Genomic DNA, 143,499 nt, shown 5'->3' with positions numbered 1-143,499 from the left:
CACAGCATCTCGTGGACAGAATGCCGGGGAATGGTTTCGCACAGAACCGCGCATGTGGTGGTGATAACAGCCATCACTTTCTAGGTCTGATCGAGCACCAGATGCTTCTCTAAGGACTGTCCATCCTTCTCTTGCATGGTCCTTGCCATCAGCTCTAATGCCACCATCCCTACCTTTCAGAGGAGGAAGCTGTGATGCCCGGTAACTTGCCCAGGATTTTGCAGCTCGCGAGTGAAGGATCAGGGCTGGTACTGAGGTCCAGGTTCACAGCCACTGCGCTGCAGGCCCAGAAGAGAGAGACCCTGTGTCCAGCCACTGTCGTTACCCCTAAGCGTGGTCCAGTGCAGACGCGGTAGCTGCCGCTATCACTCTGACATCCTGAGCGGGATTCGTTGATGGTGTTCGGCTCTCTCCCCGTGAGTCTTTCCCTGGCACGCTGCCTGGTAAGCTGAGCTTACAAAATCAACCTTAAGAACACTGTTTCCCAAAGTGGAAATGATCAACAAAGACCTCCAGTGATGCGCTGCCTCGGCCCGGTCCCTGCCAAGCGCAGCCACCCAGCTTGCGAGCACACATGCTCACTGTTGCAACTTGCCCTCCAGTTTCCCTCCCGTCTACCCCATTAGAGGATCGGAGACTAATCCTGTGCTCTTTCTTCTAGCACGCGGGTTCCCAGTGCCAGGGCCGCTCAAGGAGGGGAGAATTCGCTAATGTGAGCTGCTTCCAGGACAAACAGAAAGCTCCCGCCTGTCCATCTCCCACGACCTGTGAGAACGAGACACGCTTTCTCCTTTGCATCGTGTGTGTGTAAGTGTGTGCGTGTGGGTGTGTGTGCGAATGCAAGTGTGTCTGTGTATGTTGGTATAGGTACATTTGTGAGAGTGGGAGTGTGGCTCAGTGTGCATTATTGTGTGTGTGTGTGTGTGTGTGCGTGAGAGTGTATGCGTGAGAACGTGAGTGGCAGGGCGGGGTGTGGTGAAAGATCAGGAAACCAGGTGTGAACTCGGACACCCTGAAGAAATGCTTGTCTGAGACATTCCCTGGGAAATTCCCTCTCCTCTCTCGCTTCTTTCCATCCATTCCCAAACCCCTTGGTGCCAAAAATCCTGAGTCCCTCCCAGCTTATTTGTGCTAAAGTAGAATTTTTATTTTTTTTGCAGTATGTGGGTCTCTCACTGCTGCGGCCTCTCCCGTTGCGGAGCACAGGCTCCGGATGCGCAGGCTCAGCGGCCATGGCTCACGGGCCCAGCCGCTCCGCGGCACATGGGATCTTCCCAGACCAGGGCATGAACCCGTGTCCCCTGCATCGGCAGGCGGACTCTCAGCCACTGCGCCACCAGGGAAGCCCGTAAAGTAGAATTTTGAAGGGCAGAGACACAGGAGAATAAATCTCTGCCTGAGGTTGAAGACAATGCCCTGGGCCCACCAGCTGAATTGGCCCAGCAAACCCTTTGGGGTCAATCACATCACTCAGAGCCAGAAGGAGCCCATGCAGTCAAGCTGCCCCATGTTACAGACGAGGACACTGAGGGGGAAGGAAAAGGAAAGCCCGGCCAGACTGGGGACCCGCCAAGTGCCTTGGCACCTTGCTGTCTTCCTGAATCCTGTGACAGTCCTTTAAGACAAAAGTCTACTGTGCAAAGGAGGAAACCTAGGCTGCAGGAGCGACTTTACTTGCCTTTAAGGTCACAGAGCCGAGAAGTGGCAGATGCGAAGCCTGGTCCTCTGAATGCAGGCCTGTCTGTCCACTGTTCCTCATGGCCGGGGGAAGGAGAGCCTGCTGACACCCAGGCCACTGCTGTTCTCACTCAGCTTCTAGCAGCTCAAGACTTGGCTTCTCCTTCCATTGGTGGCACAGTGGGGTGTTTTGACTGGGGCTGGGTGTGGTGGGGAGAGGGAATGTCTTTGGTTTGGAGGTTTTTACTGCTGGCTAGCTGTCTGTTCAGATTCACCCTGGGCACTGAAGACCGCCCAAAAGTCTGTCGTCGTCCCGTCTCCCTCCGAAGGGCCCTTTGGCTGGACGTCCTGGCCAGTGGAAGCCGGTGGCTATAGCATGTGGGGAGGCATGTTCCCATGTGCAGCCCCAGGCCCGGCTTCCCGGGACCCAGCCTCCCTGGCTGCCCCTCCAGCTCCCATTCCTGGAAAAATCCCCTCCAGGAGGTCCCTGTGCATGGAGCTTGGGGTCCTTGGAAGGGCCAGGGACCACTGCAGAGGAGTGGGCCAGGGCTGACCAAAGGGTGCAGGCCCTTCTCTGGGATGGTCCCTGGTTTGCATTCTCCCTTCTCAGGCCCTGCGCTGCTCAGGCCTCCCCGCCTCTCTCTCTCCTAACTTATCCCTTTTCCTCTATCTTAGCATCTCTCTCTCTCTCTCTCTCTCTCTCTCTCTCTCTCTCTCTGTGTGTGTGTGTGTGTGTGTGTGTGTGTGTGTGTGTGTGTGTGTGTCTCCATTCTCGCTGTCTGCCTTCTCTCTTCCCTCAGTTTCTCTCTGCCTCAGTCTCTGGCTTCATCTCCATCTGACTCCATCTTTACCTCTCTAGGCTTCTCTTTCCCGTGGTAATCTCTCATTCGCTCCTTTCAGCGTTTCTACCACCACGGGACAGGCTTGAGTTCAAATCCAGGCTCCACCCCTTCTTAGCTATTTGACTGAAGGTGAATCATTTTACCCCTGAGGCCCTCAGTGTCCTAATCTGTAAGATGGAGATAGTAACATCAGTCTCCCTGGATTCTTTTTTTTTTTTTTACATCTTTATTGGAGTATACTTGCTTTACAATGGTGTGTTAGTTTCTGCTTTATAACAAAGTGAATCAGTTATATATATACATATGTTCCCATATCTCTTCCCGCTTGCGTCTCCCTCCCTCCCACCCTCCCTATCCCACCCCTCCAGGCGGTCACAAAGCACCGAGCTGATCTCCCTGTGCTATGCGGCTGCTTCCCACTAGCTATCTACCTTACGTTTGTTAGTGTATATATGTCCATGCCTCTCTCTCGCTTTGTCACAGTTTACCCTTCCCCATCCCCATATCCTCAAGTCCATTCTCTAGTAAGTCTGTGTCTTTATTCCTGTTTCACCCCTAGGTTCTTCATGACCTTTTTTTTTCTTAAATTCCATATATATGTGTTAGCATACGGTATTTGTCTCTCTCTTTCTGACTTACTTCACTCTGTATGACAGACTCTAGGTTCATCCACGTTACTACAAATGACCCAATTTCGTTCCTTTTTATGGCTGAGTAATATTCCATTGTATATATGTGCCACATCTTCTTTATCCATTCATCCAATGATGGACACTTAGGTTGCTTCCATGTCCTGGCTATTGTAAACAGAGCTGCAATGAACATCTTGGTACATGACTCTTTTTGAATTATGGCTTTCTCAGGGTATATGCCCAGTAGTGGGATTGCTGGGTCATATGGTAGTTCTATTTGTAGTTTTTTAAGGAACCTCCATAATGTTTTCCACAGTGGCTGTACCAATTCACATTCCCACCAGCAGTGCAAGAGGGTTCCCTTTTCTCCACACCATCTCCAGCATTTATTGTTTCTAGATTTTTTGATGATGGCCATTCTGACCGGTGTGAGATGATATCTCATTGTAGTTTTGATTTGCATTTCTCTAATGATTCGTGATGTTGAGCATCCTTTCATGTGTTTGAGGAGGGCTTGAGAGGCAACAGAGGTAAAATACCAAGGAAACAGGCTGCAGTTATGCCAGGGTGAGGGGAGGACAACTGCTGAGGGAGGCCCGGAGCTGAAATGAGACAGGTCCTTCCCTTGGCTTGGAGCCCCACACGCTGCCCTCTCGTCGCTGGCTCTGCCTCTGGTCTCCTCTGGCTCCTCTCTCACCGTCTGTGTCTTCACTCCAGGAGGAGCTCCGTAAATGCCAGGCTGTCGTCCCTTTGCTCATCGCCCTCGTCCCCAAAGTACAGCCATGCCTGGAGCCCATTCAGCATAAAGCTAAGCCAGTGGGGATTTCTAGAAATAACTCCTTTGCCCCGTGGAAGGAGATGGTCCTTTATACCTATAAAGTTGGCAAAATTAAAGAAGACATTGTTAGCGCCCAGCCTAAGGAAGGGAGCAGGGAGCGTGCAGGCTCCCGTGCTGCTGGCGGGACAAAAGGGCACACAGGATGTTTCATATCCTACTGTATGCTTTCTGCTGCACTTGTTAGTAAGTGAATGGGATAATAGCAGCGAATGAATATCACAATAATATTTTGATAAGGGCGTATCAAAACAAGACTTTTTCCAATTCTTATCAAAATAAATATTATAAAAAGATTTTTTCAATTTTATTAAAAATCTTGTGTTATACTTACTGTGTCAGTAACTGCCCTAAGCACAGAAAGGTTAAGTAATTCTCCCAGACACACACAGCTCGTAAGGAGCAGAGCTGGGATTCAAGTATATAAAACTATAATAGTACCGTATATAAAATATATAAAGCATATACCTAATTTTACATATTAACATACCGAATAAACATACATAAAAACACTTAGAGCATATATCTAATAATTGATATTTTATATACAATATATAATTTGCGTATAATTTATAAACATATATACATTTTTATATGAACATATATAGTTTTATATGTATAATTTATAGCTATTTATGTATAAGATATATAAAACATACAAAAATTTGCAAGTGAGAACATTATAACAGTATAAACTGGCTGGAAATACCACCTTGGAAAGTAGTGAGTTCCCCATCATGGGAAGTGTGCAGGCAGAGGCTAAAGTGCTGCCCACGGGAGCTGCTTGAAACGGAAGTCTTGTGTGGGGAGGGAGGCGCAGAGACTGTGTGCTCAGTGACCCTTGATCCTCAGTCTTGGCAGTTAGCCTGCTGGGGTGGGCTGGGGAGGTGCCTGTCTCCAGCGTCCCCTTGAACGATGGGCGGGCCTGAGCCCAGGGCAGACAGAAGAGCATCAAGAGCTGCCAGCCTGGACTTCTACGTCGGGGGTTTCAGGCTACCTGGGAACCCGGACAGTGTGGGGATGGTCAGCCTTGCTGCAGCATCCTCCCTGCAGGGGAGGAAACCGCTGACCATGACACCAGACAGGAACCCTCTGCCTCAAGGGCAACCCCACGCCAAGCTCCCTGCTCAACACACCAGCACCAAGGAACGAGTTCATCCCCACCGGATCTGCTTCTGCACAGATCCTGTGGGGATGAACACACAGTGGGGGAACTGGAGTTACGGAAATGAAACTGACACCAGCGTAGGGCAGGCTCTGCTCGGTACCAGGGCTTGTGGGAAAAGATGCTGGGAACCGCTGCTTCCTGGTTCTCTATGCCGCCCAGGGAGTCAGAGTCAGAAAGACCTGGTTCTAAATCCCAGCCCTGCACTCGTTGGTCTACATAAGCCACTTGCTCTATCTGAGCCTTACTTTTCTCCTTTATAAAATGGGATGACACTAAGCCCTACCTCGCAGGGTCGTTGAGAATGTTCAAGGAAACGTCGATTAGAAAATGGCCCCCTCAGAGCCCGACACTGCGGGTGCCCAGCAGATGTGAGCTTCCTTCCCCAGCTCCTGTGCGAAGAGGTATGAGATGTCTGAATAGGGTGGTCCCCGTACGGACTGGAATCAGTTGTGTTTCTGATCCTAGGCCCGCCTCTGTCTGCCTCGTGGAGTCGAGTCACTTCTATCGAGGCCCTTCACCTCTCTGGGCTTCGCTTCCCCTCTGAGACTTAGACCTCAGAGCTTTCCACGGACCGCCCCGTCAGAAGGAGCCTACGGTGAAAGAAGAAATCTTTGGAATCAGTGCTTAAAAAGCAGTGCAGGGGAGCTGACTCCCAGCGATAGCTGAGACCCACTGCATGAGATGACACCCTGCGTAATGATCTTTTTCTTTTATCCTGACCTGATAGCAATTCTGAGCGGCAAGGGGGCATGGGTCCTATCCCATTAAAGATGGGGAAGCAGAGGCCCAGCGAGGCTGCATCACTCCAGGTGGTTGGGAACTCCCTTCTCTTGGCCCCCAGCTCAGTGCATTCCCCAACCCCCTTCTTCTTTTCCCCAGAGAGATAAAATAAAATCATCATCGTAAAGCCGTGATTCAGACACCTCTCTCGTCCCCAGCCACAGGTCCCACCGCCTCTCGAATCTGTCAGCCCAGCTCTGTAGCCTCATCCCAGCAGTCCTATGGCCACAGCCCTCACTCCACTCTGGGTGTTTCTGAGAGTGACAGAGGAAGACAGAGCTCCTGTAACACTGGAGTCCTCCCTCCCTTGCCCGCAGTCAGAAATAAAAGTCCTTACTCATTTTTGTAAGACAAGCCAAGGCCGGGAGTCACAGCTGGATGGGGGTTGGGGAGCAGCCTGTTTTTTCGGGTGGGGGAGGGCGTCAAAGATGTGAGCGCTGTGAAACCACCTTCTGTCTCCTCCCAAAGCAGTTCCTTATTTGGGAAGCTTTTGACTATGATCATGGCTCCATTTGCATAAGTTCTTGGGAGAGAGAAAGGACTCATCGTGGTTCTCCCACAAGAGTGTGTTCACACCAAGAACAAGGGAGATGCCAACAGTGGCCTTCGCCGTCACCAGAAGTGGCAGCTGAGTTGAAGAATTTCTTCCTCTGGGCATGTTTTCCCCTGTCTCCCTGTGAACTGACTTCTCTCTAGGGAAAGTGGATCTCACTGTCACCAGCGCAGCCTCCCTGCCCACCCTCCATGCTCAGCACTCCAGTTAAAATCATGTCCTGTCTCTGCTACAGGTTTATGAGGCCCTGTTTCAAGGATGACAGTCTCCTCTCCGGGTGAGAACAGGAGAGCCGGGGCCAACTGTTACAAAACAGGCTTCTTGGAAGGAAGCCGGCGGGGGTGGGGAGGGAGACCCACAGTCAAACTAGGACAGCGTTTCCCAAGAGGAGCCCAGCAAGACTCCACATGATTTCAATCAGGGAAGGATACCCGGCTGTTAGCCACTCCACCTCCCAACCAGAGCCAGACACATCCAGATGTCTGCATTACATCCTGTCTCCCCCAGGTGTCTGCCTCTTTCCACTGCTGGCCTTGCCTTGCCCCTGCGGGGCACACCTGAAATGCACTCCAGCCCTCGCGGCTCTCCAAGGCCGGTCGTAATTGCTCAAAGCACTCACACAGGGTCGTAGTTTGCGGGGTATCTTATAGCTTTCACAGCATTGCCCATGAAGTGATGAAACAGCATCAGCCCTGAGCTGCTCCTGGGCTGCCGCTCCTGGGGGGACATTTCAGGGTGTTACACAGGAAGTGGCATGGTGGCCCTGTTTGTACTCAGTGGGGGATGTGTTTCCAGATGGAACTCCCGGCAGGAAATGAAATAAATGCCCCTCCCAGTCAAAGGAAGGGTTTAGAAGCCACAGCCACCAGCACAGCGGGAGGCAAGCCCAATGGTTTAGGGGCCAGGGCCCTCAGCTCTGAGAGCTAGGGAGCTACAGCAGCACCCAGCCCCTCCAGACTCCGTGCTGAGATACTGCTGTGTGCAAGGGGGCAGGTGATGCAAAGCTGAGGTCCAAGGGCAGACCCAGGCCACTGGCTCAAGGCCAGAGCCACAGAGCTGATCCTGATGGGCCCAGAGCCGTCTCCCCAGCCGCAGGTTAGCAGGTCTCAGTGAGGACAGACAGGAGCCCCCAGTGGAGTGCCCTCAACCCCTTTAGAGCCTGTCAGAACTGCAGGAAGTTCTCATTCTGGACTATGGGTTTGGTCATGGTCCACCCACCCTTGAGACATTCTTGCTAAACCCCCAGATTGAGAGCCCACCCAATATTATTGTCCAGATGGGCAGGCCCCTCAGAGAATTCCAGCCCAATGGCCTCCATGATACACCTTGGCATCCACCATTCTATTAGACCACTCAGACACTGCTGCTAAGAGAATGTTCTCCTGCTGCAGGGAGCACGGGCTGTGTTCTCTCTCTGCCTCACTGTCTGTCCTTGGTGGGCCCCATCCCATCCACAGACCACACCGTCTATGCCTGGTCCAGAGCACCTGGGCCAAATGATATCTGAGGCTCCTTTCTAATGGAATACCTCCAGGACTCTGCCCTCTGAATTCAGCTTCAAGAGGAGATGGTTTTAAACCTCAGGCTCAGAGTGAAACCCGGGGACAAGGCAAGTTCAGGGAAAGATGGATTCAGTCCTTTATCTCCAAGCAAAGGCACAGCCCAAATCTCCCAGGAAGCCTCCCTTATTTTCCACCTCAAGTCTTACACGCTCGAAGGAGCATCCGTCTTCTGCTTTCTCATGATCTCCTGTCCCCTCCCCTGTCTCCTCCTCCCTCTGCCTGCCCCTCCTCCATTACAGCAACCTCCTGCATGGCTCTGATAGTGTTCCCTCCCCTCCAAAATGAGCAGGAACTCAAAGGTTGTAGGAGGATGTCAACAGGGGTCAGATGGAGCCTGGATCTTTTAGACCAGAGCCCTTGACCTGGGGATTGTGGATGGCTTCGGGAGGGACAACAGTCCCTGTGTGTGATTGCGCCCGCATGCATCTTCCTGGAGGGCTTGAGTCAAGTTCTGAAAGTGTTCTGTGACCCAGAAAACCTCAAAATCAAAGCAGAAAAAAGGAGATGGAGAAAGTTGAGAGTGTTTGTTCATCCATTAGTTGGCCAATCATTCAGTACTACCTCTGGAGGGCCTGCTGAGTGCCAGGCTCTGTGCTGGGCACTGGACATACCCACTTTAACACCAGTGGAGATTAAAAACCGTCCTTGTGGTGCTTACAGTCTCCTATGGGTACAAGTGTTCATCAAAAGTACACAAATAAATGTAAAATGGCAACTCTGCCAAGAAGAGGTCCACGGAGGAGCCCAGGAAGTAGAGAGCAGCCTGCTACGATGGAGGTACAGATTCAGGGACTTGAAGACAGAGAACTGATAGGCTGATGCCAAATCTGAAAGGACCGAGAGTAGCCAGCTCAGAGCCTGGCCTTCAGATGGCTTGGTATAAGGAGAGCACTGGCAGAGAACCAGCTGGAAGGCCATGGCAAGTTACCCTATGGGGGTAGGGATGAGTGGCTCATTTGACAGATGAGAACACTGAGGCGTGGAGAGTTTAGGCAACTGGAAAAGGTCACATGGGGTCCTGTTGCCACCTCACAGGGGCCTCCAACTTCCAGACACCTCATAGCAGGGCCCGGGGGAAACCCCAGCCATCTAAGAAACTCATCACCCACCCTCAAAACCTGCTCCTCCAGCCAAATGTTGGGTCTGTAAGCTCCTTGGAGACGGGGCTTGCAGAGCAGAGTGTTAGGCACGTGGTAGGTCATGGAGAGTTGCCTGGATGGTGAAATTAATCATTAGAAAGAGGGTGGATGTGGTCCCATCAATGACACCCAAGGCCCCCTTCCTCACTTGAGGTCTGGAGGTGACACAAGAGACAAGGGAGCAGCTTCTGTATCTCAAACCAAACCCAGCCCCAAAACCACAGGCTGGAAAATCAATGTGGAGCCAAACAAATGAATAGTCAAGAGGTGGAGGTTAAAACGCATAGCCAAGTTCACGTAGCTGTTTTCAACGAACAGAGCCTGGAAGCACTGCTTTTTTCGTTCAGGAAATATGGCCCCCATCGGTCGCTGGAGAGAAATTACCCATTAGAGCCACAAAATGCCAATGCTCTGCTCTCTCCACTTGAAATGAGCAAACTTTCATGATTTGGAGGGAGGAATAAATTGCTCTAAGTATGACATGTACAAACAGCTGGGCTCTGCCAGGATGCCTGAGGAACCCATAGTCAATAAACACCTAGAGGGCGTTAGGATGGGCTCTGAGACAAGGCCTCCTCCAAGGAATTAAAGCCCAGAGGAGAGCTGGAAATCTTCCTCTCCATCCTGGCCCCTTCCTTGCCCATCCCCCAGCCAGCAAAGCCAGGTATTCAGGGTGGATTTTCCCTCCATCTCTCCCACCTCCACCCCCTTCCACATCACCATCTCTCTCCTGGTTCGCATTAGCATCCTTCCAGGCCTCCCTGGCCCTAGGCTCATCTCTCCACTCCAATCTCCCCGCAGGCTACTACACATGCAAATCCAACGGCAGCACTCCCAGCTCAAAGCCCACCAACGCCTCCTCAATGCCTCCAAATCAAGGCCGCAGCATTTCACCCAAGACTGGACTTATTGCAGCAACCTCCCACCTGCTTTCAGCTCACCAGCCTCTCATCTAAACCTCAGATAATTTACTGCTTCTAGGGCAGCTCCACTGGACAGTCCACAAGTGCCTCGAACTCAGTATGGCAGGACCAAACTCGTCACCTCAGCCCCACCCAGCCCTAATTGCCCTTTTCCCCTGCTTCAGTAAATGGTCCCACCTTCCAGCCAGCCAGGACCACCTCCAAGTGGGCAGTCAGGACCTGCGGTCTTACCATCCTGATCTCCTGCCCCACACTCACCCTCTCTCCATCAGCCTGCAGCCCAGCTTCTGTCACTTTCCCCATCCCCATAAGTTCTCACATGACCTTCCTGCCCCCAACTGACCCACTTCTTCCTCAAGGCAATGCCAGCTGCTGTTAGAAATAAAAACCACAACTTCAGAGGTCTAGCATGATAGATCTTTATTTCTCATGTAGCTAAGGGGCCAGGGCCAGTGCTCCTGGTTACAGCAGGTGTTTTTTCTGCAGGTGGTGACTCAGGGACCCACGTTCCTTCCATTCTGTGTCTCTGCCAGCCCGCAGGACTCAGAGCTCTCTGCTTGGAGATTGTGGAAGAGCTCTCTATGGAAGAGCTTAGAGACCCAGCTTTATCTCCAGCATCCCAGCCCCTGACTGATTGAGAGCCAGTCACCTGGCTACACCTGGACGCAGGGGCTTCTGGGAAATGTAGTTCTTCCATGAACAGCCTCACCTGAGTCCTAATACCATATGGTGGGAGAGGAAGGGTGAGTTTCTTGGTGGTCCTCAGCCACCTCGCCACACCATCCCCCTCTCCACCCCCATACAGAGTGAGGCCAGTCCAGCGTCCTTGGGGGGCATAAGGGGTTCCCTGGACAGTGTGGCTCACCTCCTCAGCCTCAGCCCTGCCCACACGTGTACCCTGTGCCCCCAGGAGGCTGAAAGCCTTGAAGGTCTCCGAATGCACTGGCCTCCTCCTCTCCACACCTTGGCACAGGGTGATCCCTCTGTGGATGCCAGGATAAAAACACCAGTTGACTGTGGAGAGCAACGATGAACCTTCAGACAGTAGGCATGGCCCCTCCGAGCAGATCTTAGACCGGGAGGGAGCTGGCTTCCGGGACATGGCCCATGATGCTTTCTTGCACTCCTGGCAGGGCCAGGCTGTGGACAGGACATTAAGACACTTCACTTCGCTGGGACCTCCCAGCGAGCCTGGAGGAGGGTCCAGTCACCGCCTTCCCTTTGCTGATTGGGAATTTGGAGCTCTGGAGGGCAAGGGGCTCCTTCAGCGTCACACACATTTGCTGAGTGGCTCCAGTGTGCTAGGCAGTGAGAACACAGGACTCGGGCAGGGCACCCTCACGCAGCACCACCACCTTGGGGCTCGGCACAGAGCCTGGATCCCAGGCCCTCTCATCCAAGGCGGCCCTCTGGCCTCTGTCTCAGGGCCTCTGGGTGGGTGAAGGTCCATCCTCCCTAACTAATGGCCACCGGTTCCAGAAGGGCAGGCTGGAGCTGTATCTCCTCCCTGCTCCCTGAACCACAGACGAGCAGCGTCCTGGGACCAGAGGGCGGAGAGATCACATGCGAGGGGTGTGGCCTTGCGGTGGAGTGGGAGTTACACTCCACCAGAAAGCTTTTAACCTGAGGAGAGAGAGAGACAGGAAGGAGTCCTAGATGGAAGAATCGGGATGACAGGATGAAGAGATCTCAGAGAAGAGGCAGGGTGCAGGAGTCCAAGTGTCGGAGCAAAGAAGCCCTGGGGCCTGGTGAGGCTGTAGCCCAGGAGGCCGGGCCTAGAGGCGTCAGCAACCCCAGATCAGGAGGGGACTCTGGCCAGTGTCCCCGCCCCAGACCCACAGCATGGCTTTATCCAGAGCAGCAAGTCGGTCACCACCGACTTTGTGGAGAACAGGCCAGGGAGCAGCTGTCCCCAGAGCTCCTAACCCTCCTGGCACCGATCAAACCCCTCCCCCTCAGGAAGTGAGCCTGGGCTGCTTGGAACGATCCCAAATCAATAATACATCTTAATCAAATAGTAGCAAATCTTTAATTGAAACCAATCATGGAATTGCATTCTTCTCCCTTCCAAAGAGCTGTGCTTTTGATTAGGCAGACAGAAGACAGCATAATTTCCCACCCAGGGACTCAGGGTCCTGCCCAGGGCCCCCCTTTTCTCTGCTCAATGGCTGAGGAAGATAAGACCAGTTGTGGGGACTGTGAGCTCCCAGGCAGGCCGCGGTCTGGGGCTGGCTGCGCTGTGGGGTTCCTTGTGTGGTCCCACAGAGGCTCCCTGATGAGGCCTGGCTGGAGTGACCCCCAGGAGGTGAGAGCTGTCCCCACCTGGGCTCCATAAGAGCCCGGGGTTGGGTGCTGCTGTCTCTGTAGCCCCAGGGTGAAGGATGGATGAATGAGTGTCCCAGGGCCTGGAGGTGCCAGGAGGGCCTCCCTGGGGGAGTCTGCAAGCAACTGGGAGGTGGAGAGCTGGGGATCTGGTGACTGCCAGTAACTGGACCCGGCCTCTGTATCTCAAAGCCAATGTCCAATCAAAGTGCTGTCATCTCTCCCTTCTACTCCAGCCTAGAGCATCCCGTACACAGGATGCAGCTCAGCATCTTTCCATGAGATGTGAGTGGGCTGGACTGAAGTCATCTACTCATTTACCAGAGACCTTTTTGACCAAGCATGCCCTTGGCTCTGGCTCTAGCAGGGCGACCCATCCTCTAGAGGCCTGAGTCCCTGCCCGGCCGCAGTCCTGGGCTCACTGTCTTCACCTCCATGGGGAACCTCCTGGGGCCGGACTTTGCGTATATAAGCACTTTGGGTCTCCCGAGCCAGGATTCTGCTAGTTATCCAGCTCACCTAGCCCCCCTCAGGACCTCTGACTCTTGCCTCTGACAGTCAGGGGGCCCACCTGACCCTGTGGAGTGAAGAGTTAGTTAGCTCTGTGTCTACATGACCCATCCCCTCCTTGGCATTCCTTGGGAAGCCTCCCCAACTCCACACAGTACTGTAGGACAACTAATCATAGGTCCTGTCCCCCATCTATCAAAGGAGCCAGGCTGCCAGCGTACCTCACCCCTGGCCACAGCAGTTTGTTCTGGGACAGATATATGAGCCAGGCCAGTCACAGGCTTCTGCCAAGATTGCTAAGCTTGGAGGATGTTGCCCAGGCGAGCACCATCTTACCTGCCAGACGAAGTCAAGAAGTAGCCAGCAGAGCCGTGAGATGCATGAGGGAGGGGGGGACTTGGCAGTGTTGCTGGAGGTCCTGGATCCAGCTGACCTGAAGGTCCAAATGGGATATCTCAGTTACCGGGACAATAAATTCCCCTTTTGTTCAAACCCCTTTGAGTTGGGTTTTGTCACTATCAAAGGACTTCTAACCTGATCCTGATGAAAATGTCATGAAATGTCACAAAATGTGTGAGCAAATGCTGGACTTAAAACCACCCAACATCACGACCCTCACAGTGAACTCCAGGGTCACTGGTTCCCAGCCTTGCTAAGGACGAGGACTCCTTTACAATGTCCAAAAACACCTCACAAAGCCTCACAAAATAATATCTGCACATTTACTATCCCTGGGATGGTTGCAAAAACACACAAAGAAATCGGTAAACTCTCTAAATGAATGTGTGTTTTTTTCTATATCAAGTATCTGCATACATCAGAGAAAAGCACACACACGCATGGTAGAATAGTCATTATTATCAGTCCTGAGAGATGCTTGCTGGCATGTCGTGTGGACTTAGGCGGGAAGTCTCAGCGTCTCCTGGCCATCTCCCAACCAGCCAGAACCCGAGTCTCCCAAGTCCTCCAGGGAGAGGTTGCCCATCTCAGGCTCCAGGTCCCTGCACTGGGAAACCAGGGGATCACGCCTCTCTTAGCCTTCTTCCAAGAGGCCCAGGCTTCCCGCAGCCCCAGGTCTGAGTGGCCCAGCCACCAGCAGTGTCAGGACCCTTTTTCTCATGCTTGTTTAAGGTACGTCTTCAGGATTCCCGCCTTCAGTTGGTTTCTGCAGGAGTTTCATTCCCTCCTGATACGCTCTACACCTGTGCTTCTCAGTTGCAGCAACAGATCACCTGGGACATCACTGGAAGTCCCAGACCCAGATTCTGTAGGTCCAGCTGCAGCCCAAGAATTTTTATTTCTAACAAGCATCTGGCTGTGTCCTTGGCCACGTGATCTTGCAGTTCAGCCCCACAAACTTGAATGTTCCTAACATCCCACGTGCCGGCTTTATCTGTGCCCCTGGTGCCCCACCCACTGTGGTGATAGGAGGGACATACTTGGGCACTTGAGGTAGGGAAAATCACTTCCTTGTTGGAGTCCAAACAGGACACGGCACAGCAGCTTCCTGGGACACTTCCTGTGTAACATCATGAACCTTCCCCTGGAAACAGCTTGACCATTTCCTATGCAATACTCTGAGCAAGGGCTGACAAGCTCTCCAGGTCTCCCCACCCGCCCCCAGACCTCATCTCTACTCCTCCACTCCTACCAACTTCTTTAGCCAGAACAAAACACTTTTTCAATTCCTCTGCAATGCCAGGCTACCAGCCTCTCTCTCTCTCTCTTTCTCCCTTCCCCTCTCTCTCTCCTTCACCCCCTTCTCTCTTCACTTTTACTGTCAGATTTCACCTCCTTGAGAAGCTTCTTGCTCCACACACCATCAGAGTTAACCATGCTGTCCCCCATGCTTCCTGACCCTTGTGCTACTGAGAACTTGCACAGAAGGGTGAGGAGCTGGAAGGCAAGGATGGCTCTTATCCACCTCTACTGCCTAACGCACTGCCTGACCTGTGGTGGGGACCCAGTGTCTGTTGATCTGGAGAGAACAGAGTGTCCCAGGTTGTAAGATAGGGAGTTTTAGCTTTTAGAGCAAGAAAAGAGCAAAATCTAACACCCTCATCATAGAGATGAGGCCACAGAAGCTCAGACAAGTGAGGGGACTTGTCTAAGGCCACCCAGCAAGAAAGTATCACAGCAGGGAACCAAACTCAGACCTGAGTCCGGAGAGCTCAGGCTTTCCTGGCTTTCCCAGGCTGTCCCTATGGAGCGGTATTTGCTGAAATGGCGTTTTAGTGTTGGGTCTCTGAGCAACTCTTCTTTCTTTTGATTTTAACTTGGAGGACACTGTAAACTAAGGATGGCTTGCTTGTTTTACCCTCTTTGCATTAGCAGCTAGCAAGCTCAGAGCCAAATTTCTAACAACATAATGGATACAGGCTGGCATCTCATGGACTGGCATTTCTCTTTTTTCTTATCCTCCTGCCCTGGTTTCCTCCCTTACTAATTCTTTCCTCTTGTACTGTTTGTTGCACACCTCTAGGTACAAGATATAAATACTTGAATAGTGACGTAGCACCCATGGCAAGACTGGAATCAGAGCCACCCCTCTGGACCCCCACCCTGGCACTCCTCAGCATCTCTGAACATCCCTTGCCCTCAAGGAGCTTACAGTTGTAGAGATATTCTGACCAAACCCAGGAGAACTTTCAAAGATCTCACTATCCTCATTTTATTTATCCCAAACTTTGGAAATTTCTCTGAAAACCCGATTAAACATTTTCGCAGCACACAGCACACAAAAATCAAAACCTCCCCAGCCATTCCTTTTGCCAGTTATTCTGGGAGAACAAGAAGAGTTCAAGGGAAAGAACAGAAGTGAATTTCATTACCATAAGAAGACACCAAGAACAGAATATGATTCACAGAGGTCACTGAGCTCTGACAGGCACATTTTGCTAAACAATTACCTGTTTTGTGCATTGTCATAAACTACGGCATCTTCCGTAAAACGTCCAAATGTTACCGAGGGTGGAATTGGACCTCAGGGCCCTATTTCCCACCACATTACAAGTCAGTAATTAACTCAGCTCAGAGGTCCCGGTCCTCCCTCGGCACCTCCAGGTTCTGCCTCTCCTCGCGTCTTTCAAGACAGCTCAGTAGCTCACAGACTCAGAGCCTCAGGACCGTGTCTGTAAAATGCTCCCCATATTTCCAGACATCACACCACCAGGCAGCCTGATGCAGTTTAATTCACCTCCACCTGGGGTCACCCACATGGCAAAGAGGTTCTCAGGGGTACCATCAAAGGAGCACACACTGAGATTCCCGAGGAAATCCTGTTCTCATGGCAATACAGGGATACCAGACCCTAGTTCCTTGTGCCTCCAAGAGCCTGTCAATGGCTCCCTAACCAGAGCTTGAACCCCGTCTCCCAGGAGAAGCACTCAGGGTCTTCCATGACCCGAGGGCTCCCTCATCAGCCACCTTGTTCCACATACACCTACACTCCAGCCCCACACAAGCACCGGGCCGTGCTCCAAAGGTACCACGTCCTTGACGTCTCTGTGCCTTTATCCATGCTGCCCATCCCCCACCTTCTCTTGACAAACTCCCACTCATCCTGCCAGAATCATTAACTCCTCCAACAGCCTCACTCCAATCACCAATCATTAGCCAGGTCCTCCTCCTGCATCTATCAAGCTGAAAGCAAGAAAAGCCAATTCCAACCTCAAGCCTTAGAAGGAGGCCATGTGGCATGGTGTCCAGAGCCCTCTCATTCCCACTCACACCACAGTTATGGCTGGTAAATACCTTATGGCTGGTAAATACCAGAGGTACAGTCATGTACAGCAAGCAACTACTACTAAGTCACACTTTTTATCTGTCTGAGCTGTTTGGGTTCCATATCCGATTTCTTTAAAAAAATAATAATAAACTTGTTTTGTGCTTTAAAAAGAATTGTGCTATGAATTTGACACTGGCTCCTGGGAACGGGTGGAGAATGGCTGTGAACCAAGCTGTCGGAGACGACAGAGCAGGACGGGATGGCGTTAAGTAGGGCTAGCCTGGGGGAAACCGGGAAGGGCATTTCGAGCAGGGGGTACAGTGTGTACAAAGGCCCTGACTTTGACACATTCATCTGCCAAAGGCCACAGCCTCTGTCTATCTGCCCCTCTCTCTGGGTCCATGCCCCTTTGCCCTCTCAGGCCTGGCAGGGGCAGCTCACCACTGGTGCCAAGCCAGGAGGCACTCACCAGCCCTTGTTGGTTTCGTTTAGTTCTGCCCACAACTTTGTAAATGTCCTCTCAAACTCTCCAGTCACCCCTTCTGAGCATGTCAACTGCTCCCAACCAGGACCCAGACCTACATAGCCCACAGTCTCGATTCATCTACTCAACCATGGAGAAGAAAACGATGCAAGTCTGGAATTTGTAGAGTGCCCACATCAGGCCAGGCACTTTGGCTGTGTCATCTCATTGGATCCTCATAAACAATCCTGTGATACAAGTGTCATCAGTCCCTTTTAGAGAGGAGGAGACAGAGGCGTACAAAGGTGAAGTGACTGGTCTAAAATAACAAGCATTTTTCTTTTAATCCTAGAAACATCTTTTCTAAACATCTCTCTCTCGCTGTGAAGTGACATGACTAAGGACCACTCTTGCTTCTCCCGGATTTATGTATACGGAGGATCTTGAATGATGGCCACTTAAGGTTAGTGATGCTTATTGGGGGGTGGGGCGAGTGACAAGATTTGTGGTGTATGAGATTGTTTTCCTTTTACCTTTGTACTTTTATATATTGCTTAAATCTTCAAAATAATGAACATCCATCATTTTATAAAAAAAACAATGATAATTATTCTAAAAAATAGAAACTGGGGCATAAGAAAGAGTCAGTGGTGGGGGACACTTTGTGCATTCCTCTGTCATGACTGCAGGGCCGGAAAGGAGGGTGTAATCCCAACATCACTCTGATATCAGACACTGGCTCAGCTCACTCAGGACACCCCTCACATTAAAATGGGGACCTGGGCTGAAAGTGTGTATTTTCATCCTACTCCAAAGTAATTTCACAAAAATATTTATGAATTAGTAATTCTGTGACATAGGCATTTGCTTATATCACATGCCAGGGTCATATATCTTGTTAGTGAAAGTGTTTCTGGTTCACATTTCAGGAATTAGGAGAATCTATAGTTCCTAGTGTATCACAAAGAGCCCCGTGACATCCAGATGTGGGTGCTCCCTCCAGAATATATTTGTGACCTACTGGAGAAGGTGATGTCCAAGGTCCCATCTACCCCAAGTGTCAGGATTCTGTGTATTAGCTGATGTAGATGTCACCTAGAGATGATCCCATCTCCCAGGCTAAACCCAATAAAAAGTTGGTGAGTGCCAGGAGTAAACTGAGAAGGATTTGATGTTACAACTGGGTTCATGGGGAAAAGAGCAATGATAGATTAGTCAGGTCTGCATGGTCGTGAGAGGAGGTGTTGGAGCAATAAAATCTCTCACTTGATTCCCAGTCCTCAGATTCAATCAACTTGATCAAAACTTTTGTTACATTAACTCCTCAAGATATTTAAAATTGTCTGAAATATTGCGAGGTGGCATGCTGCTCACCAGTTCTCCACATTTCCTGCTCTCCTGGGCACATCGGAAGTTTAAGCATTATTTTTTTCTTTTAAATTAGCTTTAGTGAAGGATAATTTACATACAATAGAATTCACCAATCATAAGTGTACAATTTGGAAATGTACACAGTTATGTAACCACCACTACATTCATGATATAGGACATTTCCATCACCCTGAAAGTTCCCTTGTGCCCTTTGGAAGTCAATCCCCTCCTCCCACCCAGTGGCCCCCTCCTACTCACTAGTCTGCTGTCTATCACTGAAGCTTTGCCTTTTCTAGAATTTTACATAAATGAAAAGCATTCATATAGAATCTTTGGCTTCTTTCACTTGGTTTCTCTCATTTAACATAATGCATTTGAGATTCATCCATGTTCTTGCACATATGAATAATTCAATACATTTTATTGCTGACTACCATTCCACTGTTTATCCATTCAAACACTGATGAACATCAAAGTTTACCCAGGGTTTTTGGCTATTATAAATAAAGTTAGGCAAAGCCTTCACGTGAACCCATGTTTTTATTTCCCTTAGGTAAATATCTAGAAATGCAATTGTGGGTCATACAGCAAGGGTGTACCTGACTTGTAAGAAACTGTCAAGCTCTTTTCCAAAGCTGTGTATTATTTCGCATCCCCATTAGCAATATATGAGCGTTCCAGTTGCTCTTCATTCTTGATGGCTTTTGTCAGTCTCTGTCTCTGTCTTTTTTAATTTTAGCCATTGACGGATGATGTTGTGCACGTTTTCATGTGCTTGTTTGACATTCATGTATCTTCTTTGGAATAGTGTCTGTTCAAAACTTTGCCTGTTGTTTTATCTTATTGTCTTTTTATTATTGAATTGTGAAAGTTCTTTTTATATTCTGGATACTAGTTCTTTATTAGATAGCTGTTTTGCAACTATTATTTCCCAATTTGTGTCTTGCCTTTTCATTTCCTTAATGGGGTCTTTTGAAGAGCAAATGTTTTAAATTTGAAATCCACTGATTTGTTTGTTTGTTTTTTAGTTCACCTGCTTTGTGTTTTATTTTTTAAATCTTTACCTAATTAATACAAGGTCATGGAGATTTTCTCTTGTTTTTTGTTTTTTGAAGTACGCGGGCCTCTCACTGTTGTGGCCTCTCCCGTTGCGGAGCACAGGCTCCAGACGCGCAGGCTCAGCAGCCATGGCTCACGGGCCTAGCTGCTCTGCGGCTGGGATCTTCCCGGACCGGGACACGAACCCGTGTCCCCTGCATCAGCAGGTGGACTCTCAATCACTGCGCCACCAGGGAAGCCCTCTTGTTTGTTTGTTTTTTAAGTTTTATAATTTTAGCTCTTACATTTAAGCCTGTGATACATTTTATGTTAATTTTAAGGTGGGAAGTAAGGGTTGAGGTTCATTTTTTAGTATATGGATACTACCTTGGGACAATAGTCAAAAACCAGTATGTATGTATGTTTCTATTTCTGGACTCTATATTCTATCCCATTGATCTATAAATCCACCTTTATGGTAATACCAACAGTCTTGATTATTATAACTTTACAGTAAGTTTTGAAATCAAGTAATGTGGGTGCTCCAATTTTTAAAATTATTTAGGTTATTCTGAATCCTTAATATTTCTACATAAATTTTAGAATCAGTTTGTCAATTTCTACTTTAGAAATCCTGATGGAATTTCAATTAGTATTGTTTTGAATACATAGATAAATATAGGGAGAATTAATATTGAGTCTTGCCATCTATGAACATAGTATATCTCTTCATTTCTTTAATTTCTCTAAGCAGGGCTTTGTAGTGTTCAGTGCACACACATGCATTTTTTGTTAAATTTATTCCTTGAAATATCTTTTTTTATATGATTGTAAATTGTACAGGCATACCTCAGAGATATTGCAGGTTTGGCCTCAGATTGCCACAATAAAGCAAACATTGCAATAAGGTGAGTCACGTGAATTTTTTGGTTTCCCAATGTATATAAAAGTTGTGTTTACGCTATACTGTAGTAAGTGTGTAATAGCATTATCTCTAAAAAAAAGTACATACTTTAAAAAATAGTTTATTGCTAAAAAAATGCTAACCCTCATCTGAACCATCAATAAGTCTTAGTAGTAAGATTAAAGATCACTGATCACAAATTACCATAACAAATTTAATAATAATGAAAAAGTTTGAAATATTGTGAGAAGTACCAGTATGTGACACAGAGACTGGAAGTGAGAAAATGCCATTGGAAAAATGGTGTCTATTGACTTGCTCAGTACAGGATTGCCACAAACCTTCAATTTGTGAAAAATGCAATATCTGTGAAGTGCAATAAAATGAAGCACAATAAAACAAGTTATGGTCGTATTGCTTTTTAAAATTTATATGACACTTATTCATTGGTATTTATAGAAATACCATTGACTTTTGCATATTGACCTTGTATTCTGCAACCTTATCAAATTCACTTATCTGTTCTAGTAGCTTTTTTGTAGATTCTTTGGGATTTTCTATGTGGAAGATAATGTCATCTGGGAAGAAACAGCTTTACTCCTTCCTTTCTAGTTCATAAGGCTTTTATTTCTTTTTCTTACCTTATGGCATTGTCTAGAATCTCACATATAATGATGAACAGAAGTGGTAAATGCAGACATCATTGCCTTGTTCATGATCTTAGGGAAAAGCATTCAGTTTTTCACCATTAAATAGGATGTTAGCTATAAATTAACTTAGAAAGTTTCTTTCTGTAACTACTTTGCTAAGAGTTTTTAATCATTACTAGGTACTGAATTTTGTCAAATACATTTTCTGCGTACATTGAGATGATCATTATGATTTACTTTCTAGTCTGCTAACGTGGTGAATTACATTAATTTATATTTTAATTCCTGGCATAAAACCCACTTGGTCATGATGTATTGCCATTTTATATATTACTGGATTCAATTGGCTAAAATTTTAAATATTTATATCCAAGAAGGATGTTAGTCTGTAGTCTTCTTTCTTGTAATATCTTTATATTGTTTGGGTATCAGGGTAATGCTAGCCTCATAAAATAAGTTGTATTATCCCCTCTTCTTCTATTTACAGCAAGAATTGGTATGCAATTAACATTATTTCCTTCTTAAATGGTAGATAGAGTTCACCAGTGAAGCCAGCTGAGCCTGGAGGGATTTTTGTTGGCTTATTTTCGTGGGAAAGATTTAAACTACAAATTCAATTTATTTGCTAGATATAGAGCTATTCAGGTTGTCTATTTATTCTTGACTGAGCTTTTGTAGCTAGTGTAGTTTAGAGAACTTGTCCATTTCATATAAGTTGTGGAATATATTGGCATTAAGGTGTTCATAGTATTCTCTTATTATTATTTTAATATCTGTAGGACATGTAGTGATGCCTACTCTCTCGTTCTTGATATGGATAATTTGTGTTGTCTCTCTTTTTCCTGATCAGTCTAGCTAGAGACTTACCCATTTTATTGATCTCACAAAGAACTAGATTTTGTTTTTATTGATTTTCTCTATTGTTTTTCTTTTTTCTATTTCAGTGCTTTCTGCTCTTATCTTTATTCCTTTTTTCTGATTACTTGAGGTTCCGTTTGCTCTATTTTTTCTAGTTTCTTAAAGTGGAAGATTGTCACTGATTTGATAACTTATTTTCTTATATAAATATTTAGCGCTGTAAATTTCTCTTTAAGCACTACTTTAGCTGTGCCTCACAAATTTTTATGTTTTGTTTACATTTTTATTCAGTTCAAAATATTTTTTAAATTTTCTTGTGATTTCTTCTTTGATGCATGAATCATTAAGCGTGATATTTACTTTCCAAATATTTTGGGAATTTTCCAGATCTCTTTTTGTTATTGACTTCCAGTTGAATCCTACTGTGATCAGAGAACATTAGTATGATTTCTTACCACTAAAATTTATTAAGACTTGTTTTTATAACCCAGGATATTATCTCTCTTAGTGAATGTTCCTTACGTTCTTTAAAAAAATGTGTACTTTGCTTTTGTTGTTGAAGTGTTCTATAAATGTCAATCAGGTTGAGGTGATAGTGTTGGTTGGTAGTAATGTCTTCTACAACCTTTTTCATTTTCTATCTATTTGTTCTATCAAGTATCAAGAAAGGAGTATGAAATCTCCAATTGTAATTGTAGATTTGTCTATTTCTCTTTTTAATTTTTTCAGGTTTTCTGAACATAAATTTCTATTATTATATACATATGCATTTAGGATTATTATACCCTCTTGAGGGTTATCATGGTCCCTTTTATAAGTGATGCTCAACTTTTTTGTCTGAGGCCCACTTAGTTGGAGCAAATGATCCTGAAGTTCATTACCCTGCCCATTCCCATTTTCCAAAGTAATTACCAAGAAAAAAAAAGACTAACAAAATGAAAACCTAGAAGCTATTCCACCAGTATATTTACCAATGTGAGACTAGAAACCATTGAAAACCACTTGAATTCAAGACCACACTGATAATTCACTAATAACAAAGTGTCCCTACCCAAAACTAGGGAAATTTCAACTCTTTACCTATGTATTTGATCTACTGTAATTTTGCATCAGTGTCAGGAAGTCAGGTTCCTTGATGGAATGCTAAAATAAAGTTCTTGGTAAACTCCGGTAATGCACTAAATTTAATTTATGAGAACTATATTTGTTAACTTTGAATAACTCAATGAGTTATTGCTAAGTAAACATCAGCCATGCATAACAACAAAAATAAATGGGCTTGTGCATCATTCACAACTATGAACTGGACTCAGAATGTACATTTCTAATTAGTTTGTGACTTTCCAGGAGTCCCTTGCTTCCCACCAGTGTGCGGTGGACCACACACTTAGAACCACAACTCCATGCAAGGATTCATTAGAGAAACTGCTTTCAGACTAAAGTACCAGGAAACACTCTGCTTCCCCTGAAGCAGTACAATGGGTTCACACTGATGACTATACTCATTGTATCCCTTTTCTCTTTGACAGCCAGGAAGCTCGGAGCCAAACTTTCAAATTGTCTTGCGTGTTTTCATTCTCACTTCTTTTATTTAAAGCAGAATTTACCCTAATCGTATTATTCATACTGTTCTGATTATTAAACATTGCTCTTATCAGCCATCTCTTTATCTTTTTTCTTATTTGTGTGTGTGTTGAACAAAGCACTGACATGAATAAATAAATGCATGACTCTCTGTGGGTCGCTTCAGATATTCCCACCATCCTTGAATGCAAAACTCCGACCCCAGCTTTGCATTCTGCTAGTCCCCTCCGGCCCCTTCCAAGCTGCTAAAAATACCCTTGCGTACTTAACTCTTTTAAGAGAGAGGAGAAACAAAGTCAGCTCCCTGCCAGCCATCCCAGCATAAGAACATCCCAGAATTGCAGACACGGCCAGGGCCTGGTGGGCATGAGATGACTGAGAAATGAAAAGCAATCCTGGTCACATGGCATCACAGTGGAAGCCGGGGGATGCCTTGTGCATTCTGCTAGAGCAGTTACCGGGGTCTGGAGTCCCGGCGAACATGACATTGTAATCTCAGTTATGTTTTATTTATGGGGAGTGGTGGCACATCGAGGGTGTGTTAACAAACAAAGATGATTGCTTCTGAGCCACTCTCGTCCTGAGGTAATTAACACAAAGTAATGCACCAGTTGGGGGATTCAAAGAGCCAACAACATTTTCCATAGGAAAATGATCGGCAACACCCAGGCCAAAAGGGTGGAATCTGGAGAAGTGAGGAAGTGTTTTATCTCTGCTTAAAGGTGCCTCATTAAAAGGCACTGGCATAAATTATCCTTCCTTTTTTAAAAAAAATCCATATAACGTTAAGAAAACTACAGAGTATAAAATGTCAGGGACAGAGATGTGTGGATTTGCAGCTGTTGGTGAAGTGGGCCAGGGGCTCCTGGTGTATCTTGCATGGCATAAATTAAAAATATTGACTGCAATCCAAATAGCATTTGCAATCAGCGCAATGTGGCAATGTGTTATGCAGACCATTTGCTTTTAAAAAAATTAAAATATGAATCAAACTTGGATGACAAAGAAGTTCAACTCGGGAAAAATCAAATACATCATCAAAAGGTCACAATTCGTAGACAAATTGCTGTTAAAATTTATGACTTGTTTGCAAAATGTACTGTTGATCATTGGTAACTGCTAAATGCTTGGGCGCCTTCTGACAAAATAAATAAATAAATAAAGCACTCTGCATTCATTAGGGGGAAAAATATGAAAAACTACCTGGGATGCTAATACCTAGCTGAGGGAAGGTAGAGGGTGAGGCTGCTAGTCTGGGCGAGGCAGAGGAGGAAGGACTCAGAGACCTCAGAACCCAAAAGCAAAGAGGAATGAGCGTCAGCCAGGCTGACGCACGATCACTCCTTGGGAGGATCTGAGATGGCCAATTGTCTAAAAATCACAAAAATCAGAGCATCTAAACATTAACCAGCAAGGTTCCCGAGGCCCCAGAAGACGTGCTTAGAGATTCTGTGCAATTCTAAGCTTCCCGAGGGCCCCAGCTCTGACCCTCATCTGTGCCGGGTTCTCCAACCTCATTACCTACACATCTCTGAACTCCCTGGTGGCAGAGGCCACGCCCAAGTCAGATGGGCCCCTCCAGTGCCCAGCAGAGCACCCAGCACTGAGCAGGGCAAACTGGAGGGCTTTATGGTCTCTCCCCAGCATCCCTTCCACCTTTCTTGCACTGGGCAGCAGCTACAGATCTAGGGTAGGGTAGAAATGCGCCCCCAGCATCCCAGTCCTACGCCCCTGGCCACCCTGATTGGTTTAGAAAACCAGGATTAAGCCAGTTGGCACATGGCTTTCTTCTGGCCAAGGAATTGGTTTAGAAATAGCCGTGCAGTCCATTTCAGGCCAACGAGAAGTGAGGCAGAGTTGGCTGGGGAATTCTAGGAAAGGGGGTTCCTCCCTCTTCTGAGAGAGCCCCTAGAAACCTGTACCCTCACTCCTCGGGACCATGTGAGGTGGGGATAGGAAATGGAATAGAAGGAGATGAAACGGGGAAGCTACGCTGAACCCAGCTATGAAGGATTAGAACGCCATGCTGAAGCCTCCGCAGCCCCCCGTAAAGTTAGGTTGGGGCCATGTCATTGCTTTCTGGCCAAGGGGATGGGGACAGAAGTGATACTCACCACTCCCTGCCCTGATCCAGTAGGACACCTGCGTGTGACTCTCCATATTTCCCAGTACTGATGGCTCAGCACAGAGGATCCAGCAGAGACCCCCGAGGAGACTCTGCTCAGCTCCATCCAACAGAACTTTCTGTGACGGTGGAAATGTCCTATGTCTGTACTGCCCAATATGATGACCACTAGCCACATGTGGCTACTGAGCCCTTGAAAGGTGGCCAGTGCAACTGAGGACCTGAATTTTTAATTTTATTGATTGTTAAAATTCACTTGAATTTAAATAGTTTCTGGTAGCTACCATATTGGACAGCACAGTTCTAGAAGATGGCAGCAAAACAAGACAGAAGGGGCTGGAATCCCTGACTCTCTCCATAGGAAGCTGCCCATCTTTCACTTTATGGGACTGTGACATTAACAAGAAATCAACCTTCATTACATTGAGTCATTGGGATTTTGAGGTTGTGCCAGCAGAAGTGTGAATGATCCTGGCTGACTCACTGGTGCCTATTGGGTGTTGACTCAGTGCACCGTGCTGAGCACTTTGCATGCCGTACCGCATTCAATCATCCCAACAACTGAAGGAGGCGTGTAGCATTATTACCCACATGTTACAGATGAGGAAACTGAGGTGTCGGGTGGTCACACATATGGAAAGAGGCTGAATGGGATTACAACCCAAGACATCCGGCTTCAGAGCCCCTCCAAGGTTAAAACCAAGGGATCCATGAGGGATGTTCTTGTCGGGACCCAGACGGAAGGCAGTGGCTACATTGGAGATGAACCCCAAAGAGTTCTATAATCCAAGGGAGCTCAGACAAGAAGGCCCCTTGGCAAAAGAGGCACCAGGTACCTGGTGGTCCTGTTCCTAGCTCTGAAATCCTCCTTGCCATGCTGCTTTGACAGTGCCTCTGAGGGGAGGGTAGCTGATTCCCCAGGGTTCTGTACCCCCACACACACAGATGGGTGTTCCCCCCACTGAGCACAATGGGACACCTCCTTCCTCAACTCATAGCCCTCCAGGACCCAGGATGCTAAAAGCTACAGGGGACCATGCCAGGGCCTATGTGCCCATAGGTGAGAAAGCAGCACATGGTCTGGGGTGCAGGAGGTCCAGGAGACGGGGCAGGAGAGGATCTCGAATCATACATCCCATAGGACATGGATGGGAGGGGACACGTATTCCTGAAGGCGGGGACAGCGTGGAGAAAGGCCAGATGTCTGGGAAGAGCTTGCAGTGTTCACAGGGGCAGGAGGCTTCCTCTGAGGGATGTGCTGTGGCAGGTGAGGTGGACTTGGGGTTGCCATCGTTCATTTGGTTGTTTATTTAATACATCCATCATTTTCTGATATATGTCTAGGAACATAAGTCCTTCAGAGCCTTCCTCATGCATCACCTCATCAATCTTCCAACCATGCTGTGAGGACCGTACATCCACCCGTTTGCACAGAAGGAAGCAGGCTGAGAAGTGACGGGACCCGTCCAGGGTGAGGCCTCAGGAAAAAACGTGGAACCAGGAGGCGCCAGCTGACGGGGGCAAGGCCGACTCTCCCTCGCTTCTCATCGGCCTGAAATGGACCGAACCAGCTCCGGAGACTAGCACTCATTTAACCCACACGGGGCTTCTCGCATGTGAACCTCCCCAAAAACCCAGCATCAGAATCTCTCAGGAGTTATGTTTAAAATGCATACTCCATATTACTCAGCCACAAAAAAAGAATGAAATAACACCATTTGCAGCAACATGGATGGACCTAGAGATGATCATACTAAGTGAAGGAAGTCAGACAGAGAAAGACAAATATCATATGATATCACTTATATGTGGAATCTAATTTTTAAAATATGATACAAATGAACCTATTTACAAAACAGAAACAGACTTACAGACTTAGAAAAGAAACTTATGGTTACCAAAGGGGAAACGTGGTGGGAAGAGATAAAACACGAGCTTGGAATTAACATACACGCACTACTCTATAAGATAGATAACCAAAAAGGACCTACTGTATACAGGGAACTCTACTCAATATTCTATAATAACCTATATGGGAAAAGAATCTGAAAAAGAATGAATATATGTATATGTATAACTGAATCACTTTGCTGTACACCTGAAACTAACACAACATTGTAAATCAACTCTACTCCAATTAAAAAATGCATATTCCAGGACCCAGACCTGCAGGCTCAGAGTCTCCAAGCAGCATGAGCTGGAAATCTGTATTTTAAATACAACCTCCATGGATGAGGCTTCTACTAGTTAAAGTGTGAGAACCAGCAGACTAATCAGGTTTTGGGGGCTCCACATCTGCAGGGAGCCTGTGGGACTTTCTCCAAGAGGCAGCAGCCTCTGGACAGGGTCACTGGTCCCTAGAGCCCTCAGGATGACCTGGGTGGGTGCCACACAGCATCTTTGCCCAGAAGATGCTCGCCAGGGTGGGTGCACTGGGTGTGCAGCGCAGGGGAGGGAGGAAAGGATCGGAGATGAAAGAACAGAAGGAGAGACGGAGGCGAGTGAGACTCAGTGATGACAGACAGACAGACAGAACGAGAAAGTGGAGGGAGAGGGAGGGGAGGGAGCATAAGAAAGACTAGAAGACAGAGGAGATGGTGCAATGTGACGGCTCCCATCTGCCAGATCTCTGGCCCCTCCTGCGAGCGCGGGCCGGCCAGGCCGGATCAGCGCCCCACCTCCGGAGAAGCGCCCACCCCACATGCCAGCCACCCCCTGCCCAGCTGCCTGGCACTCAGGGCTGGGGCAAGTGGGTGTTTCCATGACTGTGCCCAGCAAGGCTCCCCCAGACACACACATGGTGGGGGGTGCAGTGATGGAGCCAGCCTTCCCGAGTCCAATCCCAATGGCGATCCGGAGGCTGCAGGTCATCTGCAGACTGCAGGGCATCACGGGTGGGAGGCAGGGGGCAAGGAGGCTGGAGTGGTGAGGGGTGAGGTCCAGGGCTTGCTGGGAACATGGGACCACAACCAGAAAAGGTAAGGGAAAGCAATGGAATTTTGCTGGGCACCTTGCTTGTACCAGGGGCCTTGGCTACCTTTTGCTATTTGAGCCTCACAACTCTGCAGTGAAGAGATCTTGTCCCCATATTACAGATAAGGAAACTGAGGCTAAGAGACTACAGACCCCAGGTATTTAGCTGGTAAGAAGCAGAGCCGAGATTCCTGATCAGTCTCAAGTGCATCCAATTCTAAATTCCATATTCTTTCCACTGCACAAAAGTTTCTAAGTTCATAAGAAGACAAAGAACAGTACAGGAGATTTTGAAAACAGTGCAAGTTGGCAATACCAGAGCCATCACAAGGCAATCATGACCAGTCATAGACAGGCATGTTTGGGAGTCTGGGGGAAAGACGAGTAGCTTCAGCATAATGTCTTGGGAAGGCTCCATGGGGTGAAGGGAGTTATCTACTTATTTATAATTCTCTATCTCACCATCTTCTAAAAAGTATTGAAGAGGTTACAATAAGATCACATATACAATAAAGCTGTCAAAATAGAAACTCAAAAATAATATAGAAGAAGGAATATTTTTTTCGACATCACTACAGCAATCGAAGGAGGAATATTTTTTTTTAAATCTCAAACTATGTGGATGCTGTGGTTGAACACTAAATTTACACGGAGCTTCCTGGCAGTTGTGGCAAAAAGGGAAATGCAACAAGTTACATGATTCAAATACAAGATGAGTTATATGGACTTATCAAAAGAGATGTTTATTTCTCAATGCTAAGTCCTAGAAATCAGGAATAAGAGTTCCAGATGGATAAGATATCACAAATACTTGTTATACACTCAGACACACACACATATATAACTACATATATAAAACATGTGTGTATATAACAATATAGTTGTGTAATTACACAGTTATACAACCATATAACTATACAAGTATAGTTGTATATAAAACTTGTATATGTAACTCTATATACTCTTATAGTTATATATATATGATTGTAAATACAGTATATAACTATATAGTTATATATACAACTGTAGCAATAGAGCTAAATAGTATATCGCTATATGGTACATAGTTATATATAGCATGTGCCTGTGTGTGTGTGTGTGTGTGTGTGTGTGTGTGTGTGTGTGTCTAAACCCAAAAGAAAGGGAATCCTTCCTGTAATGAACCATAATGGAAAAGAATATGAGAAAGAATATATATATATATATATATATATATATATATATGTATAACTGAATCACTATGCTGTACACCAGAAACTAGCACAACATTGGAAGTCAATTATAAGTTTTAAAAAAAATTAAGCTGCATGTACCTAATAAAAAAAAAAAAAGGGAATCCTGGAAAGAAAAAGGAATCAAAGCCAGAGTGGTGAGAACTGACTCCACAGCTCATGGGTTGCAGACCCACAAACAGAACCTGGAACTAGGGACTGGAGTTCTGGCATCAGTCCCTGTGATGCTGGGCACATAGACTGGATCCTTCTATATAAAGCCTGGATTCTGAAGAGCTGCTCTATTGGCAAAAACAGGATAAGAAACACTATATCCACTGGAATGTAGTAAAGAAGTGTGTGGCCTCCCTGGGCCTTAGGTGGAAAAAAGTGCTGGGGCCAAGCATGTGTGGGATCCAGGTTTACACTCCCTTTCTAGACCAGCTGAAGTTGCTGGGGTCCCACAGAAGCAGCCAGTAATGTGTTCTGAAAGACGTTTTTATAGCAGAAGTCATCAGACTCACCCAGAGGGGGAACCCACAAAGATGAATTCACAATCCGAAATCACAAACCATCATGGCATCAGATCCATGAGAGTCCTTGGAGGAAACAAACCAGAGAGAACTCAGAATGATGCAAAGAGCTGAGCAAGAGATCAAACTACTGTGTTCGAAGGATGTCAAACAACATAACAGAACGTGTCTTTAACAAACTTTTTGTTTGTTTTCATTGGCCATGGTTGAGAGAATTGTTGAGTGACAATACTTGTTTTTGTAGCCAGCCCTAGAAATGGCCATCCATGGCAGATGAAAGTATCACATTATAATGAACCCCATTTTAGGTGTAGCCATAGAGAAAAGTTAATTGCTCGTGCAGTTTTGTGATGTTGTACCTGGAAATGAGGTAGATCGTGAAATTCAGAGAGAACTGGACATCTTGAAGGATACAAGTGGTCAGACTCTGGTGAGAGTCTAAGTTCTGGTCCTCTTTAAGAAAGGGGACAGTCATAAGCCCAGTTACAGGTGCTCAGAGGTTTCCAAGTGGTTGGCTCACTGGATATGGAGGCACGTTTACAAGAGTTATTAATTGCAGCCTCATCATAACTCTATGACATAGTGTCTCGATCAGCTCACGCTGCCATAACAAAATACTACTATCTTCTGTCCTCCATCACCTGCTTTACCTCCTGTCCATGACAGTCCGCCCTCCACATGCAGCCGGAAGGGTCCCACTAAAATGTAATCCAGAACCAGCCACCAGTATCCTTCCCACGCATTTCCTCCTGGCACTTGTTTTGACTCATATGTGTCTTCATAAAATCACAAGTATATAACAGATCCTGTAATGTGTTTATTTTAAAACCTAACATTCCACCACGAACACCTTTGCAGTGCCATTGAGGTCGATCCAATAGCATTATTTTTGATGCCTGAAAAAATATTCCATTGCATGGATGTTCCGTCACTTACTTATCTCATCCCGTGTTTGGGGCATTTTCTAGATTTCCAGCACAGTGAACGTCTTTTTAGTTAAATCTGTGACAGAATTATAGTTTCTTGAGGATGATTTTCTAGAAGAGACATTATGTCAGAGATTAATAAAAAAAAAAAAAGGCAAGTTTGCTTGTGTTGTGATCCACGCTAGGTTTAGGGATGTATAGGCATTTCCAAATTGCCCAATGGTAATTCTGTATGGAGCCTTTATATGTCTTAGAAAATCATTTGCTAGAGCAAAGGGCTCCAAGAGAGAGCAAATACTGGAGAGACATTTATTAGAGCCTCTCTGACACACATTATTCACTTGAATATTTTCAGTTGCAAAGGCAATAGCACTAACCTCCTGAAACTCTGGAAAAGGTAGGAGAAATGAGGCTCTCCCTGAAGCAGCCACATCTGACATACTTCCATAGCCACACACACGTTTAGCTAGATAATTTGGAATCATAGCATATGAACATTTTCTATTCTTTTAAGAGTTAACATTAGGTAGGGCAGAAGATCTGAACAGACATTTCTCCAAAGAAGACGTACAGATGGCCAAAAACACATGAAAAGGTGCTCATCATCACTAATTATTAGAGAAATGCAAATCAAAACTACAGTGAGATATCACCTCACACTGGTCAGAATGGCCATTATCAAAAAAATCTATGAACAGTAAATGCTGGAGAGAGTGTGGAGAAAAGGGAACCCTCCTACACTGTTGGTGGGAACGTAAATTGGTACAGCCACTATGGAAAACAGTATGGACGCTCATTAAAAAACTAAACATAGAACTACCATATGATCCAGCAATCCCACTCCTGGGCATATATCCAGAGAAAACCATAATCCGAAAAGATACATGCACCCCAATGTTCATTGCAGCATTATTTACAATAGCCAGGACATGAAAGCAACCTAAGTGTCCATCGACAGAGGAATGGATAAAGAAGATGTGGTACATATATATAATGGAATATTACTCAGCCATAAAAAAGAATGAAATAATGTCATTTGCAGCAACATGGATGGACCTAGAGATTGTCATACTGAGTGAAGTAAGTCAGACAGAGAAAGACAAATATCTTATGATATTGCTTATATGTGGAATCTTAAAAAAAGGGTACAAATGAACTTATACAAAACAGAAATAGAGTTACAGATGTAGAAAACAAACTTATGGTTACTGGGGGGGAAGGGAAGGGATAAATTGGGAGATTGGGATTGACATATGCAAACTACTATATATAAAATAGATAACTAACAAGAACCTACCGTATAGCACAGGGAACTCTACTCAATACTCTGTAATGGCCTATATGGGAAAAGAATCTTAACAAAGGGTAGATATATGTATATGTATAACTGATTCAGTTTGCTGTACCCCTGACACTAACACAACATTGTAAATCAACTATATTCCAATCGAAATTTTTTTTAAGTTAGCATTATCTCACATACAGTTTTTCTACTATTACCAAAGTCAACCCCCTCATTTTAAATGGATATAAACATTCCATTTGAACAAAGTCTTTTTCAATCATTCACTTCTTTTTTATTGAACACAGAGGCTGCTTCCAACGTTTGGCCGTCATGCATGTCATTGGCTGGAAGTTCTCTTCATGAATAATAAGCAGCGTGTCTATGCTTCTTCTTTCCCTTTGGCTAGTGAGAAGCTTAGACTCACACTTATGATTTCAGTGCGGCACCGTATAGCCTGCGTCTCTATGATATACTTGTACACAGGTGCGGACGCCTTGCTCTATCTTTTCTTCTCTCTGGTCTTGACGTTTTGCCGCTTACTTATATTTTATTATGTTTCCTATTGGCCTCCTCAGAGCTTTGTGGAATCATTGCAAAAGAATTTAATGACATGTCAGAGTGACCATCTGTAAGCATATAACTCTTCCTCTCTCTAGGAATCGCTGACGAGTATACTTAGTACAGTTGCTGAGAATAACATGACCAAACCAAATAATCACAATACCATTAAGCCCTTGATATGTACTACCCCAGAGCTTTCAGAAGGAAAAAGGGGAACGTGGTTGAAACACGATAGAGGTAACAAAACTGAATCCTCAATTACACCACCAAACACAGGCCAAAAGGCTGAGTGCCAAAAGTGGTTGAACGGCTGGGAGTGTCACCTGCAGTCTACCACTTAATTTCTTCCTTTCACTTACCAGTTCCTAGGATCTGTTTCCACACTGTACCGTGGGCCATGGAGTAGATGCTTTGTACAATCTTGTCAATGGAAGGAGGAAGAAGGGCTATGAAGAAAGAAGGAGGAAGGAGACACCATCCCCGATCCTCAGTAGTTCCTGGCTTTGCTGGAAGACCTGCCTACCCTTTGGAAACTTCAGCCTGCAATGCATTTTGTGCCAAAAAAGTTCCATATGGCCTGTCCCATGAGCGACATGCCAGCATTGTTATCACATCATGGGATTTAGACTGGAAGGGAGACCACCCACTTCCTCTAGACAGGACCCCTGCGTTCACATCCTGGATGTGTCCCAAACTAGACATTTCTTATTTTTTACATCTTCGGTTATAAAAGGCCACAGAAACACAAGTATATTTTCATCGTGGCCTGTGAGAAAGAGATCACAGTAAAGGGAGACAGTTTGGACTGCAGCAGGACACAATGGGGCAAGGACTGTGTTTCTAATCTGTAGTGAAGACATGAATGTCTCCCCCAGCCTCATGTTGGACCCTGAGTTCCCATCCAAAAGACAGAACCCTGCTTGTCTGTTCACTCACTGCCTCCCCAGCTAACTGGAAGTCATCCATGCTGTGGACTACATCTCCAGGGTCTAGGAGCATGGGGCACTCAGCAGGAACTCCAGGGTCATTAAGGAAATAAATAACTGAATAGATGGATGGATGTCCCATCCTGGCAACTGAAAGGTAAACCCCTGGAAGGCAGGGGTGAGTCTTACTGATCTGTAACTTCCCAGCAGAGTATGTGACACAGCATATGTCTTTGATAAATGTTTATTAAGTGAATAACTTGTGGGTGGTTGGCTGGATGGATAAATGGAAGGACGGATGGATGGATGGATGGAATGGAATGGAAGGATGAATGGATAAATGGGTAGGTGGATGGATGAATGGTTGATGGGTGGAATGGATGAATGGATGGATAAATAAATGGATATATAGATAGAAGGATGGAAGGGTGGATGGATGGATGGACGGACAGATGGATGGATGGATGGATGGATGTGCTATAATTTAGGGTTTGGGAGAGGATTCCTATATTAGATGGGCTTGTAATAGATGACTTCTAAGGGTCCCAGCCAACGATAAGATTTTGCTTCTCCATGGGCTTCACTGTGCTTTCCCAACATCCGTGCATTCTCCTGTTCCCTACCCTCTGCAAGACATGCCATTTCTCCCTCACCTCTCCTCAACTTCCCAGTGAATCCTTACTCATCTTTCAAGGAGCAGCACAATTTCCCTAGTCTGCCCTCCCCCCAGCGGATGAGTTGCTCCCTCTTCTGGGCTGCTCTCACTGCCCACATTGCCCCATCCTGCAGCCTTGTTTCATAATGCATTTCTTTCATTAAACAAGGAGTCCCTCGAGAGCAAAGACCAGGCCCTAGACCTCCCTGTGTGCTCAGGTCTGACCTCCAGCTCAGTCTTTGCTTTGGGAATTAAATAGACTTTTGAGCTCAACCTGCTTTGACTTCTTCAGTGCATCCTAGATGATCTTTAACCAGAATGCTATAAAATTGTTTTGAAGGCTAGACAGAGCAGACAATTAGTGACTAAGATTTCACCTGCACACAAGAGAGTCAGAATTTGATCCTCCCTGGCTTGAAAGTTACATGCGTTTCATTATATATTTCATCACATTAACATTTTTTTAAAAGTTCTATTCATCTAGTTTTAACTCCAAAGCAGAAGAAGATGTTTTCTAGCTTTAATTGCTGAACTTACAGTTGAAGAGTGAGCTGTTTTGCAGCCTGCTCTGAGGTCCCCAACGTCCTCGGGACCGCTTAGAAAATGGGGAGACCCTGTGACTTGCAAGGTGGCGGAAGACCCCGAGGTAAAACCAGCAAAAACATGGGATTTTCTGTTCTTGAGAACCCATTCTCACCCTGTGTTTTGTCATCTGAATAGGGCACATTTCTGACCTTAACTTGCCCATCAAATTTTGTTACTCTGTGCGCACACGGCAACTGAAGGCAGAATGGTTCCTTCCAGATCACCTTAACTCTCCATTTTACAGGTGGGAAAACTGAGGCCCAGAAAAGGGAAAGGACTGGCCTGAGGTCACAGAGCTACGGATGGGACAATGAGAATTGAATGGAGCTTTTCCTTTGCCCTGCTGGTGATCTCCAAAGTGGGCTGAGGGAAGGGACAGGCCATGAGTGTGAATATCAGGCATTCACACATCATCCCAAGCGTATTTTTTTTTTACTCAGTTTAGATGTCTGTTCCTCAACCCTAAGATGGAGGTTCTTCCCCAAATGACCACATCTCCGTGTATCCCTATCAGAAAGCAACTGACCACTTCAGTTCTGCTATTTACACCGTTTTCTGGGCGGGAAAAATCACAAGTCAGTGGGGGATAGGCAGGACCTACGGAAAAGAAGAGAATTCTTATCGGGGCATTCTTATTCTCTACACCCCTAGAAAGCAGGGCAGGCCACCTGCCCTGAATGGCTACCCACTCCGTTTTTAGTGCTGGACTTTAAATCCTACCTCTATTCATCCGCTGGTTAGATATGGCCTTGGGAGCATGGTGACTTTTTGAAGACAGCACACAGAGGAACACATCTCCCTCATTCTTCCTATCATCTGGCCAGAACCCACACAGCATCTTTGCAAGCATGGCTCAGTGTTTTCACTTTTTGCAGTCTCCTTGCGAAGATTCCCAGGTTGCCTACCTTGGTACCTGGTTTGTGGATGGTGCCCAGTGAGTTTGCAGAAAAGTGACTTGACTGGAATGTTCTTTGTGTCTTGAAGAACAGGAAACATAAGAAGAGTGGTCGAGGGGGACGTCCCTGGTAGGTGGTTAAGACTCTGCATTTCGGCTGCAGGGGGCGTGGGTTCGAGCCCTCATTGCGGAACTAGGATCCCACATGCCGCAGAGTGCGGCAGAGAAAAGGAAGAGTGGTCGAGAACCCAGTGGATCTTTGATCCCGTTTCACGCAGGGGTGGGCTCTGACCCTCACTCATTGGAGGAAAGCAACAGTTTCCTAAGTGGGTGAAACCCAAAGGAAAGCTGCCGTCTTCCTCTTCCATCTTGTCAGTTGCTCTGGGCCCAGCAGGGGGAAAAGCCAAGCTAAAGGCTACTTCCTTCTGAAAGACATTGCCTCCTCCTCCGGATCTGAGATTATCCCTAAAGAAGGCATCCTCAACTCTATCAACCTCTCGCACAGGGGGAGGGAGGGTGGTCCTCCTGTGTGATTCTATTAAAACCCATGGATGGGTGGAGATGCTCTCTAGTCCAACAGCCTCCCTTCATGATGGGAACCCCAGGGGACCAGACCAGACCAAGGACCCAGAGCAGCAGGGTCTCTGTCCCACTCATTTCTGACCCCTCGGTGCCTCACCCAGTGGCTCTCCCTGGGAATTCAGGAAACGTTAGCTGAATTATACTAGACCTGAGCCTTGTCATTCCCAGACAAGGGCTTTTAGTTCTAAACGACTTGTTCTCAAACTTGCCTGTGTAAGAGTCACCTGGGTCACTTTCAAAAATACTGATGCCTGGATCTCACCTCCAGATTCTGATAGAAATTGGTCTGGGGTGAGGCCTTGGCAGTGGAATTTTGAAAAATTCCCATGTGATTCCAATGTGCAGGTAGGATGGAGAACCACTATTCCACATCACAGTGCTTCACAGGGGTAAACGAGGAGCACTGTTGGTCTCTCATGGCATTATTTCCTGTCCGCCCAAATACAGCAGGGAGGGGTTGAGTCAGGAGAAAAATGGAGAAAGACCTTTAAGTCACTCTTGGAAATAAGCTGTCCATTCCCTACCCTTGAATGACACAGAAAAGGACAAGGTTTGGAGATCAAGTTAAATGTCCGATTTATTTTTATAACTTGAAACCAGAACAAACTTGGTTTTGAACAAGCGTACAAATGAAATGGCAGACACATGCTGAACTGAACATTGTGACATTAAGGGAAAAAAGAGGCCCAAAATCTTGTACAGAGAATAAAAGGAACAATAAATATTTTACTAAGCCATATTGAAATGACCTCCTGTCATCTCAACATTTTATCCATAATAAAAAAAAAAGTGCCTGTTTCTTAAACAGAGCACAAATACCAAGCAATAATAAATAGTTCCAAACTTGTAGTAAAAGACAGAACCTCCAAGTAAACAACAAAATCTCATACAATAAGTAATAGAAAAGGTAATAAAAATATTTCGCCTTGCCAGTACAAATGCAAACAACTTAACTCAATGTAACTTTGCTTCACAGAGCTGATACAAAGAGCACCAAAATCATGGGTTTGCCTGTGTTCCACAAAATCTTTGACTGTCACTTAGGACAGGGACGAAAGGCTGATTTCCCTACTTTTCACATTTTTGCTTAGAGGAATTCAGCTTCCTCCTCCCCCCGTGAAAGACCCTCAAATGGCAAGTGGCAGGTTCCAATTTGGGGCAACTTTGAACCAAGTTGTGGCAACTTTGAACCAAGTTGTGGCAGTGTGGAAACCGGCAGGGTCAGCTGGGTCCCCCAGGCTCGGGGCCTCTCTCACTGGGTCATCTGCTTCAGTGTTGGCTTTTTAAACATGAAAGAGAAGCAAAATGCTCATTTCTCTGCAGTCGACAGAGACAAAATCTTTGTGCTTTAGGATGGCTTAGTCCTGGAATCGTGGTGACTTTGCGGAAGCTGGTGAGAGCTGGCTAGCTTTTGTTAACTACAGGAGGATCGCCTTGGAGGCTCTAAAGGACCTTCCCAGGGCATCCGGAGGAAAGGACGGGCCCCTGGGTCTTCGGATCAAGCAGGTAGGAAATGGACATCTCAGCTTTATCTTCCACTTCCTCTCCCTTTCTTTCTACTTTGCAAAGGTAAATGGCAAGGAGCAAAGGGCATACTAAACAGAAAAGCGCCCAGAAGAAAGATTTCTGCATTTGGTAAAGAATTGCCCGACAGGATGCTTGGTTATACTTTCGTAACCTGAAATGGTTTCTTAGAGTTCCTGAAATAAAAAATGGCTTCCTGATATAGGTATTTTTTAAAAAACGTATTATTCCCTCATCCAAAAAAACACCATTTTATTATCTTAAAGCTACTTGGCTTTACAAAAAAAAAAAAGGAGTGGGGGGGACAGAGAGGGAGAAATAAATCGAATAAAAACAAAAAGAACAAATAAAGGACTGACAGAGGCGTAAGGATGGAGAGGAAACACAGAGGAAGGAAAGAGAAAGCTATGGAAAGGCACCGAATTCGTCCCAGGCCCTAGGCATTCGGAAACTTGACGGAATGTAGGTTTCAGAGAGAAAAGCAGCAACGCAGGTAAGAAAGACAACAGGCCAACACTCTCCAAGGGATAAAAGGTCCTGGTTGTGATGGGGACTCCTTCCTGAAATCCGATTTGCGCTGGCCCCAGCCACAGATCACGTCACCCGCGCCTAGCTGATACACTAGCTCCCTTTATTACAATTTTTGTTTGCTTGTTTGTTTAATGCTTTCTCAAGGACTAAAGAAAGCTCAGCTTGCGTTTCTCTCTGCTCTGAAGGGCAGGGTGACGGCAGAGGAGGAAGATGCTCTGGGCTCTCCTCTACATCTGACATCTTTTACAGATGCCTCTTAAAGAAAGGGAGGGCTCTGTGAAATGGTACCTATACCTTGACAAACACTGATTTTTCCACTCAATACAAATAAAGAATTTCCCATCTGGTTTGCTGTGGCCACACCAGGGAGCCTTGATGCAAGGTTCAGGGCATTCAGAGTGAAGCCCTATTCGAACAGTCCTTTGTAGAGGCCAATTCCGACAAAAATATATACAACTAAAACGATTTGTGAACCAAAGCATTTAGCTACTTCCTTTTGTTTCTTTTCCTCAAAGGTTGTCAAACAACCCTTTTTTCTCCTGTACAATAGGACTTAACATACAAATTTTTTTTTGCAATATTTTATCCTGCCAAATTAAAAAAATATATTATGGCAGCCTGCTTGTTTTTGTTTTTTTTTTCTTTTTATTTCCAAATTCACTAACAAAAAGGTACATTAAATCCTTTTAAAAGGACAAGCTTACAGTTAAAAAATTACAAGCTCCAGTAAAAATACAGCAAGTGCTTACATCATATGAACCAACCAATATCCATTCCAGAGAGAGGCGGGAGGAGGAAAATAAGTACAGATCAGAAATGTGGATTTTTTTTTCTGCAAAGCAATAACAATATTAAGCACTTTTTTTTCTACATACTTTTTCTACATGGTGTAGCAATCCCCTTTTAATCCCCAAATACAAGTTTCTATACATTTTTTTTTGAAATAAAAATTCAACACCCAAGGCAGAAAAAAATTTACTAAAACTCCGACTTTACAGTTACTGTGACAAGAACAAATTATTATAGACCCCACCATTTAAATTTTACTGCAACATTTTCAAGGAAAAAAAAAGGGTTTTTTTTTTTTTTTCTTGTTTTGTCAAATGCCCAGGCATTCTCGATTATTACAAATACTGGTCCACTTTTACAGTAATCAAGAAATTTTCATATATATAATATATACTAAAACCCCGTCACCAAAAGAAAACAATATACACGCAGCCACTGTGGCATCTTTTTATAACCTATTAAGCAAACTCTGAAAAAAACGATCGCTCCAACACACATACACACAATTTTTTTTTACCCTTGTATGTATCCAATACTGTAAACGTATTTTTAAGACAGAGTGCACTAAATTTAACGTCAGAAAAAAATTAGCCGTTGTTCCTGAATTGTTTTTGTTCTGTTTTTCATTCAACGATATCAACTTGTACCTTGTGTCACTTGAGTTTTAATTCAGCAGTAAATCACCTCCACTCCACATCTAAGCAGCGTTGTCCCACAGACAAAAGGGGCTGAGGATAATTCAGCTAATGGATATCCAAGGTTGTGCTGGGTTTATTTCTTCATTTGATTGGGTCTTATGGCATTTTCATGTCTTCAACCAGGATTTTTGAAAATTTATTTAAAGTAAATGTGGCTTTGTTTGTTTCTAAAGAAATGTACTTTTCTCGTTTTACTTTTTTTTTAAAAAAAGTCTTTTCATTTCAAAAAAAAAAAAAAGTTTTGCATTTGTCTCAAGAGACTCAAATAGGAAGATCAGTTTTCAAGGCACTCACATCAAATTGAATGGCAGTAGAAAAACTGTCCAATAAATTATTTTATTTTGTTCTTTATAGTGCCAGTATTGTGAATGCCACGCTTAGCAATACTGACACTCCATCTCAGCCATCCCTTACAGTTTAACCCACCTCTGGGCCAAAACGAAGAAGATGCTGCAATTTCTTGTTTAGAAGCCATTTAATTTAAATGCAAACAAAAGCTTTAAAGTGCGGGTCAACAGAATTCAAATGTCTAATCTTAACAGTCCAATGTTTAGTACTTTCCAACCTAATGGGATAGAAAAAAAAAAAACCAAAAAAACCTGGGAAGTAGCGCTGGGCATCTTCGGATGGAACTCTTCCCATTCTCCAGTAAAAGGGAACTGAAATTGGCAAGATCCTCCCCCCACTCCCCCCCCTCCCGCCCCCCCGTCCGTACAATGTCATCAGTGTGCATTACGTGAGAGAATAGTAACTTCCCTCAATTCACCATCAGTACACTTGTCTGCTTGGGAAACGATCAGTTGTCACTGGCAGCAATGTATGACTTAGGATTTCTGTGGTGGGGGTGATAGAGAGAGAGAAGCTGTCAAGCCAGAAGAAGCCTGAAAGAACACCACTGGTTTCTCTCCTTTCTGTGTCACTGCAGGCCACCACCATCTACCCCCAAAAGTACCCTCAGCCCATTTTATTTAGTCTAATCTACGGCAAATAGCAGAGATGGCATCCCAGGGCCCACCGACATTCCAAGAAAAGTACGGGATCTGATGGGAATGCACTATTTTAGAATGCTCTTGGGCCATTTCCCGGGGGCAGCCCTCAAAAACTCCTGTTTCTCTGGCAGTGCTGAGTTTTCTGAGGGCCTCTCCCCACCACCACCACGCAAAGGTTTCCTTATGTATTGCAAAGTTGAAATCAACACAGAAAAGGCCTCTGTTACTCGGGACATCATCAGTGCTACATCTCCTTTCCGATTCTGAAACAAAGTGCTACAACTTTAAAGATTGTTATCCGCTGTTCATCCACCCCCTCCCCCAAAACAAAAACAAAAACGCATGCCACTTTTTATTTCAGGACAAAAAAAAAAAAAGGAATAAAAAAGTAAACAACTTTAAAAGTCATTTAAGTGTTGGCTTCTTCACAAGAAATTACACATGCTTAGCTTAGATTTCAAAAAAGCAGCGCCCTCCCCCCCCCCAAATTATAATTTAAAATATATGCTTCCCCTCTACATAGCTCGGGAGTCATTGCTCAGGCTACTACTGAGTTTTTAAAAAACAAACAAAAAAAAGAAACAAAAAAAAGAAACAAAAAACTGAAGAAGGGATGGATACCCAACAAAATCTCTTAAAGGAATTTCAACAGAAAGAATAATAATAAAAAGTACCTGCACATGCCAAAAAAATTACAAAACCCAATAAATACAGAAATTATTGCACAGTTAAAAGGCTCCACAATTTTTACTGCCTTAATCAACCCTCGGGTTTCCATAGGACTTCGCAGACACAGGTTAGGTTGGAGGGCCGCCTCCCCTGGGGCCCCGGGGGCTCGCAGAGGGTGCCGAGCGGCGGCGGCGACACGGAGGCAAGTGTCAGGTCAGCATTCTCTCGCTTGGCGACGGGGCTACTGTACAGGTGCGCGGGGGCCGCGCGCGCTTAGCTCCTCTCGGCCTGCTCGATTTTGACGTCGTTAGTCAGCAAGTGCTCGCCGTGCCACTTTTTCATGTGTTTCTCCAGGGTGCTGTAGACGCTGAAGGGCATCTGGCAGATGTCGCAGCGGTACACCTCCTTGCCGATCTGCCCGTGCGTCTTCATGTGGCGCGTGAGCTTGCTGCTCTGCGCGCACGCGTAGTTGCACAGCTCGCACTTGTAAGGCCGCTCGCCGGTGTGGCTCCGCCGGTGCACCGTCAGGTTGCTGCAGTTCTTGAACACCTTGCCGCAGTACTCGCACGTGTCGCTGCGCCGGCCCTCCTTGGAGCTCGGCCTCCCGGGGCCCGGGCCGCCCAGGTGCGGCGTGCTGCCCCCGCTGGCCGTGCCGCTGCGGCCCGACAGCCCGCCGTCCAGCAGGTCCCCGGGCGGCGTGGAGAAGCGCAGGCTGCCGTTCTCGGACGAGTGCTCAGACGACGTGGCGAAGGGCGACTGGCGCGCGTCCGTGAAGCCCAGGAAGGGGTCCTTCATGAAGTGCCGCGACGCCGCGTAGCCCACGAGCCACTGCGAGTACACGTTCTCGGACGGGATGAGCGCGGCGGGCGGCAGCTCCAGGTCCTTCTCCACCTTGATGCGCTTGGCCGCGCTGTTGAGCCCGGGGCTGGGCAGAGGCGCCGGCTTGCGCGGGAAGAGGCCCGGGAAGGGCTCGGCGCCCGGCGCAAAGCCGCCGCCGCGCCCGTTGACCGCGCCGCCCGGGCCCGCGTCGCCGCAGCCGCCCGCGTCGTCGTCGTCGCCCGGGTCCCCGCCGCCCGCCGAGCGCTTCAGGAAGGCGCCGCGCTTCTGCTTGTCGGCCAGCAGCTCGCCATAGGGCGGCAGCGCGCCCAGGCCCACGTTCTCCATGACCTTGCCCAGCACCAGCGCCTTCTCGTCGGCCAGCGCCTTGGCCGCGCCACCCACGCCGCCGCCCGCGCCCGGCACCCCGGCCACGCCGCCGCCGCCGCCGCCACCGCCGCCGCCGTTCTCCCGGTTGCGGCTCAGCTCCGAGTCCATGCTGAAGCTCGACTCGGGCCGGCTCTCGTTCTCCAGCAGCAGCTCCTCCTCCTCGTCCTCCTCCTCCTCGTCTTCCTCCTCAGGCTCGTGGCCCAGCGACGGGTCGCTCTCGTGGTGGCGGAAGTCGCCGTCGGCCGCCTTGAGGCCCTCGCCGGCCAGCTCGCTGGTGCCGGGCTCCGGGGAGCTGGCGGCCGAGAGCCCGTCGTCGGAGCGGCCGGCCAGGGAGCCGGCCTTGTGCATGTGCGTCTTCATGTGGCGCTTGAGCTTGCTCGCCTGCGAGCACGCGTGGTCGCACAGCTGGCACTTGTAGGGCTTCTCGCCCGTGTGGCTGCGCCGGTGCACGATGAGATTGCTCTGGAACTTGAAGGTCTTGCCGCAGAACTCGCACGACTTGCTCTTGGCCGGCGGCTGGGGCGGCGGCGTGCCGCCGGGGGGCATGGGCGGCAGCGGCGGAGTGCTCAGGAACGGGGACTTGGGGCTGGGCTGGAAGGGGTTCAGGAGCCGGTGCATAGGGTTGCCGCGGCCCGGGGACACGGGCGGCGGCGTGGAGCTGTTGCCCGCCAGCTCGCGGAGCCGCCGCGAGAAGTCCATGGCGGGCGAGTCGATGGCCATGGGGTTCAGGCGCATGACTCGGTCGAAGGCACTGGGGTGCTGGGCGACGAGCCCCATCTCCTCGGCGCTGAGGCGGTGCGGGTCCAGGTGGTGGCGCGGCGGCGGGCTGAAGAGCGGCGGCGTGCCGGGCAGGCGGCCCTCGCCGAAGCCCGGGTGGTCCCGCAGGATGGGGCCCGTCATGCGCAGCAGGTTGAAGGGGTTGCTGTCGCCCAGGAAATTCATGAGCGGGGACTGGGCCACGGCCTCGGGCCCGAGCGGCGGCGGGATGGTGAGCCGCGGCGTGAGCGAGCTGCTGGCCGGCCCGGGCTCCAGGTAGATGCGGAAGCCGTGCGTGTTCTGCGCGTGCTGCAGCAGGAACCACGCGCTGTTGAAGGGCTGCTTGCATGTTGTGCAAATGTAGCTGGAAGGCTCATCTTTACCTGGGGAGACACACGGACGGAAAGGCAGAGAGAGCGTGAGAAGCGGAGGACGGGGGCTCGCGCACCACGGGGCCACTGACCTGGAGGCGAGCCGGAGCCGAGTGTGTCCGGGGACCCGCGGCCCTTGAGGGCGGCAGCAGCGGGACGGCTTCTGAGCAGGCCCAGGCCTGCGACCCCCTGGCAGGTCCCCGGCAGAGGGGCTGAAGAAGCCTGCTCTGTGGGCTGGCGGCCCTGGCAAAGCCCGGACCAGGCATGCGTCCTCAGCAAGTTACCGCAATTCGGTAGACATCCCTCTGTGCCCCTAAAATACGGTGTCCTTAAGCCCATCACCTCAGAAGCCAAAGGAGATGTGTTTGTGAGAATGCCTGATTCCAGTAATAGGAAGTATGGGAAGGCTGGACTGCATAAAAGATAGCAGGGCAGATTTCAGCCGTTCAGGGCTACCTTCACACTGGCCACGGTCTAGACCAGGGATTGGCAAGCAAGGCACTACTGACATGTAGACCCTGATGATTCTCCGCCTGGGGGCCGGGGGCCGCCCTGTGCTTTGCAGGGTGTTCAGCAGCATCCCTGGCCTCTACCCACTAGAAGCCAGTAGCACTCCCTCCCCTCCCAATCATGAGGATCCAAAATCTCTCCAGGCATTGCCAAACCTCCCTGGGGGGCAAAACTGTCCCCTCCCCCCCCCCCAGTCACTGACTAGGCAATCTTTGATCCAATAAAGTTCTAAGAAGCACAAATCAAACCAAATCGCCTTGCAAACTTTTTTTTTTTTTTTTTTTTTTTTTTGCGGTACGCGGGCCTCTCACTGTTGTGGCCTCTCCCGTTGCGGAGCACAGGCTCCGGACGCACAGGCTCAGCGGCCATGGCTCACGGGCCCAGCCGCTCCGCGGCCTGTGGGATCCTCCTGGACCGGGGCACGAACCCGCGTCCCCTGCATCGGCAGGCGGACTCTCAACCACTGCGCCACCAGGGAAACCCGCCCGAACATTTTACGAGAAACGGCTGATACCTCTGCATCACTCGGGATTTTAACTACAGGAAATCCCAGGGTTTCACACACCAGGGGCCATGCAGAAAGCGCTGTCAGATTTAAACACGGATGCGTAGGAACAGAAGGATTCAGCATGTCATGAACATCACTACTGGGTGACAGCTGTCCCCCACCATTGCTCTCCTGGCCTCACACACACACACACACACACACACCCCTAACCACAGTGTGGAATCTGGCCTCCAGAGACCCCTGGGGAGGGGGAGGGGTGAGGTCCTTTGCCAGAAACACTGAGTGAAAGAATGTCACATCTGACAGGATGGTCAGGATTAATGGTGGCAAGTGTGGAATTGTTACAAACTGGCTCTGCTGACATCGGGAGCCAGTCTTAGTGGACGCTGGTGGCACAGAGCCAAAACGTCCCTGTCTTTGTCCATCATTAGGGTCATCACAAAATGGAGCCTAGACCTTCCAACCAGAACCTCTTTTGCGGCCAACGTCCTGAACCTGCGGGTGAAACTGGCTGCTTCTCCAGCCTGAACCTCTTCTCCTCATGCTTCACGTGAACAGGACAGGTGTGGGCAGGTCCTGCTTTCCAACATCAGGTTTGCTCACTGGCCGGGAAAGGAAAAGGGAACACGACATCACAGCTGAGATCTTGAAATACCCTTTTGTTTTTTCAAACGTTCTTGTACCTGGAAGATTTGAACGCTGATAAAGCACGGTAGCCGCAAGCTCCCTGGTGGAGCCAAACGTGCATGTTAATTTCCATACCCCCGTATCAGGAAGGGGAGGGGGGAGTACACGGGGCGGGCTGGAGCAGACAAGCCCCATCTCAGCCACTCCCTGGAAGATTAAGGACTTCTGAAATCCCGTATAGAGATGTATTTTTTTGGTTTTCCAGCCACAAATTATGTTTCTTGGGGGCTTCACCCTTAGCAGTGAAATCCAAGTGGCTCTGGGACCAAACGTCCCGAGTTCCATACAGGTTAAACTTGACCTCTCCCAAGGTCCAAGGTCCAAGGGGCCTGGACCTCCCTGAGCCATGCAGTGTGTGCGGGCTGTCCAGGGGGCAGGGGGGCAGGTTGGAGATTCTCCCAGACACAGAAGCAACTGGGCCAGATCACCCACCACTGGAAACCAAGACCTGCCTTCCAGGTCTGGTGGTCTATGGGCATCACTGCACGCTCACGTGCAACAGGACATGTGTCTGTGTGTTTGGTAGTGAGGAGACCAAGAGGGGTGCGGGGGGCAGGGAGGACAAAAAGGAAAAAAGAATTCCGAAGGTCAGCTTCACCTCACTTTTAAACACAGCTCCAGGAGAACTTCTGAGGCAATTTTCTTTCTCCAGGGTGTCTGGGCAACTTCCTCCTCCCAGTATGTCTGTGTAATTCAGTTCCCCATGCTGGAGCCCCTGGGGAGAATTTCCCCACCTGGAAACAGGGCCTTTCCTTCCCAAGGCCCTGGGCGGCCGTGGTCCTTACTGCGGGAGCGGTAAGGCCACACGGACACCCCAGCCTTCCCGTCCTGCGTGCCACCCTGCTACGGCAGAGAGCACCAGCTTCCTGGAGGCAGCATCTCCTGTCCTGGCTTATTAGTTAACGCGTGTGGGGAGCAGAACTCTTCACCTCAGACAGCCTCACGGGAAAGCGGGCCAGAAGCCATGCTATTTAGAGCCCTCCGCAAATCCTTTTCTGGAGCTAGGCAGAATAAACGAGTAATAAATAAGAAGATAAAGGAAAAGTCCCTTTCTGGTACAGGAGCTCATAACACAAGTGAAGCCCCACCTCCCGCAAGGTCACAGATCTTCCAATTAAAGCGCAGTCTGTACCCTTCACCTCCGCTCCAGCCACTCTCATTAACCAGGCTACTGCGCACAGCTGCTCTGGTTCCTCATGTTTTTAAGATGACGGGCCGCCTCCCTTCCCCCAATCTCCTTTTTCATCATCTTCATTTCCTTGGGTCTCTCCAGAGCACTTCCTGTTTCTTCTTCTGATGGCTACACATTTTCTAGAAAGTTCTGCCCGTGAGGAATGTTGGGTATCAGAAGACGATGCAAAACTCTTAGGCAGGCCAGGAATGAAATGGCCAATTAAAATATATATATTTTTTAACTCAAACGGCAGCTGCTGAGAAGCATGTAGCTGCGTGTTCTAAAGAGTTCAGATGTTTCCACTTTTTGTATTAAAAAAAAAAAGAGCAAAAGACACTGCTAAAACTCTAACTTGGAGCAACCGGGAGGAAGTTAACTGTCCGGAATTCACCATCACGGGGAGAAAAGCTCTGTGCGTATCCCTTGAATAGGATTCCAGGGTCCCTCGTCAAGCCAGGGTAAGCTCTTTTCCCGCACCCCTGAACCCATCTGGCGCCCACACTTCTCTCCACGCCATGGCAAGATTCACTGCAGGTGCCGGTCTTCCCAGGATCTGACAGCTTCCGATGTTTTTAAAATCTCCCAGCCCTCAAAGGCCCTCCCTAGACAATGCACTTTCCACTCTCCTCCGTAACTTTCTCTTTTAAATAAAATGTTCATTTCCATATTACCACTTCATGGTTATCTCTTACCTAGAAGCAGCCTTGAGCACTGGGGCTGCTCACTTTTGAGAACTGAACAATGTCAGGAAGCCTTTGAAGAGCCGCTCGGACCATTTTTCTGTTCAAAAACTCACTAAATATTTTAAAGCCCCAACACACACAGTCACCAATGGCTCATTTTTAAATGCAGCGGAAGACCCTCGGTGAGAGGGCTGCTTCGGACTCAGGGCTGTCCCCGCTCCTGGAGCTCAGGGCCACCTGCCCAGAGGTGAGCTGGAAGCTCTACCACGTGCCGACTTCGCTGGTGGCCCAGACAGGGTCCATGTCCCGACACGCTGCCACTGTGGCTGCCGACGTTCCAACTGAGAGGTCGACGCCTAGGTTATTTTTATTTTTATTTTATTTTATTTTTTTGCGGTACGCGGGCCTCTCACTGCTGTGGCCTCTCCCGTTGCGGAGCACAGGCTCCTGACGCGCAGGCCCAGCGGCCATGGCCCACAGGCCCAGCCACTCCGCAGCACGTGGGATCTTCCCGGACCGGGGCACAAACCCGCACCCCCTGCATCGGCAGGCGGACTCCCAACCACTGCGCCACCAGGGAAGCCCGACGCCTAGGTTATTTTGAAGCGACTTACCCAGCGACGCCAAACCTGGCCTACAGGCCTAGAAACGTCAGCTGCGTTTGGATCACTGCATCAGGCTTGGCGACTCAGAACCCAGGGCCCGTGTCTTGTTTGCTTGCTTCCTTCCTTCTTTCTTCCTCAGACATTTTTGGTATCCATTGGCAGAAACCCACACTGGGTCTTCTTTTGCTCTCCTGGCTTTCAAGGGAGGCCCTGTGTTTTTCTCAAATTCAAAACCCTCCCAGTGATCTCTGCTGAAGAGAACCCTGGACAGCAGCGTGAGTTCATACCTCCGCCTTGACATTCCCAGCAGAGTGATGTTGATCAAGTCGCTTAACCTCTCTGAGCCCCTGTTTCCTCATCAGTAGAGCGGGAATAACATATCTGCTTTCAAAGAGGGCCGGGGGAGCAAATGAGATCGCGCATGTGGACACACCCTACAAAATCCACACATCACTGCGCACATGTTGCGGTTGGGCTTTGCGTGTTTTGTTTATTATCCATCTCGTACCTGGCAGTGGGCGCTTCGGGGATGCCTTTCAGTCTAACTCTGGCAGTAATAACACCCTGGGGGAATTTTCTTTTCTTTTTTATTTTTTAACATCTTCATTGCAGTATAATTGCTTTACAATGGTGTGTTAGTTTCTGCTGTATAACAAAGTGAATCAGCTATACATATACATATATCCCCACATCTCCTCCCTCTTGCGTCTCCCTCCCACCCTTCCTACCCCACCCCTCTAGGTGGACACAAAGCACTGAGCTGATCTCCCTGTGCTATGCGGCTGCTTCCCACTAGCTATCTATTTTACGTTTGGTAGTGTATATATGTCCATACCACTCTCTCACTTCGTCCCAGCTTACCCTTCCCCCTCCCTGTGTCCTCAAGTCCATTCTCTACATCTGCATCTTTATTCCTCTCCTGCCCCTAGGTTCTTCAGAAACTTTTTTTTTTTTTTTAGATTCCATATATATGTGTTAGCATACAGTATTGGTTTTTCTCTTTCTGACTTACTTCACTCTGTGTGACAGTCTCTAGGTCCATCCACCTCACTACAAATAACTCAATTTCGTTTCTTTTTATGGCTGAGGAATATTCCATTGTATATATGTGCCACATCTTCTTTATCCATTCATCTGTCGAGGGATGCTTAGGTTGCTTCCATGTCCTGGCTATTGTAAATAGAGCTGCAATGAACATTGTGGTACATGACTCTTTTTGAATTATGGTTTTCTCAGGGTATGCGTCCAGGAGTGGGATTGCTGGGTCATATGGTAGTTCTGTTTTTAGTTTTTTAAGGAACCTCCATACTGTTCTCCATAGTGGCTGTATCAATTTACATTCCCACCAGCAGTGCAAGAGGGTTCCCTTTCTCCACACCCTCTCCCCTGGAGGAATTTTAATGCAGCCTGCCTAATGCATTAGAGGTTCCAGGGAAGTAGAAACTTGCAAACGTTGAGGAAAAGGCATTTTTTATTGTGACTCTTGGGAACCAACACGCAACTGGGCTCCTGCAATGAAGTGCTACCGCCTCCCCACCTCTGCTAGTAGGAGTTGTTTTTTTATTTTTTTAATGAGCATTTAAATAATTGTTCTTCCTTATTATGCTGGTTACTCTAATAATACCAATAAAGGTATCAGGGATGTTCAATAAAAAGCACACCTTTAACTGAGTTATTATTCAATAAAAAGGCCATAACCGAGAGCAATAATTTAAGAGGGCTCTCCTAAAGCCAAGTGATACCCAGTGGAAGGGTATTCCTGCCTGCAGGGGATTTAGTGGTTCACGGCTGCTCAAAAGCCGCCTCCCAGCTCAAGCAGGGCCTGGGGCGATCACCGGCCAGGGCCTTTCTCCTCCCAAAGCTGGAGGCAAAAATGAGAGCCCTGACACTTGGACACTGAAGAAAGAACTGGGTCTTGGCTTCACGTGGCCCTCTACAGTTTGCAAAGCACTTGACAGTTGGTTTGGCATTTTCACAGCCATTAGCGCATTTCATCGTCACTCACACGACCGCTGAGGGAGGCCAGGCAAGGACCACCTCCCTGCTGGCACGTGATGATGCGACAGCTCAGAGAGGCAGAGTCCCCCAGCCAGCAAGGGGAGGGCCATGTCCCTGCTCGGGCTTCCAGAGACCTGGCTCCATCCCAGCTGCACCCCCTGAGATCGTTCTCTTTACACTCGTCAGGGCCTGTTTCACAATGAAAAGGTCCTCCCATCACACTGTGTGTGTCCTCCCAGGGAAGGGCATCGATGACCCTTTGATGGAGCCCAGTCGGGTCCACCACGGGCCTTGTCCCTGGAGTGGAGATGCTTAAGAGAGCAGGTGAGCCTACGGGGCAACGTGCCACTCGGGACCTGGTGAAGGGGTCATGAGACACTGGCAGCCAGGGTCTGGGGCAGGCTGTTAGATCCAGGGTCTCCCTGGGGCAGGCCCCTTCCCTCTCTGGATTTTAGGGTACCCGGTGCCCAAGGAGAGGGCTGGATTCATTGGCCGACCACCCAATCCTCCTCCAGAATCTATGCCCACTAGCAATGCCACCTCCTCAGCGCCAAAATGTTAATAATGATTGTCACTATTATCTCTAGATGTGTAGACCCCTTATTAGTTTAAAGACTGTCTTCCCTTTAATGATCCCCCAGAAAGAAAATGTCAGTTGGTTTCCTTGGGGAACTCTGTAAGTTTCATGTTCATATCATTTCTGAGCACAGTCACCTATGAAATCTATAAGCACCCCTGCTTGTTCTGAAAGCATCCTATCAAACAAAAGCTCAGCCTCTCCAAGAGAGAAGGTGGAGCTAAGGGAAAAATAACAGCAGTAACAAGAAACCGTTATTAAACCCTTACATGAGCTGCCTGCAGCTAAGGAGAACTGTCCTCACAACTCCCAAGGTCAAGAACTGTCAGCAGCACCATCTCACAGATGAGGAAACTGAAGACTGGAAGAGATGAGGTCATCAGCCCAGAGCCACACAGACAGCCGTGCTCTAGATAAAAGCTTAGTCAGAAGAGGAAAGGGTGCGGACCTGGGCCCCTCCCAAGACAAGGGACCCCAGGGTAGGAGACGGGGCAGTTGTGTGTGCCTCGGGATCTCACCTTTGGTTCCAGCCACGTGCTAGTGAAACGTGGAGACGTGTTGTTCTCGGCTAGAATTCAACAACTTGGTGAACTCAGGCCAATCATCTCGTGGAAAAGTAATAGATGCCCTTGGTTGGGCGTTGGTTCTGGTGGTGACAGTAGTAGCACTACTACTGCTACTAAATGGTCTCCCTGGTGATGAAGTGCTGAGCCAGCCCCAGTCTAGCACAGCCAATGCCCGTGGCGGACATTGCAAATCCATCCCCACACTCCCCCACCAGGCCTCAGAATCCTCCTTAACCCAGAGCTCCAGACAGCCATTACCACCACACAGGGCGTGTGTCTGCCTCTTTGCCATCCCTGGATCCCAGCTCACATAAGCCCACTAAGTGGGGGGACCAAGATAGGTAGAGCTGAGTGGACTAGGTAGCAGGGCGTGTCCTGCGAGAGCAATGCCTACGCCTGCCTTTCGTTCATTCATTGAAACACGTAGGAGCTGGGCACCCTTTATCCACTAGGTATTCTGCTGGTATCGAGGGATGCAGCTCTCGAATTCCAGGGGGAGACGAGAGCACCTAATAACCCTCTCAGTTATTTCATGAAAAGTGAGAGTGCTGCTAGGACCAAGCTCAAGGTGCAGGGAGAGAAAAGCACGCAGGGCTTGGCTGCCTTTGGGGGTTAGAACCTGCGTCACCCCATGTAGTCTCATGATAGCTCTCTGCCCGTGACCACACAAGAGCAATAAAGGAGGCTCAGAGACCGCAAGTAAGTTACCGGAGGCCACATGACTGGCCTTGGGTCATTTATTTAAAATGCATCATCTGGTCTGGATTCCAAGCTCCCTGAGGACCGGGGCTGAGGTGATCGTGCTACTGCCCCAACCCCGGCCACCAGCAGGGTGACGAACGCACACGTGCTTCAGAATTGCCGGCACCTGTGTTAGCTGTGTTCTGTCTGTTTGCTCCCGCCGTGGTCAGCGTGGCTAAAGTCATCACAGGCAGCACAAGGGCGTCTGCCCAGGTCTGGGTGAACCTTCCCAGGCTGCACAGTCTGCCCTCCAGGCAAGGCCGCCTCTGGAGCAGGGCCCAGCTCGGCACTCACCAGGACCCCGCTTCCCGGGCTCGCTGGGCAGGACCCCACCTAGCATGCCCATGCCTCCCCGCTGGCTGTGTTCCAACCACCAGAGGATGCTGGGATCCAGGTGACTCCAAAGAAGCCAGACGCTCCGCCACCGCCCCCATCCACCTCTAAGCCGCCCTGGCGGAGGGGGCAAGCGGGCCAGCGATCCTCCCACATCACAGCCCTGACAGCCGCTGCTGCCCGGAGGAAGCACCGGGCTCTCAGCCTTCAGGATCCGGCCGGACTCACTGCCCACTCACGCGCTGGACCCCCACCCTCCTGGTCCTCTCCCTGCCCGTGCATCTCACACCTCCTTGCACCTGCCGTTTCAGCTGCCTGGAATACCTGCCTTTCCTCCTCTCCCTGCAAAACATCTTCTTAGACACAGCCCAAGCGTAGCCCCCTCTGAATCCCCATAGCCTTGGGGGAATGCTGCTCGACACTGATCACCACACTGGTATCACCTGCCCTTGACTCTGGTGGGCTTGACTCACGTACCACTGCACGTGCCAGAGGTGGACTTGTGGGCGCTCACAGCCACTCTGGAAAGTGGGCTCTAATCCAGATCTTATATAAAAGAGAAACTCAGTCTCATCACAGCTAAGTGAGGGGCCCTGGGTCAGACAGCCTGTGGGTCACAGAGCCCAGATTCACAGCTGGGTCTGAGCCCAGGGCCTGGGTCGTGTCTGATGCACACCTGGCTGCCCCTCCACCGGGCTTGCAAACTCCGCCGTAACCGGCCCTGGACCAGACACAGCACACCACTCCCCCTGCCCCCGCGCACACCAGCGAGCTGGCCGGTGCCCCGAGCTGGAGGCTCTGTGCAGGAAATGCCACGTGGAGCTTGGCTGAGAATCAAGAGGCCCCACAAGTAAGAAACCTCACCCGGCTGCGGTCCACTCACCCTGAGAGCACCCATGCGGCAGAGGTCGGCTTTGTGCTTCCGATGCCCAAGTTACCTTGGGCTGGAGGACTGGGCCTTCAGGCTTCACCACAGCCTCAAACTGAGGCCCCAGCATCCCCCTAGACAGCCAGGGGCACAAGAACCCCAGCAGAGCAAAAGCAGCGTCCTGGGAAGTTACTAAGGCCAAGGAAACCTAATCCTGTCCAAAATGTTCTAGGGACATCCCTTTCCCATTCATTCATTCACTCGTCCATCTGGTCACCATGTGCCAGGCGCTAGGACCCACAACAGGACCTACTTACTTGGAGGGATCAGCCACAGGTGGGGGTCGGGGGGAGCAGGGGTGGGTTAAGCTGTGGACACAAAGGATCCTGAGGCAGAGCAGGATCTGCCGAGTGACCTCAGAGCATCCAGGGAAGAGGCAGGCAGGAAACACCGCGTGGAGGTGAGTTCAAGCCAGACACAGGGAAAGTGGCACCGGCCCAGATCCAGCAGGGAAGGCACTCGGGGTGGAGAGCCCTGTGTGAGCACCCTCGGGGTGCACCAAAGAGAAAGCAGGTCTGTTGGCTGCAGAAGCAGGCAGGGGCGGGGAGATGGGAGAGGCGATGAGAAAGGCAAGGACCTGCGGAGAACTGTGCAAGTGTTTCCATCCGATGCGTCCCCTGCTCGTTCTGCAGGGTTTCCCGTGCAGGGCTGTCCTCACTCACCCACACTCACCCTCCAAACCCAGGGCTGAATCGTAAACGTGAAAAAGATGCCCCACTCTCGGTGTTCGCATTCTCCTCCTAAAAAGCCAGGAAGTCCCTCAGGACAACACCCAACGTCTGCACAACACTACGTCTGCACCCGGAAACCGAACCACTGGAGCAAAAGCTGAGAGGCTCTTGTCCACACGTCTGTTCGTTTGCTCCTTCCTCCCTTCCTCCCTTTACTCTACACGTGCAGGCAGCGTGTGTCGTCTGCCAGGCCCGCACTGAGCTCAGGAGGGATGCCCACGCAGAGCCTGCGGTCCAGGACAAGAGGCTCTTGACTCCACAAACATGCAGTAAGGGCTCAGGCCACTAGTTCACTAAGAAAGGGTGTGCCACACGGTGCAGGGCCCAGAGGAGGAGAGACTGATGGCCTGGGAGGATCGGGGGAGACTTCTCGCAGGAGGAGACCCTGGAGCTCAATGAGTCCATTGTGCAGAGAAAGGGCAGAAAGTGTGTGCCCAGCGGAGGAAACTGCAGGAACAAAAACATGGAGGTGGGATCTTAAGATTCGTGGAGGCGAGGACCTGGATGTGGAACTGAAGAGGCGATGGGGGATCCACCTGAGGAGGCTCTGAAAACACACAAAGAAACTGAGCTGGAGAGAGACCAAAGTCCATTGCTGCACATTCCATCGCAATGAAAACTTTGATTTTGTTTTTTAAATGAAGATTTTCAAGCCCACGCTCAAGGTCTATTTGAATCACGAACTGTTCAGTACAACAAAATCTCAGCACAACGAAAGGATGGAGGTAAACCCCTCGGAGAGTTTGGTTGCAGGCCAGACCTGCCCTTCCCAAACTAAGAAACCGTAATGTATAAAGAAATGACACTGGGGGGTGGAAAACACAAAGAGGGAACTTCAGGTCCAATCTACGAGGACCACGAGCCCAGGAAGCGAGGCGGCTTCTACGTCACCGTCTCCAGCAGAAGTTCTATTATTCCAGCAGAAGCCTCTTATCTGAACACCCACGGCTGAGAAGCCCGCCTTCAGGAATGGGGTGGTCCAGACGCTTGGGGAAACAGGGAAGTAGGAAAACTGCACTACGGCTGCCGGCCCCATACACCCAAGATTTCCCCCAAACAGTCTTGACTTCAACTGCTCGATTCTGTGGTCACACCAGGCGTGCAGTTCAGGCTCAGGAAACAGCCACCCAGCCCTGAAACAAAGCAATACCTCTAACAGTGGAGGGGGCATCTCGGGGCAGGGTGAGAGCCGTGGTGTTTGCTAGTCAGATGCAAGAGCCGGAGGCAAGACACACAGAGTGATTTTATACGTGGCAACTCACAGCATTCTTGAGAAACTACAGCGCACTCCTCAAGATCATCTCTATACAGTCCCCCCCGCTCTACACCAGGCTCTCACACGCGTTGGAGATAATGTCTTCCCCGAGATAGACGAATGCATCGTCAGACTCCCTTGAAATCTGCTTTCTGTAGACTTCTCTGAAAAGGACCTACACTTTTCCAGTGGGTGTTGGTGGACTGAGAGATGAATGTACTTCCCCAACCCTCTCCCCCCCAATATAGGGTTTGCTGAAAGGATTCTAGAATTCTGGGGACGGGAATTTAGCAGAGAACGTGAAGAGGAGGCATAGAGCAAACCATCCTTATCACTTAATAAAATAAAGAGTGAATTAAGAAATACACAGGCAAAACCCATCACGCAGCGAGCTGCTTGGGTGCTTGAGCGCCGGTGTGTACACCGTTGTGCACACACGTACACACGCCAAGCACATCTCACACACACATTCTGGCTGACACAGGAAGTCTCCCTTCTCTGTAATTCATGACTTCCTTCACGAGGCGGGCCTCCATCCTTCCTTCCCTTAAATCCACAGAACTCTCCACGTTCCACCCCGAGAAGTATTGCAGGGGCAGTAAACCTCGTTTTAACGGAGTGTACGTTTAGCCCGGAGGAGGTAACTGACGTTACGGAGAGCCTCGATGCCGGTGATATGGGTTAGCTAACGCGGAGCGGACCCACAGCCACACACCACAGACAAGCAGTAATATGTTACATAGATTGTTCTGAGCGGCGTGCGTTAGAGCAAAAGTGTGCGGGTCCGCTGGGATTGATAAAACACAAGGAAACAGCAGATGCGCACCTGTAAATGTGTCTCATTTGTCTCTGAAGTGAAAGGTTATTCCCTTGTTCGGAATTAGTGATAAAAACATGCTAGCCCAAGGTTTGTGGAGAATATCTGAATATTTAAGTTGTGTATAATGATAGGCGATCATAGGATAAAAACTGGACCTTATGAACGGGGCAGGGGGCACTGTCTGGATCACCAAGTGCTTCCCACCGCTGAGTCATTTATCTTTAACGCACGAGCACTTCCACGCCACATGCTCCCCCCACCCCCACAAAAGGGCTGCAGGGACTGTTACCAGACCCCACCGCCACGAACCGGTAACCACCCAAGCTTGACTCTGCCTGGGCGGGTGGATTCTTTTCTTTTTTTAGTTTTGTTTTCTTAAATATGTCTAGTACCTCCCTGCAACCAAGAGCTGAGACTGAAGTCATGCCCCTCCAGGACAGCCTCCTCCAGTGGGCCACCTTTCCCGACCCTGAGAGCCGAGGCCAGGCGTAGGGAGGGGCCTCGGCCCCCGTGTGGGCGCCCTGCTCCCCAGCACCCTCCCTGGAGGCGAGCAGGGGGGCTGGCAGGAAGCACCAGCTGTGCCGCGCGCCCGGGCTGGCACCTTGGCATCCCGGCTGGAGCCGAGGTGCCCGCCTGGCCCCATCCAGGTTAACCAACTGCAATGTTACAGTAACTCCAGACAGCCTGTCACCGAGCACAAAAGTCACCAGCGAGTGAATGTTCTTTTCTGCACCACAATTAAGACGAATCAATACGACGGGCCACAAATGGTATTTTACTCTCAATAAGAACTCGAGCTGAGTTTATTCAGAATATTTTAGCGCTTCCCCGGGGGATTTTGGGCCGACGCAGATGGCAAATAAAGTACTCAGCCTAAGGCTACAGCACATTATGGTAATTCTAATGTCAGATGTACTTTAATATACAGCTCTATTTAATCACCCCATTATTTCACATTTCCATATGAAAAACCTGCAGCACTTCTGCGGTGCTTTGCCTCTGCCACGGTGCCAGCTTCCTGCAGCCCGCGGGCGGTGGGGAGATGGTCATCCTCGCCAGCCTCGGCTCACAGTGTCGAAGTTCCCAGATGCCCCTCTGCACAGCGGAGCTGCCCGGCATGATCAGAGAATCAGGGCGTTCGGAGACGCACCAAATGCCACGGGAGGTTATGGGAGAGAAACCTAGCAGCCCCCACACCTCTGCACACAGGTTCACATGCAGGGGTGTGCGCGCGTACACACACACACACACACACACACACACACACACACACACACACACACACACACACACACACACACGGGTGAGGGCTCACCACTCAGCCTCTCTCCAAACACACACACACACACACACACACACACACGGGTGAGGGCTCACCACTCAGCCTCTCTCCAAACACCACTAACCCCAGCAATGTGGCTGGGTGGCCCAATCGTTAGACCCAACCAAGGCACTGGGTTGGACCAGACGCGCCTCCTGCACGCGGTTGTCACAGCACCGCCCCACGCCCCCACCCCACAAGGGCAGAGGAAGGCGGCAGCAACGCCAAGGGCGGGGAGGAAATGTGCAGGGGCAAGCGGAGGCTGGCTGGCGACAGAGGAGGCGGGGTGGGAGGGGCAGAGGAGCTGCAGCCCAAACCGACTGTACATCTGGAGCCAGGAGGCCCCCAGGATGTCCTGTCGGGTTCGCACTGGAGAATGTGAAGCTGCGGAGCTCAGGCCCCAGGGGAGGTGGAGTCCCGCGAATTCCAAATGGCCGGAGCACCTCAAGGCTGGCTCGGGCGGCCAGCTGGCGGGAAGAAGCCGGCGGAAGCCCGGGTTTTGGCTGAGCCCAGGAAATCACGCTGACGCTGTCACGTGCGCACTTGGCCACATGGCGTTCCAGAGAAGCCCAGCGCGAAACCCGCGGACCACCCAGTTCTAGATTTCTCACAGATAGGCTGCCGATGGGCGAAATGAAACCTGGCGCCTGGCGCCTGACCCTATTGGATGCCCCACTAACCAGTCAACATTTAAGGCCACAGAACAGGATTGCTGTACATGGGTACAGCACATGCCATCCAAATGAGGCCGCTGCTGCCCGTGAGCGGGCCCGGTCCCACTCCTAACATGGGGGAAACAACCTCTAAGGGAAGCAAGGAGGCAGGCGGGGAGAGAGGAAGGAAAGAGAGGCAACAACACTGAGAAAGTCCTAGCGTACGTTGCCAGAAACACTACCAATTCCTCAGAATCGTCCACTTACCAATAAGACTATCAGTTACCTAATTCTAGCAGATTTGTCTCATAAGCTCAGTCTGGGAGATTTTTTTTAGAGGAAAACTGCTTGATTATTTGAAGGTACAGACTCTGGCGGTTCCAAATCCTGCAGGTATCACCGCGACAAACGGCTCACCGCCCAGCATCCACCACCCACCGACGTTGCCCCTCAAACCAGGATCAGGACTTCTTAAAATACACTTTGTGGGGGGGGAAATTCAACAGCGGGAATTCTTTCTCCATTTCCAAGGCCTTTGATTCCACCCTATTATTTTTGGTGATCCGTGAACCTAAAAATAGATACTAATATTCCCCAGTCCTTTTCCTGGCTGTAGCGAGTGCCAGTTTGGAAAAAAGAGCTAGAACAGTGGTTCTCAACTGAGGACTATTTCGCCCCCCTCGGGGATTTTGGCAATGTCTGGAGATATTTTTGACGGCCACGATTAGGAGGGTGGCGGTGTTACTGGCATCTGGTGGGTAGAGGCAGGGATGCTGTCGAACATCCTGCAAAGGTCAGCAGCTCTGGGGCTGCCAATCCGAAGCTAGACGTGCCCCGGCTTCCCCAGCAGCACGGAAGCTGCACCTGGCAAAGCTGACTGCAAGGGGAAAGTGGGGATCGCGGGTAAGGCAGAGAGTGGGAAGGGGAGGAGAAAGAGGGGAGAAAGAGGGTGGAGAGAAACTCTGAGACCAGAGAAGAGAAGGAGGGGCCCACATCACTGACTTTTGGCAGTAAGCAGACTTGTGGAATCCCAGTCAATTTCGTCATTATAGAAATCATATGAATTCCAGAACGGCCTGGAGCTGCAAATATCCGGGGCTCCTAGGGAGCTCTGTGCCTGGTAAAGGGGAATGCCAGCCTCAACAGGCAGAGGGAGCAGCACCCCCTCCCCCGAGCCTGCCACCAAAAACCGTCCACCTGACGGACGCCTCCCTCCAGAACTGGGCTCGGCCACCAACGCCAGGACGTCAGGGGCTGCCCTACATTCGGCTGCTCAGACGTGAGCCTTGCAACAGCGGCTGCAGGAGATGAAAACCCAAATACACTTCCTGAAGTCAAAGAGATAAAAATACAGTTTCTGCTGCGTACACCACGCTTTAACAAGGCAGCAATCCTGCCGCGTTGGGGGAGGGGGAGGAGGGAGCAGAGAGGATGACCACGCAAGCTTGAGTCCATTAAAAAAAAAAAAAAAAAAAAACGCGATCCGGAGAGATTACATAAAAAGTACAATTAAGGACCGCTCAGAATCCCGAGGCCTTGGAGAACGTGCTGCCTCCGGAATATTTTTAGAACAATCACTGGAGTGATTCTTCTGAGTTGTAGAAACACTCCCAATCAGAAAGTCAATTTTTCCTCTATTTGCAGAAGTGAGCTGGCTCCACGGGACGGAATGCGTGTGTTTTGCTTGGCGCCCGTTCACAACGCTGTCTTGGCAGGCTTTCCTTGGATCGCGCGCGGTGAACCTGGCGCTCGCACAGTAGCACTTTCATCTGAAGCGCCCGGGCCACGCTTCCCTAATAACAGCCTGGGAACTGCAAAGCCCCTGCAAGCCCAGCCCTTTACACGGGGAACAGAGACGGGCTTTCGGGGGGCCCCTCTCGCCACAAGAGGGATTGTAAACCGGGGCTGGTGCTTTCAATAAAGCTGTTAAAAGGCGGAAAAGAAAACAATGCCAGCGAGTTCTGGCGACCTTTCACCTCACCCCCACCCCCCCCCCACACACGCATACACACACATACACACACGCACACGCACACACACCCAGCCCTGATGGCTCCTCCTTCCCTCCCACTGCCCACACAGGTACCAGATTATCTCTGGACCATCTGAAGTCTGGATGGGAAGGGACACGGCCACTTCAGAACCTCACCGAGGCTGAGTCCCTTGGGCCTGACAGATCTGAATCTCCTGCTTGGGAGCTTCGGCTGAACGTGAATGTGTGAACTCAACTCTGAGCTACAGTTTCCTTCTGCACGAATGAGGTTAATACCTGTCTTGAGGATCTCGGGCACGCATGTAAAGAATCTTACATCTGGCCGGCACCCAACAGAGGAAGCTATTCATGGGTAAGAATGTGAATGAGTGAATGAATGAGTGAGTCAGTGAATGAATGAGTGAATGATTAAATGAGGGAATGAATGAATGAGTGAGTGAACGAATGAGTGGGTGAATGAATGAGGAGGTGGCGCCCATAAGCCCGCCCTTCACCATCACTGATCAGCAGCCGCGGTCCCGCCCTCCCCATCAGGGGAGCTGTCACTCAGAAAAAGGACTTCCAGGTACCACTTCCTCCCCTCCCTGGCGTCAAGAAGTGTAGTTATTTCGGCCTCTTGGAACTGGCGCATCACCACTGTCTTGCTTCACACATTCCCTTTTCTTTCTCTCTGTGTTGTTTACAAAGGTTTCACTCTGTTTTCAACTCATCAGAAAGGCCCCGCTAATACACAATTAACATGTGATTATAAAAAAAAATTAAAATAGCTTCCAGAAGAAGGAAATGTAATTAAGTAGAGAATGCTTTTCAGTAAGTGCTTGCTTTAACCCATTGTCAGAACACAGTCTACGTTCATCCACAATGCCTGGAACAGATGCCAAGGGCAGAATGTTAAAAACAAGTAAAAAAGGACATTATTTTCGGGGGGAATAATAACCATCGACTTGGTATAACATGCTGGAGAACTCAGATTCCGGCTGCAGAGGGCTGACCTCCCCCCAGTCCTCTCACCACCCTTTTCTGTAAAAACGCTTCTCTTCTAAAAAATAAAATAAATGACTAAACCCAACTCTGACATAATAAGTGAAACAGAGTGAAAAAGCAAAGCCAAACACACATATTTACAAACTCCACCATTAACAGAAGCTCTAGTCCAGACCATGAAAAGAGTCTGACGTCACCACTTTTTAACCAAGTCCGGGATCATTTAGTTTCAGATCATTCTGGACAAATTTCACAAGGGATCTCTCTTAAAAACCCCCAAATCGAAAATGGACTTTTAACCTCATGTTCAAGAAGCAATCTGAGAAATCGAAGGAATTTTTCTCCCAGCTTTTCCTGCAGCCGCCCCGACGAAATCCAGTCACTCTATGGGCCCGACGTTGATGGTTTCTGCCCACCAATATGGTGCCACAGCAAAGTCGAAATTCAAGGAGTTCCCATTTCCTTGGGAACCCTGTGAGAAACGTGTGTGTCCCCGCACACGAACCATCTCCCAAAATGATGGAGAAGAAGCAACGTCGGAAAGCTCAGGGCTGGTGCCAGGGCCACCACGCCAGCCACCTGTCTTCCATCCTTTGAACCCGAGCACAGAGCAAACGCTCCCAGCCCCAGACTGTTCCCAGCCGCTGAGGGAGCAGTCAGTGAACGGCCCACGCTTCCACCTGGCCGGCCAAGAAGCTGGGGCTTCTGGACAAACAGCCCACCGTGGAGGCATCCCTCTGGGCCACTCAGGACTCCATCCAGCGCCGCCCCTGCGCCTTGAACCACGCATGAGGCACGGCTCTATTCCTGACTCGGTGGGTGTTAGCTGGGTGACCCTGGGCAAGCTTCTCCTCTCCTCTGGATCCGCCTCCAGTGTGACATTCCTCATCTGTGAAATGGCCCCAAGAGGAAGCAAATGTCTGTGTCTTACAGGAAGAAAAGTGAGATTCAAAGGGTTTAGGTGTCTGGCCCGAGCTCCTGTAGGAAGTGAGGGAGCAGAGACCACGGGCCAGTCTTCTCAACCAGGGGGCCGACTGCCCTCGGGGACAGCAGCCCCCGGGAGCCGACAGACCCTGAGGGGCACTGGGCACCCACGGGCACCAGGTCAGCAAGACCTCGTTTCATCCCACAAGTTACGTGCTGTCACTGCAGTCCATGGACGAGAAGCCTGTGGCTGAGAATTTACTCATGTCTGTCTAAGGCCACCCAAAGTGTAAAGTTAAGGCAGGCAACAGCAAGGTCATCCAGCCCTCCCCACGCACCGGATGGGGAAACCGAGGCTGCCCAGTGGAAAAAAGACTTCCCAAGTCACACGTGTGTTCGGTGAGCCAAGCTCTGGCTCCTAACCTGTGCTTCTGAGTCCCCTCGACAAACCCACCCCAGGCACCAACAGGCTGGTCCGCCCTGACCCAGGGCTTCTTCTGAAGAAAAGAAAGAGAAGCCACCAATGGCTCCCCCGATATTCCCCACGCCTCCTTCGTGGGGTCTCCCCCAGCACCCCCATTTCACAGATGAGACCAGAATGCAGAAGGCGGACAGCAGGCCCACGGCCTACACTTCGCCACCCAGCACCCTGTCATCAGCCCACCCCACAACCCCTGAGACCCAGGACCCTTCTCTGGGACCCCAAATACAACAGCCTGCATATCTCAGCATTCGTTTGATAACTCCTACTAGGGTCATTGCCTCGGGTTCAGATGGAAAATCCAAGGCTCAGAGGCATAAAGCAATCTGCCTGAGGTCACACAGCTCAAACCCATCCAGCGGCCAGCAGCCACAGCGGCGCTCAAACTAAATGTAAATACATTTCCCAGTAAAGCGCCCCGACTCCGGTCCCAAGGGACAGCAGATCCCTCCAGAGTGGGAGCCTCTCTCCATCCATCCCGGAATCCCTTCATCACTTGGCACCGTCTTGACACATAGTAGGTGCTCTACCAACACCTGCTGAACTGAATCCTGCCTGCATCCAGAAAAGCCATTAAAATTCTGCAGCCGGCGCCTGCCCCGCGCATCTGCACGGCGCAGCAAGAACTGACAATTCTTCCTAGATAAATATCTGGAAAGAAGTCGGGAAACAATTAAAACTAGAAGCTAATAAATGATGGAGAAGCCCATGAGCCAAGTCCTGGCCCACTTCCCAGTCTTCATTCATGCATCAAAAAACCCCAGCGGTCCGAGGCTTCAAGAGGGCAGCTGGGCAGTGGGGCTGTCCGGCGTAATATAAATGGGAATTAGATATGATCGAGTGTACTCATTGCACTCCCAACAGCAGACACTATCTCCCAACTCCCCCTCTCGTGTCTCCCCAGCCAAGCCCCCTCCTCAGGGAACTGGTGACAGATGATCTTGTAACCAGGCAACCAGGCGGAGGAAAGGTTCCAGAGTTCCTCCACTGGAGCGCGGACGGCTGCGTTCTGCTGAGCGTGGCTCCCGGGATGCAGCGCCGTGACACCCTCTTCCGGACCTTAAAAAAATTGGGGGAGGGGGCAGGTGCACGAGCTATCCCCCCACCATGAAAACAAGTGCTCTGGCGTCCTCCCTCCCCCTCCCAAGCTAGGCCAGCGGCCAGCTTTTCAGGGAGACAGGTTTCCATGTCTCCACGTCTCCCCCAGTGACAACCATGGCTATGGACGGACCTGTAACGGAAGGTCCCAGGGCCACAGTCTTTCCAGAAAAGCTCTCGCTCTGTGGCGGCCATCCTCCTTGCCTATCTGCCACCTGTAGCTGTCTTAACAAATGCTCCCAAGATTCCAGGGAGCCTCAGAGGTTCAACCGGGTCAGCTGCACTTTGGGCAAACATGTGCCTACAAAGAGAATGCCCTGTATCCATGGTGCGGGGGAGGCAACGGAAAAAGGATGTTGGGGTTCTCAACCGACAAAATGGAAGCTCTGTGTGCAGGGAGCACGTGTACCCGTCCGCTCTGACACGTCAAAATGCTTTCAAGCTGTATTAGACACCTCGAGAGCCCTTTCCCTGGGCGTTTGCCATAAGCCAGGTGTCCTCACATCCAAGGCGATACTGGGTCCACACCAGTTAGGTGGGTATCATGATTACCATGCTGATCAGGGCAGCATCGAGGCTCAGGGCTAGAGCGGGCAGGAACATGTGCCCCGAGCTAGGAACTTGCTAGGAACTTGGTCGGGAGGATTTGTATACATGATCTCGTGAACTTTATTCTCAGCCTGGTAGGACACCCAAGATACACAACCAGGGGGGCAGTGGTGTGGCTTCCTGCCTCCCTCACCTGTGCCCTTCCCAGGGTTCATGACAGAGCCTTTGCCAGCCGTCATCTCATCTCGGGGCACTGTGTAGGATTACGGTTGGTGGCATCGAGCAGATAAGTGAGAAGAGGACCACGGGCAGATGGGCACATCTGCAGAGGGCCCAGAGCCTGCCAGGCGCCGCCCCGGGTCTAAAGAACGCCCTGGCCCCTTCCTGCCAGCCGGCTGAAGTCGGTATGCAAAGCAGGGTGCGGGCACTCTGAATTCAGGGCAGAGCTGTCATTTTCTTTCTTTCTCTCCAGTAACCATAGTGCACTTAATAAAGAAAAGGAGTGAAGTTGGAAAATTGAAAATTGGAAAGAGAATAATTTCTTTTCCGGAAGGCAAGCCTCCAGGAGGTTCCTGTGGGTATCAGAGGGTAAGGGGCACTCAGGGAGGAAATGAAGACCCTGTTTGGGGGGGTGGATATCATCCAAGTATCTAATAAGGTTCTTCTGACAACGCTAAGATACACACACAAACCGCACACTCCCTCTTCCTAGCTGCATGAACAGATATGATTCTTTCTAACATCTCTATCAGAATGGAAATGACCACTGCCAGAGACTGGGCAGACGCTGGAGCGAAGAAGATGCAGAGACTGGGGCCCATCAACTCAACAGATGTCCTCACCATATGCCCCCACTTCTGGACCGTGCAGCCCCAGACCCAGAGGAGGAGGGCCTCTGACTCCCAATTCGGGGCCACAAGAAGGGAATGGAAATAAAGCCAATAAAAAGAAGAGGCCTCCCAAACGCACAGGGATCCAAGCCTTCCGTGATGGGAAGCTATCCATCACCACTGGGCTGACACAAGTGTTTTCAGCTCGTATCCCCCTGTTACATCTAAGGGCTGAATGGTTTTCTGGGAAGTGGGAGGAGCTAATGAAACCACAAGGTTGGCAGAGCCCGAGGCAGGGTGTCCGGCTAGAAACTTCTCTTTCCGATCAGCTAAAGTCACCACAACTTTAAATCAATGTTACTGCATCTTCTGATTTTTAAAGGAACACTTTCTTCTTGTAGAAAATTTTACAGATACAGACCAGGATACAGAAGGAAAACAGAGACCACCAAAGTAACTTCCATTAACATTTCGGTGCTCCCTTCCAGTCCCTTTTCAGTGGACTTGTACAAACAGACATCTACTGACTGAGCTATTACTGTATACCGTTTTGGTTTGTGCTTTTCTCTCTTGATATTACATTGGGAGCATTTTCCCACGTTGGGAGAAACGCCGTAAAATCCTTATTTTTCATTGCTATGTGATGTTTCCCATCATACGGCTGGGACACCGTTCATGTAGCCATTCTCCTCCTACTGGAATCGACTTGCTTCCAAAACTTTCCACTGTGACAAGGACACTGCAGTGCGTGCCCATGTTTTCAGGCATATACCTAGCTAATCTTCAGGATGGTGACCCAGAAGTAGAATTCCTGGACCCAAGGGCATGAGGGATCTCTCTACATGTTCCCAGCTATGTCTCCAGCCCTCTAAATACTGAACTGCTTTACAACCACCCTAAAAGGACACAAGAATACCTACGTATTCTCAAGTCAAGAAAGCTTTCCACCCGATCGATAATTTTGGAAAAACATTTCCCAGAGGGGCTGGCAGGCATGCACTCTCCTGGTCCCTGCCAGGCTGACAATACCTATTGTACGGTACAGCTGTCTCCCCCGTGCACCCTAGAAGTACACCCAGCACCGATGACCCACCAGCGTGCCTCTCTGGACGCCCTGGACGCCACCTCCCTCCACATGGAATGATGCTATTGTCCACAAACAATCATTTTTTAAAAAACAAACAGAAAGGGTGTGTAGGCCAATACTTCAGCGAGATAACTTGTCCGCTTCCTGAAAATGTGAGATAATGAATAAAAATGTTCATTACGGAATTATTCACTTTCCTCCCCGATTCACGTCCTGGTAATTACCGTGACCAGCCTAATAAAAACTGCTACAAACCGAAGGTCAACTGGCAGTTAGAAGTGTTCATTTTCATTTCAATGTATTCATCTCTGGCTCCTAATGGCCTCATTTTCTCCCATGCTCCTTAATAAATACCACTGAATTACAGGTTAAATAGCTAAATTAAATTATTGCAATTACAGCGTGCAGAGCCCTGAATCTGGGTTTACCTTTCCCAGTTCAATTAGAGGCGAAGTTTCAACAGCCACGGAATTCTGACTGCTGTCAATATTCTCAATTGCTGAGAATCTGCGCAGACGCCCAGAAATTTGGTGAGAGGGCATTTTTTTCCCCCTGCTTGTTTCTGAGGGGCTGATTGGAGCGCTCTCGACTGAAACAAAATCACACCATCAAAAGTGGTTTTTGGAAAGAGACCACAAGGCATAATTGATTCTTTTCGACTGAAAAGGGAAAAGACTTAGCAGGGTTCTGGCTAAATGCTCTGTGCGTGCGTGTGTGCGTTGTGTATGTGTGTGTGTGTATGTGTGTGTGCGTACACAAAAGAAAGTCCCATCTTCTGAAGGGGAAAAGTACATTTCAATAAATCCAATCCCCCCTCCCTCGTGCCACTGGCCCACAATGATTTTACAGGTCCACATTAAAGAGCTTGCTCATCATTTAAATATATTTGAACGTTTGTTGCTATTGTCTCACCACAGGATTAATTATCCAACATCCCTTATAAGACAGAGTGTCTTAATAATACGGAGTGCCTGGGAAGGAAAAAAAAAAAAAACCCTCACCAGTTCTGTTTTCCCAAATCCCAAGATATGAGAGTCTATTTCTTGTGGAAGAGCTCCCCCTTACTTCTCCATCCCTCTCCTTCTAAAGGCACCAGATTCCACCACGGACAGGGACTCTTGTCTGGCTGTGGTTTGTTTTGTGTTTTTTTTAACAATCTTATTGACACACAGCACGGGTGAGCGATAAAACCCCTCTAGGCCCACCCTGGCCCCCAAGCCCAGGCCTGGTCAGACTTGAAGGGAGGGCCGATTCCACCCCGGTGGGCGGGGAGGTAGGGGCCCGGCTGAAATCCCATTTGGAGATTCGTCATCCCTGTTCCGAAAGCCCACAGCTGAGCGCGTGCCAAGCACTGAAAGGCTGGTCGCGTGGCCAGAGCCCGTGTATGTGGGCGGCGGCTGAGACCCCGGGCACATCGACTATCAGGGCCAGGGGTCTACTCCCCGCCCGTGGCTCAGGAACCCACATCTGGAAGCCCTCCAACCACGACAGACCTCCTCTGGAGGCCTGGGCACTTTGCCCCCGCAAAGGTGGAGGATTCTCTGCCCAGGGCCCAGGGAAGCCACCTTGCCCGTGACGCTGGGGTGTGGGGCATCTGTGTTCACAGCGTGAGGCCCACCACTCCAGCCAGGACCATGGCCAGGGCAAACGCCTGTTCCAGGCCTGGGCCACAGCCACTAGGGACACGTGCCCCCGGCACAGGGCAAGAGGCTGGCACGGCCACTTCCAAGTCAACCCAGAATGGCATCAGAAGCAGGGGTCCTGACGGGGAGCTCCCCGAGGGCAGGGCCTGCATGCGGGTCACCTGTTGGGCCCTCTCCCGGGCCTGGCACAGAGCAGCCGGCCCTCCGTCAATATCTGCTGATCCAGACTGAGTAGGCAACAGCCTCCCAGTTGTCCACGGGCTGGCCAGAGGGAGCCAGGCCTCCCTGTCCACAGCCAGGGGCCTCGGGGAGGCCCTCGGGCCTTTCTTCTCCTACACCACGCTTTGCTGACATGGGGACAGCCAGGCCCGGCGTGGTGAGGAGATGCCTGGGCGTTGAGGCAGGTCAGAGAGTGGACAGACATGGCCCCAACTTTCCAGGCCCCCAGCATTCTCCTAAGGACCGGATTAAAACCACAGAGCATCCAGTTTCCCAGGAGAAGTGGCCAGTGGCCCATGCAAATATTTCTACAGAGGAAAATGCGACTCTAGCCAGGGATTTCTACCCCTGGAAGCCAAACCAAGACTCATTTTAAAGAACGCCTGAAAAACAAATTGACCATCCACTGCTTAAAACGGATCGGTAGTTGAAAAGCTGTCACGCACAATTAACACATCAAATACTGGGGGGTTTTTTGGAGGGGGGGATGACACAAATGGCGACACCAGCCCTCCCAAGTACTAGGCGTGTGCACATCTGGATCCCTAGTTGAGCCTTGCAACAATCTGATGAGACATCACTATTGTCATCATCATTATTCCACTGGGGTGCTTCCTCCAGTTTACAGATGACAAGCTAAGATTCAGAGAGGTGAAGTGACTTATCCAAGGTCACACAGCTGGGAGCCCTCAGTCTCCCATTAGAGGGCTGCCCCCCTGGAGAAACAGCAGACCCCCAAAGCTGGCACCTGGGTACCTCTTGATCTGCTGCCAGCGGCCTGCTCCACCCCCTGTGCACTTTGTCCCAGGCCCCCGACGTCAAGCTGGCTACTCGTAGGGCCCAGAAGTGTCTATTCCCTCACACCCTGTGCGCTGTCGCTCCCTTTGCCTACAGTGGCCTCCCATCCTCCGTGCAGCCTGGGGAAAGTCTTGGCCTCCCATGATGGTCCCTGGATGCACTGCACTGTTCCCTGGCCATTTACCTGGTGTCCTCCAGGGGCTGCCTCCCTTGTCCCTGGATCCCAGTGCCTAGAACAGTGAGTGGCCTGAGCAAGGCCTTTCCCCACTCTGGACCTGGGTCTCTGGCTGGGGAGGGAGTCAGGCCAGACAACTCCCCACCCTCCACCAAGAATCCAGGGCCGCAGAGCCCGAGAGCTCTGGGGCAGGGGTGGCCACTGAAAAGCTATGTCCACGGAGAATCGTGTGGGGCTCCCTGGTCCCTGCCCTCGGCCGTCCAATACCACAGCCCACTTGGACAGGACAAATGTCAGCTGCCTTTTCCAAGCCTCCAGCATGCCCAGGCACCAGGCTGGGCCCTTCCACATGTCATCTCAATGAACTCCCCATTTCCCGGAGGAAGAAACTGAGGCTCAGACATGGGAAGGAGGTTCCCAGCCACCGAGCAGGAAGGCAGCGGCTGCTGCACCGCCCACCAGCCCCGTTCTCGTCCCTGCTGCCCCAGCAGGCAGAACAGGCCTCGATGGCCACATGAGCACGGACCCGCCAGAGGGTCCACACTCGTCTCAGGTTTGCACCCGCAAATCCCACCGTCACGGGCGGAGACGGTGCAGGCATCCCCAGGCTCTGAGCTGGGTGGGGGGGCATGCAGTTATAAAGGGACCCCCCAACACACACACCTGAATGCATCATTACAGCGCAGCAGCAAGCAACTACCTCTACCCCTTGGGGCCGGATAAATCCTTTTGCAGCACCCCTGCCCCAGCCCCGCTCACCCCTACCTTCGAGCCGACAGGCATCGCAGAAAGGTCCAGGGTACCATGTGGTCCTGTCCTCCCAGGCCGCTGCAGATGGAAAGGCTTCTTCCTCATGGTTTGGGCCACTGCCCCTGCCCCAGACTTCAAGGCTCTTCCTGGCCCCCAGAGTGTGGGCACAGTCAGAGCTGACCTTGGAACGGAAAAGGCCGCACTGGGCATGATGATGGGGTGTGCGGTCCCCATCCTGGCCAGTTGCTGCAGTTAAGACCAATGCCCCAGCTGCGTGGTGGCGCCTGGTGAACTTTGGAGACCGGCTATTTCCCGGGGGTCTGGGGTGAAGGCAGAGGCTGAGGCTCCTATGAAGCCCCAGCTAGCCTGTACCGAGCGCCCTGAGCTCCTCTTGTCTGCCGTGACTGAGGGCATCTCGCCCTACAGTGCAGGGGGGATGGAGGCCCAGGGGCAGGGAGGCAGGTGGGGGAACCAGAACTTTGCTCCCCCCGCCCTGGCATTTCACCCCAACAGCGCACAGGTAGGGGGTGCATGGCGACCCCTCCCCCCAGGACTTGCTCCACAGATGTCCTGCCAGTTACCCACCGTGACCCCTCAGCTGCTCACTCAGCACATCCTCAGTGACAGGGCCACCGCTGGGCAGCCAGGAGCTGGGCATTGACATGCATCCGACAAAAGTCCAGAACCTTCTCCCTGAAAAGTGACTTCCCTCTTTCCCTGCACCCAGGCAGAGGGGGAGCTTCAGCGAAAGTTGGGGAAGGAATGTTTCAGACTAAACTGAGCGCCAACATCTTAAGTTCCACCCTTGGGTCCCTGAAGGTGGTCACGAAGGGCATTCCTTGTTCAAAAATGTTAAAAATGCTAAAACCCGAAAGAAACGCATGAACTCATTCACAATAAGGTCACGTGGGCAATGTGAACACAGTTGCTTGGATTGGTTCCTAATTTAAGCCCACCGGGTGTGACAACACCTCTTATCAAAGGTACCTGGGACGGGACAGGTGGGCCAGGTCCCAGACCTGTGGGCAGGTGTTCGGAAGATGCACCTCCATTAAGGCTGAAATGACCGTTACTTAATGAAACGTGATTTTTCACAGCAGTGGGAGGGGGGAATTAAAACAGTTCCTTGAAGGAAGGGTAGGGCTGTCCTGGGAAGACGAGAGAGGATTCTGGGGCTGGTACCTCTGATGCTGCTTTATCCTCGGCCATTACTGCAGGGTGGTGTGGCCAGTGGTTCTTCAGACCCTAAAAATGAGCGTCCGGGGACATCCCTAACTCAGAATCCAGGGCCGGCTGGGACCATGGAGAACTCCCATCTACTCTGGGTGTCCCATGCAGGTTTTACACAGTTTGGGGAAATTCAAGGATTTTCCCAAAGGCTGCACTGCCCACTTCTGACAACAGTTAGTTAAAAGCAGCCACACTGCAAGGTGTCGGCTACACTGGCATCTAAGGAAAGGGGAAAGTCAATTCCCCGCGCCTCCTGTGTGCCAGGTCCCGCCCTGGGAGCTTTACAAACCTCCACTTTCCAGAGGAGGAAAAGCAGCTCAAACATATGTATATCTTAGCAGTCCTCGCCCCCCTCCCAGCCTTTGGGGAATTAGGTCAGGAATAAGTAAACAAACTGAGAGGAACGGGGTCATGGCATGCACAATCTTCTAATCCCATACAGCGTCTCCAACAATCAAAAGAAAATACCAGCCCAACTACCTCTTAACCACTGTGAAGCCATAAAGCCAGCCCCAAGGCCTTCCTTCAAACACCTTTCCTTTGCAGAACAAGTTGCTGAAGGAAGGTCAAGGTCACCCCGTAAGGGGCCGCCCTTTACAGTGAGGTCTCACAGGAAGGGAACCCGCAAGGCCAGGGCTTCCTGAACACCTGAGGCCAGGGCTTCGGGAAGGGAACATCTAAGCCAGCGAGGTGCATCTGCCCGGGGCTGGAGCCGGTGGCCTCCTCGACCCGATTCTCTCTCTCTAGGGACAAAGATGCCGAATGAGGTCTGGGGATGAGGAATAAAAGGACCAGACCCTCCACTTTATATTCTGTCTCAACTTCTACCAGGGTCAGTATGAGAACCTGTCTCCGTTTCTGTGTGCTAAGTGCCATGGTGATCTGCAGTGTGACAGTCACTATTCCTTATCTCAGGGATCCTCAAACGACAAGCCTTGGCCTGGCTACCTGTTTTTGTAAATAAAGTTTTATTGAAACAGCCACACCCATTCAGTACACACTGTCCATGGATGCTCTTGCCCTGTAATGGCAGAGTTGAGTAGTTGCAACAGAGATGGTTGGGGCCCACAGAGCATAACATAGTTACTACCTGGACCTTTATCTTAGATAAAGCCCTGTCTTATCTAAAAAACCCTGAGATGAAGTCTCCCAGACTTGAAGTTGATGCAAAAATCTCTGTCTTGAACCATTATGCTTTGTTCCATAAGCAAATCAGAAGTCACCGTGTTTCCCTTTTTGCCAAGGCTGCCAGGAAGCTCAGAGCTAAATTCTGTGCTCCTCTGCTGTGTAGTTTACTGGGATAACCTTTCCAATCGCTCAAATGTATGACTCCCATTGTTTCATCACTGCTTTAATGCTTCTGTTACTGGTTTACTTAAAGTAAGAGACTTTATATCCCTTTATTATCGATGCGGCTACGGTATAAATCATAAAGAGAAAAAGGGCATGAGGACAGGATGACACTCCAGCTCAGGGGTCCCTCTGCATCATGATAAGTCTTTGCAGACCCCGCTCTCGAATTCACCCAGGCAAGGGACCCCCCATTCCTTCCCTTCCAATCTCAACTCCCTCCAGCTGAGTCCTCTGGACCAGGAATTCCTGCGTGAAACCAGGTGAGCTTCAGGCACTCGCTCTGGTCACTTCCAGTGCCCTACCTGCTTCTGATGGGCAAGACACTCATTCACTCAGACCTTCCTGGACAGTAAGGCCCACTTACATGCTAAGACTCAGAGACAGAAACACAAAGCTCAAAGCACAGTCTGTGCCCTGGGAGCCCCCCATTCCACACAAGAAGGTGATGGACTCAGTCCAGAGGTGTGTACTAAATGCCGCCCAGGGGAGCTAGTCCCGGAGATGCGGACGAGAGCTGGCTCTTCGGGAGTCAACAGGCTACCCAGAGAGCCTGAGGGGCTTGCCGGGTAGAGCACAGCCAGGCCAAAGGGCAGAGGTGCCCAGGGCTCAGCAAGGAGCCCTGGAGGCCGAGCTCAGCCACCTGCCAACCACCACCAACGGGGTTCGGGCCTAGCAGTGTCCCACGGCTCCACCCAGAAACCAGGTGTGTGGGCTGGGTGACCCTGAGCCAGCTACAGATGTTTCCTGTACTCACACCAACGTCGCAGCAGCAGCCTTAGGAAGACGCGAGTAGTTTATCAGTTGAAGCTGTGATGCACGGCCTGGCTGGGTGATGGAGCCCAGGGACAGCCCTGGAGGGTGAGGCCAGAGGTCTCGGAGGCCGTGAAGGCTGCAACGAGGAGCTTACTTTCCCCTGGACATCCCCAAGGGTCCTGACATTTAAAAGCAAGAGCTCAGGATCCAATCCCTCGTCCTCCCCAGCAGCACAGTTTGAACTTGAGCTCAGCTAGGCCTGCCACCCCTTCCCCGCTATGGAAAAGCCCAGGTGTCACCGGGGTGCCAGCCACAGGCCCTGGGACTTCACTGAGCCCTGGATCCCAGGTGCGGACAGGGACCTGCCCCCGCAGAGGCCAGCGTCTCCAGGGCCGCCGCGCCGCTAATCACCACACTATTTACCTGGAGTTTATAGGCAGTTGCTGCCACTGGCTGCTGGCAGGCTCTCATATTTACACCTAGCTTTCTCGAGGTCTCCCCAAGTGCGGAAGTAATAAAAGGGCCGTTCCTTCGCGCCGCTGGCGGGAGGCTAACCCAAGCAAAACCAAGCGCGGGGCTGCGTTTAACGAGAGGAAAGGGGCTTTCGGGCTCTCTCTGGCTCGACTTCAGGATTCCGGCTAACAAGCCTCCCTTGGGTGGTGACACACCCAGCCGCCTCCATCCTGTCCAGGGAGGCTGGGGACAGAGCCTCTGCCCAGAATTCAGCCAGACTTGCTTGAAGCATTCCTGACCCAGGGCGCAATGGGGTAGGCGTGAAGGTGTATTTGCTGAAGGACCACTCTGGCTGTCCATCCACCCATCCCCCAGACATCAGCAGGCCCCTTCAGTGAGCCAGGCAGGATACTCACACCAGAGATACAGAAGTCACTAGACAAGGTCCCTGCCTCAGTCTAGAGAGGGGGACGTGCAGGCAGACACCTACACTGCAGCCAGGCCAGGGCACCCAAGAGGAGGGAGGGAAGGCTCCCGGCAGGGAGCACGTCCCGGGGGAGCAGAGCACAGAGACGGCTGCACAGGAGGGAGGCAAATTCAAACCACATCTAGAGGGAGGAAAAGAAAGGCTGTGGCCTCGGAGACCTGGGATGAGCTTCCCTCTGCTGCTTCATAGCCGTGCGGTTCTATAGGAGAGCTTGACCTGTACCAGCCTCAGTTTCTGCATCTGTAAGATGGGAGTGGCCACTGTGACGAGGATTCAGGAGGCAAAGGATTGGAAAGACGGGGCCCATGGGTCCCCAGTCTCTCTCAGCTCACATTCCTACTGGACCCCAAAACATACAGCCTCAGCTGACATCAGCCGGGAATTCTCAGGTGACGGAAGAGCAGGCTCGTCTCTGGGGTGCAAACCCCTAGAGACCACGGAGACCATGTGACGGAACAAGCCGAGTCCCGAGCCAGGACCAGGTCAGTGCAAGGGCCTCCCCAGCCCGTGGCAGCTGGGACGAGCAGAGAAGAGAACCGGGCGGCCACCGTCCCGCACCCACCCTCTAGGGCTCACAGTGATCTCAACCAGGTACCAGAGAACACGGGTCCCCGGGGGCAGGGAGGGGAAACCTCAGCCTCGGGTGGGCCAGTGCCCACCACTCCAGGCAGCCAGGCCAGAGCGAGATCTGGGAGGGTGAGGCCCCCGTAGCTCAGGTGAGAGGTGAGAGGCCTGGGGTTGAACTGGCCGGGTCAACCATCCTCTCTGCCTCTAAGTCTGTGAGCTCACGCCAGGCCTTTCCTTCTCTGCATCCTCACCGCAACACTGGGCAATACGCTCTGCTCCAGAGGGTCAGACTGGCTCCGGCACACACCAGCCCTCAGCGAGACAGCATCATTTTTACAACGGCTACACTTCAGCCGAGGCCTCCCAACTACCTCCGCCCAATTGTCCAATGACTTGGAAAGACCCACAAGACGCAGACATTCCCCTCAAGGGCTGAGGGCACAGTGCAAGGTGGTGTCTCCTCTCTTATCAGTTCCCTCACGGCAAAGTCATGCCAGGATGGAAATGAAATTTCAGCTTCTGGGCTGGTGTGATCAGTTAGCAGTGGCAGCCTCGCTTAGCCACTTAAGACGCCCAGGCCCAAAGGACAGAGGTACCGTGATGGACTAGTAATAGCTGTCATGGGTACAGGAGGGGGCAACGGAGGCACACGTGCTATACACACCTGACCCCAACACATCTCTGGACAACAGCATGCCACGTCTTCAGGAAGAAACAAACGAACACAGGCAGAACACGGACTGTAGAAAATCGGAAAGCTGGGACAGCTGGTCCAAAAGGATGGGCAAGACCAGGGGAAGGAGGAAGAAGAGTTGCCCAGAATTCCCATAAACCTCTGAACTTTACCAGCAACAATAAACACAAGGCCACGGGTTTTCTACAGAGGTGTCTACTGAGAAGGTTCTCTCCAGGGAGAAATGACTGAGAATAGATCTCTCCGCTCAGCCAGCCACCTCCCTGGCTCTGGCCCCTCTGCTCTGGGTCTGGAACAGGCTCCCAAATGCACCCAAGCAGCTCGTGCCCAAGGACCAGGAAACCGCCATCCTGAGGTCTGGGTTCGTGGCGAGGTGCGGAGGGCCATTCAAAGAGGAGACACAGGCAGCAAAGTCGGAAAGCCAGGACAGGGCACGGCTTCCCACAGGGGACAAGGAGGGCCAGGCGAGCCCCAAAGAGCAGCTCACACTGGTCTAGCAGGGGACACCTGGGTACTCCAAAGCCTGGGGCCTCCACACATAGGACATGAGAGGACCCTGAGGCAGGGGCCCGGCCCTCATCATCACCCCCTCTGCTCAGCTGTCCCCAGCGTGGGTCATCATGGAGAAGACACCTTCCTCTCCACCGACAATCACAATGATCATCATAGGACAGTCAGTAAAGGTGCCCTTGCTGGGGCCTTCCACGGGCCAGGCCCCGTGCTTAGCGCCGTGCACACACTGGAAACTAGGTAACACCATCATCTCCTCCTAGTAAGTGAGGAACCCAGGCTCCAAGACGGAAGCGAAAGGCCACGGTCACCCAGTTAGGAAGGGGCAGAGCCAGGGCAAGCCCAGGCCTGGCAACTCCCCGGCAGGGTTCTCTGCCCGCCCATCTCTGCCCCTGAAAGCACCAGCACGGTGGCCAATACGCACCCGGAGAGTAAGAGCCGGGGCCCCCAGGAAAGCCTGCATTCACACACTAGGGCATCATTTGGGTCTCACTCCCTCTTGGTCCTGTGCATGTTTCACTGCTCCCTGGCCCTTCAAAAGCAACAGAGCAGCTGACCGTGGAGCCTGGTCTTCAGGATGGAGGGCGGAAGCACCGTTCATGCACACACATGCACATGCGTCCGTGCACGCAAACACACACGCATACACACGTAGGCATGCACACATGTGGACACATGTACATGCGTGCATGCACACACACGTGCCTCCTTCTGGATACTCAAGTCCATTGCCCTAACTCCCCAGGGTGACCTCCTTAACATAAATGAACCTGCTGCCGTAGGGTCCAAGGCTCTGACACGCTGCCACCTCTAACCCAGAGGTTCACTTGAAATGTTTACCCACCCTTCGGAGTCCTCCATCATGGGCTCCTCCGATCTAAACCTTTGTTTATTTTATGGGAAATTTAATGGGTAAACGAACTGCTTTTCCAGCCTGTGCTTCTCATGGTCTACACGGGCTTTTTCTTCTTACTCATAAAAAGAGAAAACTTCAACTTAATAAAGGTAAATGAACTTGAACCCCTGCCCACTCCTACTGCCCCACACGCATTCCCCAAAAGATGTGATGGTGCCAAACTCAAGAAACCAAACTCTGTATCCCATTCCAAACCAAGAGCCTTCCCCTATCCTGACTGCTGACTTCACGGGTCTATCCTCCCCACACGCCTTCCGTCTCTGTCTTTCTCAGATGTGTCCCTAAGCACTGTCCTCCTACCTGAGGATTCACCTGAGCGGTGGGCGGGCTGGAGCATCTTGTGGAATAAAGAGAAGCAAAATGGACCCCCCAAAAAGGCTAAAATTCCAGACATCAAGTGACGCACCCAAAGCCAGAGAGACGCAACTCCAGGTTGGCCTGACGGCTACATCTTACAGAACTCAAGTCTTGTATTTCTTCGATATGCAAAGCTGCTGTTTCCCCTGGCCCAGCAGAGACTTCCCAGACGACACTCCCTCCCTCCCTGCCCCCCTGCAAGCTGCATCTGGGGCCGAAGGTCAGCTTACCTGTTGCCCAGGCCGGTGGTGAGAGGATGAGAGGGTGGGAGGCACAGGAGACAACAGCCCAGGGGCTGACCCCAGCCTCACTGCACTCTTCAACCCCCCCGCCTGCTTTGGTTGCTTTCCCCCAAAGCAGGATGCACGGCCTTCAGACCAGAAGTCTCTGGGTCTGGCCCCTCCCCTCCAGTGACACCTCCCTGCCTTGGTTTAGGACTTGGGCATCAGAGGCTCCTGGGAAAGATATCCCAAATCTAGAGACCAGTTTTTCTTCTTCTTCCTTCCTTCCTTCCTTCCTTCCTCCCTCGCCCCTCCCTCCCTCCCTCCCTCCCTTCCTTTCTTTTTTTCCGTGCTGCACAGCTTGCGGGATCTTAGTTGCATAACCAGGGATTGGACTCGGGGCAGGGCAGTGAAAGCCCCGAGTCCTAACCACTGGACCACCAGGGAATTCTCAAGACCAGTTTCTTTGAGGGAACAAAACCTAGCCTGTCTTCTGCACCCTCACCTGAGCAGGAAACCCACCAGCAGAGAGGACCCTGGGACTCTGTGCCAGGGCCGGGCACGGAGCGGAGAGCTCACTGTACCCCACGCCCATCTGCTTCCAATTCACATGAGCAGACAGATATGGAACCCTTTCAACTGGACATTAATCATTCACAGCAATTAGATCCCCGAGACCTCGCAGAGGGAGTGCGACGAGCCCAGGAAGGAAGGAAGGCCCGAAGCGCTAAGCGGCGCGGCTGTGCCAACCTACGTGTGCCGACACAAAGGGAGATAAAGGCCCCGGGTTGCTCCCTCTCACCTGCCGCGTGCAAAGCCCCAACTGTGATCAGATGGCAGAGGGCTGCGCTGCAAAACGCTCAGTGGATTATTCTGCAGTAAGGTATAATTGGAAGGATTAACATGAAGGCGATGTTTCCCTTCCAAAAATTCGAGGAACGCCGAAACGACTCTCATCTGGTCTGGTATGACTCATGTTTTAATAGAGGAACTTAATTTTCACTTCTGAGGAATTTGGGCTCCGGGAAACATCGTCTAAGAAACACTCGTTTTGCTCCACCGACGAGAAGTACCACCACCCCGAAAGTAAAAATAAAGGTCCCCCAGCCTGTCCCGTCTCCCAGAATCCACCGGGCGGAGCCTCCACACGCTGGGACAGAGCACGAGGTCTCAGGGGAGAGGGTGGGGTCTGAGGTCAACCAGGCAAGTCCTAACTTGGCGTGGTGGCCCTTCCCGTCTCGAAGGCACTGCTCAGGCCGGGCCTACCCAGAGGCACCTGGCAACACTGCACAGCAGCCCCTGGCACGGGACACTGTGTGGGCAGGATGTGAGCCTCCTGAAGAGGGACGGTCTCCACATCCCGACCCTCTGGCATCCTCCGCCCAGCAGCAGTGGCTCCCAGAAGATTTCGCCCCAGGACACTGACTCCTGCCCCTGCCTGAGCCTGGCCCTCACGCCCAGCAGGGGCCGATGGAACCAGGGCTCAGAGGTCAGGACAACCTGTCACCACCCACCAGCTGCCTAATTAGTGGAGGCAAGATTCCCTACCTCCGTGATGAGACATCACAGAAGCTCCAGAAACACCCATCCCTTCCCAGACCCCGCCCTCCTCGCACCACCGGTGTGCCCACGTCCGTGTCCCTGCCCTGAGCCCCACAGAGACCCTGCCTCCCAGGGACCCTCCAGACACCCCACCCCACTCCGGATTCCAACACGTGTTGAGTTTTACCTAAAAACTGAACCCACGATGAGCATCTGGGGTGCAGATTTCTTGCAACCAGCAGTACCTGGCAAGCCTCTGCTTTTCTGCCTCTCTACCTTCCCAGCTGTATTTTCTTATTTACATGGCCCCCAGCAGGTCCCTAGCGCCCACAGCACCTAGCCGATGGACGGTTCCTGAAGGGGAGCAGGGATCACGGGGGCCGGCTTGAGGCCACAGCCCCCGAGTACCACCGTCACACCACGGAAGAGCCCCACAGGTGAGAATTGCCCATCAAGCATGCCTGGACAGAGGATGCTCCAAGATACCACCAATCCTCAGGTGCTCAGCACCGCATCCTGGCAGCTCTGTTACCTGACTGGCCGCAGCAGGAGTCCCTTCTCTGTGCTGCGCACCCTTCACCAAGGCTTCCGCAGGACCCGACGGTGACCGGGATGGCGCCTGCCACCCCTACCCCAACCCTGCAATGGAGAACAGATATCCAGATCCCCTCCCCAACTCGTCCCCACCTCTGCTCCGGCCAAGGGAGAGGCGCTCATTTATAAGTTGCAGATAATGTCACCCACCATTCATCCAAATGTGTCAGTTACATCCCATTAGACAGTAATTATTTTTTAATTAAAACTAAGAAAACTGGCATGCCTGTGCCGACTTTATGCATCTGTTATGGGTTAAAATAGCTTTTAAAAAATGTTTCGGAGACCGCAGTCTATTGTGGCCATGGCCTCTGCCAAAGAAAACGCAAGCTTGCTTATTTTCTCTGTGGGGCGCGACAGCGCCTGTGTGTGCCGGAACAGAATCGGCTGGCCGTGAAAAGAATTCTAAATAAAACACAAACATGGAATTTGGCAACGCCACAGAAGCAAGCTTAAGACTAATTCCAGCATGCGGACGGCTCTCACATAGTAAGTCTGGCTCCAGCATAAATGAAACCAGGCACTGTAAAATACCAAGCAAGTTGGAGTTTCAACTTAAAGGGACAGAACGCTGGTTCCAGGTATAAAAGCTTATTAAGCCGGCTCATACTGGCTCCATAAATCCATAGGTTATTAGCTGTTTGCTTTCAGCCAATCCCTCCTTAAAGAGATGCATATTAGGAGAGAGAGAAAGAGAGAAGGAGAAATAAAAACCATCACTTTGCACTTGACTTTTAGTACAGCCGTTCTGGAAATACTGTGTTCATTATCTCAATTAGAGGAGAAAGACTGTCAGACCTCAAGTACACACAAACCCAAAAGGGAGGGGAAGGTGAGGGAGGGCCCGAGGGATGCAAGGTAGGAATGCCCATCGCACTGGAAAGATGAAAACGGTCCCCCCACCCCCGCAGAAACCAGAAACATCAGGGGGCGGGACTCGGCCACAGGGGGAAAGCCATGTGGATGCTGGAATACCCCCACCCAGGGAAACAGCAATGGTAAGGATTTTGATAATAATTATAGCAACAATAAAAATAGTATAGTAATACCTGCTACTGGGCACCACCTTTCATATACCAGCTGCGGCTGAAGGTGGTATAGTATAACAGGGACAGTTCTAAAGTCTAATCAAGGGGTTAAGGTCTCTGAAGTCAGACTTGCCTCAGTTTCCAAATGTCTAAAATGGGGATAACAGTGCCTTCCTCACAGAGCTGGGCTGAGGGATGCTGAGGATGCAGCCCACGGTAAGCATTTAGCAAAGCACCCCTGTCAGAGTCGGGACTTGAACTCAGCCATCCTAAGGCAAAGCTGGCAGCCCCCTGCCACACTCTCCTGGGCAGGGCACCCACGGGACTGGCCAGATTTTCCGGACTGGGAACTGCGGGCTCCCTCTGAGATTGGGGTGGGGCAGGGGCCGCAGTCTCCCCCAGAAGGTACTGAGAAGGCCAGTTCATCCCCAGAGAGAGACTTGCCCTCAAAGGCTTCAGCGGACCTCAGCGCTGAAACATGATCGCACACACCGCAATCCAGGAAGAACTGCAAAGTTCAGGGAAGAAAAATAATCAGAAGTGTCTCCACCATAAACACCCGGCACTGGGCGGAGGTGCAGGTGGGGGAGGGCCCTGTTCTGTGCTGACAGTGCTTCCACACCACCACACACACACACACAACGCGCACACACACACATGCATACATACACACACTCACATATACATACACATGCATGCATGTACAGACATATAAACACATGCACTCACATATACATACACATACAAAATACACGCACATGCGTATACATACACATGCATGCACAAATACACACATTCATACACACAAATACACACTCAGATATTAACACACAAACACACAGGGCCTCCTGTTACGGGGTCTGTGCCCGGCCCAAGGACCTGGCAGAGGCAATGGGAAAAACCAGGGAGAATATTACATGAGGCGATGTTTTGCTCCAAATGAAAAAGCCATGGAATGTTTTCCCTCAAGTCTTGGTTATTTCTTGCAGGTCCACTCAGACCCGGCTCATCACAGCCTCGCTCAGAGGGAAGCCCTGACCCTCCTGGTCCCGGAGTTAAACCAGCTTCAATCCTCCCAGTGGACCAGGTGTGGCCACAGTCAGGCCGCTCAGGGACTACCCTCCCAGCAAAGATATGCGCGGCCAAATGGGGGTTCCTGACCCTCTGACCCACCCCCGTCCCCACCCTGCTCCACAGGCTACTGCACCCTGACTTGGTGACATCATACATGTGCATCTTCCTAAAAAGATGCTCAACGTCTTAGAAAATGCAGACTAAAAATACCCCTGGCTTCTCAGAGCCGGTTTACAAAAATAATTATATTTTCTTAAAAAAAAGTAGATTAGAGGCAAGTATGTGTCCGGCTATTTTTAGCTTCTATTCAACTCTACTAATTTTTTCTCATAATAATCATTGCAGACTTTTTTTTTTTTAAAGCCACCCGCCTCTCTGTTAATAACTGTGTTCTGACTTGGCACGGGGGATTGGGAGGGAGGGCACACAACCTTCCGTAAACCATGCAGGTCTGAGTGCTGCCCAGAGGTGACAGCGTCTGAGAATCACCGAATTCCTGGGAAAGGAACATGTGGCCATTCCTTCGGAGACCAGCTCCAAGTTCAACCCACCACACATTTGGGGGATCCCCCGCGTGCGCCTGGATCTGTCCCAGACCTCAGGAGTTCACAGAGGGCTTCCTGGGGTTCCTGGCCTGGAGGGGCTCACAATCCAGGAAGGGGTATGTCGTGGGTTGAATGGCGGCCCCCCGAAATGAAACACCCATAACCAAATCCTTAGAATCTGTGAATATGACCTTATTTGGAAAAAGGGTCATTGCAGACATAATTAAGTTCAGAATCTGAGATGTCGCCCTAGGTTACCCGGGTGGGCTCTAAATCCAATGACAGTTGTCCTTTTAATTATCCAGGAGAGAAAACAGACCCCCAAGGAGGAGGCCACGTGACCATGGAGGCAGAGACGGGAAGGATGCGGCCACAAGCCAAGGCATGCCCGGAGCCACCAGAAGCTGGAAGAGGCCAGGGGCAGATTCTCCCCTTCAGAGGGAGCACAGCCCTGCTGACATCTTAGCAAGGTTGGCATGATGACCCCCAAGCAGAGGCAGGTAGGAGAGGCTCAGAGAGGGGCAGCACAGGCCCCGGGACACCAGCCAGCCTTAACCTTGCCCCCAGGTGTCCCCACTCTAAATACACTTTCTGCTGAACTGAACCCAAATCAACGCCCTGAGGACACAGCAGGAAGGAAAGTGAAAACAGTCCATTTGCAAAATTTTCTTCCCCTCAACTCTCAAGCTAGTGAAATGTTTAGCTGACAGCCAAAAACCAGCATCTGGGAGATGGGGCCATGGTAGGGAAGCATTTACAAGAGAGACTGATGTTAGAGACCCTCAAAGGAACTGAAGACACTGGCCCGTGACCAGGGCCACAAGCACCAAGCCCGAGTCAGTGGGGGCCGGTTCCATGCCGGACGCTCAGGCCTATTAACCACATAACCTGGGCCAGCTGGTGTCCACATCCCAGAGACTCAGATTACCATATGGTCCAGCAATTCCACCCTGGGTATTCACCCAAAGAACTGAAGGCAGGGTCTCCTGCTAGTACGCGTACACCCACACTCCCAGCAGCACTATTCACAGTAGCCAGAAGGTGGAAATAAGCCGTGTCCATCACAGGAGGAATGGATCAACTCTGGTCCAGCCACACAACGAATATTACTCAACCTTCAAAAGGAAGGTGTAACCTCTATGGGAAAAGAATCTGAAAAGGAATGAATATATGTATATGTATAACTGCATCACTTAGCTGTATACCTGAAACTAACACAACACTGTAAATCAACTCTACTCCAACAAGAAATAACAGTTATATTTAAAGAAATAAATAAATAAAAAAGAAGGTGATTCTGACACACGCTGTAACCTTGAGGACCTAATACTGAGTGACACCAGCCAGACACCAAAAAGACCGTGATTCCACTCATAGGAGAGCCCCAGAGTGGTCAGACTCATAGAGACAGGAAGTGGAGTGATGGCTGTGGGCTGGAGTTGTGGGGGGGCGGGGACGAGTGTTTAATGGGAACAGAGCTTCCATTTGGGGTGACAAAAAAGTGCTGGTGATGGATGGGGGTGATAGTAGCAGAACAATGTGACCGTACTTAATGCGACTTGACCAAAAAGGGTTAAGATGGTACATTTCATGTTTTGCATAGTTTACCATGATAAAAAATAAATAAATTCCAGCACACATAGGCTCAAACCGTTGCGAGAGGGCTTCCCTGGTGGCGCAGTGGTTGGGAGTCCGCCTGCCGATGCAGGGGACACGGGTTCGTGCCCCGGTCCGGGAAGATCCCACGTGCCGCGGAGCGGCTGGGCCCGTGAGCCATGGCCGCTGAGCCTGCGCGTCCGGAGCCTGTGCTCCGCAACGGGAGAGGCCACAAGAGTGAGAGGCCCGCGTACCGCAGTAAAAAAAATAAACGTTGCGAGAAAGAATCGGTGCAGATGATCGTATGCAGCCCGTGCACACAGTGGGCCCTCAAGCAGTGGTTCCCTTTACTAGTAAAGCAAGAATAAAACAAGGCGCTGGTTAATAAAGCACAAGGAAACTCAAGACGAGGGCGCCTGCGTCAGCGCTGCTCACGTACAGCTCCAAGGGCGACTCAGGCACCCGGGGGCCTGGTCCCGCCAGCCACTCCTCACCTCTTATGAACAAAGGCAATCATTAAAAATGTCTGGACTTATGGAAAGACTCCAACTGCCCCTGTCTCTGCAGGTGGTGACTCCGTTTTTGCACTAACCTCCCTGGAGAAGTCTCGAGACCTCTGATCCCTTCCGCTGAAATCATAAAACACAGGCATTCTTATCACCCCGAGCTGCTCTGTGATTCATAACTTGCTCCTCTCCCTCACACCTGCCAGGTACAAGGCCAGCAGGTGGGCAGTCTGGGAGCCAGAAAGCAAGAAAAGGAGCAGGCTGTGGCTCCCAGACCCAAGGAGACCCGGGTTCAAATCCCACCTCTGCCGTCTACCAGCTGTGCAACTTCAGGCAAGTCGCATCACCTCTCTGGTCACAGTCTCGTCACCTGTGAACTACAGAATAGGTTGCCTTCCTAAGGGAGAAGCTTACATGTGTGGGAAGGCCCCTGCAGAGAGCCTGATGCACAGTGAGGACACAAAAATGATGACCAGGCCATGACCCGGTGGCCCCCTGCTGAGTGTAAGGACGCTGCTGGGAGAGGAAATCACGGTGGATGCATCACCCACCCTGACCACACACCGTGGTCACACACACCCCCACCCCGGGCTCTCGGTTATTATTAAATAACACCCAAGGAGGGGGTGGGAGTGACGGGCAGGCTATGATTCCCCGCAGGTATAACGCCGGGCAGCTCCGAGCAGCTAAACCCCACACAGAGGGACCCCTGCCCGCCAAGGGTGTCTTCCCATCGCTTTTTGGATTAAATTGGCCAGCCTTGATTATGTTTGGATAAACTTTATTTCATGGTTTAGATTATTTGGGTTTGATTGGGAAATGTGTACCCAGCCCCTCTGCCCTGACCGGCCCTGGGGTTTGAAAAGTCAAGTACATCTTGTCCCTCCCACCAAAAAAGCAACAAAGAACACCTCCAGCTGTAAGGACGATGAAAAGTTGGTTTCTCCTGAAGGAGGAGAAATTGCTTCTAGGGAACTGTGTATGAAAATGAGATGGGAACAGCATGCCCTGTATTTCTTCGGCTTGCTCTCACAAACGTGAGCACACCTTTTCTGGGTCTTCGTCATCCACCAGCACCTAGAGGGCTCGGCCAGCCCAAGCACTGGGAAGACCAAAATAGGGATATAAGTCAACCTGGTGCGTGAAGGAATCTGAGGTTGGTTTAATGATAAAAGCTTTTCCCATGTTCCAGGCCTCTTCATCAATGTCACAACTTCCCTCTGGTGGTCTGAGGGTCCAGAAACACTCTGTGTCCCCGCAAGTCACTAACAACTCAGACCCCTTAGGGGCCAGCCGGGACTACAGAAGGCTCACTGGGTCAGCAGGACCCCTGCTGGCAGGTACCCACACCCACATCTGTCACTGACCCACGCCTTGGAAGAAGCCTGTCCCCTCCGCCAGCCTCACCTTCTCCATCAGGAAAATCCCAGTGGTCCTCGGGGGCCCTCCCAGCTCCCACAAGCCCAGTTGTTTAACTTCCTTTAAGCAGAGAAAGGCATCATGGGAGCGTGTACCTCGCACTCTGTGCTCCCCCACTGCCGTGAGCTCCTCTAGGGCAGAGACCCCAGGGAGCTCATTCCTGGATCCCTGGAGTCCAGCCCAGATCAGGCACCAGCATGATCGGTGAAGGAAGGAAGACGCAGGGGACTCTCCCAGGGTCGTGTCCGAATGTGGTCTGGTCTCTCACGGGTGAGCTGCTTTTCTGTTGCCCGCGTCTGAGCCACCAAGCAGCCCAACGTGAAGCCGGAAGGGAGAGCCGAGAACACGACTTCACAGCTGGCCAGACCTGAGTTCCAATCTCAGTTCTGCTGTTTGTGTGCTGTGTGACCCCCGGGACATTGCTTGGCCTCTCTGAGCTCCAGTATCCTCATGAGCAAAAGGATGGAGCTGCCTTTCCTTACAGGTGCTATGACGACGGGTGACTGAGTGAGGTATGCAAAGTGCCCAGGACAGTGCTGGGAACTAGCAGGCCCTTTAGACACGGCGGCAAGTCTTAGGAGCAGTGATGGCGGTGGGCCGTCCTCCTCTTTCATTCATGCTAAGAACACCTCCCAGGCAGGACTTTCAAACAGATGGCAACCAAGTCATCATCGAGGTACAGGGTACCCAGGCTTTTCGACAGCCCAGCCTTCTCCTTCCTGCCCCCCCACTTCCCTTTGCCTCTGCTTCCCCACGTGCTGGTGATCAGCAGTGGCCACCCCAGCGTGGAAGCCCATCAGGGGACCCTCCAAGGCAGGGATCAAGAGTGGATACTTCTAGTGTCCCCATTTCCCAGATGGGGAAACTGAGGCTTGGAGAAAGAAAGCAGCTGGCCCAGGGTCACATATTGACACCTGTGCACCTTGAGAACAAGGACTAAGCACGGTCCCATCTCTGGAGCTTCCCACAATGCCTGCAGCTCTTCCGCCAATATGTGTCCACTATGGCATTTAAGTTCAAGCATAAATCCAAGGCACAGAAGAGATGCCCAGGAAGAGATGGAGCTGCCAGCGATCAGAGCACAACCACAGGATGTCTCAAACCTGGGATGCACAGAGGCAGGTCCCCACTGCAGATGGCAAAACTGGGGGCCCGAGAGGCTAGGTACAGGGCTCCCCAAAGCAAAATTTCTCTCCGTTGCCAAATCTAACGGCACGTTTCACATGGCTTCAGCTAGACGATGAATTTCCTTCTCCAGTCTTCAATATGAACTCAAGAGGGGCAGTATAGCCTAGTGGGCAGAGCCCGGGGGACTCGGTCCAAGCCGGCTCTGCCCCACACACCTTGTGGTCTCTTCCCCACTCTCTGCCTCGGTGTCCCCGTCTAGACAATGAAGGGGTTGGGTGAGATGATCTCTCGGGACCCCTGATCCTAGATCGTTTAAAATTAACTCAAGCCGTCAGGTCACCAGAGGCGGACCCATTTCTGGACCATCCCATCCAAGCAGAGGGCGCACAGCCTCCTCTGCCCCTTTCGGATTCCCTTTCAAGCTGCAGAACGTGGCCGCCTTGCTCTGAGATCTCTGATGTCGGTGGCCAGTGCTGCTGCTTCACATCCACTAACTGCTTTAAGCGCTGCACCCGGCGCTGCATTAAAAATTAATTACACATGCTATTTTATTGCCAGTGCATAATGTAATGAGCACCAGCTGTGCTAAACAGCCAAACTCCTTTTTAAGACAGCTATAAAAAAAAAGAAAGAAAGAAAGCAACTGCACTTCCAAAGGCCTCTCCTGTCAGAGCAGAAAAACAGCAACATCTTGTGCGGATTTGAACAGAACTCTTTGATTTAGCTCTGCCTTCAGAATGTCTGAAGGGCCGGCTTGCAGAGGGAAACGGAATCTGGTGAGGCTGCACCGGTCTCCACTCCGGGATGTTGCTGGGACCCCCCTTTTATCTAAGGACAGTCATGCGGGTAGGTGCCCCTGCCCCCCACTAGGCAGCATCGCACTCCTTCTGGCCCCCAATCCCCGTCTGGCGCCCGGTGGTGCTGGAGGAGATGTGAGTCTGCAGCTCTGGCGGACAGGGGACTTTTCTGGAGTCCACCCAAGCCCTGCCACCCTCCGTCCCGGGAGCCTTGCAGCTCTCCATGGCCTCGCCCAGCACTTCCTCCGATTACTGAAGGAGGTGCCTGGGTTCTAAAGGCAGGTGGTCAAGGGCAGCCTCTGCAGCAGCGTGATTCCAAGAAGCCAGCAGACACCAGAGCAGACTCCAGGAACCACTGATAAGCTGGACCCACAGCCCCTTGCACGATGTAGACACCGGCGCAGGGCGTACAGACTACTCTTTAAATTTTTAATAATTCCCCTGAAAGCCCTTCCTCCACAGCGATCCAACCACCATGGCCCCTGGGACCTGGTGAGCCCAGAAAGACCCCACAAGGAATGGGACTTTGCAGAATCAGGAGAAAGGCAAGGGAGTGTCTGGAACCTTCCCCGAAAGAGTGCTTCTGTCCACCCACACTCACCCACACTCACTTCTCTTCTTCACCCCATACTCACCCCTCCCTCCAAGGTCTCCACGGAGGCCCCCACGCCCCACCGGAGCGCCTCTGCACCCCCTGCCCCAGACTGGAGGCATATGCACCAGCAGGGGCCTGGAGAGCGTTGCCATCTTGGGCCACATCGCCCTGCGGCTGCCCACTGATCCTCCAGTGTCAATCAAACCCAGACCGAAATGAAACTACGGCCTGCTTCTTGCTCTGGTATGAAATGTGCAAAGCACAGACCATATCATTAACATAAAACTTCCAGAAATAAGACCACTTTCCAGACAGACTGTATCAATTGCATCAAGCTTCCACAGCTAGGGTGGTCTAAGCTACGGCATCCCATTGGAAGGATTCGGTTATAAAAACCAACGCAAAATGAACACTGGGATATAACTGAAAGAGGAGAAAACGACAGATTCTACTGTGAAATCCTACTATGTACTTACAGGTATTCTTTTATCTTTATTGTCCCTTTAACCCATGCCAAGACACCCCAGACTAGTTAAATAACACAGCAAGCACAATTTCAGTAGAAAAGTAAATTGAATTTAACTTTACAAGATTGCCCTGTGATTTCAGCATATCCTAATGACTGCAACTGACTCCTTCTATTAAATCCAAACACTTCACTTCCCCGAGCCAGGATCCTGTGCGTTCTTGCTGAAGACCTTGAACTTCACCAAGCGCATGTATTAATCATCATGGCTGATGACCATTTGCGGCTTTTAAATATGCAATGAAGTTTCTCAGTTCCTTTTCCACTTCCCAATGCTGGTACACGATCTGAGCCAGCCAGGAGGCTAAATGCCTTTAAGAATGGAAACTAGGGATCCAGCTTGATTCCAAACAGAGCCGAGCAGGTAATGATATAATGATGTGAAATCCATCCTGCTCAGGCATGAGTCAGAATGTCTGGAGGGCTCACTCAGCAAGAGGCATTGTTCTCAGCACCTGGCGTGTATGACCTCAGCCAGTCCTCAGAACAAGTCTTCAATGACCCCCATTTTACAGGTGAGGAAACTGAGGCAGAGGGTGGCAATGACTTGTCCAAGGTCACAGAGCCATACAGGACAGAGCAGCCTTCACCCTGCAGTCTGATACTCTGATGACTGCCTCCCAATGGTAGAAACCTCAGAATAGGGAAGGGTTCAGGGGTCCAAAGCCCAGTGGTTCTCTGAACACCCCACCCCTGCCTTGGGAACCCCTGCCAAGTCCCATACCCAGGCATCCCTAGCATCTCAGGAATCGACACTGATCAGTATGTTCTCAATATGAGGAGCCTCGTTTTTTTGTTTGTTTTGTTTTGTTTTGTTTTGTTGCGGTACGTGGGCCTCTCACTGCTGTGGCCTCTCCCGTTGCGGAGCACAGGCTCCGGACGCGCAGGCTCAGCGACCATGGCTCACGGGCCCAGCTGCTCTGCGGCGTGTGGGATACTGTCGGACCAGGGCACGAACCCGTGTCCCCTACATCGGCAGGCGGACTCTCAACCACTGCATCACCAGGGAAGCCCAAGGAGCCTCGTTTTTAAATGTTACATATGTACCACACACACGTGTGTATGTGTGTGTGTGTATACATATATATATTTACACAAGGGGAAACTGAGGCCCAGAGAGGGGAAATGACTTATTCAAGGTCACTGGCCAGGTGGAGTAAAGGCCAAGACCACAGCCTTAGACTTTTGATTCCCCGGGCACCTTGGAGAAGTTCCTACGTGGAATTTCTCAGGGTAGAAATTTCAGTTTCCAGGAACACCGCAACTCAACAGAGTCAAAAAGCAAAGGGGGCTCCCCTGGTGGCGCAGTGGTTGAGCGTCCGCCTGCCAATGCAGGGGACACGGGTTCGTGCCCCGGTCCGGGAAGATCCCACATGCCGCGAAGCAGCTGGGCCCGTGAGCCATGGCAGCTGAGCCTGCGTGTCCGGAGCCTGCGCTCCGCAACGGGAGAGGTCACGGCAGTGAGAGCCCCGCATACCGCAAAAAAAAAAAAAAAAAAAGCAAAGGGGACCCCTCCTTCCCACTGTGACCATCAGAAGGAGATCTGGGGTTGGGGTCCTGGGAGGCAGGGCTGTTTGGGATGCCACCAGCCGGAAAGGTACACAAACACACATACCTGTGTGGTTTTCTCCCCCATGATATCACATCCTTCCATAAATAACCTCAAATGCATTCACGGGCATGCAATTAACCTGTGTGAAACACAGTTACATCAGGGTTTTCCATATTAATTTGAAGAGATAGGTTCAGTGCATCCTGATCTGAAAAGGGACAGAACAAAGTAAGGACGGCGGCCCCTTTCCATCTTTACAGAGGACCGCTTCTTCCTAACGGGTTACTGGGAATTTAATGGCTCCATTCAAACTACTAATTAAACAGGCACTAAAAACACTTCAGCAAACAGCCCAGTGCCAGGGACAGAAGCCACAAAGGGACCAAAACCACTGGAATAGGATATTTTCAGGTACTGAAACTGATCTGAAAATACGATGGCACAACCCGGTGCAGGCTAATTACCGCAGACCCATCGATGAGAGATCAGTGCCGGCGATCAGGGTAGAGTGTCAGAAGCTGAGGGTCGGCCCCTTAGCAGGTCAGGAGGAGAGGTCCCAGGGACCCCAGGAACAGACACAGTCCCACCTCACTCCCCTCCCCAGCACTGCCAGCAAGCATAGGGGCTGTTCGCGGGCTCTGAGCCCTCACGGCATCAAATTCTAAAATCCAAGAAGGCTCTAAGCCAGGTGAGCCAACGCCAAAGGTGAAGCAGGTGCAGGATGAGTGACCCAGGATCAAACCCCACCTCTGCCCTTCCATCCCCTCCCTACAGGTCCCCATTCCCACTCCACCACCCGGCCCACCAGACTGCAAGCTGCAGGAGGGCTGGGACCTGCCATGATGGACCGCACTGAGGTCTGCACAAGAATGAATGAATGGGGGGTTCCCCGGCGGTCCAGTGGTTAGGACTCCGCACTTCCAGTGCTGGGGGCCAAGGTTCGATCCCTGGTCGGGAAACTAAGATCCCACAAGATGAGCAGTGTGGCAAAAAAAAAAAAAAAAAAAGAATGAATGAATGAATGAGTGAGTGAACAAATGAAGGTGAGCCTCATTTTCTCAACTGTAAAGTGGGGACAGTAAACCCACCTCCTAAGGTGGCCGTGAGCATTAAATTCAAGAACGCACACAAAATGCCTAGCGCAAGGCAGCACACAGTAGGCCCTCAAGTCACGGTCCCTACAAGGAAGCGGGTGGCACTGTGGCTGAGAGAGTGACTGGGTGAGAACGTCCCCAGGATGTAGGCAGAGGCATGGGGCTCAGCGGGAAGAGGGGTGGCCTTGTCGGGAGGCACCCTGACCACAAATCCCAGTTCTGCAACCTGGGCCCAGCCCCTCACCCTCCCCAAGCCTCTGTCTCCCCATCTGTAAAACAGGGGTGTAACAGCTCCTGCTCGGCACCACAGCTTCTAAGCAGAGCCAGAAGTTAAGCAAAGTGGAAAGTTAAGCAAAGCCCCAGGCACTCCACTGCCAGGGAGAGCGTGTTCCCGCACCACAGAACTTAACCAAGTCCAGTCATGAACGCTCAGGCTGATCTTTGACAGTACGGCCCCCCGAGTGGTTGCAGGGCTGCAGCACTGATTACAGGAAGCCATTAGAGCAGGGCAGCCACCCAGACGGAGTAGGCATCCCACACTCAGCAAGCAGGGATCACAGCACAGACCTGCGGAGCTGGGACCGGAGCCCCAATCCCCGTGGGCACCCAGGCAGCCCGGGGCAGGGAGCCGGCTTCTCTGTAAGCTGTGCGGACTCCTTCCCAGGTGATTCAGTCTTTGCTTTGTGCGTTCAAGACACAAGACCAGTACCTATGATGTCACGATCTGTCACAGCAAGGGGTGCTGAAGGCTGCAGGCCACCCCACCAGCAGGAAGGCCCAGGGAGCTCTTGACCCTGGAGCTGGGCCACCTGTGGCCCTCTGCAGAGCTGTGGTTCTAACAGGGACCATCCCTTGGGACAGCTTCAATTAAAAGCAAAACCTGCCCAATAAACAGTTTTCCTTTTACCACTCGAGTCAAGAGAAAGCCTGCAACATGCCCGGTGAGAAAGCAGGGACACAAAGAATCTGCCCTGGCTCGGCACCCACCCTCTCCTCTCCCGGCCCCTGCAGGACATTCGCCACCACCGGTGTCTGTGTCAGCATCCCAGCTCCCGTGGCCTCAGTGCTTTTTGCATCAGGCTCCGCAAAGATACTGGGCAGGAGAGGCTGGAATGAGAGGTCCCTGCCTGCAAATTCCAGGGACCCCAGGCCAGGGCAGGAGTTTGGGTTTTGCTTGGGGAGGGAGCAGGGATGTAACAGAGAGCAGGTCGGGTCGCCACACTGCGCTGTCTGCCCATCTGTATAATGGGCAGCCACGCAGACCCGGAGCTGGGCGCTCAGCCCCGCCCCCTACCCCTACCCCCACCCCCGACACACCCCACAATGTTTCACTCCCTCCCAGAGCCGAAGCTAACAGGCTCCTTCAGAGAAAACTTTTTTCTAAAAGTTAATGGGCAACACATTCTCGCAAAGAGAAACTCAGCATTTTGGACGGCTCCAGGGATGTACACAGACAACCAAAGAATCTTCTCCTAGCCATGAGCTGGGGGTGAGGGTACTGGTTGGGGTTGGGGAGGGGGGGCGGCAGTGGCGAGGGCAGAAGAAAACCTCAGATGTTAAGCGTTATCCAATTAAACTTTAGCTAAACAGCCCAAAGAGATGAAATTTGGGGGCTGGGGGAAGGCGTTCTGGGAGTGAGACCTCAGAATGGGTGGAGGCACGGGGGTATCTCCTGACCAATGGGGACCAGGGCACCCGGGTACAGCTCTGCCGACATCCTTCGCCATTTCCCCGGCACCTCCCCAAAAGTGCCTTCTAGGGTGCAAGTTGCACGTCTCCCCTGGGTCCCCACCTTGCCCCAGCCCACCTGGGAGCGGCAGCCGCCAGCCCTGCCCAGGGCACACCCGCCATCCCCGGGAGCCCGCCCCCACCGCGGCCGTCGGTTACCTGACAACTGACACTGGCATCCAAAGGGAGCCTCCGTCTGACCCTCACCCTGAGTCCCGTCACCCGAGACAGGGCGCGCGCTGCAGCACGGCAGGGGGAAGCAGGGCGGTAGAGCGCCCAGGGCACGAAGAGGTGAAGTAATCACAGATGTGTGAGGGTGGGAGGAGGAAGCAGCTATGGGGGCCATCGCTGGCAGCTGGGCAGGCCTGCACGGCCCTGGAGAGAAAACAATAGAAAAGGCTGGTCAGTCGGACCCTGGACTGGGCAAGGGCTTCAGGGTGTGGAACGGGGCCCGGGGCAGAGGGCTGCAGGCTGCCCTTCCAGGGTGGGAGGCTCAGGGTGGCAGCCCCTGTGGGGGGCTTGGCGGGGGTGGAGAAGGGGGATGCAGCTGGGACTCGGGTGGGGGCAGGGGTCAGGGAAGCGGGAGGGGCCTGAGGGGCTCCTATGTCCTCAGCTGCCAGGTTGGGCTGTCTTGGGACCAGACTTCCATCCCAGGGAGGCCTAATGCCGGGGCCGGGACAGATAGGAGCTGTTGGGGGCCCCTGATCCCAGGAAGGTCTCCCCAGGTAGGGACTTCTGGAGTGTTCTGGAGCAGACCCCATTTGGGGATCTGTTTCCCCAAATCTGGGCCACCCCCCTCTGGAAGACCCAGTAAGTTCCAGGCCACCACTGTTCGCTCCATCAGGATGGGCTGCTGGTGCAGGCCTCAGACACCTCCAGGCCACCTCCCAGCGCCTGGGCACTGGCTGAGCCTCCAGCCTGGAGGACTGCCCGCCGGTGCCCCCTCCGGCCCACAGTCCTCAGCAACCGACACCTACACGCAGCACCCAAGCCCCAAGGCCTGTGGGACGGCTCTGAACCTCCTCCCCGAGAAAGCACCGGCACCGCCCAGCACCCCTCTTCACACCTCCCCGGGTCTGACAGCCACAGCGCAGGGCCAGGGGCCTGCCTGTCTCCAGCAGCCCTGCGGCTCGCCCGGGCTCCCCGGCAAGGCCTGCGTTTGATTTGGCCGTTTATCTTCAATGGCTAAGAGACCACCAGGGCACAACATTTGTGTGGAGCCCTTGCCAAAACCACAAGTGAAGAAGCCCAAATTCCCTGGGTAAATAATTGAGCGGAGAAGCATCAGACAAAAGGAAAACATCAAGAAGATGACGGGCAGCTGGGCCCCGGGCCGGCCCTGCCAGGGATGCCACCCCGCACCCCCAGGCTGTCAGTGCCCCGCACAGGTCTACAGGGGCGGGGATCTGCCCACTCTACGGCCCCCATGAGGGAGTACCCCGTCCGGAAGAGCCACGGGGCCCTGCAAGCCCACCGTGAGCCAGCAGCCTATCAATCTTGATCGTGAGTGCACTTCCCGGCATGCCCTTGGGGGCAGGGCTCAGCAGACCCACTGCACAGACCAGGAAACTGAGGACATGACTGCAGAAAACTGCAGACAGCAGCAGACAGCCCCATCAAAACCCCGGCTGGCTGCCTGGCTCCAGAAGCAGGGCTCTTTCTCTGTGCCCCCTGTCTCTCCAAAACAGGTATTATCCAGGACCAGGGGCATTAGAGCATTTGAGGACCACTTGCACATGTCCGGCCAAGAGGCCAACGCTAACACCACCACCAGCACCTGGCCCCTCTGGGCCAATGAAGACCTTCGCTAGGCTAGGCTCAGGGCCCAGGCCATTTCTGAGCCCATGACACAGCCCTGGAAGGTGTGGCCAAGACCTCATGCGCTGTTCCAGTGACAGACACTGAGCGCAAGGCCGAGTCCCAGATCTGGTGCAGGCCCTCGAGAAACGTCAGCACCTGAGACCAACGTCGGCCACCTCCTCCCGGAAGCCTGCCCTGGCTGGTCCTTGCCTGAAACTCCCCAGCAGTGGACACAGCATGTCCGTCCTTGTCAACCACGTCAGCCCCACTTCACACCATGGAAAGCTCCGGGTCATCGTAACTGTGACAGCAGCTCTGTGCTGGGTCCCTACCACAAGGAGCTGGGCTCATTTCACCTCAAACACCTCACTCGGCAGGGAAGACCACCCCCCATCCCACAGGGCGGAAACTGAGGCTCGGGGAGGTCTGGACTCGAACCCAGTGTGTCTCCAAAGCCTGGATGTGCCCTGCCTCCGCCTGGGGCTGCAGCTGGGGTGGAGTAACCAGGGAACCCCAGAATCTTGAGAGGAAGGGTGGGAGGGAGCCTGAGGGTCCTTGGGCTGAGTCGGGCTGCTGGAGGTTACAAAAAACAACTCCGGGCCCCCAGGTTCGAGGCCACAGCACAGCCACCACCATTTACCATGGCTGAGAAAACCAGCAGGATGCACAGGTAACTGCTGTCCCAGGCCGGAAGGGTGCAGAACCTGTGTGTCCATGCTTGGGAGGAAGGACCAAAGGGCGTGTCTGGCCGCACCCCTCTCCTTCTGGAAAGGTCGGGCTGAGTTAGGGCCAGAGTCTGTAAAGGCAAAACGTCATCCTCCAACTCAGGTAGGGCTGGGGGGCTGGGCCGCCCCCTGGAGGGGCTTCTGAGTGGCCTCATTAGACTTCTGGCCTCCATGAAGCCCACCTGCTCCAGGGACTGGCTCAGTGGACGCAGGGGAGAGGGAAGCAAGGGTCAGGGGCTTCCAATCCTAAGCTGCCCACAGAGGACCCTCAGGGTGCTCTCAGAGGGACCCTCTGCCCTGGGGGAGGTCCCCTCATGCCAGCCAGAGCAGCTTAAACCGGAATCCTGCCCAAAGGTGGAACTCCAAAAACACTCTTCTGAAGCTGCAAAAGCCCAAGGTGATGCCAAGAGCCACCTATTGTATGATGAGAGGAAGTGTCCGGAAGAGCACATCCACGGAGACTGAGACGGAAAGCAGAGAGGTGGCCGCCAGGGGCCGGGGAGGGGGGCCGGGAGAGTAAGGGCTAAAGGGTGGAGGGTTTCTTTGGGGGGATGAGGGAAATGCTCTGGTGTCAGTGTACAGCTGCACAACATGGTGAACATACTCAAAACCACTGACTGCACACCTTAAACTGGTGGATTTTACATGATGTGACTCTTATCTCAATTTTTTTTTAAAGCCCAACGTGAAGACTGTCTCTGGCTGCAGCACCTGTCCCAGGCCACCTCCCAGCCCTGGGGGTGGCTGCCTTGAGAAGCGCAGCCAGGGAATCCAGAACGCACTTGACAGAGGACTTGAGACCCTGTGATGAGACTGTGCACCTAAGCAGAGGCGGAAGAAGCCCAAAGCACAGAGGCTACGCTGCCTCGGAGAGAGGCCCACGTCCGTCTCCTCCTCTGCCATCTCCTGGCCGCATGACCCGGTTTGAGTCACTGTCTCAGAGCCTCGCCTTTAAAGGAAGGTCAGGACACGCCTGGCCATCTAGTAAACACCCAATAACCGTCACTATCCTTCATTTATTTTCCATTCTGGAACTTTCTCTAACTCCCTATGGGTCCTCCCCACAGCATGGCAGCAAAGGCCGCCACCACCCGTCCCCACAAAGCCCTGAAAGGCACTCCTTTAACAAGGTACTCTCTTCTGAGGTCTAGGCCGGCTCCCCTCTGGAGCTGGAACAGACACACGTGTACCGAGGTATGTGGCAGAGGGACGCCAAGACGCCATCTCAGCTTTACGTGGGATCCAGGTGGCTTAAAGATAAAATCCCGGCTGGCTCGATTCCTTACCATGGAAGTTCACTTTGGTTAAAGGAAAAAGAAATAAACAATGGCTACATATGTCACCTCATTTAAGCCCAGCAGCCTTCCTATCAGAGAGCTATTAGGACCCTCCTCTCACAGACAAGGAAACTGAGGCTGGGTGTCCAACACCGCAAGGCTCAGAGGGCTGAGACTCTAGCTCTATGCAATCCATACAGAAAGGTACAAAATGACCAAAATTAAGACCCCTAAGATATCTCCTAAGCTCCAAATCCGGGTGATTTGGAATGCCTCCATTCTGCGGGAGTCTGTAACCACCCATCTCCCTTCTAGAGGGGCCCTGCAGATGGTCCTGCCTCACTCTGCACACATGCGCACTACCCAGCAAACACGCCCACACCGACTGATGCAGACACAAAAAACTCCCTGGAAAAGCCCCAGCCTGGTTTCGAGGGGAAGGCGAGCCTTTCCCAACGCTGCATCCTCGGTGTCCCCTCCCACATGGGAGGGTTACAGATTCCTAGCTAGCAAGAGGAGTTCTAGAATACACTGTGTAGGAGATGTATATTTTTCTCCCTACCGATGCCTTTCAATGGATACATTTTATAAGCCAAGAACTCCTACTGATGGTGCAAAAATGAATCATAGATCAAGGAGGGAGACAGACATGGAGCGAGTGCATGTGAGTGAGGGCCACTGGCAAGGAAACCTGACAGTCCCCGCGCCCCCTCCCCCCATGCCAAGACATTAATTCTCACAAGTCGGAGAAAATTACTATGCATGAATGCAAAAAGCATGATCAGGAGTAATTAACATGGCTTCATATGCAAATTTTATTAATGCAGAAGTACAAAGTCATTATGCAAATGAGACTTACGTCAACTCTCTTGACAAATATTCATCTCTGAGGCTCAAGTTTCTTCCTTTTTATTTATTTATTTAATTTCTCTCCCCACCCCCACCCCCACCTTTTTTTTTTCCTGGTGGTTTGGTTTGGTTTTTCGGTTTTTTGTTTGTTTGTTTGTTTGCAGGTGGGGGGCAGGTAGGGCTGGTGGCCACTTCGGTGGCAGCAAACCACGAGGTCTGTTTGACAAGTCTGCAGAGTTGTTTTTCAACCAGAGAAATTTATTCTTGCATTGTTGATTTTTTTTTTTTTTTTTTTTTGCGGGGGAGTGCTGCTGGCAGGTACAAGACAGCTCATAGGAGAAGAGGAAAAAGTAAAAAAATTAAAAAAAAAGCTCTGGGCAGCAGGCAGCCAATCAAAACGCCAGAGCCTGTAATGAGGGCGATTGATGGCTCTTTGGCTTTTACTGCAGGGTAATGAACTAGACTCCAGTCTGAGGAGGGGGAAAATATGAATATTCATGAGACTGTGCTCCTGCCTTTGATGATTAAAGAAATTTTTAATATTCAAATAAGCACTTGCCAAGTGATTAACAAAGAACATGCACGCAGAAATATGGAAATGGGAGCCGGGAAGGATTCGAGAGGCGAACAGACTGCAGGAAAGGCAGCCCCAAATTTCATAAACAAGATAGGCAGATAACCCAGTTCGCACGCGGGCAAATAAAAACATTTCTTTCGATCGCTTAAATATTTTGCCAGCTACTTTGTCTTAAGGATGATAAAAATATTACGTATTAAGCAGGAGGGGGTAGCAGGGAGGGAGAAAGAGAGAGAAATCGCATGAAGTCAAATGCTCTGCTCACACTGAAGAATCCTCATCCTAGCCCACCTCCCCGCACCCCGATGGGAAACGGGAACTCCTTCTGGTTTGCTAGAGAGAGAAGATGGAGGGAAGCCACCTTAGACTTGAAAACCCAGTGATGGAGGTTCTGGCCTGCCTGTCGGGGGCACTGCGTGGTGGGGATATGGCCTGGGGTTGGCATGTCCGCGGCAAGTGGTCATTTGTTGCTTCAAGGCTGGTCCAGAGGCTCAAAGGCAGGAGACCATGACATCTAGAGGTGGAGGGGGTGTGATTCTTGGGGTCTCCAACCTGGAGAGCTCAGGGCCTCCTCTGGACTCAGACCCTGGTCAAAACACCTAAGGAAAGTAGTCGTAGGGAATAACAGGTACATCTCGAGAAGGTGAGCCGACTCAGACTCTAGCATGGGGTCCGGCCTGGGCCTCTGCAGGGCCATCGAGGGAAAGGGCTCCATCAATCCAGCAGCCTCCATGAGCTGTCTGCTAGGGCTCCTATTTTAACAGCTCCACCACGGGTTCACGGTGAAGCACATAATAACAGTATCAGCTAGTAAAACGACCCTGCGGTTAAAACACATCTAATTAGCAGCCGATGACATCCATTTTGGCGATTTCCTATTTGAAAGAAGCAGAGCGCTACCTTAGAGACAGGCGGTGGATACTTACCCAATAAACCCAGGCCTTTCCATCATCTGTCTCTTTCTCTCTCTCCCTCTTTTGCGGGGACTGGGGAGGGGTGGGTAGAGAGTAGGGAGTGGTTGAGACAGTGGGAATAGGGAAGAAAGATTCTAAGGAGGCTTCTTTGTTACTCAATTTCTGAGCTACAAGGGTCCTGGGGGAGGGGTACTCAAAAAATAAATTCCTTCACTCCACAGGTATTATTTCATGTCTTTTTCTTAGTTTTTCATAACCAAGCTCTGGGAACCAGCGAAGACTAGAAGTTGTTTTTCATTTCATTCTAGATATAGATACAGATACAGATATAGATATAGATATAGATATATAAAATAAGACAAAGCAGAAAGGGAATCCAAGGCTTTAAGCGAACGCAGTAAGTCACCGTGAGAACCCCCAAGCCCAAGGTCAGGTCCCCAGGGCAGGCCCCGAGGGTGAGTGGGTGTGGGGCACGGCTTGGTCACTGCACCAGAGCGTTTGGGGGACCTAAAAATCCTCTATGGGGAGCTGCAGCTCCCCAAGTCCCACTTCCCACTACCAGATTCACATTTAGTCAGGCTAGTCTGAGCACCCACCAGGGTGTCCCTGGCTGCAGCAGGTTTGGGTGTGGGGGTGCATGTGTAAGGTCCTTTAGAAGAGAAGCAAGGAAAAGGAGAAATGAGGTCTCACGGGGTTTGCACAGCTGTGTTTCAAGCCTTCCCTTACGGTCATTACAGGAGAGACAAAACACATAGCTCCAATCCACGTCCGGCCTTTACTGAGGCTGCATGCTGCCAACAGCAGCCCTCTCGCCTGCCTGGGAGAGTGGAGGTTCCGATGCAGGTGGAAGGGGCTGCTTGGCTTTCCTCCCTGCAGCCTGGGCCTGGCCGGGCTTAGGAACACCGTGGGTACCCAGTGCCGGGCAGCAGGAGGGAGGAGCCTGCAAGAACGTCTCTGGGCCTAAGGCCAGGTCTACTGCCACTCCCCCAGTGAACATCCAGAGACCGCCCAGAGCCCTGGGTTAACACCAGGGCATCTTCCTGCACCCACATTCTCCAGAAGGCTTGGCCACCGAGAGGAGGCCAGAAGCACAGCCCTCCCGACACCCCAAGCCTGGCCACCTCCCCCTGGTGCGCCTCCCACCTCCTGTGCTCCTGAGATCTGTCACGGTGAATCACCACTTCAACTATTTTTGCTCTGCAGTACGCGGCACATTTAATGCATCCCAGAAAAGGGAGAGGCGAGGCACAGGAACAACCTTGCCCCCCAAAAACACCGCCACACCCGCTTTCCTCCTTCCACCGGGGCTCGAAAAGGGAACACCCTCCCCGGCAGCTGCATCTTGCAGTTAGAAGCAGGCATACACGCGCACCCCCTGGCCAGGCCCAAAAGCACCTGTTCCAATGACTACCAACCACAATTTCCTCAAGATGCAAGCAGCTGAAATACGCCAGGGCAGCAGATCCCCTTTCCTGCGCCCTGAGCCAAGGATCAGTGAGGTTACATCACAAATTCCAAAACCTTCCCTGGCCCTTCCAAAAGGTCCAGTAAGGGATCAGAGGAAATCTCAGGCACTGCTGGGGAGGCAGGGTGTGGCTGAACCATATTCTGGGAACCATTTCGGGGTAAGATGGAGGCAGCTGGGCAAGTACTCGGGCTGACCATGCCAAGCCCTAGTGGGCACCTGCAGGAGAAAGTGCACAGCTTCAACTCTCCTTCTGCTGTCTTTCGGGGAAATCCCTGGAGCTCTCTGAACTGCTGGGATGCCAGTAAACACAATCACTTGTTCTCCAGCCGGGAGGTAAGGCCTAGGCACCGTGGCTTCGAGACACACACAGACAAACAGGTATGAGTCCTCTGGGATGACCTCAGCAGGAAGGGTCGGCCAAATTGGAGCCCACGATCCTGGAATGGGCAGGCCTGGGGACAACAGAAGGTGAAACCATGTGTCTCACTAGCTAGAAAAATGTATGCATGCTCATCTATTATAGAGAGATTGTACATATATGCATACACACACACACACAGGCACGCATACATCAGCAACGTGGGCATGTTAAAATGTCCGCATGCACTCCACGCAATCTATAGAGGCCAAGGACAAACCAGAGTTGACAGATTCTGTGAATCTCACCAGCAAAAACAGCCGACCAATACCTAGCAGAGGAATTTCCCCTTTCCCCCTGATTTGGGCCTTCTGATCAGAAGCTGGGTAGCGGCTTCCATCTTCAGCAGTTTCTGCCCTAAAACACAATGTATGCAAGATCCTCAAGGCATCTTCTCTTGGGCTGTATCAGGAGCCACACACAGTATACGCACGTATCTTCATGAAACATCCCTGGGCAAGAAGCTCCGTCTATACGCGGACGTCAGAAGCTGGTTAAATCGTTTGGATTTCAAGCAGGAAGACTTTGGGACTTGGGGTCAGGACCCTGCAGCCCTTTCCCAGATGGCCAAGCTCCAATGACCAGCTTGGCCAGGCAGGCCTTAGACATGTCCCCATTCATTTCAGCCTGGGGGGAGGGGGGAGGGGGGAATCCACAGTCAAGACAGAAGTCACGTGTCCCATGAAGGGAAATAAGCCAGGAGGTGATTCTTCAGATTTGGCGCCTACAGTGAGTTTTAAACTAAGGGCATATTTTTGTTTCGCACCAGCATCCACTGGGCCTGGTATCTGAGGGATGCCTGGGAACACTGAACCCTCACATTAGTTTACAAACTGGTGAGTTCGTAAGTTGTCGTGGTTTGCAGGTCCCACCAACCCCAACACTGGCTTTGCCAGGTGCAGAGTGCACAGTGGAACCACAGGACAAAGTCTGAACTATGAGAATCCCAGAGAATTAAGAACGAAAATAAGGCAGCCCAGCCAATGAAAAGAACACCACGCCACTGGAATGCCCAGCAAGGTGCCCAGCAAGGAGGTTACCCTGATGACTCAGTCTGAGAGGAGCAGGCAGGAAAAGGGATTACAATTCCAGGTGTTGAAGGAGTTGTGGATTTGAGGAATGTAGGTATCACCAACCTTTTTTTCAGCTCTGCCTTTTTTTTTTTTTTAGACCATAAAATTCTCCCTGGGCAATAAGGGAACATGCAACAACCACAAGGGCCAGTGGAGGTCCTTGCTTTAGATGGACTAGAAATTTAACCCGATTACACGGATGTTTTAAAAAATACTAAAGGGAGAGAGGGAGGGAGGAAGAGAAAGAAAAAGAAGAAAAAAATCCAATTGTATTAAAAAAAAAAAACCCTGCTACAGTGTAAATGCATTTTTTGGTTTTAGTTGCATTTATTAGAGTTACATGCAATTGATCTCTACTATTGTAATAAAAAAACCCAGCTCTCCCCTGCATTTTGTTGTTGATTGAATCTTCTTTTTCTCCCTTCATTTCTTTTCACCTTTTGCTAATGGACATATAAAACACTGAGGTTCAATGCTTTGCATCACGTAAGAACAAAATCTTTCTATGGCCTCTTTATGTTTCTAAGCCAAGTCTGAAATGTCACTGACTAAAACACACTGAACAGGCCTATAATTACTTTCAACAAAATACTTCCTTTAACTGAGTTTTCTGTATGTAGATGGCATTTCATATACATATTGTGAGCCTTCCTTTCAGCGCAGGTAGCATTTGATGGCGAAAATCACAAATGTTTCTTCTCAGGGAGCCGTCTGACAGCCACCTTCTTCTTTTTCGACGTGAAATCATTTTCCTTTCCTAACACACCAACAGTGACGTACAGTGTGTGCACAACAAAATTTGTAAAAATTAACACTTCGCCAGATTAATTTAATAAAGATAGTTAGCACATTAACACCAATAACATTGCTCCTTGCGATTCAATCTAGCCGCGTTCCCGGTGTCGCTGTAACAGGGGTTTACGTTCAGCTGAGGTTTACACCGCCATTTAATGTAATTAAAGAAACCGATAGTACAGTCCTCAATGGAAATATCATTTCTATTGCGGAGTATTCCCATTAGAAATTGGGGGAAATCAGAGCACGCTGACTTTGATTTTGTTGTAATTTTCTTTTCCCCTGGCTCTCTCTGAAACAGAGCTGATGTCCTGGACCTCAGACTGAATGCACTGCAAAGATTCCCTGATAAGACCCGCCTAGACTCCTGGAAGCAGCACCCAACATTTATGTGCCATTGTGTTGAATTTGAAACTGTTAAAAAGAATTGTTTTTAATCTCTAGTCTATATTCGGCTGTAATTCTCTGCCCAGCAAACAGCATCACATCGTGAAAATGACTTTTCAGATACCCCCCAAACAACATTATGGATAAAAACCCAAAGGAAGGGAGGCCTCCCTAGCTGTTCTTATATATAAACAACGATAGTGTAGCTAGAATTCCAACAAGCTCCAAACCCCGAACCTGGACAAGAACTGAGCTGTCACCTCAGAGGATTACAGCAAAGCACGTGCTGAGGAGGCCTCCGAAACTAAACAGACACAACACCAACCCGAAAACAGAAAAGAAAAAATCTTTGTACCACATCGTCCAAAATGGCAGAGAAAATTAAGTCTTGGGGCAGAAATGAACCCGGCTCAGCTCTCCGGGCTGAGCAAACAAAAGTGAGACGATTTCTGAGCCTGCTCGCCGCAGGTCCCTGTGCTGCGCAGGTGACTGAGTGGGGTTTTTTTTCCCCTTCCCTAAGTGCATTTTAATACCCTTATTCTACAATACATCCTAATTTCTTCGGGGAGAAAAAAAAAAAATTAGTGACACTTAAAAAACGTCACTCTGTTTTGCAAAATCCAGCAGCTTCCTTGGCAGCAAGAGAGGCTGGCTGGCATTATCCCCTCATTTGACAAAACTACTATTTCTGGGCATGTGCTCAAAAACAGGTAGGAAGCAAATGCTGAGAAATAAGGAAGTAAAAACAGCCAACAGATTTTTCACTACCAAGAGCGCCAAGCGTAAACATGATTTATTTAGCTGTGTTTAACGTCTGTCCTCCACACAGCTACAAGACCGCTTGGGTTGAAGGAAGGGTGGGGAGGATGGGACAGAATCGGGGGGTGCGGGTAGCTGGGGGGAACAGCAGGGGACCGTGGAGTGGGGGGCGGCCCTGGACGAGGACTTCCTGAACGGCTCCTTTCAGAGTTTTAGGAGAACAAGAATCTTTAGCCCCAAAATATATGCATGTGTCAAAAGAAGGCAGCAGTAATCTGCTGGTTAATTAACGAGCTGCCACTAACAAAAGATGGAAAACCCAGTTCATACAAACAATATTTACATGGGAGCTGCGAGATCCTGTCCCCAGCCCCCCACAGTTGCCTTCCTCTTTTGCAAACCACGTGGGCTGGGTGCAGGGAACGGCAAGGAGGCCCTCCGGGTTGGGGGGTTCCGAGCTTCCAAGTCCAGGGGGAAATCTCACTGCCTTCCCTGCCCACCCTCGCATGCCCACGTGGAATTGACCAAGCTCTGTATTCAATTAAGGAGCACCAGACAGCTTCTGGCTCCAAGCCTGCACCAACACAGGCTACGGGATCTGCCGTGCCTCCTCCAGCCCCCTCCAGCTCCCACGCCCATGCCAGGGAACTAGGGCTCCATCGCATCCCCCGTGGAGAAGGCGGAGTGCCACACTCCCCCACCCCGACCCCAACCCTCAAGCCTGGGGTCTCAGCCCTCCTGGGGTGAACCGACCACATACGTAAAGAAAGCATCCGTATTTTCCAACTAGCAAAACTAAGCCAGAGGTCTGGGGCCTTTGCCAGAAGTGATTCCTATTAAAAGTCGAATTCAAGTCATTCAGCATTTGCTGGAAAAAGAATCCAAGCCTCTTCAAAAGAAAAACGGCAACAAAAATGTAAGACGAAGCCCCAACAGGACACTTGGGGCCTCCCATTTCCCCTGTGAAGGTACCATTTCAGTGCAGCCAGCTGTGTGCTCAGTGGGCATAAATGCCAATTTTTGTTAGCTTTGTGACGTGGTGGTATAGCAAACCGAGGATTTCCTCACCGGTCTGCACTGAGTTCCTTCCTCACCTGCATTCAGCAAGACTGTGCACTTAAAGGCTGCCTGCTGTATGCACTCTTCCCCAACACAAATCTACATTCCCTTTGCTCCACTCTTCTCTTGGGGCCAGACACCAAATGTCAGGAAAGATACCTTTTCTGGTGTATTCAGGCCAAGGACAACAACTCTGTATTAGGATTCTGAATCACATGACAGTCCCCAACAATAACAAGGAGCTGAGGGAGAGGGGGCAGCTCCCTAAAATGAATGGGGACGGGGAGAGGTGTTTCCTATCGGTATTAGGTTCCTAAATTGGACATTCAAGTCCTGCCCCTCACACCCCTCCTAAATCTCCCAATTCTTCCCCCTCCCATTGAAAACGACAAGCTACACAAGTAGCTATTTGATTCCTTTCCTTTGCAAATTAGTCACCCTGCCCCCATGGACTAATAAACAAGAACAGTTTACACTTTTATGATGTCTTTGCAATCAGCAATTACTTCACTCCTCCAGAATGATTTGTTGTCATATCTGGAGGGCGGCAGGCGCATTAAACAATTGGATAGCCCCATTTTACAGATGAAGAAAGGAAGAGATGAACTGGTTTGCCCTGCGCTTTTTAGGAACAAACCCATTTCAGACTTGCAGGTCCTTGCCTACATCTAGGATGCTTCAACACGGCCCCCAGCACAACAGCAACAGCTAATACTGATCACAAGTCTAACCCAGACTCAGGTGCTGCCTGGGAGGCCATGCTCACAGAAAATCCTCTAAGAAAATCTAGATTGCTCACAGCAGTAACATTGAAGATGCTTAACTGCACCTCTGGAGGAGGCCTCCCCGGGATCCCTCTGGCTACCAATTCCATGGGTATTTCCACACGATCCAGCCGACGAAATCCCCCGTTCGCAAGCCAATCTCCAGAACGTGGCTCCTGATCGAAGCAAGGCTAGTCACCTGTGCCCCGCAGACCTGTCCCACGGCTCAAAACCACATGCCGCAAAAGCAGCCCACCTGCCACTCCAACACTGAAAGGTGTGTGTCCTCCAGAGGAGGGAGAGGACCCAGAGGGGCTGCGAGCTCTCTTCGAGGATCCTGAACGAGAACCTTCTACCACTCTGCCCCAAGCCTTGACCAAAAAACTAGCGGGAGAAATCACTCGTCATTTTTATCATTGTTAAGCCGTCAAAATAAAGAAAACAGAAATAAGGTGGCCTCCTCCTCCCCGCGATAGCCATCAAATCAGCCAATCACACGTTTACCTGTCTTGCAGGCCAGACATGAACAATCACACCCGCGCACACACACACACCTGGTCTCCAAAAATCCTGAAATGGACATCCCTCCAAAGGAACTGCAGAGACCCAAGAGGAGGCCCCTCGAATACACACCCATAATTAGTGTTTCATGTTTCTTTCTGTAAAAGAATCCGGTAACATAAATATTAATCACACATGAGAATCTGCCTCTTCGGTCTTGGACCCTTTATGAGTGTCGGACTGTGATCTTCTACCCGTATTTACAGATATTCAAAGGCAGCTTCTATCTTGTTAGAACTGTTATAAACGGACGTCTGAGAAATCAACGAGCAAGTTCAGGCAGATATGAAAACCTTCCTGTCCAGGACTGGCAGCAGCTTTGAGTTCCCAAGTGTTGAATTTGTTACCTTTTCCGTAGGCCTTTCAAAAAAAAAAAAAAAAATGGACAGATGCCTTCAGCAGAAAAGCTGCTGGAAGTTCGGGTGAGCTAAATCTGAGATTTTTTGCGATCAACTGTTGCTCAAAATGCCATGAAAGCATTGTTTACAAAACACTTTAGCCTTGGAGAGCACAGAACGTGCCATACGAATATTCTGTTATGATCTGCGCCAGCCCACATCATAAATATATATGTATATACATTTTTTTTTAATTACCTTGACTCTCGTTACAGCAAATATATTCTGCTTGGTTCAGACCTACTTCTGAATAATGGAAAATAGAGACATGGTTCCAATTCTAGCTAGAAAAGCTGTCATGGTGAAGGTAAACTTTTAATCTTCTATAGGCAAACAGCATACATTTTTATTTCCAGAGCAGCAGCTTTGGGGAAATGTTTGAACATTCTCTTAAGAGCTTTGTGGTAAATACATTGGGCGTCCAACCAATGCTTTTCTGGGTCTTTAAGGGCCTGTTGGAGTGCTTTAAACAATTGGAGGCCAATTTTTAGGAAGCAAAAATAAAGAGCGACTCCTAAGACGGTGACCATTTGCATTCAAATTCTCTTTGGGGGGGTTATTGTAAGAGGTCAGGCTGGAAGAAGGACTGACATTAATTCCCTGTAATTCCAGGAGGCTTTGTGCCCCATTCTAGTGGAGGGTTCCATTCCCACACAATTGGGAAAACACTTTTGTTCCTGAGTGCTTTAAAATCCCAGCCCCAGGAATTCCCTCTAGAAAAGCAGACTCCCTCTCCTCCCCCGCAAAAACAAAACAAAACTCCAAAGAAAACCACTCTGGGACAGGGCTTTTGGCCCGGGATGGACATAAAAGGCACAAGGGAACTCTTTGAGGCACCTTCCAACCGGGCCTCACCTGGATCTAGGGAACTGTGGGACTCTGTCGGGCCGGGCCAAGGCGGGTTGATGAGGGCGGCACGACCCTCTAGAGCATTGGCGGCAGGAGGAGAGGGGATCCCCAGGCGCCCCCAAGACCCGGGACCAACGCCAGGGAAGGAATGCCACCCCAGCCTAGGAGGCCCGCCCCTCGCGCGCGGCGGTTGGGAAAGAGGGGTCCACTGGCAGGAGTTTTCAGGAGTCCTGAAATGCAATTCCCCACGCACGGAAAGGTCGCCAGCGCGGGCGCACGCCGGGGGTCTGGGGAGGGGGCGACGGCGGCGGCGGGTGGAGGAAAGGCGGCCCTGCGCGCACAAAGGGGCCCCGGGCCCGCGGCCTCCCCGCCCTTGACCTTGGGTCTCCGCCTCCATCCATCTCCGGGCGCTGCCAGGGAAGAGGGCTGGCCCGGGGCCAGGGGCGAGCTCGCCGGACGGCTTCGGAGCCGGGGACCAGGGGGGAGGATATCGGAAAGAAAGACTCAAGGGCAGCAAAGTGCTCCGAAGAAACCTGCATTCCAACTCCCCCGGCTCCTTTGGGAGCCGAGCCGGGTCTTGGGGCGTCTCCGATTCACTGCACGCCTCCGCCCCCGAGGAAAAGTTGCACGGAGGAGCGAAGGAAGCCCCCTCCCCTTGGCTAACCCTACGACTCGCCCGTCCCCCGCCTTCCACGGACCCGGGCCGAGAGGGGGAGGGGAGCTGTCACGGGAGGAAGAAAGGAGCGCGCCTTCCCGGCCAGGCCAGACGCGGGCAGGGTCAGCTGCGCCTCCGCCCGCCCCTCGCCGCCCAGCTCGGGCAGCTGGCCCATTAAGCCCCCGAATTATGCATGGGCCTGAAGTCCCCTCGGCACTCCCGCCCCTGGAAGACGCAATCTACGTGGGCGGCGGCCGGGGGCCGGGAGGGCAGGAAGGAGTGGCTGATGGTCGCACAGCCGCGCGCCCGGGGCGCAGACCGGAGAAGCCGCTGGAGAGTCGGCGAGCCCGGCTGCCCCGCGGGGGCCAGACGCGCCCAAAGGCCCTCGAACAGAGCCTCTGCACCCCCGGCGGGACCAGGACCGGCCGGGAGAAGGGCACCGACCGCAGGGGAGGCCCCTGGAGCGGTCACGAAGTTGCCAGAGTGTCCGCCCATTTCCCGTACGAGGTCGGGGGGGAGGGGCGGGAGGGGAGGGTTCCGGCCGCCCCCTCGCCCCTGCCTGAGCTCTGCACCACCCGCCGTGGAGAAGGCCATTGTGTGTTCGGTCTTGGCAGGGAAGGGAGACTAATGGACCCCAACCTTGGAGGCCGCCCCGGGGGGCGGGGCCTAAAGTCCCCCGCCGGTGTGGCAGGAGGCGCTCCGTCCCCGCCCCCTCCCACGGGGGAGGGGATGGTTTGCAGGTGGTGGGCACCGTCGGGGGGAGGGGAGGGGACTAGGCTGGGGGTGGGGGAGTCGCTGGAGATCCGGAGAGGCGGCCAGAGGAGTCTTACACTTTGTAACCGTCAGGACACATGGGAAATTGCGTTCCTGGTGAGGCAGGTGCCGGCTGGTTTCATGGGAGCGGGAGAAAGGGATCCAGTCTCAGAGTTGGGAGGATTTAGGTGTCCATCTTCCCACCCTCCCCCGTAACGCGCCAACGACCCAGGCCCCAAAGCGCAGGGCAGCCTCGTAACCCCTCGGAGTCGGGCAATCCCCACAGCAGGCTGCTTTCGGTGTCCGGAACCGCCGTGCTCCGGGCGGGCAGCACGACCCCGACGCCAGAGTGTGGACCTTGTTTGCTGTCTTAGGCCCCATTTGTCTCCTCTCCCCTTCCCTCCGAAGCACAGGCCAGGTAAGGAAAATTACATACTTCTTTTTCCCAGCGAATAAAGTCGCCTCGCCTCCTTTGCAGGGAAAGTTTTACAAGCCAGTGATGTCAGTGATGCAGGGAGAAGACCACACTGTTTCGATTTCTTAATTGGCTGGCTTTGAACTCGGGGTGGGAGGGGGAAAGAATCCACTCTGGCTCCCTTGGAGAACTTAGTTTTGTGGGGTCTACCAACCTCAAACGTTTTAGCCAGTTGCTGGGGTAGGAGGGGGTCATCAAAGCTCTGTCCTGTTTCTCCTTAAGGGAGAGGAAGAACCCTAGACGACTGTGGTCACACTGAGCCCAGGACAGGCAGTCCCTGGCCCCCAGCCCCAGGGGAGGACCCCTAGAACCCAGCTGGGGGCTATGCTCTCCAGATGCCATGCTCTGGCCCAGAAAAGCCTTTGAAATAAAGCCAGCGTTTCCTCCACTACTTTCAAGGATCCCCTTGGTACCTGATGTCAGGAGAACAAGCCTGTTTTCTGGACACTGCTGGGTTAGACAGGCATCCTCCCTCGTGCTCCATCACAGCCCAGGCACTGAGGCTGTCAGGCCGCGGGGCTCTGCACGTGCGGGTCCTTCTTGGGTGGGCGAGGACCCATGCACCTGTTGGCACCTTTGAGCCTGGATTCATCTGCCTACACCTAAGGCTGTGTCCACACTTGGAACATGAAGGCGGTGGAAGCTGCCCAGGGTATTCAGCCAGGGTCAGCAGCCCTGATCAAATACTGCCTCGGCTTAGAGAACCAGCTTGCTGTCTCAGGCTGGGGGATGCACCCCGCCCTTGGTGGTACATCCAAACAACTGCCTTCTCCTCTCCACACCAGGAGGGGGGGATTCTGACTTCTCACGTCCAACGAAAGGCCCTTTTGTAGCTGTTTTGCCACCCAAAGGAGCCTGGGGTCCCAGTTTCCATGCTGTCTGAGCAGTGGCAGGCAGCTCTTCTCCCAGACCTGTCTCTCATTCAAGTGGTCCCACCTCTCCCTCCCAGGCCTCCCCTCCCACACCCACCTAGCCTCAGCACAGACTCCTACTTCCTGAGCGCCCCCCACGCAGGGGAGCCTGCAGAGCAAAACCAGCAGACCAGGAAGACAGCCCTAAGGACACCCACTTAAAAACAAAATAAAACGAAGCCTTGGGCTTCCCTGGTGGCGCAGTGGTTGAGAGTCTGCCTGCCGATGCAGGGGACGCGGGTTCGTGCCCCGGTCCGGGAAGATCCCACATGCCGCGGAGCGGCTGGGCCTGTGAGCCATGGCCGCTGAGCCTGTGCGTCCGGAGCCTGTGCTCTGCAACGGGAGAGGCCACAACAGTGAGAGGCCCGCGTACTGCAAAAAAAAAAAAAAAAAAAAAAAAAACGAAGCCTTGCCTTCTCCAAAAAGGCCTCCCTACCCCTGAGTCCAGTGTAGAGCCTCCAAGTCCTGAACCGCCCCGCCCTGCCATCTGGAGCTCCTCCCTGGGCTCAATTCCAGCAAAGCTGACACTCCTGCCCCTTAGGTCACTGGCGGCCACCTAGCAGTGCCTGGGCCAGGATGGGTCCAGATTCTGTGGGACCTGAGGTTTATACAATGCGGGGCGGTCCTCTTAACAAGCCATATCTACAACAGTGGGGACAGTGCCCAGAAGGGGCCTGGGCACTCAAGGTACCCCGAGCCTAGATTCCATCAGTCTCACAGTGCGTGCACCAGATCCTCCCAGAAGAATCTTCACAGCTTGGAGCAGAAGGAGACCCTGTTTATCCTTTAGTGTAACAGTTTTCATTTTCAGCCACCAATTTCTTCAAAGAAAACCTACTTCCAAGCCCAATATGTAACAAATGAGGAAAGTGCCTGAATAAACTTGCTTTATTCAATAAAATTAAACTTTTTGGCTTCTTTAAAAAAAAAAAAAAAAGGAAGGGAATTTAGGTGGAAAGTTGGAGTCCACCCCCTACCCTGCTGCCAGGCTCCGGAAGCTGTCAGAAACCACTGGGGGCTCCTTCTCATATTTTGGCTAAGGAAGTTCAGGCCCAGAGAGGGGTAGGGTCTGCTCAAGGTCACACAGCATGCGGGCCACAGGTTTGGGGCCTGCCCCTCCCCACACTGCATCCAATAAGCTCACCTGCCTGTTACTAACCCTACCCTGGGTGGGGGTCAGCTCCTAACAAGACAGTTTTTTTGCACAGATGGCGGTAGGCACACAGACATGCCTAAGACAGGGCTGGGGGGTCCACTGTCCTGATTCCTGCACCCCACACTAGACCCCAGGGGCCATCACGGAGCTTCACCCTTAGGGTGGAAATCGGGAGCAGAAGGGGCCCGTGCCAGCCACAAAGACCCACATGAACCCCAGGCGGCCTGGGCTCCCAGGAGATGACCCGGTGAGGACCCCATGCCACCCTGCGAAGGTCACTGGCTGGAAGCCAGGAGCCTAGTTTCTAGACACAACCGTGCCACTGACTCACAGGGTGGCTGTGCAAGGCGCCTAACGTCTCTAGGACTCAGTTTCCTCGTCTACAAAATGAAAGTAATATCTGATTTACCGCCTTGCTGGGGCAGAGACAGTGGATGGGAACGTGGGATGAAATATGACCACCGGCAGCCCATGCCTCACCACAGGAAAGAGCATGACTGCCGGAGTTTACACCATGGGCCCCTGTTCACTGGCTGTGTGACCTTGGGCAAATGACTTAACGTCTCTGTGCTTCAGTTTCCTCTTCTGTAAAGTGAGGTTGCTAGGAGGATTAAATCAGTTAATATGTGCAAAACCCTTCAGTGACTGGCATGTTGTAAGTTCTAATAAGGATGTGTTAAATTAAAAATCCAAATATGAAAAACTCAGTCTTTTTGTCTCCTCGGTGAAAAGAGAAATCCAAGGGCACAGGGGGTGACAGCCAGGCTGCCTTATTTATATAACTTACTGACGTAGAGCCCACTCCAAAGAGATTCTACAGCTGCTGGTTATGCATTAGTCAGGCACGAAAATTAGGGGGGGAAAAGCTGTCAAATGCCTAATAAAAAACTTAAGGCAACTACTAACTATTTACTGTCAAATAAAAACCCTAATAATAATAATAATAATAATTGAGGCTGAATGCTGGTTAGGTTCTCCGCTTGGGAGCCCAGTGCCTTTTCCTCTCACTCTCTTGCTTTACTTTCCTTCTCCCTTCCTGCCCTACTGCTGGAAGCAGGGATCCACCTATATAAATCACAGATAATAAGGTCCAAGACCTAAAAAGGGGAGAAAACAATGACCCTCTAGCTGACCGGTACTTCATGTCTTCTTAATTCAATACGACTTCCAACTACGACTCTGTGCTACAGTCATGTTGCGTAGCTGCTGACACTCTTTGCCATGGTCTGGACAGTTTACCAAGGTACCTGCCATCTCCTGCCTCCCTGGGAGGCCAGCAGGACAGGGACCACTCACCCCCCGTTTACAGGTGAGGAAACCAGGACTCCGTGAGGGGAAATGGCTTGCCTCAAGCCGCAGGGCTGGGCAGCCTGGTGTGGCCAAAGGTCACCTGTCCCCATTCAAGATAAACGGGGTCTGGACTCAGCCCCGCCAGCAACCAGTTACACAAGCTCAGACAAGTCTCGTAATAGGCAAGAATGGGGAATCAGCAAAGAGATCCTTCCAGCTCAGGCCAGGACGCCAGAACCCCCATGCACCCCACTGGCAGCTCTATTATTAACAGTTAAGAATCTACAGGGACCTATTATATGCATACATTGTCTAAACCAAACCTTGTAACAAGCCTGAATGGTAAGAAAGATTATCTCCATTGTACAGCAAACAGATTTGGAGAAGTGAACATTTGGCTGTAGGTCATACAAGTCACTGGCAAAACCCAAATTCCAGCCCTGGTCCATCTGAATTCACATTTTATTGCTTGCTTTTCTGCCACCTTCACCAGGAAGTATGGGCAACTGTATGAAGATGCCTGGGACTGTGCATCAACGTTTCTGGGGGCCTGAGGCCTCCTGGCAGTATCTCCAAGTGTCATACCCGGGACAGTCTTCAAAGACCTCCTTGAATGGGGTCTAGAGATAGTACCTGCCACCAATGGCTCCACCAGCCAGGCAGAATTAGAATCCCTCTTCTCCCTCAAGGCCTCCACACCCTGTGCTATCCGAAGAAGCCAGGCAGACCCGAATCTGATTCCACTTTGCTGTGTGACCTCCGGAAAGTCCCTTAATCTCTCTGAGCCCCAGCTCAAAGTGGGATTAGAAATATCTAGATTTCAGAGTGGGGTTAATGGTATCTGTTTCAAGACTGACATCTATTTCAAGGCGAGATAACCCAAGAAAAGCACCTGGCACGGTGTGGGTGACCAAGTTGGCCCCCTCTTCCCCACAACCCACAGGCCCTGCCCAAGCTCTGAGGTCAGCCCTGCAATGCCCAGCACCCCAGCCGGAGCCCAGGGCCATGTCTAGAACACTCCATGACTCCTTGGTGCAGACAGAACTAGTAATTAGCTGTCACGATTTAATAATAAAAAAGATAATCCAGGCCCCAGCACACATGGATTTCACTAATCTTAATTTGAAGGGAAAATAACAACTCTAAATATATCAAATGCAAGTTTTTTAAGACAACCTGCAAGTGGGGTTTATCTCCAGTTTCCAGCACAAGCAAGTTATTTAGTTCCTCCCACTGGCCAAGCTAATATTCTTCTATTCACACTTATTTATTTTTTACAGTCTGAAACAAACGTTCTCAGAGCAGCACGTAAATCCTCCAGCTGAGCAGAAGCCCTTTTCTGCAACGCATTTTGTCACTGGGACCCCAAACCAAAGCTCTGGTCTGTGCCCTGCCTGCTACGTGAACCCCACCCCCTACCCGCAGACACACCCCCGGCCCTTCCCGGGTTCCCAATAAAGACATACAGAGCGGGTGGAGCCGTCACACCAAGGACCTGCCCGCCACCTCCAGCCCAGGGGGACCTGCCACGTCCTGTCACCCACTGCCTGTCTCCTGCATTTCTCCAGAAATCTGACATTTGGGGTTTTGGAGGAGGAGCAAAAAAAAAAACAACAACAAAAAAAAAAAAAACGGCAAAAGGCAAACGTGTTTCTGATAGCTCGCTCCTTCCGTGATAGCTTCTTTTGGTTACGGAAGGAGTGATAACATGCAAAAATAAAACACCTGTGATCGGGGGCTATAAAATAGGAATTCTAAGGAGGAATCTGGAGAGAACGGCTGAGAGAGATATCCAAAGTAAGTTTTCAAGGTTCTGACTTAGAAAAGCAAGCACCTTATGCCACCAGGCAGGGTCCACGCTCTTTTAAAAGATTTCTAGATGCTTCCACTTCTCAGTGGTCTATCCAAGGCCAGACCCTGTGCTAGGTGGGCGCTTAACACCCTCACCTCATTGAATTCTGAGCTGAAGCCAAAAAAGTAAGTGCAGACAAGGAAACTGAGGCCCAGAAAAGTAAAGTGACTTGCCTGGGTGAGCGCGTAAATCCCACCCTGGCCGACTGGCAGCAGAGCCTGTGCTCCTTCAACCCCCCCTCCCCCCCGCCCCCGGACCCTACCCCCAGGGCGACCCGCCCTCAGAGCTGTCACCATATGACAGTAATGTGACTGGAGACAGGGGAAGGAGGGGTGACACACCAGACGCGACAGTCGTCCTGAGGTTGTTTCTGATGATGGCATCCTCAGAACCCCATGGAAATTTCTCCCCGATCCCAGGGAGACCTACAGTACTAACACCGGGAGATGACGGAGCCAGGGAGAGAGCAGAGCATCCGTGAGGGAAGGGGGAGGGTGTTCATATTTGCGGTACTTGCACCGTGCACCAGGCACATGTCATTTAAACGCCATGAGTGTTGTCAGGTAGGTTCCCAGATGAGGAAGCTGCAGCTCAGAAGGTCAACTCACAATGCGAGGGGCCGGCAAGCAGCAGGGTGGGGCGCAGACTTGGGCTCTCCAGTGGAGGCCGCAAACCTGGACACCCCTATACCCCCTTCTCCTCACCCCTTCCCAGGATGCCCATCCCAGATAACAGCTCAGAGACTCATGCTCTTGGCGAAGCCTGGGCCCCACTCATCTCCCCTCCCAGGCTTTCCTCTTCCTGCTCCCCTTGATGCATGGGTCCCCCAGCTCCATCAGAACCCTCCACAGAGGCAGGGAGAATGCAGCACGAAGGGATCTTGAGAAACGTAAAGAACTCCTATTCCGGCAGACATGTATCCGATGCTTGCCCCTGAGTCAGGTGTCCAGCCAAAGCCCTCACCTCTGACCCATGCCAGCCCTCTGTCTGCAGATGCGCCTTGCACACAAGCTCCAGGGACTCCTCCACCCGCAGCTCATGGTCAAGGAGCAGCGCCCCGGGCCTCGACCGCACACATCAAGGGCAGGGCCGCTCACACTCCGGCCGTGTCCCCCAAGCGGGACAGAGCAGCGGCCCAGATGGCCATCCTCCCACATGCTCCCACCCCCTGGATGTTCTTTCAGGTGGGGATGTCCGGGGTGGGGGAACGGCAGTAGGTGCTCAGTTGTTGGTTGAATGAATGAATGAATGAATGAATGAATATCCTCCAGGAGACAAGGCTTCAGAAACGTCCTCCTTCTACTCTCCTACTTCTCTATCATTAAAAAAAATAAAAAAGGAAGAATTAACTATTTCTTTTATACCCGTCTCCAGAATACCACCTCCAAGAAAGGGTCCAACCCTGGTGTCATGATCTACGGAATTCCCACACAGTTCTCACCCTGGGGCTGCCCTCAACGGTGGAAGGGATCCCACATATTTACAGGCCAGCCCTGCCCATCCATCTCTGGAGCCCTGCCTCTAGAAGCACCTGGCAGGAGGAGAGTTGGGACCTGCCTGTCTGGACCACACTCAGATTGTGGGCTCCAGGAAAGGCGGGACCCTCACGACCACCTGGGCACCTCGCCTCAGACAGCCAAGCCAGAGGCGGAGTCCCAAGGATCAGCCCTCCCCGCCCTGACCAGCTACCGAGCGGGGCCAGCTCTGGGGACAACAGCGGAGCACGGACTGGCCGGAGCATGCCCCTGCCACGGCCGGGGAGCAGGGACAGGAGAGGCCTGGGCGAGGCCAGCGGTGCCAGCGGCCGGGGCAGCAGCTGTGTGGATTTCCGGAAGCCCGGGTGGAGAAGCGCCTGTAATTCTTAGTCCCCCTCTTAAAATATAAAGGCTCAATTATCTCTGAGCAGCTTGCTTTGCACATGAATTGACACATTTATTTTACAATAAATAACTGAAAGTTATCTGTGTTTCCTTTACTGTTAATCTACACAGAGAAATAATAAACAGGGCTTGTCTACAAAAATGCAACTCCTGCAGTCCTCAGAATTCAATTAAGCTAAAATAATTAATGCTCCCACCATAGTAAATGACTATACATTGGAGCCACTGAAGTTTTGTGCTTTAATCTTTCCTTTTTATTAAAAAAAAAAGAAAAGAAAAGTTGGTGCCAAAGTAGGGAGGGGAAAAAGCAGAAAGGGAAACTGGGAAGGAAAGAGCATGATGGGCTGTTAAAATGGAATGGTCGTCTTCAGCTGACACAGCATGGAGACTGTCTTGTGCTTTCGATTAAAATAACATTTTAAATGCTTTGAACAAACATATCTCTTTAGACTTCTAAGGGATTATTTTACATATTTCTTCAAGAATGAAGAAATCCATTCGTCCTGTTGCTGAACAGAAAGGGCCAAGAATATCTTTCGTCACACATAGAATAAAAATACTGTAGGCCACTGCAGTATTACAACCCAAAAAGGGGGCGATGGTGGGGGACGGGGGGACAGGGGGGTGAGGACAAAGCTGCCTTGAAGATTAACGTTTATGAAATCATAAACAAACCTACCCACAATGATCTGCAAACAAACAAACCTACCCACAATGATCTGCAGCCTCTCATTGGAAAATACCTTCAATGCGAAATGAGGATTCGGATGGGTTCTGGAGAAAGCAGGAAGAAAGCCCTTCCACTGAAACATGAATAGGGGACCGTCTCATCGGCAGAAGCCACCCTGAAAGGTCTGTGTGCACTGATGCCAGGTGTTTATACCGCTGGTGAGAACTATCCCTCTCGCGTCAGACAAAGAAAAGAAACACAGACAAAAGGGGCCCAGCACCTTTGTGGATCATGGCTCTGGCCCTAAGGAAGGATCACTCAGATCTACACGGTGCTCTGAGAAACCAGGGTTTACTTTGGCCTGAACATGTCAGACACTTTTCTCAAGGCCCTTGGCAACTTAAGAGTGTGGGAGACTTCGTGCTAGGACACCCCACAAGAAGGCCAGCCGCACAGGCCAGTCTGGTTAGACGGGGTCTCCCCAGGGCCCAGCCGGTGCCTGCAGGAATCTGCACACCACCGCAGTCTCTTCACAGGAGAGAGAGTCCATTAATCCCACTGTACAGATGGGCAAAGGGAGGCCCAAGGTCACAGAGCTGCCAGGTGGTTGCCACAGAGCAGCTGGGCTTGCTGCATCAGCCTAACTGCCTGCTGGGTGATGGGGGGTTCCTGGCCATGCCCACCCATCTCAGCAGAGTGCCCCACTTCCCTCAGGCTCACCCCACAAGGACCACCCAAAGCCTCAGTCCACCCAGTCTGCTTTGGACCGAGACACGGTGGAGATGGACACACAAACTTCCAGCCAAGCAGCTGCTTGTGCACTGCCACACCAGAAGGGACCCCCAGGAGAAAAGTTCCACCAGCAAAGCATTTGTGGAGCTCTGCTCCTTTAACCCACACACCAGGCCTGCCGGGATCGTCCCTCCTGGTGACACGTGGAGAAACTGAGGCTCTGACCCTGAAGGTAGTCCAAAGTCTATCGGCAGGGTCTAAACCCTCACCTGCACGAACTCCGATAGCGTCTTGCTGCAGGACAGACTGCTGTTTCTAGGAAACATAGGCCAGCCAGGGCCCTGAGCTCAGAAGTATGAACCGGAAGCAAACACTCCGGGCTGCCCAGAGCACAGGCTCCCTGGAAGAGGCTCTGGTGCGCCGTGACCTTGACCCGGACGGGACTTGATGCGTAAGCCGACCTGCCCGAGGACGCAAGCCTCTACGCCTGTGCTTCAGGTGCTAAATGCCAGCTGTCCAGATGACCGGCCAAGTGGGCGTGGCAGAAGGGACGGCCAACCTCCCCCAAGGGGCACGTGCTCCAGCAAGTTCTCACAGGCCCCTCCCCAGACCTACGCCTAGGACCAGGCAACATCAGAAGGAGCCTCTTTCGACAGATGGGAAACGGAGACCAGAGAGCAGAGGAGAAGTGAAGGCCCCACCCACACGCAACATCTCATAAGCCTCACAACCACCCCGACGAGATGGGTCTCATTCGCTCCACTGCGCAGATGTGGAAACTGACTTGTCCAAGTTGTGAAGAACGAATTCCACCCAAGACTATCTGCTTCCAAAGCCAGAGACTAGGCCAAGAACGCCTGCAAAGGGAGGGCCAACTAGCCTTCCGAACGTCCATCCTGTCCTCCTGGCCGCCTACGGATCAGGCCCCACCATGGAGCCTGCGGCCAAAAGCACAGCGACCACCATCAGCCCACCGGGCCTCTGCGAGCTCCAGGCCCGTCTCCTCCTGAGGGTCACTGGACGGCAAGGGCAAGCCCACCTGTGGCCCCGTCCTGGTAGCCCCCGGGCCCTCCCAGCACCAGCACCCTCAGACAGAGGGCGAGCCCCCCCGCAGTGCGAGGGGTGAGGGCAGGCCTGGGACCCGAGAGGCGGCTTCGGCAGCGGCCAGACGAGTGCAACGTTCCATACCTGCAATGTTCTCCTGCTTGGGGCAGATGCCTTTCGTGGGTGAGAGCAGGTGGTCATCTTCGTCGGGGGTGACCTGGATCCCGATCTCCACCGGCTCGGATACTTTCCTGAGCTCAGAGCGTGAGGAGGGCGGCGGGCTGCCCTTGTCCAGGCCTTTGTCATAGCAGCCACCCAGGCTGCCGCCACACTGCTTCTTCTTGTGCTCTATAAAAACCAGGATGTCCCCCAGGGGGAAGTTCATCTGACACTGTCCACAGGTGAGCAGGTCAGGGTCGGGGCCCCCCACCATCAGCCCCAGGCTGCTGGGCTCCTCTATCTCCAGACCCTCATCTTCCTCGAGGATGGTGGCCTCCACATGCTCAGGCTCTGCTGGAGAGAGAAAGGAGAAGGGAGGGGGGGGCAGAGAAGACAAGATGGGCTTAGGCAATCACAGGCACCCAGCGCTCATTCCAACCCTTCCCCACCAAGAGGCAGGCCCCTCCGCTGCAGGATGCTAGACGTCACCACGTCCTCCCCACAACTCCTGGAGGCAGGGGGTTCGCCATCCTGCGTGCAACAGATGGGCAAACTGAGGCTCCCGGAGCAGCGCTGCAGCTCCCAGAGGTTGTTGCTTAAGTGGTACTGATCTTACGGCTTTCTAGTTTATTTCCTGCCAATTCCGCCTCCCCTCCCCACCACCAACTCAGCATAGGGACACACACACATGACCACCCGCACATCCACACACATCTTGGTTTCACCAGAGACTGGGCCGTCTAGAGAGGTGTCTCTCAAACTCTGCAACATCTAAGAATCACCTGGGAGCTTTGAAAACCCCCGACACCCAGGCTGCACCCCAGACCAGCTACACTGAGAGCCAAACATCAATCAGTCTTTTCCTTTTTTTTTTTTGTAAGATTCCCAGGTGATTCCAATGGGCGGCCAAGTCTGAGAACCGGGAGCCAGAGCTGTCTCTCCCCGCTTAGGCTCAAGCTGCCCCCTCCCTTCCCTCCCACCTTTCATTCACGTCCTCCCCATTCATAAGAGTCCTGCTTGCATTCCTCTACCTGAGACCTGGCTGCACACCAGACAAGAAAACAGAAACCCAGACGGGCGTCCCAGGGCCAGTCCTTGCGAGAGAAAGGAACCCACGGGCTCAGAAAGCAACAAGTGAGCGTTGGTTCAAAAAGAAATATTGAAAGAAAAAAAAAGAAAAATGCAGGGAAGAGACGCTGGGAGTTGGCTGGCTGAAAGCGGGAGCCAGCTTTCCTGCCAAACACTCTGCTCCCGGTCAGCCTTCCATTGCTTTGTAGATTTCCCGACACTCACCAACTCCCCACTGTCCTTTTTTGTTTGTTGGTTTTATTGTCACTCCCAGAAAAAAGAAAAGAAAAAAAAAATAATTCTTCAGATTACAAAAGCATTTCTTGGCAGAGGACGAACCACACTTTCAACGGGCTGTACGTTTTCATATTTCTTTAGCAGCCGATATATCTCCTTTCATTCTTTTTTGTAGGGGGCACGGGACCCAACTATTTTGAAGCTAATAAATGCCTCAAAACGCAGCAACCCCCTCAGGGAAAACTGGGAGACACGGCAGCCGAAACTGTCATAAATAAGGGACGCGGACAGTGAGGTTGCATCCTTCCTCGGGGTCTGAGCAAATTCGGGGTGGAATTTTTCGAGAGCAAATGTCAGTCGTCATGTAGATAGCACAAGCGGCAGGGTCTTCAGAGAAGCAAGAGGGCGGCCAGAGGTCTGAAACCCGAGGAGGCAGGTACATTTTCTGTTGTACGGTATTTAGGAAAGGATAATGAAAACCACAGAACAGAGGGAAGAAATGGAATGGGGGAAAACACATTCCGTGGCAGTGAAGTTATTGACGGGTCAGAGCCAAAGAACAGACAATTTAAGGAAAAAATTCTGTGGCATCTTCCATCCTACATATAAATCACTGCCCTGTATTTTCTGAATACAAGCTTCTCCAGGGCCTGTGAGAGTCCCTGTGTAAGACCGGATAGACGGCACATGTAACATGTATGAACTAGGCATGCACGGGTCAGTGCACAGGTATTGCTGAGAAGGGAAGTGACAATGTGAGATCCCGCCTGTGCTTATAGAAAAGCAGACAGAACCCTCGATGAATTACACGTAGAAACGCACTGGAAATGTGACCGCACAGAAACACCCCGCAGATGAGGAAATCCGAAATCTCTCGTCTGCATACCTCTAACAGAAAGAACCTATAAGGTATGAGAAACAGTGCACAAAGGCAGCCCCAGAAACCACTAATTACACTTTAAAAAGAAATCGGGGTTTATTTTAAAAAGAGTTGGAAGACAATGCTACATGATTCATTTACCAATTTATTTTATGAAAAGACGCTTTGCTATGGTTAAAATGTAATCACAACCCTCACGCCGAACAGTGGTTCTAGGGGGGACTGGGTTCCAGGTTCCTGCGAACGGTTTGCCAGAGTGTAAAAGGTAATTAATTATTCAGTGCCTCTTTCCCCTTTAATGATCTAACATTGAGCAATACTGTTTATATTGAAAAGCTCGCACCTTTAATTACCAATTACATATACATAATTTCAGAGCCAAAGGAGAGGGCTGTGAAAACAGTTCTTTAGAAATATAAGGATGTATTGTAGGCCATTTCTAGAAAAGGAACTCTAATAAATGGGGGGAGAATGTCAAAATATTGTTTTGTTAAAAAGAGAGAGAGAGAGAGGCACAAAGGAAATGCGCTAAAATGCAAAAGAAAAAGGACAAAATGAAATTGAGAATTCAAATGAAACAGGGGTGAGTTCTGTGGAGGTACCCGGGCCCTCCTGAGCGGGCCTGGCAGCCGGCTGCCTCCATAAGGGCATTTGATAAAAATAAACAAAGACAACAGCTCATCCATCCAAATCCCAACTTGATCATCCTTTCTGAGGATGGGGAGGTGTTTTCTGCCGTCTAATTTCATCTTTGGTTTCCTTGTTTTGGTTTTGCTTGGTTTTGCTTTTCATTAACTTTTTCAGCCAAGTCCGTCCATCCGTACTCCTGGTGGGAGTTTTGGGAAGAAGCATGAATATCTCCTCTCTGTTGGGAGGTTTTAAGCTACATAATTTCAAATTTCTTTTCTCTTTTAAAAGAAACACAGACGAATTTAAAAATGAGCAAAGGTCACCTGTTCATAAGTATCCCTCCCTCGCCCCTCCATCTTTTGCTAAGGACTCTGTACCAGTACTTTTTCCTTTTTCTCCTTTTTTTTTTGTTTTGCTGTTTTGGGTAACATCTGGTATTCTTTCCTTTATTTGGCGGCCTCTGCCTTTTCACTTTCCTCACGCAGCAAGCCCTTGTGAGCCCCAGTAATTGAGTTTGAAAATAGCCGAAGCCGTTCACTGGGCTGCAGGTCTAATTTCTCCCTCCAGCCAACCAGCCTGAGCAGCCAGGCGCTGCTGGCGTCCCATCCTGCAGACGGCTCTGAACTCGGGTCTCCAGACCCCGGGTCCAGCTCACTGCCTCCTCCAAGGGCGTGCAGGAGAAAAAGAAACACAAAAAAATCCCCTTCCCCCCCTCCCCACTTGCAGTGCTGAAAGTAAAACTCCTTAGGATGACAGGGGTTTTCACCCAACTCCAATAATGGGGTTCCCTCTGCCCAGCCCCTGGCACGGGGAGCTCTGGGCTTTGACTCTTCAGGAGGCGCTTCCCAGGAAGGCAGCGACGTCACCCCGAACCCCAAAACTGTCAAATTTCTAGGCCAGAGCAGGTGGACCGAGACAGCTTGCTGAATCTCATGTTCAAGGCCTTCGGAGACACCCCCAAAGGGCTGTGGTTTCACTTCCGCTGGCAGGCGGATACCGAGCTGGGCGTGTGGGGTGCATGTGTGTGCGTGTGTGTGTCTGTGTGTGTGTCCCTTCTTAGAACCCTGTCCCTCACAGAAGAAATAAAAGGAGAAAGAACCACTTGCCCAAGCTCAGAGGAGGGCAAAGTGAGATGGGCCTGGCCCCCACCCCAGAACCTTCCTTCCTCTGACCTGTGGGCACCTCGATGGAGCCCACACAGCCTCAGAGAACCCGGCCCCTGCTGGGACAGGCACCCAGCGATGAGAAAGCACCAGAAAAGTGAAAAGCCACATACAAACGAAACAGCCTTTCAAATTCCCAGACCCTACAAACCAGTCCCTCAGGCTGCCCTGTCCGGCAAACTTCTTCAAAAAAAGAAGGCGAAGATGAGGTCTTTCCCGCGAGAGGATTTTTGCTTTCACGCAAAGCTCCCCGAGTGTCAGGCAGCCCTGGAAAATACTGCTGCCCTCACTAGTACGAGCTGAATAAAGTAGAGGGATCGCTAAAATGTTTGACTCATTAGGAGGAAAAATGAATGAATGCAGCAGACGACCTGTTTAAACGTCAGGTATCAGATTGGGGTGGGTCCTGAAATGTGACATCCGAAAGCACATGGACAAACGTGTATTCACACACACACACTTATACATTTGTTGTAATTTTCCTTTACAACAAAACCACATTTAATTCACAAGGCGAGGCCTCCTCCCAGCTGATAAATGCATTCAGAAGCAATGAAATCAGGGTTCGCAGATAATAATGGACGTTGTTGTTAAGTGGACGAGGAAGCACTTGGTCCTAAGACTCGCTCCCCCATGCTTGGCTGGGAAGGAATGTGGGCAGAAGACAGATGGAAAGACATCATTAACACCGGCCCAGCCAAGCAGCCCACAGGCCCCCGGCAGCTGCAAAGGCCTAGCGAGCCTTACCTGGTCAGTGACTGCCCTACACACACGCTGGGCTCCAAGGGCCCCGCCCACCCTGGGTCTCCCCTAACAACTGCCCCTGCACCTGCCCTTCGGGGAATTCCAGCCAAGGGGCGGGCCTCTGTCCCCAGAGCACAGCGTGTGTGCCCTGCTGCACACACAGCGCACAGGCCCGTGTCCCCTTACCCCTGCACTGATTCAAATCCAAATCGCTGTCCTTAATGGCTAAGCCACAGACCAGGAGACACCTACATAGAGTTATGGATTCAGTGATGGAGGCGTGGGTGGATAGGGGAAGGATGTGGGGAGGAGGGGTGCCAGGCTCTCAAAATCTTGGGCCACCAACGTCACAGCCGCCATCCTATTTGCACGAGTGTTTACAAGAAACGTTGAGCACCCATCCGCCTGCCGGAGCCCTGCCTCTGACTGGAGACGTTACACCTGCTTCCTACGAAGACGGAGCCTTTGCCAGCCGGCCCGTGCTCACCAGTAATCTGCAAAAGGATCTTTTCACTCTCCTCCCCGCGAACAGTCAGGGAGGGGCCAAGACCCCAGGCGACACCTAAATGCCACTGAAACGCGAACTCGACGGAGCACAACACTTTCTGAGCTTCCATCAATGTTTAATTTATTGGCTCCAAGAGAAAATAACAACCGTGTGTGGCGGGGGGAGGGGTGGATGGGAGAGAGAAGGAATCAATTCTTGGTGGAGAAAATAATCTATGACTAGATGACGCTTGAAGGCTCGACAAGACATTTATGAAGTTCTCCGCACAGAGGGAATCGCGCAGCGCCCGGCAGAGGAGTCGCAGATAAGCGGGGAGCCTCAGCTGAGCCAGGCAGTGTCCCGAGGACGTTCCTCGAGGGGCCAAGAAGGGTCAGGACGCAGTCGGATCCCTGCCTCCCGTCTGCCCACCCAACTCCCGCCTCCAAGCAAGGACCCGACCCGGGGCGGGGGGGTGCAGCCAGGCTGGTGAGAGACGGGTTCCGCAGAGAGATGAGCTCTCTCTTCCCGGACCACCTGCCCTCCAGGGAGAAGGGCTGAGGACTCCAGCCTGTTCCAGGTGTCACCCAGACCCCGAGCCTCCTTGAGACCCTCAAAGGCCACCCCCCCAGCGCCCTCAAATCCGCTGCAGGGAGGGGCACACACCAGGGCCGGCCACCACCCCTCAAGGCCCCATCTGCTCCATGCCAGACACAGCACACGCCTCAAAATGAAATGTTCAAGATTTCTGACATCTGGGCAGAGAGAAGGATGCCAGGGCACAACCTTATCTGTAACGTGGATTTCCCTTCCCGTGAAAATGACCCAGGGTCTGGCTGACCGGGCCCATCATGGGGAAGGCTTGGCGGGCATTTCAGGAAGGCGGGGATTCCTGATCCGAGGAGAGGTTTGGGGTGCAGGAAGAACCCAGCCGGTAGACTCCAGGTGGGGAGTTCTGAGGGTGTGAGGGGCACCCCCATATACATACACATATTGTCCTCCATGCCCCCGGCCTGGTTTCAGAATACTTTAGCGTGTTAAAATCAGCTCGCTGCAACACACCCTAACTTGCTCCATGGACTCAGTCCAACCTCTCCCCCCTCCCCCACTGCATCCACCTCTCCAGATCCCGCAAAACTGAGCTCCGGAGGCCGGGTCTCACACAGTCAAAAGCAGGAAAAAGAGCCCATTAAGGAGAGCAGCATTCAGGTGTATTCACAGAGCCCGTCCACTACTAAAAGGTTACTAAGAAAGAAGTCAAGTCCATGAGACCAAAGAATGGAGTGACCTATGATTTGAGAAATAAAATAGTTCTTTAAAGAAAAGAAAAAAAAAAGGAAAGGTACAGAAATACTTCTAAACACATTCAGAAGATTCCAGAAAATTGCAAACGCCTTAAATCTTCAGAGACACGACAGAGCTCACAACGATGCGACGTAAAAGCATTCTTCGGGGCCCAACGAAGAGATTTGTTTTATTTAACGCTGTGCTTTTTCAAAGGTGCTCAGCAGAAGAAAAGGGCCATCATACAGGACGCTGAGCTACAAGCCCTTAACTGGAGGAGAGTCTCTGAGGCCGACAGCAAACTAGCAAGAGTGGAAGCTGCTTTCAGCATCTCGTTTCCAAGGGAGAAATTTAAACGTGATCCTCCACCACTTTTTTAATTCTCAGCAGGGCATCCATTTCTGAGGTGCACGTTCATCACAGTAACATTGGCATTCAGCTTCCTTGAGTCATTTTCGTGTGTTGTTTTAGCATGAAGTTGTTAGAACGTTCTCAAGTGTATTTGCATTTCAGCAGTTCAATTGAAGGGGGTCATAAAAAAGTTGTGTGAAACAGAGGATTTTTTTTTTTTTTTTTTTTACTTTGAAGTTACCTAATTTTGTGTGGTCTGGGATTTCATTACAGTACCAGAGCTCAGTCTGTCTGATTCAACACCCAAGCAGATGATCAGCTGCCTCGGAAAAAGAAATAAAGAATGAATTTCTTGAATTTCAGCAACTACACAAAAGACTTGCATATGTCAAAATGCCGGACGAGAGTCCCCGTGAATGTGGCACCATTAATCAAAGCGCAATCTGGTGTCACTTTTGCCAGTAAAAACGATGCTGTTCCCCTCACCCCGCTCGCAGGCTCGTGCAGAAGACACACGAAGTGTGTCCCTCTGCTTTTCATGTGTCTCCAAATAGCCTGCTCTCGGCACTTTTTATACTCGCCTGGGGAAAACTACTGCTCCAGGGAGGCGGTCAACAAATGGCTTTTCTTGGGGAGGGGACGACAGCTCGGGTAGATCTCACTGAGGTTTGGCTCTCTGGGAAGGAAGGAAGATGTGTGGGATTGGGAGCAGGGGGTGGGGAAAAGGACACACAGGCCCCCAGGCCCAAGCGTGTGAGTAAATAGAGCTGGAAAGTGACGAAGCCATGCTCAGAGCAGCCGGGTGACACAGACACTCATCCCTGGTCTTCTGATGTGCCCTCTCCCCATGAAAAAAACACCCCAGCGGGCCCACAGCTAACACCGCCTGCAGATGCTTGGCCGGCATCAACAACTTGACCGTGGGCATGGTCCCCAAGGAGCATTTACTGTCCCTTGTCCTCCCAGATGTGACAACAGCATTCAACTTAGTCCAAAGTCCCTGGAGAGTTTCAGCTAACGGTAAGACCTAACTGGACAGCCAGAAGGTCCTTCCTTAAGCCATAGGAGATGGAGGAGATAGTCCCCAAAGGTCAAGGACCCCATCTTTACCCTCCCCCATATAATATTTTTCTTCACACATTGTGGTATCTGTAGTCTGTGTTTAGTTACAGCTTGTGAAACTCCCCCAAGTTCCAAGGCAAAGGACTGGGGATTTCTGAAATGAATTTTTTTAACGGTTCTCTGCAGGCCAGAGGCAACTGTCCCAGCCCAAGGCTTCGAGGTGACAGTGACGCCTCGTCTCTGAGTCGTCAAATGAGCTCGCTGCCACAATATGCTTACAGCAGGCTCGATTCAGACATTAAATGAAGTCGAGAAATCATCAGATAAATTGCTGGCCCTCTGTACTGGAGAGTGAAGGCTCCTGCTCTGCCTGATGACAGCGCTAGGCTTTTGTCTGACCTAATTTATTTCTCTTTCAGGTTAGAATAAAGCACTCCTTTCCTGTCGCCACGTTACCTCTTCTGCCCATATATTGAACTCAAGCAGAAGACTCTGGGTTAACTGTGCTGTCTGCAGATTTCTTTTTTTTTTTTTTTTTTTTTTGCGGTACGCGGGCCTCTTACTGTTGTGGCGTCTCTCCCGTTGCGGAGCACAGGCTCCGGACGCGCAGGCTCAGCGGCCATGGCTCACGGGCCCAGCCGCTCCGCGGCATGTGGGATCTTCCCGGACCGGGGCACGAACCCGTGTCCCCTGCATCGGCAGGCAGACCCTCAACCACTGCGCCACCTGGGAAGCCCTCTGCAGATTTCTTGAACTTGGAGAAGAAGACATTATAGATCCACAAATTCCGTGATCAAAAGCACACATATTCCCCAGCACGAAATTACACGGTTAGGGGAGAAATCGTGTCATTAAAAGCCATCCATTAAGGGCACCGTTTGGGGTGAAAGGTATTAGCAACGCTGGGTCTAGCAAGCACATACTCCTTCCAGACAAAGTTTTACACATTATTTGAGTTGGCATTTTATCTCTTTGGGGAATGGTGCTAGTTCACTTAGTACAGTGGGAACGTTACCTAATAAATGGAATTGAGGATCCAAGTGTTATAAAATCTGAGCTGAAAAGATTTCCACTCATCAAGCTGTTTGAGACGCATGACTCCCCAGAGCAGTGGCAGATCCCCAGGTCTGTGACATGCAACACAGGAATGGACAAAACGAGGTTCACTCTTCGCAGACCCCCTCACCCCATCAGGCATGCCTCAACGACCTAATGCAATTCAGAAAGTCAAGACCACAGACTAACCGGAGGAAACACGCCCATTCAAAGCTAACAATTGTAACTGTTTAAAAAAAAAAAATTAAAAAAAAGAAAATTGTCCCCATCTGCCTAGTGAGGGCTTGTAAATCAATGCCGATGGCTCGAAAATAGATTTCTCAAACTTATATTCTCATTTTGTCCTGCTCGACTCTCTGCAGGAAAATCAATATTACAACTTCACACTTAGGACATTTTGCAGCAACGTAAACTGCTTTCGCGGCTGATGGAAGCCGGGTCCCGGCCCCTCGCAGCGACGGCTCCACGCATGACACGGGCACCGAGCTCCCCCTAGCTGCCAAGAGGCGCCAGACGCTGCTGGGCGTTGCAGCCTTGCCATCAACTAAAAGCCAATTCAACTGAAAGTTTATTTTGGAAAGTATTTTATCACAACAAGCAACAGAGAATGCAAAGCGATCGGAGAAAGGAGATGAAAAGGAAAAAGAGAAGGCGGGTGCAAGCCGTGTTCTAAGCCCAAAGACAGTGCCAAGAGCTCGATTCTGATAAGGCGCTAGAAACCAGTGCCCTCTACAGCGGGAAACTGATCGATTGCTTTGCGCGCTCCCATCTCACCTGAGACAGATGCTAATTACTGTCCGGGGCACCCAAAATTGGCCTCCCCTTTGGTCAATGAGACCCATCTGGCCCCGCACAGTGGTCAGCAAAGCATCACATCCCAGCATCTGACTCAGCCTCCCTCCATGTTCCTAAGGCCGCCTTCACCAAAGCAACTGCATTCACTCCAGCACTTGAGAAATGACTCGTTTTCTGTTACGAAATATTTTGAAGGCCAGACAAAAATCGCCGAGGCCAAAGCACAGAGAGCCACCTCCCACCCTCAGAAAAAAAGGAAATATGCCCCCGTGCATAATTTTCAGGGAGGGAAAGACTACCCTCTAAAAATATTAGGGGTTGTTAAAATATGCTCATGGCTATTTCTTCTCTCAGGTGTGAATTACAAATGAATAAAGTCCGCCTGGCATGACACCTTGGATGAACACATTTCTATTCTCCCTTAGAATCAGAGCAGCTGACTTATATCACACTTCTAATGATATGGGGTTCCCTTCTGTGCAGAAGGGAGACAAACTTCACTCCCCCCACCAACTACCAAAAAAAAAGAGGGACCCAGGTCTTATGAAATTTATCAGAGGCCCAATTTTGAAAGATATGTGGACACCTGGAGATATACTCTACCCTGGGAAGTTAAGATAATTGTAAGCACAGCGGCCTTCAAAACACACAGCCACAGCAAAGCCTAATTTAAAAGGCAACCATGGAATTAACACACCCTAACTTCCGTGTCAAATCTGGGGTCTCTAGTAGTTCTGCAAAATCGTGAATTCATACGGAAAATTACTAACCTTCCAAGGAAACCTGTTGGTGGGTTGTCGAAAAAATCACCTTCGCTGGGTCTGTGTAATCTACCCTGGCCTTCTTATTTCCTTCGGGAAGCCTCAGAGCTCCTGCACGGCCTGGGGTTCATCTGCCTCCCCACTCACCCGGCCTGGCACAGTGGGCTCACGGCCCTTCCCTCTGCCTGGCCAGTCACTGGTCCTCATCCTACCCTGTGCACTACTGTCACTGTGTTGTTTTGTGTTTGTTTTTCTTGAAAGCTGTGTCTGTCCTCCGGTTTTAAAAGCCATATCCATCTGGGTCAAACATTTTGAAACAAACCAGAAGCCTCAGTCTTCATCCCCAGCTGTCTCCCACTCTCTCTTTTCTACCTCACTCCTCTTCTCACTGGCCCTGTCTGTAAATTTAACTAGCTCATTATGGAGCCCTTCTCCCACTTGCCAACCCCCCTGCAAGATGATCGATGCTGTTTGTGTGCTCTTCTGTTTCTCAAACCATCAGTTATACTAAGTTGCATCATCTCTAAAGAACCTGCGGCCGGCGGGCTGCCACCCAACTGAAGATGCACCACGTTTTAGGCTGTTTCTTTCACATTTGAACTAAAATGTGGACACCGGATCAGGGCTGCGGCAGCACTCATTTTGCTGGCCAGGGCTCCAGAGCACACGAGACCCACAACTCCTGCATCGTTGTGGAAAGGCACACTTGCACAGGCCCTACAGCCGAAACTGCATCCAATTCTTGCCTTTCCCCTGCCTGCACTCCCACCTTCCGGGTGACATAGGACAGACAGAAAAGCCAGCTGCTTTTGGATAATAAATAGCCTTGTCTGAAAACTGGTTGGACCACTCTCCCTGCTTAAACCCCTGCATATGCCCTGGCCTCCGTGCACTCCAGGAAGGCAGGTGGGATATCCTTTGCCCCCTGGTCTCCTCCCCACCTCTCGTCCCTGCCACTGCTCCAGGGTCAGCCGGCTTTCCCCAGCACTGCTCTGAGCAAGACTGAAACAGCCGTGAAACAAATGAAGGATGGAAGGATGTTGCACTAGGCACCCCTCGCCCCCCATGCCCAGCTGCCGCCAGTCCTCCTGGCCAGGGCTTGCTCCTGAGGTCCCAGGAACACCAGAGAGGAGAGAGCAAAAGCAAAGCGAACCTACCTGCTTCTTTCCCCCTTTACACACAACTGCAAACACTCCTGGCTCCTTCGCTGCTGCCAGCTTGGCAATGCACCCCAGACAACTCCCCCTTCCCGGACTCCCCCCCCAACTTCCCCCTCCTCAAAAACAACCCTTGCAATTATACAGAGGCTCTGTGGGGCAAATTGCCTCCTGGAGAAATTAGGCGTCTGCAAGTACAGACATTCTAACAGCCACTCCACCATCTAAACGGGGGAGGGGGGTAGAATAAGCGATTGCTAAAGGATTGGTAAAGGACGAAATGTCAACTGGCGATGAGGACCTTGATCAAACCAGGTTCAAATATGGTCGCAAAACATTTTGTTTTAAATGCAACCAGCGAGTCTCCTTTGATGTTACAATGATGAAAAATAGAAGTCCTCTTCCCTCCCTCCAGAAAGGTATCCCTCTCCCAAGGCAAGCCCACTTTAATATCTATTCCCTTCCCCCCAAAATAATAATAAATCCACAAATTCTTACTAATGTATCTGCTGTAACAAAGGAGAGATGGCAGCAGCAAATGCTCCGAGCAGATGGCGCCTATGCTGGGTTTTCAGGGGAGGGGAGAACCCCTTTATATATTTATTTATTTATTTAAATTTTTTAAAATATAACATAAATATTCGGCTCTCGGCCGCCCCGCAGCCGGTCCTCGGCGGCGGCTGGGCGCGCAGCCCTTCTCCAGCTCCGCGCCGGCAGCCCGGCCCCAGCCTGACGAGGTGCTCCAAGGACTGCAGGAACACAACCTGCCCGCTGTTTCGATGGCACCCAGAGGACGTTTTATTTCTATTGCAGTTTCAAAAAAATTAAAAAAAAAAAAAAAAAAAAAGCAAAGGCGACCCAGGCACCGCGAGAGAAAGGACCGCGGGGAAAGGTTTGCGCGCCGCGGAGCAGCGGCCCCGCGGGCTGCGGCGGGCGGGGAGCGCTGCGAGCCGACCTTCCGGGGGTGCAAGCGTGCAGGCAGCCGGGCGAGCTCCCCTGCAAACCCCGTACCTGGCCCGCTCCCGCACGCTTCTTCCCTTTGCTAAATAAACCCGACTGGGGCGCTGGAAGCTGCTGCGTCTCTGCCCCGCTGCCTGACTTTGCCCGCCCCGCCACTTGCTTGAAATCCACAGGATTTCAGCCGGTGGATTTCCACTGCGACCTGCCTTGTTTATTTAGATAGGGGAGATGAAAGATCCGAGATAGGAAGATGGGTGAGAGATTGATAGATCTCTTTCCTTTTTTCTTTTTTTCTTCCCCCCCTCCACTATTGTACAAGCACATCCCACTCCTAGCTAACAACGCTTTTTTTCCCCCCGTGGCGGGGATTTTTCACCAGCCCCCGATGCCCCCACCTTCTTTTGGAGTGGGGGAAAGAAGACAAGATCATCCCAGGAGACAGACGGAGGTGGGGAAATGGGGGTTGGGGTGCAGGAGCCCGGCAAACAGCCACGCAGCTGGATTCTTTTGCAAATAGCAAGAGGAGGGGAGAGAAAGGCGGCTGCGGAATCCTAGGACCGGCGTGGCCGGCGCCCTGCCCGGCCGGGTGCAGCGCTTGGGGGACTCGGAGCCGGCGGCCGCCCCTCGCCCCGCATCTCCCCCAGGCCCGAGCGCACCCCGCTCTCCTCCGCCCGCGCCGTCAGCGCGGACCCACGCGCTAGCCAACTTTTCCCCACTTCCCGGCTCCCCTCCCCCTCCGCTCCCCCAGCCCCCTCCCCCTCCTCTCCAAACCCCGCCACCAGCGCCGCCGCCGCCACACACGCCGCTCGGAGGGGCGAGCGTCCAGCCGGGATCCGCGCGCACACACACACCTCCTCCAGCCCGCGCGCCCCCTCCCCGGCCCGGAGCCCGCTCCGCAGGCCCCCGAGCCCGAGGCGCGTCTGAGTGCGCAGAGCCCGGACTCTCCGGGCTGCAAAGAAACTTTCCCAAGGCCCCCCGCCCCCTACCATGCTCTGGGCCGACGCTGCTGCCCCTGCGAGCCCGCGGGCCTCCCCGGCGCCCGGCCCGGCTGCGCCTGGCTCGGTGTCCCCAGCCCCGGGCGCCCGGAGCCCCATCCTCCGGCCCCTCGCGCGCACGCCGCAGACACTTACGGGTGATGAGCTCCCTCTGGGACAAGTGCTGCGGGTTGCCCTGTTTGCGGCGGGACATTGCCCCGGCATCTATTCTGGCATCGCACGGAGAGCTGCACCGATGGGGGGAGCCGGGGGAGGGGTCCGAGCCGCCGCCGCGCCGCGCCGCTGCCGCCGCCGCTGCCGCCGCCGCCGCCGCCGCCGCGCCTCCTCTGCCCGGGTTGGTGTTTTGGTTTTTTTTTTTTTCCTTCCCCTCTTGCCCTCTCTTCCTCCTCTTCTTCTTCTTTATTTTGCGCTTTCTTCTATGCTGTTTTTTGTTTTGTTTGCAAAAAAAAGAAAAAGAGAAGGAAAAAGGAAAACCTCTCGATCTAAAATAGGAGAAAGGCAAAAAAAAAAAAAATCTGCTCTTGCTTGTCGCGGACTGGCTGGTTTCTTCAAAAATATATTCTTTTCAAGGAAAAAAAAATTGCTTACACTTCTTCAAACTGCTTGGCCTCCTGGACTTGCAAATGTCTTCTTGAACTTAAACCGGATTTTGCACCGGCTCCTGACACTTTCTTTCAGGGTCTGGTAGGTGGAAAGCGCACTTCTACCAGAAGGGGGAAAAAGGAAAAAAAAAATGCAAACAAATAAAAAATAGAAGAAAAAGAAAAGAAAAAAAAGCAAAGAAAACTTGGGGACTTGTCTCGTACCCCCTCACCCCGCCCCCTCCAGAAACCCAAAGCAATGTAAAACTGCCCCGGTTCGGTTGTTTCTGGGTTTTCTGCGGGCTGCCTGTTTTTTTCTCGGAGACTGACCCTTCCGAGGCTCTGGGGGGACTCCAGGAGCGGCTCCTTCCCAGTTCACCTGGCAGGCTGGCGCCGGCCGGAGAGGCTGCCGGGTCCCCGCGAGCGCTCCCCAGCGCTCCCCTGGCGCCGCGGGCCCGAGGGGAGCTGGGCCGAGGGGCGGCTCGCCCAGTGCGCCTGGGTCGGTGCGGGCGCGGACTGGGAGCTATAGATTGCAACGTGAAGATGGCGGAGTCCGGGTTCTCTGGGAGCTCTCGGTCTCTCTATGGCTGGGGCTGCCTCTGTACAATGGGATAAAATTCAAGTTCAAGTGCGGACGTGACGTTTAATCTGCACTAGAGACAAAAAGACCCAGAGAGTCGGAGCACTGGGGGCGACTAGCGGTGGCTTTTTAACATTGTACCCTGTAAGAGAACAAGAAAGCGCACACACACACACACACACACACACACACACACACACACTCACACACTCACACACACTCACACACATATTCGCCCGTGCGCACACCCGCAGTCCAGGCCGGCCACACGTGCAGCGTTTTAGAGCGCTCCTCTCCTCCCCTTGCACTGCCAGCGCAAAACGCCTGGGGGAGGGGGGAAGGGAGGACGCTGGGCAGGATATTTTTAAATAAAAGAAAATCCTCCATCCCTCCTCCCCTCCAGGGAGCTGGACCCCGAGAGAAGAGGGGCGGAGTGCGCTGTGCGTGGAAGTAAGTTGAATCAACGCAAGTCCCCACCCACTCATCCGAAAGCTCTTGGCGGGCGGGGGGCGTGGGGATGGCTGTGAAAGAGGGTTGGGGTCGACACGGGGACTGGAGGCAGATGGTCAATTGCTTCATGTCCCTAGAAAAGTACCTTGGTTGTTTTCACTTTTGTTTTATCGAGGGGTCGGGGTTAAACTTCCAAAAAGTGTCTCCATATAAATCCTGATATTCCAAACTCGGCGAGAGCGGAGCGGACAAAATAAAAGATGCTAAGAGCAGAGAATTAAGGGCACATTTGGGGGAGGGGAAACGTGAGACCTTGTCTGAGTCGCATTCCGGAAGGAATGTTCACCCCAATCTGTGCGCTCCCTCCACCTCATCCCATTAACTCCTTGCGGTGTACACGGACACCCCGGCCCCAACGTCGAGATCTGTGGGAAGCGTGGGGGTGAAGGGCAGGGCTGCTCCACGTGGGAGAGGTTCTCGTACCTGCTGACCCAGAAATAGGTGTGGCCGGATCTCTGGACCCACTCGTGTGGGTGACCCCCTCAGGTCCCCCAGTTCCCTCCCACCCCCTGACAATTACTGCAGCCTAGAAGTAACGCCCCCCTCCCCCAGGGCTCCTCCGCCCAGGGCAGGACTGGAAATCGCCCGTCAGACTGGGAAGGACACAGCTGCCTTGTCAGCCGTTTGATCTGCAGCCGGCGAGGACAAGAGGAGTTGTGGGCGCCTGTCCGTGGCCCGGGGACAAGGCCAGGCCGCAGTCCGCGTGGACCTCCACCCCCACTCCAACCTCCTCGTCCCTCCCCAGGCCGCAGCCAACTTCATCTATTTCGCGACTTGCCCTCCCGGCTGGGCGTGCCACGCGGCCGGCCCCCTCACCGTTCCCAGGGCATCTCGGGTCTGGGCCGGGAGGCGGCGAGGGCGGGTCCGGGCCTGGCTCCGGACTGGGCTTCGCGGGCGAGCCCAGCTGCACCCACCCCACCCCGCCCCCAGGCCGGGCCCTGGCGGCCTCACCGGAGCGAAAGGCTGGGCCGTGACGCCTCCGGGAGCGCCGCCTCCCTCAGGGCCTTTTCCTCTGGGGAGGATACGGGGGTGGGGGCGTTCGCCCCCAAGGTCGTGGGTCGGGCGACGGCACCAACAACTTAACAGAGCGCAGCGCCCATTGGCGAGGACAGAAAAACCTCTCAGCCCAAGCCACCCCCACCTAAAAACTAATAACAATAAAATGTGCCCTAGCGTGCAGCTCTGCGGACCGGGCGGCAGGGTCGGCGGACGAGCGGGTGGAGACTGGGCGGAGGGGGCGGCGTGGGGGGCGAAGGGGCGCGGGGGGCGAGCCAGTCCGCACTAGCTACCCACCCGGGGCTGCGCGCTGCAGCCCATCACCCACCACCTACACCCCACCTCCACGTGGTCCAAAGTCTGGAAGCACCTCCTCCCATGCAGCCCTACCACGAAAATCTTTCCAGGAAAGTGGCCTAAGTAAGAAAAAAATGCCCACACGCACCTTAAATAAACTTCTTAAGAAAACCATAAACCGGCCATCCCAACTTGCCCACATTCTTAAATTTGGGAGAGCTCTCTGAGCACTGGTGGTGTGAAGTCCAGAGAGGGACAGTGCTTTGCCCAAGGTCACACAGCGCACGGGGGCAGGTCTGGACTCAAATCGCCGCGGCTGGCCTGCCTCCCCGCGCCGCCGGCGCTCCGGCGCCCGAAATCCCAGCACGCGACCCTCACCCTCCCGGGGCCGATTACAAGGATGGGGGGCCCGGTCTGTGGCCTGGGGGAATGGGGCAGCCCCCTCCTAGGAAGGAGGCCCCTCCGCGGACTGTGCAGGGTGCCCGGGGGCCCCGGCTGCAGCTGCCTAATCGCGCGCGCTCGGGCGGCTGGGTCCAGGGATGGGGCACCCCCGCCCCACCCCCAGCAGGAAGTAGCGGGCAGGGGGCGGCGCGGGCCGCGACTGACCCGGGGAGCACTTCCTCATTGGCCCCACGCTGCCCCGACGGCGGGAAGAGGGACGCGCGGGCGGGCCGGCGCAGGGCTGGACACGCCGCAGCCCGCCGGCGCGCTCCACCTCGCGGCGGCCAGGGAGAGGCTGCCCTGCCCCTGCCCAGCCCTGTGCTGGCCCCTTCGCCCTCCTCCCCCTCCTCCTACTTCTCCTCCTCTCGGGAGAGGCGGCCGGGCGCACGCAGCGAGCGATCCCAGCTGCCGCTCCAGTCTCCTTTTTTTCCCTCTGCCCGTCTGGCACGGGCATCATTAGCGCTGAAAGCTGTTAATGTCTGGTCTCACAGCTCCCCCTTTAGTCTTGCTATGCTCCCTGTCTCGCGTTCCAAGTAGGATCAATAGCTGCCTCTCCGCCGACCTTGACCTCTCCCTCGACCCCGCCCGGCTACGGCAGCTGGCCCCCAGTTTCCCCACTCTCTCGATGCCCAGACAACAGGCGGGCGGAGCGAAAGTGGGGTGGCGGAGCTCGGGTCACAGCCCCGTCCCTACCTCGTCCTCAGGACCCCTGGCAGGCAGGGGATCCAAGACCCTTCTGAGAAGGTTACTACACACACACAGACACACACACACACACAGACACACACACACACACACACACACACACCACTCCCTGACCTACCAAGCCTTTGTTTAGAGTAAAAGTCATTCCCATCCCCAAAATGGGGGGGTGGGGGGGGAGGCAGGTGCTTAACATATGAAAATATAAATGGGAAATTGCAAGTACAAATGTGGTCCTAAAGTAATACCACAATCCTTCCGACTCTTTTCTTCAGAACGTGCTGTAGACCTACTGTGTGCTCCGCCCAGAGCTGGGGCTTTGTGCAGACTGCAATCAGACAGAAAGAAATGCCACATTTTCTGCACCATATTTCAAAAAAAAGGAGAGGTCAGAAAGCTTTTTGAACTCACAAATATTTCTAGCTTCACAGTGCGTTCCAGCAGATAATCCTTAATATTTTTCAGTTTCTTTAAATTTCTTTATTGAGGACTAGTTCGGAAATCATAAATCATTTATCAAATCAGAGCGTCTTTTTACTAACCTTGTGTGGGGCTCTGATTCCCAGTGTGTGCTGCGTGGACCACGCCATGCAATGGGGGCAGATTAAACAGTCACGTGACCCCCTAGCCGAGCTTCTTGTTTAAAATTTTTTGAACGATTCTCAGTGCTTAACTCTTAGCTAAGGTGGGGCTCTATTCGAGATTCTGCAATGTTATCTTTGCCTTCTGAGCTGTTATATTTTATATTATGTCTTTACAGAAAATTGGAACGAATCGAGATGTGTAGTGTCAGTAAAAATGGGAACTCAATATTTCTGCAGAAAGAAAATCGTCGTTTCATTTGTTTGTTTGGTTTTTAAACACGGATCCACCCTCTAAAATGTAGTCAGATAACTTTGTAGCAATATAAAAACTCAACAACATATCTTATCAAATTACCTTGGGCTTCATTTCTGATGCTTTAAAAAAGAAAAAAATCCAGGCAAAGAGAAGGCAGATCTTTTCGTATTCACAGGTGTAGGGCAAACTCAGAGGCAAACTGTGTCTGCTGATTTCTATTCCTTGGAGTCTATAAACGCTATTGACTGCGAAGATGAGGATAAATAAAACACATCGATCTGATCAGTGGATTGACTTGTTTTAACTTTCGAAGAAACTGCAATGGAAGTCCTATGCAAGTCATATTTGTGTACATATTAATAAGGTTCCCAAGATGGCCTTTATCTCCTTCTTTACTGTTCCAGAATCTCTAGGAGCTATCAAATCCCAAAGCCTAAAAAGACAAAAGAGGCAGTTTAAGCTTCCTGGCATATCTTCTAGAATTATTTTATGTCATGTCTGAAAATTACAGCAAATTTCTAGGAGCCATAGCTCTCAATTAAGGCTTTGCTAGATTTGGAGAAGTTTTTTGCATTGTCACCTTACAGCAGAGACAGGCCCACAAAACTTGCCTTCCAACAAGTGTGAGGTTGATTCTTTCCATGCACTGAATTTAGCAACATTGCTTTTGTTAAAACGTGGCTTAATTTGCGCCTTATTTGTTTCTGCAGTGATACCTGGGCTCGATACAGTGGTAGATTTCGGACTACGGGAAGCATGGAAGCTCTAGGAAATTGAGGCATCCCTGCCTGCAGGCTTTATAGCTGCAGCCTGCAAGGGGTTAAACCAAAGTCACTGTTCCTGATTCATGTATTATTTTCCTTAAAAAATACTTACCCAGCTCTCCGTATATGAAAAAGACTTACGCCCACATTGAATGTTCCTAGCTCTGTCCCTGTCATCAGAAATGATATTGAATGGCTCAGTACTAGGGGATCTGGAACTATTTCTACAGCTTTCTCACCTCATTTGGAATTTTCTTGCCTTGCTAATTTTAATTCTTTAGTTGAGTCATCAATTCAAATTTGGTAGGGATTGGCATCACCCAGTTGGTCGACTTGGTAGAAACATTGTTCACGAAGATGATCAAACCGCACCAATCCCACCCCCCCCCCCACATACACAGAGATCAGAGTGGCTGTGGGGAGTGTGGTGTGTGAGTGTGTGTGTGTGTGTGTGTGTGCTGTACAAAAAGGGTCTCTCTGCTGCTTTCCGTCCTGTCACCAAGTCTCCAAATTGTATATCTGAACATGCAAAACGCACACACAGACACCAGTTTGAATTCAGTGGGCTAGTGACCGTCAATCTACCCTATTTAGAGCACAGACAGGGAAGAGAAAGAGAGTTAAAATGGTTCATTTGGGGAAAGAACTGGGATTCAGAAGGGAATTTTCTGTTCCAACTCTGGCTGTCAGCGGCTGTCGTCAGACCTGGCGCTACAATGAGGTGTCTTGGTGATAAGAAACGGGGAGGCGCCGAGGAGGGAGGCAATAATGATCACCTTCTTAACAAGGGTTTTATGAAGCTGTGAGGATTAATTAGTTTGTATCCTTAAGCAGTTTGAGAAAGAGGAAGTTTCAGTAAATGCTAAGCTGGAGTTGTAGACATCTCTGACTGACTCAGTTGTGAGCTCTGCGCCCCTCCCCCCTCCCCCCACCCAACAATGTAGGCTCTGAATGCTCCTGTCTGTGCTGTGATGCTCTACAAAGGAAGCGGTGAAAAAGGGAAGTAAGGGGGAAGCACTCAATTAGGGAGGAGCAGAGGAGAGAGAGGCATGAGTCAGGCGAGCATCCCTCTGAAAGGCAAAGGCACCGTTAATGAGGATGCTGCAAGGGGTCACTTACCAAAAAAATAAAACTGAAAACCGGCCAACACCTTGTTTTCAGATATGCCTTCCAGAGCTGGAAAAGACAAGGGAATCTGGGAGAGCTCATCGGCTGTTTCATAGTTTTAGAAAGACCCACAGTACGCTTTCAAGTGAATTCAACAAAGGTAGTTTGTATCCTAGAAAACACTTAAGGGCCATTCCCTCTATTCAATAGCGGAGCGTTAAGGTTGCAAACTGACAAATAAACAACCTCTACGACACAAAGTTTGAACTGCAGGTGCATTATTGGAGGTGGAATAATATATCTACAGTACGTGGAAGTTATCAAAGTTCTCCCATTGTGCGCATTCTAAAACATTGCATCTGCTTGAAGACGCAATTTACGGGGCTCAACTTACAAGGCAGACAATTTGCTGCAACAAAAGATAATTAATGCTGTAGAGGGAAGATTGAGACGCTGGATTGCTGTGCATTCTGGTATTAGTTTAAGCTGGGTCCTTTAAAAACATGGTTTCAGTGTGATTTTAAGCCTTTGGAATCGTTGAAACAACAATGGCTTCTAAAATATGGATGTGGCAAATAATGTTTCCGATTTGAACTTGCAACAAAGCCCCTCTCTCTCTCTCTCCCTCTCTCTCTCTCTCTCTCTCTCTCTCTCTCTCTCTCTCTCTCTCTCCCTCTGTCTCTCTTTCTCTCCCATATGTGTCCTGAAATGGAACACTGCACAGGAGCAAAGACACCCACCTTTGACCTGTGTCCAATGGTCCACCATCTACACAGGGCAGATCTATGGTCGATTTTTTCACATCTGAATTTGGACTTCCAGATTCCAACCCATGGATTCATCAACTGCTGAGATTTAGCACAGGCGTCTGCAGTTTCATTATTTGTATCTGATTAACAGGAACAATTAGAGAACTGAAGAGTGAGGACGCCTGTTTGGGGACCGTTTCGGTATTGTACCCAGACCACACATTCCAGCTGGGAAGGAACACAGTAATGGAGAAAGCATTAGTGCATTTAACGCTCGGCATCGTGTTTGGGGAATCGAATTGTTGATGTTTCTGGCAAGAACTCATACTCCAACTGAAATCTATCAAACACCTTAATTAGCTCTGGGTACCTAAAGGCACCCAACCCAGAAGCAAGTTGGAAAGCCAGGAGAACACAAGGGCAGGAGCTGCACAAGGGTGGCCGGGGACTCCCTGAGTTCCCCCCAGGGTCCTGTGGCCTCAGTTTCAGGACCAGGATGTACGGGCCATGGTGCGAAGTTGCAACAGCCCCGACTCTCACCACGGCGGCCGTGAAATACAAGATGGAGGATGTTTGGATGGTTTGACGGGTGTCAGATAATGGGATGGGAAGAAGCCACGGTGACACGAAGCCGTTGCCGATGGTAACTGAAGTCTTTTCCTTCAGCCAACCATTCCACATGGACCTCAGCACAAATTATTGTTTTCAATTACCACCTGTGTATTCCTTCCCATGCAACTTATTGATGTAAAATTATAGCTACACCGGTATAAATAAGTTATGCTGCAGTTGTAAAATGGAAGAAATTTTGTTGTAGCAATTATGTTCAGCAAGATGACAAAATAAATTTCCAGAGCTGTGCCTGCAGTAACCTGGGGAATTTAAACCTCATAATTTCCATTCATTTCAGATAATTTGGAGTAATTTCTATATGTAATAACTTTGTAATGAAAAACACAGCGGTACTGAAGTGATTTCGCTCAGTTGTTTTTTTTTTTTTCTCCTATGGTATACATGGCACAAAATAAATGATAAAAATAATATTTCCTTTTTATATGTGTGTGTGTTGAGTAATTCCTTCAGCAAAAAATCATAAACTAATACCCAGACTAAATCTCTGTCCACAAAATGAAAAATAAATTGAGTTAAAGAAAGTGAAAAAGTATGAAAGGCTTTGGATGTTTTATTGTGACTTTATTGAATTGTCTTATTCTCAGGTTCCTTCTGATCTCTAAGGGTTACACTTCCCAAGTAAGGGAAGGCAGGCCTGCCCCCAGATTCCCAAGGGGGGCCGCAGGGAGACCCCCAAATCTGGAATATCCGGGCCAGGTAGCGATTTCTTCCCCAGAAACTGTAAGGAAAGGCAGTCTCCTCCTGAGATCAGCTGGGATGTTCTGAGTTGCCACTTCTCATCAAGGTCTTTAACAGCAACTTTCTCTGCGACTGGAAATGACTTATTAGGCTGGGCAGTGGTCACGGAGGGCCTCCTTTAATTAAAGACATGTGAGGTGGCGCTGCTTCCCTGCCTGCCCCAGTGCCCTGCCCGACCTCTGACAGTGACACCCGCCACGGATGTACACAGCCCCCAAACGCCCCGTGTGATCCAGCGGAAGCCCCCACTGCGTTGTTGGAGGTGACAAGGATTACAGCAGCTGCATTACTCCCAGTGCCGTGCAATTAGCCTCCAGGGCCCATCAAGGGTTTCCTCCAGAATGAAAAATGGAGGCTGGATCTGGTTGAGTCATCTACCCCCTAAACCCTCCCTGCCAGGAGGGAAGGCCAGACCGCTTGTCAGCTCCCGAGAGGACTGCCGACTGCCTCCTACTAGAGTTTCTCCCCCTGCCCTGCACGATCCTGCCACTGCGTGCAGCCAGGGGTGCAGACCTGGGGTCTCGGACTGTGTACCAGGTGCCCACTGGCTGGGTGCTCTGGGGAGAGGGGAGGGGGCCTTCGTTCTCAGCTCGGCGACCTCCCTTGTCAGATGGGGCTCCAGAGCCCCTGTGGGCTACTGGCTGAGCGGAGGTAAGTGCTGGCCCAGTCCCTGGCACGTAGCAGTCACCCCGTAAGCATCGCTGTGACTCATCCTTTCAACAATGCACGCTGATGGGTGCCTGCCGTGTGCCAAGCACGCTGAGGTCCAAAGACTGCTGTGTGGTTCCTCGTTCAGACAGGCCTGAATTCGCCACACCACCCCCGCTCCGAGGACCACGTGGTAAAGCAGACACAGTTACAGGACTGCAGTAGTTGTAACCTAGCCCACCAAAGGGTCTCGTGGCCGTGCATTCTAAGTGCTATAGGAGCGAAGGAGTAGGAGGCAGGGGTCCTGAACAGAGTACAGAATTTTCCCCAGACCCTCAAGGCCTGCTAGGTCAGAGAGAGACTCGGGCGGTTTACCTTATCTAATCCTGGAAAGAGAAGGACCTTCATCCCCAGGAAGCCCAAGGCCACTCGTGAAGGGGCCGGGCCAGAATCACCACCAGGTTTGTCTCGGGTACAGCCGTGCCACCAGCCTCTGCCCAGATTGGACTCCCACCCGTCCTGCAAGGCAGCAGCAGGTGACTGGAGGTACCACTGGGTGTGGAACTAAGTCAGCAAAGCAAAGTGAGTGCAGGACCGGAACCCAAGAAGAAAGAGAAAATTTAAAGAGAAGCAAGGATGGGGTTAGGAGAGGATGTTTTCTTCCACTGGGGACAGCAAGATCCAGGAAAGCACGACCACGGCTCTGAAGCCACGTAATCTAGAAATGGGATGAAGGAGCAAAAATAAAGAAGGTCTGGATGTGCTGAGTCTCAGAGATGGCTCAACAGAAGAAAGGGGCTTGAAGTCCAGCCAGAGGGAGTG

The 143,499-nt window shown here is 51.3% G+C and overlaps 1 protein-coding gene across 9 annotated transcripts; it reads right to left on the bottom strand.

Annotated features, from left to right (window-relative positions):
• Positions 1-41,665: 41,665 nt before the first annotated feature.
• On the bottom strand, positions 41,666-135,236 carry BCL11B (BCL11 transcription factor B). 9 transcript variants are annotated; one of them, XM_073800067.1, is made up of 5 exons: positions 133,680-135,233; positions 133,227-133,512; positions 119,450-119,818; positions 93,374-93,589; positions 41,666-44,340 (listed from the first exon to the last, which is right to left on the bottom strand). In XM_073800067.1, the coding sequence occupies exons 2-5, from the start codon at positions 133,282-133,284 to the stop codon at positions 42,269-42,271; spliced, it is 2,715 nt and encodes a 904-aa protein (XP_073656168.1). In that variant the 5' UTR covers positions 133,285-133,512; positions 133,680-135,233; the 3' UTR covers positions 41,666-42,268. The 9 variants fall into 9 exon arrangements, with proteins under 9 accessions (XP_073656168.1, XP_073656169.1, XP_073656170.1 ...); XM_073800068.1 differs by having other exon boundaries at positions 133,227-133,794; positions 134,003-135,233; XM_073800069.1 differs by having other exon boundaries at positions 133,227-133,794; positions 134,052-135,233.
• Positions 135,237-143,499: the final 8,263 nt, after the last annotated feature.

This window comes from Tursiops truncatus, chromosome 2, assembly GCF_011762595.2.
Source record: "Tursiops truncatus isolate mTurTru1 chromosome 2, mTurTru1.mat.Y, whole genome shotgun sequence".
Taxonomy (NCBI): Eukaryota; Metazoa; Chordata; class Mammalia; order Artiodactyla; family Delphinidae; genus Tursiops; species Tursiops truncatus.
This window is presented reverse-complemented; position numbering and strand designations above follow the sequence as displayed.

Bases quoted from the DNA above. Each gene is read 5' to 3' on its own strand.
- BCL11B (XM_033850640.2), bottom strand. From the start codon at position 133,284: ATGTCCCGCCGCAAACAGGGCAACCCGCAGCACTTGTCCCAGAGGGAG. The intron at 119,819-133,226 runs GTAAGTGTCTGC...TTCTCTCTCCAG, and splicing joins CCAGAGGGAGCTCATCACCC to CAGAGCCTGAGCATGTGGAG. The intron at 93,590-119,449 runs GTATGGAACGTT...TTTTCTCTCCAG, and splicing joins CAAGCAGGAGAACATTGCAG to GGCCGTGCAGGCCTGCCCAG.